The sequence below is a fragment of the Hemiscyllium ocellatum genome, chromosome X, assembly GCF_020745735.1.
Source record: "Hemiscyllium ocellatum isolate sHemOce1 chromosome X, sHemOce1.pat.X.cur, whole genome shotgun sequence".
NCBI classification, from domain to species: Eukaryota; Metazoa; Chordata; class Chondrichthyes; order Orectolobiformes; family Hemiscylliidae; genus Hemiscyllium; species Hemiscyllium ocellatum.
Window position 1 is genome coordinate 19,459,607 of NC_083453.1, and position 144,179 is coordinate 19,603,785.

A 144,179-nucleotide genomic window follows, 5' to 3' on the forward strand; every position below is an offset into this window, starting at 1 on the left:
AAATCTAAGCAGAAAATGCAATAGAAAGAACCACTTCATCTCTGAATGACATTGATTGAGGTGGGGTTTCAGTACCTTGGACAGTTCACAGGTTAGCCTCTCTGCTTATAATCCACAGTCAATTGAACTTGCAAATACTAAACTTTGGTGGATAATGCATCATTCTGGAGTCTCCCTATGAAGAAGGCAGGGTGAAGGTCAGAGACCCATAGTACAGGCTCCCACCAACACTTTGTGACATTGTTTGATGATGAAGTAATAACTGATTTCAGGCTTGGATTTGAAGAACCTGAAGTTTGGCTGAGGAAGCAAAGACGTGGCTCAGGGATTAGAGACCAAAGCAGGTCTAGATCAGCAGTGACCTGATTGAACAGTGGAACAGGTTTGAGGGGCTGTTACTAATTGTTCACAGCAGAGAGAGAAAGAATCCAGCAACTTCTGTTAAAGTCCTACTTCACTTACAGAACAATTTAAATGTCCATGAAATGTAAGCTGATCCTATCGCAGTGTGGTTTTCCTTTTGTCCCATGATGTTAATAGAGGTGATTCCATTTGCTAGATCATGCCTGTGATACTGAGCTCTTTTCGTTTCAATCAAGTCTCATTGGGAGAGCAATGAAAAATTGGACAACCGTAACTTCTTGTACATAATATCTGAAAAATAAATCAACTGCAACCCCTTATCCATATAAAGGCAGAACTGATTGATACAATCATCAACTTAACTACAGGCCTGAAGCCTGATAACTACATTAAAGGCAATTGTCCAATGATTGAGGAATTAATAAAATCTTACAACTTAAGCTTTCGAGCATCATAAGATGGACACATCTTCCTTGGCCAGGATATGACTAAGAGACATATCTCATCTGCCCCTGTGCACCTATAATTCTCAAGAGAATTTCTGAGTATCCTGCCTAGCTCTAGCATATCAACTGGACTGAGACTTCATGCAGTCCCTGGCTTTAGTCAAAAAGACCTTCAGCAATGGAAAATGGAAGTGATTCCTCCTGCCTTATAGTAATTTAATATTGGGAGGATGGAAATGTTAAATCTCAGTAATTAATCTCAGCGATGGTGACCATGAAACCATTGTCGATTGTTGTAAAAGCTCATCTTGCCCTCTAATGGGACCCAAGTTCAATTCCCACCTCGGGCAATGTCTGTGTGGAGTTTACACATTATCCCTGGGTCTGCGTGGGTTTCCTCCGGGTGCTCTGGTTTCCTCCCACAGTCCAAAGATGTGCAGGTCAGGTGAATTGGCCATGCTAAATTGCCCGTAGTGTTAGGTGCATTAGTTAGTTAGGTTTAGATAGGTTACTCTTCGGAGGGTCAGTGTGGACTTGTTGGGCTGAAGGGCCTGTCCCCTACACTGTAGGGGAATCTAATCTAATCTAATGCCCTGAAAGGAAGGAAATCTGCTGTCCTTTCCTGGCCTGACCAACCTGCGACCCTGTGTGTGCAATTAGAGATAAGCAACAAATGCAGGCCTTGCTGGTGATGTCCATATCTCATAAAAGAAGAATGGAACAACATAGAGTTCTTTTGGTTTTGGGGGGGGGGGGGAAGCGGAGGGGGGATGGAGGGAGCGGAGGTGTCTGCTCTCCATTTGGGAACGATATCAAGGCAGGCTTGAAATGAGATGTTCACAGTGACTGACTGAATTGCAGGCCTGCACTCATCTATCAGCTGAGGTTGCAGCACTGGTTTGGATTGTGGGCATGGACAAGAGCCTGGCGAATTGTTGAGCTCGAGAGCAATTTGAGCACTCTTGTGTCAAACATAATTTCAAGGGAGAAAACTGCACAATGCTCAGACTTTAGTGTATGATGACCACTGGTATCTGTAGAACAAAGACTTCAGTATGAATTATCATTCCTTTTGTAGATTTGTGTGTCTGCACAAGACTTTTTGCTGCTGAATTATACTCTTAAACAACTATGCGTTGTACAAGATGGAAGGTCTGATGTTTAGAAGATTTCCATAGTATAATGTAATGTATTTTGAATTTATCTTAAGGAAACTATGTATTCAACGCCATGCCAATTTTGAGGAGAAACAGATTGATGATTAGAATCATCAGTGGACACTACACTCTTATTCAAATTGCAAAGGTGATCATTTATGTTAAGTAATGTAAATTCAATGCTAAATATTATGTTCATCAGTGTTTTAAATGACTGCCAGCCCAGAGCCAGAGGAGAGTTAATCAGCTGCTTATTACTGACAGTTGAGAGTCCCTACATTTGCAGAGACATCTTTCCACAGATGACATGAGACTGTGTGTCGGCTGACACACCAGTGACTGACAACAGACAAAGGGACTGACAACAAATGAACCTTCATGGCTGTAAACCCAACAGTCAGCATGAGATACAGACACAATCTTACCTGCTGCATATACTTAAAGAACAAGTCAAGCAAGCAACCATTCCCAGAACATCTCCTGCTACCTGAAACGCCCTTTCCCTTTTACCACTTGACTGATTCACAAAGGGGAGAGGAAATTGAAAGAAATTTGAATTCTTTAATTCAACCAAGAATCAGTGCTGCCTTGGTACAAATTAGGCGTCGTTGCCCAGATTATGATACATGGCTTCTCTCCCTTTTAGCCTCCAACATTCTTTGTGAAGTTATCTCAGGTGATCTCACTCCTGTTCTAACTGTGTCGTGGACATGACTTTGTGCTGAATGTGAACGTGTGTGTTAAATTGCCATCAGACTGTTAGCCTCACTGCTGGAGAACTGGGCAAGTAGATTTTATGGACTGGAGATGCCAGATTGATTCTCTGCTGAGATTTTTACACCATTGACAGGGTAGAGTAGAACGAGCCTTACTTGCTGATTTGAATTCATAAGAGAGTACAACGCTGATACTGAATGTCAATGAAAACCTTTTACTGCTACTGACATTCTTCGTGAAAAGTACTGAGCGTTCAGTCCTTCCCTCCCCCATGCCCTCAAAAGAGAAGACAATTGCCCATCATTCTTCATGAGAGCAAAGTGGAAATGTTTTTATGTGTGTACGGGCTGCCTGCTGAAGATTATGCCAAGTAATTCTGCTTCAGTGGGCAGAATGATTCTCAATTAAATGGCCACAGTTGACAAGGTAACAATTGGAATAAACACATTAATCGTTGTTAGTTTAAGCGCTTCTGGTGTTTTGAGTCCAGATTAATATCTGCTCCCTAGATCTTAATTACTGGATATCTCTTTAAAAAGTGTTCTCTGTTAACCAGGAAAGATTGGAATGATAACTCTCACAGATTCTGCTGCTAATGCTCCCAGTGCAGGTGACAGTAAATTTACAGTTGTGAGGAGCGGAGAAAAATACCAACTCCAAGTCTTTTGTCCATGACTCCTTTATTATAATCCATGAACCTAAAGGGCGATGGAGTCGCATCCGCGAACAGCACCTTGCATTTGAGTAGCACCTTTAATGTGGTGGAAAGGCCTGAGACCCTTCACCTATAACTGCCTGTGAAATTACACAGCTCTGCAGCATCTGAGTGACAATCCATGGGAAGGGTCTGACAGTCCTTTAAAATGTTTTTTTTTTGAAGATTAAAGACAAAAGGGTGATACATAGGGAGTGAAATGAAGCCAAACCAACAAGTGTCAAACCTGTGCAATTCATATGTATAAGTTCTGCCAAGTAACATCAGATACAGTACATTGACTTGCATCTTATTCATTTAGCTTGGTGTGTTGTTATGTATAGTAATCATTAGATGCTTGTAATATTACAATGCTATTGTATCATTTCTTGTTACTGACTTCAGGCTGCCTTTAATTGTATGAGGAACAAAAGAAAACATTTAGCCTTTAACATGGGATATATATGTACTATGTACACCTTTTATTCAGATAAAGCACAAGGGTATAGAATGATAGTATTTGACTGGTGTTCGCTATTTTATCATTGTAAACATGATGGTTAATTGGAAGCAACAATGAGTGGTTTCTATGGATGAAGCCCAATTGTCTCTTCTTGACTTTTGATGCCATACTGTGATGATTTACCAAGTCTGAAGAGGAAGTATGGTTTCCATTTTGATTTTCTACAAGCACTAATTATCAAAAACAAACAGGATTTTGTGGTGGACTTAGAACGTTAGGTTGAAGACCGAGCCTACAGATTGTCATCATCCCCAGGCTTCAGATCTTCACCTAAACCCAGACGATGACTGTTCAAAGAAGGCAGTAGTGACCCATTGGAACAGAAACATTTCATCAATGGTGGTGTTGGCATTTTCATCAACTGGATCCAGGGTGGACTTGCAGAATTGAAAGTATGGACTTCTGGAGGACATGTTGGGAAGGCTCACTTGTATCCCACACAGTTATGTGTCAATTTCAAATGCAGAGCAGTCAATGATGTTGGAGCTTTCAAATCAGAGATCATAGCTTCTTGTGAGAAAACAAAATTTTAAAGTATGTTATACCTGCCATCAAAGATGCCCTTCTTATATGATAATAAATATATATGCCATTGTAAATGTGATGTCTGTGTGTGTGTCTGTGTGTGTGTGGGGTCATTATTAGACAGTTGCTGGCTGGTTTCACTCTTTCATTTATTGAGCTGGAGATTCGTGTGGCACAGATGGCTGACTCTCTGGATACTTATGCCATGTGCTCAGCCAAGTGAAACAATTGGCAGAATTTGACTCAGCCCCTGGTGATCGACAACATGGTGGCAGGTCCCACTCAATTGCGCCAGTCTGCCAGCAGTAGGCAAATGTCCATGCAATCCCAGTTGGAAGCAGGGAGGAGCCAACACAAGAAGCTCACCTCCTCATTGACACCTGTGATCCCTAGGCCCAGCCGAATGTAGTGGTGCTCAGGAATTTAATGGGAGTCAAATGGCCCTCCTGTATCTCCTGAAAAATACCCAGCAAACCCTCAGTGCCCAAATGAGCATTGGGGATCAAGCAGGTGAAAGCCCACCCTCCTGCACTTGTCCCCACCTCCCCATGCACCACAACCAATGGACTCCTTTGACCTTACTCACCATCGCTTACCTGTAACCAGGGATTGAATGATAATCCCTGGCGAACTCCTTGGAGCAGCTTTAGCCTTGTATTGCTGCAGTTACAATGGGAGACTACAACTTGAGCTGATAACGTTGAAAATCCTGGACATCCAGTGGTGAAAGCATTTGCAATAGCAAGAAGGCAAATCAGAAAGCAATGTTTTCTGTCAGTCAGTTCCAGGGAAAATGCAGACCTGTATCTGACCTGAAGGGAGGTGGAAGGTGTGCTGCTTTATGTGAGAAATCTGTGAAAATTGCACACAAACACTGATTAAATTCCACAGTCTTCTATCTTATTGGAGGTGTTAAGCAGCTCGGTTTACCGCTCCCATTAAAATAGCAGACAGATTTAATGTGAAGACATAAAATGCAAATACTGCCATCATTGTCAGGCCCAGATGCATACGGTTCCTTCGTCTTTATTCCATGAAATGGACTCCGAAGCTCCCTTTTGAGATTTTGAGTGGGGATTTTTCTGGACATGTCACCATCGATATGGGGAAATGCTTGAACACCACCAAGGTGCCATGAAAGGGAAATGTTTGTCTTTATAAGGTGCTGCCTTTTAATTGACTCATTAACACCATGAGCAGGCACTGACTGTCATATTCCCAGTGCACTTTCAAAGAAAGGTCACAAATTACAAAGTTGAGAACAATGAGAGGAAAGTTTAATTCTAGTGGAACAAAGTGACTGCCAATAAACTTGTCCAGCCCGATTCATTTGGAAGGTGTTCATTATGTTTGAGCCCTCTTGATGGTTACTGACTTAAAATCAAAGCAACATTAGCAGGCTCTTAGTTCTAAGAAGAATTTTGTTTCTGTGTATTCTGTTGCGATCACCAATTTTAAAGTTCTAAAACAAACATTTGGTCAAGATTTCAGCAAGTCAGTTTCCTACCTGAAGCATCCGATTCCATTATAGATCATACCCTTGCTCACTTGATGGATCCTTCAAGTTCTCAATCAGGAATTACTAAATCAGAGGAACACACTGTGCATTGTTAAATCCCCTCATTCAACTCTATTGCCACCACACAGTGACATCTGACACCAAATGCATAACAGATACAAACTGGATTTTTTTCAGAAAAGAAGACAGTTTATAATATTTCCCCGCACTTGGGGCTGTGTAGATTCAACAGAATGTGCAATAAATGCGAATTGAAAGCTACCGAATACTTATGTACCACCAAGTTGCTCATTGGAGGTTCCAAAGGGGAACGTAATTAGGAGCACAAATTGGACTGCACCCTCCCCCTCCCCCCCCCCCCCCCCCCCCCCTTCAACTCTTTGATGGCCACATGCAAGATGGTCTCCCAACTCCAACAGCAGAACAGCCTCCCCATCTTGCCACAATCAAGGACACACAGCAGTCACTCTGAAATTTAGCCAAAAAGAGCAACAAACTGGCACTAAAGTAATCTTGTGTTATTTGCTCAACCTCGACGTCAGGATTTTACAATCCTAGGCTGATAAGGGAATAAGAAGGGGCTGGTTGGAAATAGGTTTTTATGTTCTCAGTTCTGTTCCGTCAAACGGCTAGGTACTGCGGGTCCTCCTGTGAACTCGATCAGACTGCATGATGTGCGAGAAGGGAGCTCAATTGCAGGTAAACCTCTTGAGAAAATGAAATCTCATCTTGGCAATCAAACAAAATTGTAAGGGTATTACTCTGACCCCTACAATCAACATACCTCAAATCTGGCAGCAGCAGGGATGTCTTGCTGCAATTATACAGGGTCTTAGTGAGGCCACACTGGAGTGCTAAGTGCAGTTTGGGTCTCCTTATCTGAGGAAGGATGGTCTGGTGATGGAGGGAGTGCAGCAAAGATTTACAAGACTGATTCCTGGGATGGCAGGACTGACATATGAAGAGAGACTGGATCGGTTAGGACTATATTCACGGGAGTTTAGAAGAATGAGGGGGGGTTCCATAGAACCCTATAAAATTCTAACAGGACTGGACTGGGTAAACACAGGAAGGATGTTCCTGATAACTGAGGAGTCCAGAACCAGGGGCTCATGGTTAAGGATATGGGGTAGGCCACTTAGGATTGGGATGAGGAGAAATTTCTTCACCCAGAAAGTGATAAGCGTATTGGACTAAAGGGATTGAAGGGTATCGAGGAGAAAGCAGGAACAGGGGATTGTATATTGAATGACCAAGCATGCTCGAAGGGCTTGTAAGTAATCCAAAGGCCAGCCAGACAACTCTTGGCACTGTGTCTCAGCTCTTGGTTATACTGTTGTTCTTCCGCCACTTTGCGAGATGTTAGAATAAGCATTGCATTTGCTATGTTCCAAAAGACATCTCAAAAATCACCCTGCCTGGGTCGATGGATTCTGCCATCTGGTTACAATTGGAGTCCTCTGAAATGGCAGCAGGAATGGGTCATTTTGGGATGGCTTTAGATCTGGAATGTCATCTCTGACCACTTCGTGTTGCTGGTGTTCTCTGCCGTGCAGTAAGCTGAAGTCCGCTAGGTCCAGGAGTGTACTTACGCTGCATGGCCAGCAGCAGTTCAAGAAGATGACTCACTGCCACCAATATCTCAAAGGCACTTGTGGATGGGTGTCTAGCCAGCGACACCCACATCCCATGGAAGCATCATTAAAGGAAATACAATTAGATTCTAAAACAAGAAGGCACTACTCACCAGTGCTGGCTCTTTGCCTGTAGTCATGAACAAACTACTCTTTCTCACTCCTAACCACTTCCATCTCTTCCAACCCCACTACCCTCTCCTCTATCCCATTACCCACAAAGCAATGGGGACTACAGACATAGGTAAGAAACAGGAAGACAGAGAGGATGCCTCACTACCAAATAAGCTACAGTTGCCAAGTTATTATTGTGGCGTCACAGCTGTGAATTGAAATAAGAACATAAGAAAGAGGAACAGGAGGAGGCCATCTGACCCCTCCAGCCCGCTCCACCATTCACCAAGATCATGGCTGATTTTTTTCATGGACTCAGCTCCACGTACCCGCCCGCTCACCATAACCCTTCATTCCTTTACTGTTCAAATATCTATCGTTGCCTTAAAACCAGTCAGTGAGGTAGCCTCAACAGCTTCCCTGGGCAGGGACTTCCACAGATTCACAACCCTCTGGGTGAAGAGGTTCCTCCCTAACTCAGTCCTAAACCTGCTCCCCCCTATTTTGAGGCTATGTCCCCTCGTTCTAGTTTCACCCGCCAGTGGAAACAACCTCCCTGCTTCAATCTGATCTATTCCCATCATCATTTTATAGGTTTCCAAAAGAGCCCCCCTCATTCTTCTAACGAGTATAACCCCAGTCTACTCAGTCTCTCCTCATAAGGCAACCCTCTCAACTCCGGAATCAACCTAGTGACCCTCCTCTGCACCCCCTCCAGTGCCTGTATATCCTTTCTCAAGTAAGGAGACCAGAACTGTCCATGGTACTGTAGGTGTGGTCTCCCCAGCTCCGTATACAGCTGCAGCAGAACCTCCTTGCTTGAAACTCCATCCCTCTAGTGTGGCAAACCAGAAGAAAAGCTAGTAAAACGATGGTGCTCTGCTGAACGTCCGCGAGCATCAACCATGTTGGCCACAGCTGAATTTGAACTGATTGCGATGGTCCATAAAAGATGTCAGAAGGAAAGTGAGACCCAGATTAGTTCCAACAATGGGCGAGAACAGACAAATAATGCAAGAGCCAAAGACTGTATTTGAAAGCCTGTTTAAATTCTCTTTACCTATTAATGCGAAAGCCATTCCAATTTTAATATTTGCCTGTGTTTATATTGCGTGCTGGTCACTAGATTCCAGACAGAACTGATCAGAAGGTATCCATGTTATCCAGTAAGATAATTGGGCCCTGTACATAATACGGAAGGATTGTGATCAAACTTTATTTTTTATGTTTATTAAATTAGAAGTGTTTCAAAATGTTTTGCAACCAAAATGCATCTGTACAGCCCCTGAAACAGCAGTGATAATGACCAGACTGTTAGTGGTGTGGTTTGACAGATAAATGCTGGCCAAATGTGGGGGTCAGTTAGCTAGATGGCCAGTTTACAATGCAGAGTGATACCAACAGCAGCTGAGGTTACCATGAAGGGCTTGCCCTCTTAACCTCTTCCCTAACTTGCAATGTCTCAGATTAAACCTTCTCTCATTGTCCCTCTCCAATGACGGAGTATTCCTACAGTCTGTTAAGTCTATGACAACTTTACCTTTTTACTGGTCAAGCCACTAGGAAGAACAGCCTCATTCTTTGAATAGTGCCCTCGAGTCATTTATGCCTAACCCTTTCTCTTAGACAGTCATTAGTTTTTGGAATTCTCTCCTCAAGCAAGCAGTGGCAAATGGATTTCTGAATATATTCAAAGCTGAGCTCGACAGATTTTTTTTGTGTACTGACAAGGGAACCAAGGGTTATGGGTGGGAGGCAGAAAAGTGAAGTTAAGATCATAATCAGATCAGCCATGGTCTTCCTGAATGACAGAGAAGGTTCAAGGGGCCAAATGGCCGAATCCTGCTCCTATGTCTTACATTCTAAGGACAGTCAGGGGCCTCAATGAGACCCAAAATCATTGTGAGCACAGATCGGATTGAAAGCAAAGTGAGCTGCTGAATCCCAAATTCCAAGGCTAGTTGCAGTGAAGTGCAATTAACAGGCAATGGGACAATTGGACTAGCAGAGGTATTCAGTCCCCATTTTAATACATTCAATGCTATTTTTATAATTCCATTCTAAATTCCGACGTCCACTGGGAAGAAGCGTAATTGCAGGAAGTTCAGGCAGGTGGTTTCAATGTTGAGAGAGGAACTTAGAATGACAATTGTTCACAAAACAGGTAGCATCGAAGTGAATAGATACACAATATTTATTCACCTTCTGTAATATGCAACAAACTCACACAAAGTCGTTTTCCCCATCACTTCATGCTTGCTGACTTACATCGGAACCTGGTTGAGCAATACATTGATTTTAAAATTCATATTCTTGGGTTCCAAATCCTTCCAAGGTCTCAGCCATCCCTATCTCTGTAACTCCCTCTAAAACCCTCTGTGATCTCTGCCCTCTTCCATTTCTGGCACATATCTGATTTTAATCACTCCATCATCAGTGGCTAGGGAGTTATAGAGTTTGTACAACACTGAAGGAGGCCATTCTGCCCATTGTATCCATGTCTGTTATCAAACATTGATCTAATCTAGTCCTATTCTCCAGCACTTGGACCATAGTCTTGTATGCTATGGTGTTTCAATGCTCAGCTAAATACTTTTCAAATATCTTGAGGGTTCCTGCCTCTACCACCCTTTCAGGCAGTGAGTTCCAGATACTCCTGCATTCTCCCCACAACCCTTGATCCCCTTAATACTCAAGAACCTCCCTATCTCAGTCTTAAATATACCCAATGGCCTGGCCTCCCCAGCCTTCTGTGGTAATGAATTCCTCAGGTTCCCCACTCTCTGGCTGAAGACGTTTCTCCTTATCTCCGTTCTAAAAGGTCTTCCCTTTACTCTGAGGCTGTGCCTTCGGGTCCTCATCTCTCCCGCCAGTGGAAACATCTTCCCAACATCCCACTCTATCCAGGCCATTCAGTATGCTATATGCTTCAGTTAGATCCCCCCTCATCCTTCTGAATTCTATCGAGTATAAACCCAGAAACCTCAAACGTTCCTCATATGTTAAAACTGTCAGGTCTCTCTTCAGAGCTGAAAGGTCCCAGCCCAGAAAATATTCGGGTGAATCTCCTCTGCACCCTCTCTATAATGCAATCACACCCTTCCTATAGTGTGGCGACCAGAGCTGTACTGAGAACTAAGAAGGCCGTAAACTCTGCAATTCCTTTTCTAAACCTCTCCACCTCTCTCTCCTCTTTTGAGGCACTCCTTAAAACTGACCTCTTCTACCAGCATTTCGGTCCTTATGTGGCTCAGTATTAAATTTGGCTTCCTAACATTCCTGCGAAGGACCTTGAGATTCTCTGTGATGTTAAAGCTTGTTTATAAATATAAATATAAATGAAACCTGTTATCACTGTGCCTTAAATGACATGGTGCAAGATCACTTCCTCACAATATGGCCTGATCCTTAGAGTTCCTGAAAGGACAATATACATATTCTCGCCAAAACATGAACACAACTGGTTCACAAAATCCTTCTCTTTCTGAGCAGATTTGAATGCTGCAGGTTTCAAAAATGTAAACACATCCCGAGATAATTTCCTTTCTTCAGAACACACTGGGGAAAGGGTTCAGAAAACATTTACAACGACGTTGCCAGGATTGGAGGGTTTGAGCTATTGGGAGAGGCTGAGTTTTTTTTTCCCCTGGAGTGTCAGAGGCTGAGGAGCGACCTTATAGAGGTTTATAAAATCATGAGGGACATGGATAGGGTGAATAGTCAAAGTCTTTTCCCCAGGGTACATGAGTCCAAAGCTAGAGGGTATAGGTTTAAGGTGAGATGGCAAAAGATTTAAAAGGGACCTAAGGGACAACTTTTTCACACAGAGGGTGGTGTGTGTATGGAATGAGCTGCCAGACGAAGTGGTGGAGGCTGGTACAATTACAACATTTAAAAGGCATCTAAATGGGTATATGAATAGGAAGGGTGATCAGGGCCAAATGCTGGCAAATGGGACTAGATCAGTTTAGGATATCTGGTCAGCATGGATAAGTTGGACCAAAGGGTCTGTTTCTGTGATGTACATCTCTGTGACTCAATGCTCAAAGGCCAACACAGTCAGAGTGAAGGTGAATAAACTCAAAGGTGTAGAAATAAATCATGTCGACTTTGTGTTTCGGATGCCTCTAGGTTGTGGAAGGAAAGGATGATTAAGGAAAGTGAAGACACCCACAGATTTATATTTTCAGATAGAAAGAGATTGCAGAAGCAGGAAGGAGAGATGGTATGTCGGACTGGTTATTAAGAGTTTAAGGGGAACAAGACTAAGACGTACAGAGGACCATCACTGATAGTTTAGTTTGCAGTTGGTCATGGCATGTGGGCGTATCGTCCACCCCTGGTTGCCCTCGAGATGGTCGTGGTGAGCCATCTTTCTCGAACCCCTGCAGTCCGTGTGGTTTACGGACACCCAGTGTTGATAGGGAGGAAGTTCCAGGATGTTGACTGAGAGGCAGTGAAGGAATGGCAATCAGTTATAGATTGTGGCTTGTGAATTGAGCTTTGAAGCTTAGAAAACTCCTTCCAAAGATGGTGAGTAACTTGGGTGCTGAGTCTAAAATGTGAACCCTAATGTTGGCGCGGGACAAGCTATTTCTGTTTGCCAAGCGTCCGGTGGCATCTGTTTGTGTTGGCGTGCCATGCACCTTTGTGGCAACTCTGTCTGTATCACCTGCTTGATTCCATGTGCCAGACGTTAGGGCAAGTATAACCCGAAATGTGTTGCTGAGCTGAAATATTGAGGACAACCTCCAACAGATGGGCACTTGGGTATCAAAAAAGGGCCACCCTATGCATTGCGCCAACTTACTTATTTTTTAATGAATAAAGTATCTCTTGAAATAAAATATCTTTATATATGTACATAGTCACAAATGCACTTGGATTCTGTACAGTAGCATATCAAGGAAACAACCAAACTTTGGAGTTTGACTCTATCCAAACAAACCAAAGGCATCTCTTATTTGTACAAGACTATATTTACATGGCTTTGAGGCATCGGAAGGGTCCGATAACTGAACAGACCCCCACGGAGGGCCTCACAGCACCAGGCTCCCAGGTTCGATTCCAGCCTCGGGTGACTGTCTGTGTGGAGTTTTCACATTCTCCCCGTGTCTGTGCAGGTTTCCTCTGGGTGCTCCAGTTTCCTCCCACAATCCAAAGATGTGCAGTTGAATTGGCCATGCTAAATTACCCATAGTGTTAGGTGCATTAGTCAGAGGGAAATGAGTCTGGGTGGGTTACTCTTCGGAGGGTTGGTGTGGACTTGTTGGGCCGAATGGCCTGTTTCCACACTGTAAGAAATCTGAACCTAACTTGGGGTCTAAAAGGCCCTCAGACGGTGGTCTTTCCCCAATGCAACTTGGCGGCAGCTGCCCCAATCTTTAGTGTGCCCCTCAGTACGTAGTTCTGGACCTTGGACTGTGCCAGTTTGCAACACTCGATCAGGGTCAACCCCTTGTTCTGGAAGACCAGGCCAATCAAAGAGAGTCTTTCACTGAGTTGATGGTCCTCCAGGCACAGTCGCTGTTTGTCTTGGTGTGCTTCCTGGGGAACAGACCGTAGAGCACAGAGGCTTGTGTCACGGAGCTGCTCGGGACTAACCTCGACAAAACCAGTGCATCGCTCTCCTGCGTCAACTTGTACACCGCAATCTATTGTCGTTCCAAATCAGGATGATGCCCAGCCCTGAAGTTGGTGGTGCTCCTTTACATCTGTTGCCCTTCTCAGCAGTCGTGAGATCTGGACGTGTCTTTGGTGAGATAGACAGACAAGAAAGATTGTAACGAGGAGAAAACATTTAGCGCCTAGTGCCTCGTGGTCTCATTAAATACTTTGTTCTTTTCAAACAATGTTCAAGAATTGACGTACAAACGAATGGACCATGGATGTTAATAGTGTTGGCCATTTCCTAAAGAAGTTTTCTTTAAAAGTGATGAGGTGCACTTCAAACTCTGATGAACATGTTTCAATGGGCAGAAATGATTACCAATAATTGCACACTTCAGCCTCAATCAGTATGATCACCAGTCACTCGTCGTTCAAATCCTAATCGCCTCTTCAAATGTGATTCTTTTAAGGAACAATACTAGGTCACAACTCTGTAGAATAAGTGCTGGAGTGGTCCCATTTACATTGATCATCATTTGAATGACTTTTATTTGGAAGGATGCATTTAAAATTGAATGCTCGCACAGCATTGCCCTTTGATGTGAAGGGCACTGCTTGTCACTGGCCACTCGGGTGTTTTCTTATTTTCCTGGTGGTGGAAATTAAATAAAGATTTGTGCACTTTGTGTCTCTCTCACCGCGTCTCACACCTGCACACACACACTATGGGTGCTGGGGAAAAGAATAAGCACTACCGCAGTTAGGTGGTAGTGTGGGGGTTATAATAATAAAAAATAATAAATAAAAAGACAGAAAAAAACAACAAATAGGGGATAAGGGCGCTGCTTGTCACTGGCCACTCGGGTGTTTTCCTATTTTCCTGGTGATGGAAATTAAATAAAGATTTGTGCACTTTGTGTCTCTCTCACTGTGTCTCACACCTGCACACACACACTATGGGTGCTGGGGAAAAAAATAAGCACTACCGCAGTTAGGTGGTAGTGTGGGGGTTATAATAATAAAAAATAATAAATAAAAAGACAGAAAAAAACAACAAATAGGGGATAAGGGCACTGCTTGTCACTGGCCACTCGGGTGTTTTCCTATTTTCCTGGTGATGGAAATTAAATAAAGATTTGTGCACTTTGTGTCTCTCTCACTGTGTCTCACACCTGCACACACACACTATGGGTGCTGGGGAAAAAAATAAGCACTACCGCAGTTAGGCGGTAGTGTGGGGTTATAATAAAAAAATAAAAAGACAGAAAAAAACAACAAATAGGGGATAAGGGCACTGCTTGTCACTAAAAAAAATAAAATTAAATGCCAATGTATTGATTCAGAGGTATCAGAGGAAGAGATCAGCTATTGGTTGTTAGGTACTAACATCATCGCTTCGTGTAGCTTGATTCTGTGATCAATTTTCAATGAAAAGGTCTGGAAAGTATTCAAATCTCACAAAGTAAGATATTCCACTGGTGCAGATGAGAGGAACAGAGTAGAAGAATTGAGTGAATTCTGGGACAAACAAAACTAAAATCAATCCCAAAATCAAATTCAAATGATATTGTTTTGTGTGTAACTCACTCCCACCTTGGGTACAAAAAGCATTTCGCTTCTGCCATTTCAGACAGACCTGCTGCTCCTCTCGGCTCGTCCTCTTCCCCAGCAGCAGGTAGTGAGTTGAAGTCCCACATAATCAGAGTTGACCGACCTAAGTTAGAGGAGCCACCCCTTAAAGCCAAGACCCCGTCTGCCCTCTCAGATGGGCGTAAAAAATCCCACGGCCACAATTTTGGAGTTCTACTAACGAACGTCACCAAAACATGGGTTATCTGTGCATTTATCGAACTGGTGCTTGTGGGGGCTTGCGGTTCGCAAATGTGGTTGCCACATCTTGTACATTACAACCACACCTGCACCTCCAAAGGTCTTTGTTGGCTGTAAAATGCTTTGGGCTATCCTGACGTTGTGAGAAGGGCTATACAAATGCAAGCCTTTTCACTTTTTTTTTCTCTCTCTTTCTATCATTTTCTTAAATCATCCATCCAGAATGACCCTAAAATCTCTGCACCCTTCCAGAAGAACCTTTCTAATACCAGCCAGCATATTGCCTTTAGCTTGGCTGAAGTTGCCACCCCTTGGTCTCCTCTTTGCGCTTGAACTAAAGATGAATTTTCTTATACGCTTCCACTAGGTTACCTGACTTACAAGGTTCAAAAGTCTACACCTTGCCAACGTTTTGTCTGAACTCAGACCTGCAATGTCAGGAAGCAATGCTGCACACCACTGATCTTTCAATGTGTTGCTTCTTTCTCAATCAGCAGAAATGGACACTTTAACAACATGCACCAGTTGTAGTTATACAGGACAATTAACGTAGGATAATTTAGATTAGATTCCCTACAGTGTGGAAACAGGCCCTTCGGCCCAACCAGTCCACACCGACCCTCTGAAGAGTAACCCACCCAGACCCATTTCCCTCTGACTAATGCACCTAACTCTACGGACAATTTAACATGACCAATTCACCTGACCCGCACATCTTTGGACTGTGGGAGGAAACTGGAGCACCCGGAGGAAACCCACGCAGACACGGGGAGAATGTGCAAACTCCACACAGTCAGTCACCCGAGGGTGGAATCGAACCTGGGACCCTGGCGCTGTGAGGCAGCAGTGCTAACCACTGAGCCATCAGTCAAAGGCACTTCACGGGAACATTATGATCCAAAAAGATTAACACTGAACCAACAAAGGTGATGTTCGAACATGTGAGCAAATGCTTTGTCAAAGTGGAAGATTGAAAAGACTGAGTTAAAGGAGAAAGAAGTGGACGGGGATTTCTAAAGCCCTCAGCCAGGATGGCATGACTACAGTTGTTAGGGTGTGTTATATACTGGCTCAGTGGTTAGCACTGTTGCTTCACAGCACTAGGGACCCAGGTTCGATTCCCGCCTCAGGCGACTGTCTGTGTGGAGTTTGCACGTTCTCCCCATATCTGTGTGGGTGTGCTCCGGTTTCCTCCCATAGTCCAAAGGTGTGCAGGTTAGGTGGACTGGCCATTGGAAATTGCCCATAATGTTCAGGGATGTGGAGGCTCGGTGGACTAGCCAAGGGAAATGTGGGGCTCTGGAGATAGGATAGGGGGATGCTCTTTAGAGGGTCAGTGTAGACCAAATGGCCTCTATCTGCACTGTAGGGATTCTATGGTTTTATATTTCGATCTCTGCAGTGATTAGACTCATTCCTACGTGTGTCAGAACTTTATTCAGGGTGTTTAAAATGTCTTTTCCACGTTCTAGCTCAGCTTTCCAGCTCTTTATTTACTTTTCCCTGACTCCATGCCCAGGTTTAGCCTCTGAGGCCCCCAGTGAGCACCAATAGTAAACAAGCTCACATCGTCAAACAGAGAGCAATTCAACACCAAAGGATGAAGGCTGAGTGAGAGGCCAGAGTTGGAGTAACATGAGGTTCTTGAAGGGTTGTAAGGATGAAGGAAGATACAGAGATAGGAAGGGGCGTGACCAGGCAGTTTGAATGGTGCAGGTTGCTTCCCCTTGAGATACTGGGAGCTAACTCTTACTAATCAGACCCTGCATGACTGAGTGGGAAGCAACGGTAACCTACCCCTTGCTCCTCCAAGGCCACTTTTATGCATCCAAATAAAGTGGGTGAAGAGATTTGAGGCGGGATGTAGCTAAGGGGGCAAGTGGGGGTCGAGGGGGGTGGTGGTGGTGGCAGAGGCAGGAACTTGCTATCTGTTTTCCTAGCTTTTTTTTTCATGACCTTCTGTGTGACCTTCTATTGCCCTACCTAACTACATATCCTGAGGGTGGCAAATGTGCAATGTCATTCATTCTCACTGCCTGCCAATGTAATTGAATTGCTGCTTGTCTTTTCAGGGACTGAACAAGTTGCTGTGAGCTTCTGGCCCTTTCTGTTACTATCACTCACACCCTGCATGTTGCTCAGCTCTTGAATATTTCATAACTCACACTTCTCCATGACTCATCTTGTTGTTTTGAGTCTATTCAGATTTTTGTTAGGACTGACATGCACTCTCTCTCACCCCCCAGCACTCCATATTCACAGCGTCAATGTAAATGCTTTACCCAGTTCCCATGATGGCCAATTGTAAATGTTCGGCCATGTCTATTGACACCTCATGCCTGCATATCATACAAATTTAAACAAAGGTTCATCGCCAATATGAAAAATGGTGGCAATCAAATTGGCACAATGACTCACTATGGTGAGGGAGTACGGCCCGAGGTTTGGCGAGAGGGAGGGAGGGAGGGAGAGATGGAGAGGGAGGTCCCTTCTCTTCCAATGACCACCTCCACTCTCCCATCATTTCCCTCCCTCCCTCGCCCTCCATTCTCACTGCCCTGACCTCCACCATTGAACTCCATTTCAGTAGCATGTTTCGATCCTGCACATACACAGTTCCTTTGCATGGGATGTCATTGGAATGCTATGTGATGACATAAAGCCTGACCACAATTGAGATGGGCAAAATCATTGCGCATGAGGGGTTCCAGATTTGTGTGCATGTACAGCACAGAAACAGACCCTTCGGTCCAACTCGTCCATGCCGGCCAGGTATTCCAACCCAATCTAGTCCCACCTGCCAGCACCCGGCCCATATCCCTCCAAACCCTTCCTATTCATATACCCATCCAGATGCTTTTTAAATGCTGCAATTGTACCAGCCTCCACCAGTTCCTCTGGCAGCTCATTCCATACACGTACCACCCTCTGTGTGAAAAAGTTGTCCTTTAGGTCTCTTTTATCTTTCCCCTCTCACCCTAAACCTATGCCCTCTAGTTCTGAACTCCCCCAGCCCAGGGAATAGACTTTGTCTATTTATCCTATCCATGGCCCTCACAATTTTATAGACCTCTATAAAGTCACCCCTCAGCCTCCGACGCTCCAGGGAAAACAGCCCCAGCCTACTCAACCTCTCCCTATAGCTCAAATCCTCCAACCCTGGCAACATCCTTGGAAATCTTTTCTAACCCCTTTCAAGTTTCATAACATCTTTCCGAGAGGAAGGAGATCACATACACAGTTCTGAATTTATGCACATACACACTTCTGGATTTGTGAACGTGTGCAGTTCTGGATTTGTGAGCATGCGAAGTTCCAGGTGTGTGTATAGACACAGTTCTGGATTTGTGCACATGTGGAGTTCTCGGGTTGTGTACATGTGCAGTTCCCAATTTGTGCACGTGTACTTCTGGATGTTTGCACATGCTCAGTTCTGGACTTTTGTATATGTGCACTTCTGGACTTCTGCATATACATGGTTCTAGATTTACGCACATGAGCAGTTCCAGATTTGTGGACATGTGCAGTTCGGTATTTGCGCACATACATGGTTTCATATTTGTGCACATATCGCAATTTCAGATTTGTGCACATGTGCACTTCTGGATTTTTGCAAACGTGCAGTTCTGGTTTGTGCACATGCACGGTTCTGGATGCTTGCACACATGCAGTTCAGGATTTTTGCACATATGCAGTTCGGAATTATTGCATATTGGTGCCTGATGTCTGCAGATACTGGCTATATTCTAATCACATTAGGTTTAGAATAAAAAGATCTGCCAATAATGTAATGAAAGTGTAGAAGTGTGCTGTACCTTTAAGAGAGTTAAAAATTAGCAGTGACAGCACCAAGTGTTCTCAATAAGATACAATGTAAACATGTGCTCCAGCTACTGGGGTAGCTAGGGCAGCTAGTCGCCTAAAGACAAAAACAGATTTGAATTAAGCCAATCAGTTTAAATATACCCCAAAACAAATACCAAACTCCAATCAAGTTTGAATTGAGTATATTGACAATCTTAAAAGTCAATGACACAATCCAATGCTTTGGGGGGTATAAGATCGGGGAAAATTGAACAGTTGAGAGGAGGACTGCCAAGCTACCAGCATGTAAAAAGACTGTCCGAAAAATAGCTCTTTTAAAAGTACCTTTATCGATCAGTAACCTGTGAAGCAGAATCCCCAAGAAGAAGAAAAGACTGAAATACAGAGGAGAACATAAAGCTGCCTGGTTTTGAGATAAGAAGTTGTGTTTTGTAAAGACTAGTATTACAGAAGGGAAGGTAAAAGATAGGTTAGAGGAAGGAATTGTAAACAGTTGTTAGTTAATTATTCTCTGCTATACTTTAAGAAATAAAGTTGTCAATTTTTACTTTAACTAATTCTTGGTCTCTCGAATTTTCACAGATTACTGCATGGGATATCTCTTTTTTGTGTTGCTGGTTTTAAATTAAGCAGGAGGGTTTACCCAGTGTCGTAACAATAAGATTTATTTGACAAACAACAAAAATACTTTTTCTTTATACAACAAGACATATTCATCAATGACGCAAAATGAATGAACACACAGTTTGACACACAGTATTAAAGTGCAAATACTTCCCCATCTCAACAACGTTTCAGTCACACACGTTAAATAAAAGAAAACTTTCTCTGCAGAGATCAACCTTGGAAGAAAAACAATACTTTGGCAACTTCTTGAAAGTTAAAAGGATAAGTTAAGAAATATTCAGGATGACTTTTCATGAGCACCTTGGCACATGTAGACCAGAGTCACTATGTACAGGCAGTAGTCACTGGGATGTTTGCAGACACAATTCATTCAGGAAATACCAAGAGGAAGACTTTCAGAGGCTAATGATGAGAACAGTTGGATTACCAGCTTCAGTTATCACACTGCACTCTGAAAGAGCTTTCTCAGAAAGCAGAGGCTGAGCCCCAGTAGGCTGTTCCCCAGCCGACTGTTTCACAATATTCAAAACAAAGACTAACTCCGAACAGCCATAAACACAAGCATGTGATTTCCAGTAAGTCCAAGCAATTAACTTAAAAGACACGCTTTGAAAACCATGTGGCTTATGTCCTGATGTGTACTTTTCATGACCCCCTTCAAAGAAAAGGCCAGATTTCTTCCCAGCCTGTTCAAATGAACGATTATCCATAATCCTTTCAACAAATTCTCAATAAAATAAATAATGGAATCTCTTCAGGAGATGTGAAACATAAACACTAGCCTGGATCAAATTGGCTGAACGGCCTGTTTCGGTGTAAAGTATAAGCTAGCTTTAGATATCATGAGTAAAACTATTCAAGCTCAAATGCTGGAGCTGCTGTTCCATCAATATTTAAAACATTGCCTCCATGTACTTATGTGGTGCCACTTCTAGCAAGTAGAGATACCACTGGGATGTGAATTTGCATTTGAATTTCTTGTCGGTTCAACACCAGGCTGCGTGCCAAGTACAGAGGAGTGGCACCTTTTGTGTCAGCGCCAAGCCTGCCAGGTTAGATCGGCAATAGTTGCCAAGCTGCCTATTGCAAACTTGCCATCCCTTTCTTCCCCCATCCCTCACTGTTCTGACCCTTCACATCCTCCCTCGCCTCTCCGTTCTGAGGAGGAGACACCAGAGCCGAAACGTTAACTCTGTTTCTCTCTCCACAGATGCTGCCAGACCTGCTGAGTTCCTCCAGCAATTTCTGCTTTTGATCCCCACGTACCTGTCTTCCCTTCCCTCATCTAGCATTGGGAAAACCGGAGACTGCTGCATGTGAATGCATGGAGCGAGGGCGAGGTCACGTGAACATAGAACATAGAAAAATACGGCACAGTACAGGCCCTTCGGCCCTCGATGTTGCGCCAACCCAAGCCCACCTAACCTACACTAGCCCACTATCCTCCAAATGCCTATCTAATGTCCCTTTAAATGCCCATAAAGAGGGAGAGTCCAGCACTGCTACTGGCAGGGCATTCCATGAACTCACGACTCGCTGAGTAAAGAATCTACCCCTAACATCTGTCCTATACCTACCACCCCTTAATTTAAAGCTATGCCCCCTCGGAATAGCTGACTCCATACGTGGAAAAAGGTTCTCATGGTCAACTCTATCTAAACCCCTAATCATCTTGTACACCTCTATCAAGTCACCCCTAAACCTTCTTTTCTCCAATGAAAACAGCCCCAAGTGCCTCAGCCTTTCCTCATACAAAGCTGAGGGCCTCCTTCTTTTGCCTGTGCTCCTTTCTCGCTCACTCCCACACACAGCACACACACACACTCACACACACTCACACACACACACACACAGCACACACACACACACACACACACACACACAGTGGCATGGAATGAGAACTCTGTTGGAAGCTGCCTATTGAAGCCAGCTTCTCCTTCCGAGCTCTGACTCAGGAGCTGCCACTCACAGCCACTGCTGACACCTGTGGCTTTGGTGTTGCTGAGGCCCTGTGGTCCATTGTATCCCACCTCCCACAGACTCACCAAGTGTATGTGCCATGAATGTGGTCAAATATCAAATCCACTTTGGATGATTCCTTTCAAAGTACACAAATGGAGCACACGGTATGCTGCAGCTAGTATACTCGGAGTGACCCGATGCATTGAACTTATTTTTGTTTTAATGCTGATTTGACAACTACCTGTGGCTAGAAGCCTTGGGAAGACGACACTTCTCCCCCATTATCTCCCTGGTTCTCTTCTGAGGCCCGAGGTTGTGATAACGGTCCACATAATGACCTGGTATAGCAACTGCTCTGCCCAGGACCGTAAGATACCACAGAGGGTGGTGTGCACAGCCCAGAACATCACAGAAGCCACCCTTCCATCCATGCGTGGCTCACTCCACGGACAGGCTGCCAAAATCATCAAAGACCCTTCCCACTTCGGTAATGACCTCCCACAACCTCTTCCATCAGGCAGAAGATACAGAAGCCTGAACACACGCACCAGCAGGTTCAGGAACAGTTACTAGACTGGTGAATGGACTCTCCAGTTTCGAGAAGCACAGTCACCCGTCTGCCTCTGACTAAGTCTTTTTGATCTGGACATCCTTGCTTACTATGAGCTGCACTGCTTGTAAACAAAGCTCTTCACTGTACTTCGGTGACAATCAATATTGACAAAAAGTATGGAATGAGAAATGCCAGTGTCACATTTTGAAGGTGCGATCAGGTCCATCTCACATCCTCTGTGGCATTCTGACATTTGGGATCTTTTAATCTAATCCCAAGCGAGTGCAAGTTTGGCGCGAGACATTTCTCTATCTTTTGTGGCAGTCACTTTGTAATATATTGCAGCACTATGTATATCTGCATCCTACCTGCTAAACCCGTGTTCTAGCAGTTTCTATTTAAACTGTAGGTTGTACTGCCCTTAAACAGCACTCTCTCCTCTGGTGATGTCTGTTGCCTGGCACCTGCAATGCTACCAGTCCTTCCGGTTTAAGGCAACCCTCCCCTGTCTCATTCCTTCCAGTACTATTTTGATGGTTAGAAAGCCAGCAGGTAGTTACTGACAGGGTGTGCTAGTTAGTGTCCTGCTTCAATCCCGATCACTCTCAGAACTTCAGTCAGATGTGTTCCTCACAGCCATCCCTCTCTCTAAGCACTATCACCCGATCCTCCTCAGGAATGCTGGCATCCAGATGGAGAGAGAGAAAGACAGAGACAGAGAGATAGAGAGAGAGAGAGAGTGAGTATGAGAGTTAGAGGGAGGGAGGGAGAGAAGGGGAGAGAGAGAGAGAAACAGAGAGATAGGGAAAGGGAGAGGTAGAGGGAGGGAGGGGGGAGAGAGAGAGATAGAAAGAGAGATAGATAGAGGGAGAAGGAGAGAAATAGAGAGAGATACATGGAGAGTGAGAGAGATAGATAGATAGGGAGAGGGAGAGGGATAGATAGACAGGGAGAGGGAGAGAGATAGACAGGGAGAGGGAGAGAGATAGATAGGGAGAGGGAGGCGCAGGTCTTGAGGCTGGGAGGGGTGGACATAGAATCACCATAGAATCCCTACAGTGTGGAAACAGGCCATTTGGCCCAACAAGTCCACACCGACCCTCCAAAGAGTAACCTACCCAGACCCGTTCCCCTCCCCTATTACTCTACATTTACCCCAAACTAATACATCTACACATCCCTGAACACTATGGGCAATTTTGCATGGCCAATTCACCCTAACCTGCACATCTTTGGATTGTGGGACAAAACCGGAGCACCCGGAAGAAACCCACGCAGACATGGGGAGAATGTACAATTGTGGCCTCTCAAATGCTGGTCTAGCAAAGGCCTGGTCTTGAGCTTGCTGGGTTACCAAGGTATAACCTGGACTTTGAAAATAACCAATAAAGCAAACCGATGAACCGATTAACCTAAATTAACATCTGCATTAAAAGGACAGTCTCTTTTTATATGTGCTTTAGGTATTTAATTAAACAATGTTCTTCATGTGCCTATCTTAATGGAATTCACATACAAAGGACAAAGGGAGATAAAAACAGGAGTAGGCCTCAAGCCTGACTGCCATTCAATACAATCGCAGCTGATTGAACACTTTGATTCCATTAACACTGGTTCCATATGCCCACAGCACATTGACATGGCTTGGATTATACTGAAGGCTGCTTCCAGTTCCACAAGTGTAATTTCTATCACCCCCTCCCTATCTCTGCAATCCCCTTCAGCCCCGCAATTTTCTGCCATCTCTACACTGCTACTGACCTGGCCTCTTGCAGATCGCTGATTTGAATCACTCTGCCAATTGGTGGGCGGGGGATGTCTTCAGCTGCCTGGATCCCAAACTCTGGAATTCCCTCCCAAAACCTGCTCACCTCTGCTCCAGAATTCCGACCTGTTTGTCCAACCTCTTGATCATCTGTCCTAATATGTAGCTCAGAGTCAAACACTGTTCAGTCATCGTCCCTGGAAAATGTCTCGGGATGTTTTACCATTTAAATAGTGGCTATTTAAATGCAATTGTTTGTTGAGATGGAAGATAAATTCCTAAATTTAGAAATGGAGCACGAAAAGCTTGAAACAAACTTGCTCATTTAGCATCAGTGAACAGTCAGAAAAGGAATCCTTACGCTTGGATGAAGTAGAGTCATTGCAAAGTAACTCTGGGATCCCTTGGAGGTTATTGAAACCACGGCCTACACTGAATGCCATCCAGCAAACCTCTCACCCCTGCAGCGAGGACACAATCTAAAGGCCATCTTCCCACCACTGAAAGCTTTATCAGCTAAATGATGCGAGGATGAACACTCTTGCTCAGATACTGTGCCCTGCAGGCTTTTCTGCTTCCCCTCTGTTCAGTCAGAAATACAGAGGAATGATACAAAATGTCGCCCGTCACTCCCAATGGGTGTCGGCACCAACACGCCTTTCACAATCAAGAGCAAACACTCTAGCCAGAGGCAGAGGAGCACATGTTAAACAAGCGAAAATGACCATTCTGCCCTCAGACATTTGGGCTTCCAAAACTATCGCCAATTCTCAGGTCGAGGCACATTTTGAAACCCTCGGATTCACAGGGTGGGGAAAACAATCAAGATGAGGGGACAGCAATTTACTGAATGCAAGATTTATGGCATAGAAAGAGTCCCAAGAAGTGGCATCAGCTTTGAAACATTAATTCTGTTTTTTCTCTCTCTATCTCGGCCAGACCTGCTGAGTTTCTCCAGTATTGCCTGTTTCCGATTTCCAGCATCCGCTTGGTTTTGCTCCTGCCTTTCTGTAGCACCTTTCGTGACTTCAGGGCATCCTCAAACGTGTCCAATGAAGTACTTTCTCGAGCCGAGCTCTTGTCGTAACTCAGGAGATGCGGCAGCCAACTTGCACACAGCAAGCGACAAGGAAGCCACATCATCTGTTTTCTGTGGTGTTGACTGAAGGGGTGAGCACTGCCCAGCACACACACGCACACGAGAATTCCTCCTGAGCAGTGCTGTGGTATCTTTCTACACTCACCTAAGTAGGCGGGCGGACCCTTGCCTGAAAGACATTACCTCTGACAGTGCAGCATTCCCACAGACTGCCAACCAACATTCTGACTTTAAGGCCCGAGGGTGGGCCTTAATCACATGATCGTCTGATGTAGAGGTGAGTGCGATGTACTGAGGCACCTAGCAGGTGTGTATGTGGGCCAAATGGCCCCTTCTGCTCTGTAGTAAGTCTGTATATGTGCTCAAGGCACACATAGAAATAATGACCCTTGAGTGCTAAGCACAACTAGAATCATATCTGAATGAGCAATGGTGGTGTAGTGCTATCACCAGTGGATTAGGAGACCCAGAGCCTGGCCTGAATGCTCTGGGGCAGGCAATGGGTAGTATTTAAATCAATTAAGAAATCTGGAACTGATTTGATTCAATTGAATGGTTTATTGTCACTTGTATTTAAAGGAAAATACAATGCAAAGCTTCAACTGTTGCCACACTCCTGCGCCATTTTGGATAACAATAATAATTTTAACAACCTGAAAGGCCGCTAATGGAATATTGCGTGCAATTCTGGTCTCCTTCCTATCGCAAAGATGTTGTGAAACTTGAAAGGGTTCAGAAAAGATTTACAAGGATGTTGCCAGGGTTGGAGGATTTGAGCTACAGGGAGAGGCTGAACAGGCTGGGGCTGTTTTTCCTGGAGCGTCGGAGGCTGAGGGGTGACCTTATAGAGGTTTACAAAGTCATGAGGGGTGTGGATGGGGTAAATAGACAAAGTCTTTTCCCTGGGGTGGGGGAGTCCAGAACTAGAGAGGGCATAGGTTTAGGGTGAGATGGGAAAGATATAAAAGAGACCCATGGGGCAACTTTTTCACACAGAGAGTGGTACGTGTATGGAATGAGCTGCCAGAGGAAGTGGTGGAGGTTGGTACAATTACAACATTTAAGAGGCATTTGGATGGGTATATGAATAGGAAGGGTTTGGAGGGATATGGGCCGGGTGCTGGCAGGTGGGACTAGATTGGGTTGGGATATCTGGTCGGCATGGACGGGTTGGACTGAATGGTCTGTTTCCATCCTGTACATCTCTATGACTCTATGAACGAGACTCCATCTTTGTTTTTTCATCTGCTGGCCCAATCCAAGGCTTTACCCTCCTCGCCACCCTGACAGACCCACTGACGTTAGAGTCTCTGCTCTCAAGCGCCATCTGTCACCACTAATCGCCAACGCTACCGTCGATGCCTCGCCACGACTAGTGCCAGAACCAATAAAGCCCGAGTCTCCACTCTTCAGGCGCCATGTCTCTCTCTCTAGTCTCAGCGATTGTTGTAAAACCCCATCTAGTTCACGAATATCCATCAGGGAAGGAGACTTCCATCCTTACCAGGATCTGGCCTACACGTGACTCCAGACCTTCAGCAACGTGCTGGACCCTTAGCATAAAACGGAGAACTGCGGACGCTGAGGACCTAAACGTTCCGAGGAAGGGTCACCGGACTCGAAATACTGACTGCCAGACCTGCGGAAGTTCTCCAGCAATTCTTGACTCTTCGCTGCTCTCTGAAGTGGCCCTACCAAGCCAGGGCAAGGGAAATTAGGGATGCCACCAACACCCACGTCCCATGGAAAATAAGTGGTAGTGTCCCTCCCTCTGAGACTGAAGACCTGGATTCAAATGCCATCTAGACCAGATGTGTGCAATAACACCTCTGAATAGGTTGATGCAGAAAATATCTCAAAGCTACAATTATGACTGTGATTACTGGGGCATCAACACTTGATACTTGGGAGCACTTTCTCCAATTGTCAGCCCTTTTCAATAGAAAGGGTGCCCTCAACTGGAAGCAGTCTGTAAAAACATGCAAATAGATAAGAATACAGTACAGACTTTCATTTCTGTAGCACCTTTCATGACTTCAAGATGCCTTTGAGCGCTTTATATCCAACATTTGAAGAATCATTGCTGCTTTAATGTGGGAGTGAACTTGTGCACAGCAAACTCTCCCAGAATGATTACCTCTTTCTGAGTGACAAACATTGCCCCAGAAACCAGGGATAATGGGCCCTGTTTTTCTCAAAGAATGCCCTAAAAACGGCAGCACCCACCCTCAGCACTGCACAGGAGTGTCAGCCAAGTGGTCATGCCCACAGCTGCAAAGTGGGCCTCGAACCTACAACCTTCTAGGGTACGAAGGTGAAAACAGTACCCAGTGAGTCATAGGTTAGATTCCCTACAGTATGGAAACAGGCCCAACCAGTCCTCCAAAGAGTAACCCACCCAGACCCGTTTCCCCCTGAATGAGGCACCTAACACTATGGGCAACTTAGCATGGCCAATTCACCTGACCTGCACTTTGGGAGAAAACCCACACAGACCTGGGGAGAATGTGCAAACTCCACACAGACAGTCACCCGAGGTTGCACTCGGTGCTATGAGGCAGCAGTGCTAACCACTAAGCCAACGTGACACCATAAATTGCCACGTCTCTGGCTCAGTGAACTAAAATGATTCACGTGGTCTTGCTCATCAAAAATTATTTTGTCGAGCTGATAAGGATTTAGGAGAATGTACAAGAAGCCAAAAGATATGGCAAAGAAACTATAATGATCAACAAATACTGATTAGAATCAGATTGTATTGTGACGTGTACTCAAGTGCAGGAGTGCAGTGAAAAGTGTACAATGATGCCATTCTAGGCACCATCGTGGCTACAAAGGTACGTAGGTACAAAATCATAGAAAAATAAGGAAATATAGTTAAAAGTCCAACATTAAAGTTCTTCCTTAACAGCTTAACCATGCTGGGTTTGCACTCCCCACAAGGGTTCGGTCTTCTCCGTGCTGGGTTCGATATTCCCTGCATTGGGATCAATCTCCCCGTGCTTGATGCTGCTTCAGATGCCAAGAGACATCGGGTTGCCTGCTCTCATCACCACCGCAGATGCTGTGGGACTTCTATCACTACCGCACTGGGCGGTGTCATAGAATCCTTACAGTGTGGAAACAGACCCTTTGGCCCAACAACACCAACCCTCCGAAGAGTAACCCACCCAGACCCTTTCCCCTATTCTATTACTCTACATTTAACCCTGTCTAATGCACCTAACCTACACATCCCTGAACACTATGGGCAACTTAAGCACAGCCAATCCACCCTAATCTGCACATCTTTGGACTGTGGGAAACCCACGCAAGCACGGGGAGAATGTGCAAACTCAACACAGACTATCACCCGAGGCTGGAATCGAACCTGGGACCCTGGTGCTGTGAGGCAGCAGTGAGCCGCCGTGCTGCCCTAACCTCCCCAGCACTGGGCTTGCACTCCCTCCAGAAGATAAACAGATTTAAATAAGAAAAAAATGCTGTGAAGGAAGAAAAAAACGGTAGAAGTGGACAATCTGCTCCAGGCAGGAGTCCACACACTGTGCTGCAACTCTGCCACCATCTTAGCGATCAAAAAATAAATAAATTATTAGAGACTGTAATGAATTATATAGCAGGAGCTGGCGAAGATACAAACACTGATAATCTGAAACACATATTGAAAGTCCTCAAAATACACAACAAGCCACTCACAATGGTAATGAAGGAGTCATTATATCTCAAAAGGAGGCCACTCAGCCCATCAAGTCTATCCCAGTTCTCTGTGGAGTGAACCAGGCAGTCCTTTTGGATCTTTAAACTAAAAGAACCGTGCACCTCTCGAGCGTTTTTCCCATCCTCAAAGCCCTTTACAGCAAAGTTTTGAAGTGGAGCCTCTTTTGCACCATTGAAAGTGCACATTGGCAGAATTGTTCTGGCACAGAAAGATGCCATTCAACCCATTGTGTCTTGCTGAATGAGTGTAGTGTCACTCTCTCACCTGTTCCCTGCACATATTTCCACTTCTGATGACAATTTCATTCCTTTTGGAAAGCCTTCATTGAACCTGCCTCCACCACAACCTCAAACGGAGCGTTCCAGACCCTAACCACTTGCTGTGTGAAAAGCATTTTCACTCATAACACTCTTGACAATTATTTCCTTCCACAGTCCAAAGATGCGCAGTTTTGGGTGAACTGTCCAGAGATCTGTGGGTTAGCTGGGGAATGCATGTTTACAAGGGATGGGCTGGATCTGCGCGGAATGTTTTCAGGGTGTTGGTGTGGACTCGATAGGGCCTGCTTCCACACTACAGGCATTCTACCATTATTAAAAGTAGATGCAGTGTACTCATTTGATACCTCAGTCATGCATAGATCCCATATTCCGTCCCTAATTGATATACCCCTTCTCTTCAAGCAATTTTGTTATTTATATAAACTTTTGCATTCCCTTCTAAGTTGACTGCCAGACTCTTAGTATACTTTCGATTTGCCTCCCTTTCTCCAGCCTGAGGGTGACGTTGCTTCTGGAGTTCAGTCTCCAGCCTGAGGGTGACGTTGCTTCTGGAGTTCAGTCTCCAGCCGTAGGATGGCGCTGCTTCTGGAGTTGAAGCTCCAGCCTGAGGGTGACGTTGCTTCTGATCTTCAGTCTCCAGCCGTAGGATGGCGCTGCTTCTGGAGTTGAAGCTCCAGCCTGAGGGTGACGTTGCTTCTGATCTGCAGTCTCCAGCCGCAGGGTGGCGCTGCTTGTGGAGTTGAAGCTCCAGCCTGAGGGTGACGTTGCTTCTGATCTTCAGTCTCCAGCCGTAGGGTGGCGCTGCTTCTGGAGTTGAAGCTCCAGCCTGAGGGTGACGTTGCTTCTGATCTGCAGTCTCCAGCCGCAGGGTGGCGCTGCTTGTGGAGTTCAGTCTCCAGCCGAAGCGTGGCGCTACTTCTCGAGTTCAGTCTCCAGCATGATGGTGACGCCGCCACTGGAGCTCAGTCTCCAGCCGGAGGGTGGCGCTGTTTCGGGCGATCAATTAACGCATGCGGGCTGGGCCGCGTACCGGAAGTAGTGTTGTCGCTTTCCGGTGCGAAAGAGTTCCTTCTCGAAAATGGCGGCGCGAGGATTCCAGACAATGAGCCCGGGCGCGGCGGCTGCTATGGCAGCGGGTCCGGGGCCTGGCCAGGGGCAAGGGCCGGGGCAGGCCCCGGGCAGGATAGCAGGAGCTCAGCAACAGAACATGTTTCGCTCGGCCATGCCAGGCCAGGGATACCCGGTAAGTAAGGGGCCGGGATATGGAACTGTGTGCAGTGCAGGGGATGAAGGGGGGGAGGCGAGGCCCTTGTTCTGGCCAAATGAGGCCTCATTCCTTAAATCCAACTGGCCACGGCCAGCAAACTTCCTCTCTCGCCTCCTGAATTACATGGTTGGTCTTTCGACACCAGAGGAGAAAGTGAGGTCTGCAGATGCTGGAGATCAGAGCTGAAAATGTGTTGCTGGAAAAGCGCAGCAGGTCAGGCAGCATCCAAGGAGCAGGAGAGTCGACGTTTCGGGCATAAGCCCTTCATCAGGAATGTGCCCTGATGAAGGGCTTATGCCTGAAACGTCGGTTCTCCTGTTCCACGGATGCTGCCTGACCTGCTGCGCTTTTCCAGCAACACACTTTTCGATTTTCGACATCTGACCTGACCCTAGCTTCTTTTGTTTCCTTCAGTTGAATAATCGACTGCATCCCCTAAGGCTGCTTCACATTCTTACCTTGCTCTTTAGGCCAGAAAATAACGCCTGGTTTATAATGTCTTGTGATTATTTTCCTACAGTTATGTAAGTTGGAAAGATTGTATTTGAAAATGTGTTGCTGGTTAAAGCACAGCAGGTTAGGCAGCATCCAAGGAATAGGAAATTCGACGTTTCGGGCATAAGCCCTTCCCGAAACATCAAATTTCCTATTCCTTGGATGCTGCCTGACCTGCTGTGCTTTAACCAGCAACACATTTTCAACTGTGATCTCCAGCATCTGCAGACCTCATTTTTTACAGAAAGATTGTATTGTTGAGTCATGTTCAGATTTGACTTATAGTCTTGAATTTGGAAACTAGTTGTGGTTAAATCTCAACAGGATGCTGATGTAAGAAGCCTGAATTTAAAAAGAGAAAAATACTTGATGCTCTCAGGGGGCCCATGATTTTGACAGAATCAGAGAGATTTTGTTTAAAAGTGGCTGATGCAGCTGGCCTACTGAGCAGTTTAAAACATTTTCTGTCCTGTGTTGAAATACAGATGGTTGATGAATGGAATTGGCTGAGAGGATTCGGTGTAAATTGGGCAGACTTGATTCTGTTTCTCATGGGCTGATACTGAGAATGCTAAATCACCACGAATTGGCCAGCAAACATTAAAAGAAACGGAAAACAAAAGTTGTAATTATTTCACCAAATATCTGAAAGTGCTTTTGATGTGTACTCTCTATAATAGCAAATAGGAAATGTGGTAATCAATTTGTACACAGGAATCTTGCACAAACAGCGTTGTGATAAACAGTTTTAGTGATGTTGATTAGCGGATAAAGATTGCTTCAGACTCTGGGGAGATTGCTACTGTTCTTATAATCACAGAAGGGCCATTCAACTGTGCTGGCCCTTTGAAGGAGCAGTTCGCTTCATGCCACTTCACTGCCTTCTCTACCTCATCCTGCAAATACCTCTCTTTCAGATAAAGGTCTAATTCCTTTTTGAAAGCTTCAGTTGATCCTGCCTTCACCACTCTTCCAGGCATTGCAGTCCAGATTCTAACCACCAGCTGTGTCAAAAAATAACTTTCCTCGTGTCCCCATTGCTTTCGTCAGTTGACTTAAATCGATGTCCTCAACTAACTTGATCCTTCAACTAATGAGCATGGTTTCTTTCTCTGTACCCTGTCCAGACCCTTCATTGCTTTGAACACTTTGATCAAATCTCCTCTCAAGCATTCCCAAGGTGAATAGTCCCAGTTCTAATCTGGCACTAGATCAACTTGATGCACCACCTTCCCAAAATCTAGGCCCAGCCAAATCTTTCTCATTGGACTCAACGAACTAAAGTAGAAAAATTCCCCTGAACGCTCTCTTTGAGCTCGTGTGTTTCTGCTTGTTACATTCCTATTATTTTAGTCTTTATTCAGATTATTAAAGTCCTCCCATTATAACTCCTCTGTAATTCTTGCGCTCTGTTATTTCCTTGCAACTTTGTTCCTGTACATTTTTCCCACTGGTTTGTGGCCGATAGACTACACCGAACAATATAATTAGACCATTTTTTGTCCCTTCGATCTAAAACAAGACTCTGTCATTGACACCTCTGGGAAATACACTCTCTTCAGCATTGCAATATCCTCCTTAATCTGTATTGCTACCCTTCCTTGTTTCCTTTTTCTATCTTTTCTGAACACCTTTTATTAAAGCACTCCTAGCATCGAGTCCTTCTACAAGTTTAGTCTTTATTGCCACAACATCATATTTCTATATGTCAATTTGCACTTGATGCTTACTGGTCTGTACATTCCCAAATGTCTACAATAACCCTAATTTAGGCTTAATTCCTTCCCACTTACTCTGACCCCACCTAATTCATTACTATTTGCTATTCTAGTGCTATCTGTTTCTACCTCGTGCTCTCTGCACCTCTGCCAGGTTAGTTTAAATTCTCATTAATGGCATGAGCAACTCCCCCTGCAAGAAAGTTGGTCGCAGCCCTTTAGGAGCAACCTATCTGAACTGTCCAGATTGCATGTGTTTTATTTGCCGAGGGGATTTGCTGGCTGGGCTGGCATTTATTGTCTGTCCCGAGTTGCCCTTGAGACCGGTGGTGAGCTGCTGCCTTGAACCACTGCAGTCCATGTGTGTAGGGAGACCCATGATGCTGTTCGAGAGGGAATTCCAGGATTTTGACCTGGCGACCCTTAAGGAATGAGAATGTTTCCCAATCAAAATGGTGAGTGGCTTGGAGAGAACTTGCAGTGGGTGGTGTTTCCATTTATCTGCTGCCGTTATCTTTCCAGACGGTAGTGGTCTTGGGTTTGGAAGGTGCTATCGAAACAGCCTTGGTGAATGTCAGCAGTGTATTCTTCCCCTCACGCTCCTGGTTCTAGACTCCACAGCCAAGGAAACGTCTTGCATGCATTTTTCCTCTCTATCCCTTAAGTATTTTGCAGGTTTCTCACTCTTTGAAATTCAGAGAAATGTCCCAGGAACAAGTCTGGTGAACCTTCACTGCACTCCCTCTGTTACAATCATACATTTCCTGGGATAAGGGAGATCAAAACTGCTCACAGTTCTCCAGGTGTGGTCTAACAAAACTCCTGTATGATTGAAGCAAGACTTCACTACTCTTTCAATAAAGGCCATCATTCCATGAGTTTGCTTCACTTGTATGCTTGCTTTCAATGCCTTGTTGACCAGGACGTCAAATCCATTGCACATCTACACTTAAGAAATGCTGTCCACATCTGTTTTTCTTTCCAAAGTGGATTATCTCTCACTTTTCCACATTGTGTTCCATCTGCCATGTTCCTGTTCAATCTCTCGTCTGTCCAAACCTTGCTAAAAATAGTTTGCATCCCCTTTACAACACACACTCCTGCTCTGCTTTATATTATCTGCAAGCTTGGAAATATTACATTTGGTTGCTTAGTCCATACTTTTTAAATTTGATGCTATTTTTCTAATCAACCCCTTCGGCGATGTTATTACACACTTCTGGAGCAGGTGGGACTTGAACCTGGGCTCTCCCAGCCCAAGTATAGGGACAGTACCAATGCTCCACGAGAAGACCCTGTAATCCCCTCTTCCAAATCATTGCTATATATTGTGAACAACTGGGACTAAGTACAAGTCCGTGCAGTACTCCATTAGTCGCAGTCTGCCAGTGTGAGAATGACCTCTGTGTTCCTACTCTGTTTTCGGTCTGTTGGCTAATCATTAATCCATGCCAGTTCATTACCTCCTATATCATATGCTCTAATTATGATAAACTCCCCCACAGGAAGTTGGTTATCAAAAGGCTTCTGAAAATCCAAGTGTACTATATCTATTGATTTCCACTTTTTCAGTTTTGTTCTTAATGTTGTCAAAAAAAACCCTCCACATTTGTCAATCACAATTTTCCATTTGCAAATCCCTGCTGACTATTCCCTTTTGTTATTATTTTCCAATTTAAATGATCACTTATATGTTTAGAATATGAAACCTGGAGTTTAGGGCCTAGATACCAGAAGGGCATGGCCACTGCTGCTGTAATGGCCGATTTTAAAAAAAGGATGTGCAAAAGGCCAGACTTGGAGAAGTGGGACATCTACTTGAGTTGCAATTACTCAACTAAGGAAGGGAAAGGCCATGGAGGGATTTGAAAACCAGGGTGAGCGTTTTAAAATGGCTGATATGGGAGGTTAGTGGAGGACAGTGAGCACAGGGCTGCTATGTGAATGGAGCTTTGCACGAGCTTCGGGTGATCTCAACATTGTGGAGGGTGGGAAATGGACAGCTGCTTGGGTGTCGAGGGTCGAGAGGTAACAAAGGCATGACTGAGGCATGTGGTAGCAGCCAGACTGGGGCAGGTGCTTGGCTAGGTGATGTACTGAGGTTGAAGTAGGCAAGGTTGTGAATGAATTTGCTTCAGCTTTGGTCAGTGATGAGTTAAAATGTCCCACTGTTGGAGGAAAGCATGTTTGCTGACCGTACGTTTGTCAGCTTTGTGGGAAGCCCTGCTGTGTTCCTCAGTTGATTTTCTTCTGCGTGCCCGCGTGCTGGGCTACATTGGTTTAGCTGGATGAATGTTTGAGCAGCAACTGAATTGAGTTCTGAGAGAAACGTGTTCAATTGAATGATTGACTTCACTGAGGGGAATGCAAAGGTTCCAGTCTGTCTGAGGTCAGTGGAAGGCAATGATCAAGGTTGACCAATGTCCCAGTGATTTCCTGAACTATAGTCAAAATTTGGGCATCAAAGAGTTTTGCAAGTATTATCTCCATGTGTCTGTCTTCGGGAGAATTCAGATGAGTTCACACGTTCTTTGCAAAAGACATAAGTATGAAATTTATCACTCGTCTGAACTCTGTGTGAGTTACTGATAACTTTTGTACATCTTAGCTGTTTCATTTTTTTCAAAGAGCTGCTTTCTATGAAGTCTGTCTCACTTTCCGCCTTGCTAACTGGGTTGAGCAGTTGCAAAAATTGACTGTTTAAGGAATCAAAGGAGAAAAGGCCTGCATTACTGTACTGTCCTTCACAATGTCCCAAAAGTGCCGGGCAGCCAGTGGAGTGCTCTGTGAAGCCTGGTCACGGCTATGATGTAGGAAACCTGACAGTCACCTTGCACTCAGAGAAACCCTAACGGCAGCAATGTGCTACTAAGCAGATCGTCTGTTTCAATGTCATTGATTCACATCAGGACTGGTTTGCTTTATCAACCGGACCACTTGAGGGGCCGGATAGCTTGCTACTCCTATTTCTTATTTTTTGTTGTTGTATGAGGAATCGGTATTGTTCAGTGCATTGAGGAGATGCCCCTCCATGTCCAAAATAGTACTATGGGATCTTTTCTGTGCAAGAGTAGACCAAGCATTGGTTTAACATCTCATTGGAAAGGCAGCAGGTCAAACACCCCCTTGGTACTGTAGTGGAGTGTCAGCCTGGATTTCTGGACTGGGATTTGAATGGCTGTGAATGGCAGGTCCACTGACCCAGTTGAAGTGAAAATAGGGCTGACTGTTGTCCAGTGACCCCCTTCTGGAAAGCTGATGTGGAGTAATATCTACTGAAAACAGGATTATCTCTGGCTGTGATTCTCCCTTGGAGATATTGCCTGCTGGCAGTCACTGGCCTCAGATGCAGGCAGTAGCAGATGTCTGGTGCACATCGGGAAGAATAGTGCCTTCCAGAAGATTAGGACTAGGAAGCGGAGAGTGCATTTGTTGGTGCCCAAAGCCAGTTAGTCTTTCATTACTTTGTTCAGTTGGGAATTCTGATGGGACAACACAACATGAAAGATTGGGATTATAGTACAATTGTGTGACCTTCCATTATGCAGCCCGTATCTAGAGCAGCTTTTCATTGTCAGTTTTTCCACAATGGTTAACGCCATGTTGAATTCTGTTTTAATGTTGAAGTTTTATTTGTGGACTGTGTGGATTTTAATTTCTTAATTGTGCTGGTCTGCTGCTGTCAGAAGCATATCAAAATTGTGACAGGAGACTTCAGCCACTTTGTTTGTGATTAATATGTCAAGCGTTCCATTATATGTTGCTGTCTGAGTGCACAGTCAGCCATTGTCGTTTACTTGGGATTAATTTTTAAAATTGTGAAGCTTGCTCATTCATACCACTGACATGAAAGTGACACTGCAGACAGGAAAGCATTTGTTCATATTGATTTTTTTTAAAATGCATTTGCTCATGTGCTTGATTATAGTTTGCTGAAATAGCAGTTTTAGGAATCATTTCAGATGTTGGCTGAACCAGGTTCATCTCAAATATATTCTCCTTTTGTTAAAGGTTATGCTAGGATTCCGCTTCCTGATGATACCAGTGACTGGTATCTATCTGGGAGCAGAAAATCTACTCCCACCAACTTTTTTTCTGCTTCATTTTCGTCAGCCAAACGTCTTTCTTTGAAACAGTTTTGAATTCTGGCCGTCCGTATAAAGGTGATGGCTTCAGTGCAGATCTGAGAGAGTGTTGAATCATCAATTACTCTTGTCTTTTTCAAGAGATTTCAAGCTAAAACCCCTGTCTTACTGATCAAGTGGGTTTTGGAGCAGTTCTCTGGCACTATTCAAGTACGTTCACCGAGTCAAAAGATTCTGGGTTCAAGCCTTACTCTGGCACTCGCACAAAAATCAAGGCTGATGCTTCAGTGCAGTATTGAGTGGGTGTTAACTGCCACCCCTGCCTCCCCCCTCAGGTGGATGCCGAAGAATTCTTGCATTATTTTGAAGAGCAGTTACATTCTCCCTAATGCCTTGGCCAATATTTATCCCTTGTTATCATTGCAAAACACAGATTATCTGTTTGTTCTCACATTAGTGTTTGTCGGAGCTTAATGTGCAAAAATCAACTGTTGCAACAGTGACTTGGCTTCAAAACTATGCCACTGGCTAGAAAACACTTTGGAATATCCGTTGACCATGGAGGTTGCTATTCCAATGCAATCCTGTGTTCTATCTGAGCTCTGGCCAAAATTCTTCACTACACCATTGTCACCAGTATCCTTGTCTGTCATTTCTGGTTGTGTGATCGGAGAATAATGCCTGCACTTGAAAGATAATTTGGAGATGTCCAGATCACCTTGCACTGTAAGACGTCGTCTGGAGCATGCAGTACTCATCTGGGCTGCTTGCTTACTGTCCCTTTGCAAACTCTGCAATGCTGGACCACACCAAATGTCTTCCCACTGTTTAGCTTTTGTTTCCCCACCCCCCTCCTGACAAAAGGTGCTGTTGTCTTTGCCTCAGCAGAAGTGAGGCTCACTCTTTGTGAGAATTTTAAATTGATGGCTCCTCATCGCTGGCCCCTCAACCAGGGGAAATGACCTTTGTTACCCAGTCAGGCCTTTGGTGAGTTCAAAGCCTCTAAACTTTGTCGTGGCCTTCTCTGCTGTGGTGTGGCCCCTCGCGTCTCTGACATCTCTGCCTAACAATAGTCTTTATCAAGGATTCAAGGTTGTGCTAATAATCACAGTTGATTAATTGCATTTTCAAATGTTAAGACGTCAGCTTCTTCACCATTTTTACGTTCGGTGATCTGATGGTTTCCATCTGGAGACCAGATCCTTTGGAAGCTGAGATCTCTACCTTTTCTGGCTGCCTGCCTCTAGAATATGGGTGAGCATCTGGATTAACAATTGCCTCAATCGTGGTCATCGTACTCAGAATGACACAGACCTCTCACTGTACCATTCATTAAAAAGAAATCAGCATCTCAGACCAGAGGTTCAGTGTGCTAAAACTAATCAAATCAAGCCCAGTTAGAAAAGAAATAACGTAAAAGTAATAAGCTTGTTGAGATAAGAGATGCGCAGGCACTAAAGTTGCAACGGCCTTGCCCATCAGTCTGAAAGGCAATTAGATTTAAAACAAGCCTTTGGAAAAGAATCGAAAGTGGCAAAAGGAGACACTGTGAATGTTAGCAGACCCAGCCTTCTCGTGCTGGTTAGTAACAATGTTAGCTTGAGTCATGTCGTTCAGGTGGGGAGGCCTGTTTGGCTTATGTGAGCCAGAAATTTGCAGAAAGCTCTTCAGAAGTCAGGACAGTGATTTCAGGGGACTTCGTGTTGTTAACATCAGGAGTGTTGAGCATAATTATATCAAAGGACAGAATGATAAATGTTAGTTTCATGTTATTTAGAAGGAAACCTGAGAAATCATTGTAAAGGATAACAGTGACAGTTTTAGTGAAAGTTTAAAATCACACAACACCAGGTTATAGTCCAGCAGGTTTATTTGGAAGCATTAGCTTTTGGAGCACTGTTCCTTCATCAAATGGGCACAACCACTTGATGAAGGTGCAGTGCTCTGAAAGCTGGTACTTGCAAATAAACCTGCTGGACTATAACCTAGTGTTGTGTGATTTTTAACTTTGTCCACCCCAGTCCAACACCGGCTCCTCCACATTACAGTTTTGGAGAAGTGTAGGCTAACCTGAGACAGTCAAAATTAATCTGTAAAACACTGATTTTATTTTGAGTTGAACAGGATAAATCATAAAGTACAGATGCAGAGGTCTGTAGGGTGGCTAATGTGGTCAAGAATAGTCTCGTAAGTATAGACCAGTGAGCCTGACGACTGTGGTGGGTAGGTTGTTGGAGAAGATTCTGAGAGACAGGATTTAGATGCATTTGGAAAGGCAAAGACTGATCACGGGTGGTCAATGTGGCTTTGTGCGTGGGAAGTCATGTCTCATTAACTTGATTTGAGTTTTTTGAAGAGGTGACCAAGAAGATTGTTGAAGGCAGAGTGTAGACACTGTCTATATGTACTTCAACAAAACATCTGACAGAGGGCTGCATGGTCGGCCGGTTAGTGAGGTTAGATCACATGGTCAGTGCACTGAGTATAGGAGTTGGTAGGTCACTTTGCAGCTGCACTGGACTTTTAGAATACTACATTCAATTCTAGTCTCCCTGCTATAGGAAGGATGTTGTTAAACTTAGGGTTCAGAAATGATTCACAAGGATGTTGCCAGGTTTGGAGAGTTTGAGCTATAGGTTGAATAGGCTGGGGCTTCTTTTTTCCTGGAGCATCGGAGACGGAAGGGTGACCTTACAGAGGTTTATAAAATCATGAGGGGCATGGATAGAGTAAATATCCAAGGTCCTTTTGCCAGGGTAGGGGAGTCCAAAACCAGAGGGCATAGATTTAAGGTGACAGGGGAAGGATTTAAAAGGGACCTGAGGGGCAACTTTTTCACAAAGGGTGCAGAGGGTGGTGTGTGTATGTACCGAGCTGCCAGAGGAAGTGATGGAGTCTGGTGCAATTACAGGATTGGAAAGGCATCTGGATGGGGACATGAATAGGAAGGGTTTAATAGGGACATGGGCCAGTGCTGGCAAATGGGACTGGATCAGTTTAGAATATTTGGTCAGCATGGGCGAGTTGGACCAAAGGGTCTGTTTCTTTGCTATCTAACTCTAAGTAGGTCATTCAGCCCATTGAGTCTGCTCCACCATTCAATGAGATCGTGGCTGATCTGACATTCTCAACCCCACTTTGTTGCCTTTACCCCATAACCCTTGATTCCTTTATTGATTAAAAATCTGTCTGTCTCAGTCTTGAATATGCTTAATGACCGAGACTCTGCAGTAAATAATTCATTGATTCACTCTGCTCTGAGGGAAGAAATTCCTTCTCATCTCTGTCTTAATTGTGCAGCACCATTTTCTGAGATTATGCCCTGTGTTCCTCGACTGTCCCACACCAGGGAAAGCAGCCATTCCACATCTACGTTGTCAACTCCCTTAAGAATCTTGTATGTTTTACTAAGTTTGCCTCTCTCTCATCTATATTCCAATGAGTACAGGCCCAACCGACTAAACCTCTCCTCGTAAGACAGTCCCTCCATATGTGGTATCAGTTCAGTCAACCTTCGCTGGACTGCCTCCAGTGCTCGTATATCTTCTCTTCAACAAAGGACCCAAAACTCTTTGTAATGCTCTGAGGTGTGGTCCACCTAGTGTCTTGTATAGTTTTAGCATAACTTCCCTATTTTTATACTCCATTCCCATCGAAATTAAAACTAGGAAATGCAGATTGCGGTAGATTTGGGCGTGTAAAATGTGTTTGGCCCTGTGCTTAAGACATGAGGTTAAAGGCAAGGAGAGATAGGCAGGACAAGTATATTAATGTTTTTCAGATTGCCTACCTGTGTTAATCATGTGCCCCAGGAATCTCTAGCGTGTCATTCTATGAGGAAGAATGCTGGAGGGCTGAGTTAAACAGAGTGGATAGCGAAGTGGCAAGTGCATTTTGCAGTTGGTGATTAGGTCATTGTACAGTGTCAGGCAAAGAATTCAGAGCAAAAATATGCCCGAGCTGGTGAAATTCTCAGGGCACTGAAGGATTAAAGAGGTCAGGAGATGGGGTTACAAAGAAACAGGCTTGCAGATATCACTGGACTAGCAATCCAGAGACCCAGGCTAATGCTCTGGGGTCAGGGGTTCGAATCCCTCTACAGCAAATGGTGATGTGTGCCTCAATGACATTAAGAATTGAAAGCTAGCTTAATGGGGACCATGTAACCATTGTTGACTTTGCTTAAAACCCCATTTGGTTCTCTAAGGTCCTTCAGAGAAGGAAATCTCCCATCCTTATCTGGTCTGACCTACATGTGACTCCAGATGATAACAATATGATTGATTTCTTAACTGCCGTCTGCAATAGTCTAGGAAACCCCTCAGGCCAAGTGGCAATTACTGATGGGCAATGAATGCTGGCCCAGCCAGCAATACCCATTTCCCACGCAACAATGATATTTTTAAATGTTGCAGGGTTATACATTAAAAATGTGGGCTGGGGGTGGAAAGTAGTTAAATAAGATTTGAGTTGATTGCTCTGACATAGATGTGGCATCTTGGTCTGATGCTGCATGATGAAAAAGGCCTTGATTCTGGAGGCAAAAATGATGACTGCAGCTGCTGGGAGTCTGAAACCAAGCTGAGAAGTCGAAATCAGTAGATCGCACAGCATGAGATGGGGATTGACAGGGGCCAGTGAATGTTTTCGAAACTTTCCTCAGCTGGCATGGCGCTACATGTGTCAGTGATAGTGCTTTGGACTGCCCCAATGGGGGTAAAAGGCACTGTGTATGCAAGTTCTTTTTATTTTGACTTAATTCAGAATTAGTGACCTGAGCTAACTTGTAGACAGTCATCCTGAACGCACCTTTTGAAGAAAGAAACCGATTTCAGTTAACTGGTGCCTCTGATTTCAACATGCTACACATTAAAATCAGTTGTGTCCACTTCCTTTTCCTGTAACTTAAAAGTTCTGATGTTTTAACGCAGTATTTTCCATGTATATCAGTGCATTGCAGATAGCCTTTCACACGGCTTCTGGTTTCACTCCTTTGCCTGAGTGACCATGTCTGTGCTGAAGTAGCTCGAGACATTGCCTCTGCCCATTGGATTATATTCGGTGCCTGGGAGTAGTCTGTAATTTGCGAAGCATGTTTTGGCGGCCTTTACATCTACAGCAACAAAATCTGCTGCCATCTCAGGGGCAAAAAAAGTGCCTGGCTATCCTTTTGTTGATGGTGTTTACTGGTAGAATCTCAGCGGGGGCTATAGCAGATGGGTTGAGGTGATACTGTAAGGTGAAATGTTTGCGGCTCTGGGCTTGGGCCCAGGGTGTCATTTGAGTGCACTTTTAGTTTCCAGCTTAGAATGAGAAGGGAAGATGGAAAGGTTGAGCTGAATGGCGAGAATGTTCCTTCTGGAGAGAGAATTTAGAATTTCGTGTTCCGAACTAAGGGATGCCCCGTTTAAAACATATATTAAAAATCTTTTTCTAAGAGTCATGAATCTTTGGAACACACTTCCTCAAAAAATTTTAGGAACAGAGTCCTTGAATGTTATGTAAGATCGAGATAGATTCATTCTTGGATAAGGGGGTGAGAGGTTTTTGGAGTGAATGTATAGTAATCAGATTAGCCGAGGTCTTAATGACAGAGCAGACTCAAGAAATGAGCCAGTGTTCTTAGTCTTCATTGGTAGTTGTCTTCATTCTACTTCAGTGCAAGGTGCAATTTGTTTAAATTTGAGGCCTGGGGGTCCTATTGTTGAGTTTAGTGCTCATATTGACACGATCAAATCCAGGCACTAGAATGCTCTTGCCTGTGCAATGCTGAGAAACAATCAGTCTTTGTTCTTCACGTTTGGGTTGTAACAGTAGATCATACTGTGTTAATTAGAGGTAAATGTGTTGTAGGTTGTACTGTTAAATTCTGAATGAAGCAACTAATTGAATACGCTTGGATCAAACACTTGAATAATGTTAAATAGAGAATGGTGTCCCTTTAGCTGTGACTGACTTGACTCGGTGCCAATGTAAATGCAGCAAAAGGAGCTAATTTGGCACCCTTTATTTCCGATGATACTGCTGTGTTGCTGCACACTCTGTTTTGTGGGATGATTGTTGATGTCTTCGCCTCCTTCTAGCCCTCCATAAAACACTTCTATCAAGCAACCTTTTGACTCATCCCTGCTCACCATTCCTTTAGAAATAAAGAACTTGCATTAATACAGCGGCTTTCGTGAGCTCAAGATGTATCTAGTGCTGGTTTACTGATTACAGCCAAGGGAGGAGCAGTAGCCGGGACATGGGGGCGAATTTCCAGCGCTCTGAATAGTGCCGTTTGGTCTGTTTTTCTGACCTAAGAAGGGAGATGGGGCTTTAGTTCAGCATTCCTTCCCAAGGAAGGCACTTTCAACGGTATAGTCTCTCCCTGGGATTGCACAGAAGCATCAGTCTAGATTCGGTGCTCCAGTCTCTGGAATGGAGCTTGAATCCATAATCTTCTGTCCTCGAAGCAAGAGTACTGAGCCATGGCTGGCACCCAGCAAACTTCATTATCTATGCAAATGACCCAAAAGAGCAAAGCGTGACACGCTTGGCATGGTTTGAGAAGCATCTCAAATGTTTTTCTTAGCTCAAGGCACTATGTGAATGTAACCTGCTGTTCTGAGTGTTGTTTATCAGCTATTTCTGGAACACATACCTTTTTTTTGCTGATCTGCTGATGAGACAGTTTTGAAATGTATTACTCTTTATTTGAAATTCTCTCTCCGGTTAAATGGTATTTAATTGCACCGACTGGGTGGCTATTGCGGCAATGTTCAAGGCTTTTCTCGGACACCCGTTTGCTGCCGACAGCTGTTTTGCTGTGTGCAGGCAGGGTCTTTTATTTCCTCTTTTGAGTCTTGATGTTAATTAGCTGAGACCTGCAAGAGCCGTAGTATGGAGCTGAAAGGCATGCACAAGTGACGTGACAACTGCTGGTACAAGGTCTTTCATTGATTCATTTCTTTGTGGTGTTTAGAATGCACATTGTCGGGCCTTGGACTGAACAATATGACGGCGTCTCCTGAAATGTCACTTGCTCCGATAGTTTGCTTTTTGATTTGCTGGATTTCTTATAAAGTTGAGGCGACTGCTTCTTCCCCACAATAAAATGTCGGATGCCCGAGAGCAACAGCACCAGCTTGCTAACCGAGGGCGCAGTAAAGTGGAGCGTGGCTCACGGACAAAGGGTGTTTGAAAGGGAAGCGTGGCATGCAGTCAGCAACCAGGAGTAAACTCTTTGAATTTCTTGCTCACGGTTTGGTAAGGGTTTGTTTTTTTTAAAAAAAAATTAACGAGGCTTTTTAATTCCAACTGCGGTGGCAGGTTATTATCAATTGTAATGCAGAATTTTGGGTGGGAGAAGATTATCCCATCAACTGACTCCGGCCCTAAAGGAGGAAAGGGCTGTGTTGTTTCCCAGGTTGATGCATTGACTGCAGAATCAGTTGCAGTCTTCTGTGCAGCAGACTGAACAATTGGATTAATAAGAGACATGCCTGTACTGGCACAGTGGCTTAAATTGTCCAGCAATTTTTTTTTCTCTCTTTTTTCCCCCCCCCTCTGTGCGACTCATTTCCAGTGGCCGTTTTTGTTAAGCTCCCCACCCCCAACCTTCCAATTTGCCCTCTTTCACCGCTCCCCCGCTGTCCCACAAACGGGATTTTCCTATTGTAGCTGTCTGCTGTGGGGAGAATGAAGCAGAATTGCTGACCTGTCTCTTTTGTGTCCTTGTACCGGAATACAATTCAGATGAAACTTGTAGGTAAATTTGCAGATTTTTAAATGTTAACTGTCTGAAAGCACCCTTCCCCGCCCCCCACCCCCGTTGTACTGCACCTTGGCATGGAAAATTGACAATATTGTGGTCTCTGGCCAACATATTCACCCCCACACCCCTCTGCCATCTTTTCTAAAAATAGGTCTTTAACCTGTCAACTGAAGTACAAGTTTGATCGGGCATCCTATTCTCTGTAATTTGTCACTCCCCTTTTTAGCAATCACCGGGTCTATTGAATCTTTCCCATTGATCATTTCTTGCAGGACCTCCCAAGCCCAGCATGGACTTGAGCTCTGAGGCAGCAATAGCAGTTCCACAGCTTTGACTGATTTTTGGCCGCTGCGATCTCCCCTTAAACCTTTTGTTTTTGTCTATTGGTGGGGGTAGCCTAAAGGGGTGCTCTCTGTGATCCGATTGCTGCCAAAAATTGGGGCTTTTTTTTTGTAGAAACTCTGCCTTCTCCGCGCCTCCCCAAAACCCAACTCCTGCCTTCCCTCTTCCTTCCCAAGCCACTCCTCCACAGTGGAGAATTGAAGCCCCATCTCACTGAAGAACTGAAGGTCTCTCCCGACCCCCGAGGACCTCTAAAGCTTTGGTTCAGCACCACTCGACCTGTCTATCTCTCCCCCCCCCCCCCCCCCCCCCCCCACAAGGTTTTTCTCTGGGGCCGCACGCAGCCTGATGTCTAAAAATGGGGTCACACGAGGAAAGCGTTCGGGTGCTTCTAGCTTAGCGCACAAGGCTACATTGCTAACAATTTTAGGTTTGATACTAAAATGACAGATCTTGTATCCTGGAAACTGACCTTGCTGCTGCCTTTTCCTTGTGCCATGGATTTTTGTTTGTTGAGGGATGTGCTAGGCTGCACTGGATGAATGCTGAAGTTGCATTGCCTGTCTCATCTAAGGTGTTTGCAGCGTGAGGTGTTGGTTTGCTGAATCCAGCCTCTCGTGACAAGGTCACAATCTTTCCGATGTCTTATTTTGTTTTCTTCTTTTTGACTAGCGCCCAGGGATGCCTCCAGGCAGCCGCATGCCACCTCAGGGTGCTTCTATGGGTCCGCCTGGTCCTTCGTATGGAGGGAGCCCAGCTGTGCGGCCAGGAATGCCTCAGTCGATGATGGACCAGTCTCGCAAACGGCCAGCCCCTCAGCAAATTCAACAAGTGCAGCAGCAAGCAGCCCAAAACCGCAATCACAAGTAGGTCGAAGAGCTTTTAAATGCATTTTCCCAGATTCGGTACAACAGATGTTGCCGTGAGTGATGTGCTTCGAAAATGGTCACCTTCACCGTGGGTTTCCTCCGGGTGCTCCGGTTTCCTCCCACAGTCCAAAGATGTGCGGGTCAGGTGAATTGGTCATGCTAAATTGCCCGTAGTGTTAGGTAAGGGGTATATGTAGGGGTGGGTTGCGCTTCGGCGGGTCGGTGTGGACTTGTTGGGCCGAAGGGCCTGTTTCCACACTGTAAGTAATCTAATCTAATCTAATCTTCTGTCAGACGCACCAGTATTGGTCTTGTGGTCCCTGGAATAAAAAAATTGGTTCATTTTCACCCCTGTGGAGTGCTCACTCATTCAGGCTGCAGTTCCATGTGCATCAGCAGCCTCCAAAAATCTCACCCGAGTGCGCTTTTAAAATTTCTTTTGTGATGTGCGCGTCGCAGCCAGCATCAGGATTTGATGCTGAGACCAAATTGCCCCTGAACTGTGTGGGTGGCTACACCATTGAGGAGGGTATTTATAAGTCACACATAGGCCAGAACGAGTAAGGAGGCCACATTTTCCTTCTGTTAGCCAACCAGATGAGCTTTTCCAACAATTGATCGAGAATAACTTTAGATGTATTAATTGATTTTAAATTCCACCAACTGCGATGGTGTGATTTTAGCCCATGTCACTAGAGCATTAACCTGGGCCTCTGGAATTACTAGTTCAGCAACATTGCCACTCTGCCATAAGAAGTAGGAACAGGAGTAAGCCGTTCGGCCCGTCAAGCCTGCTCCACCATTCAATAAGATCATGGCTGATCAGACATTCCTGACATTAATTTTCCTGCCCTTTCCCCATTACCCTTGATTCTCTGAATATTCAAAAATCTTTCTCAGCCTTAAATGTTCTCAATGACTCTGCCCCACAGCGCAAGGAGTTCCAAAGACACTCAACTCTCTGAGAGAAGAAATTCCTCCTGATCTCAATCTTAAATTGGCGCCCCTTTATTCTGAGAGTGTGCTCCTCTGGTCGGAGACTCTCCCCTGAAGGGAGATATCCTCTCAGCACTGGCCCTGTCAAGGCCCTTCAGAGACCTACATGTTTCAATGAGATTATCTCTCATTCTTCTAAATTCCAATAGATAGAGTTCCTGCCTGCTTAACCTTTGTTTATAAGACAATCCTACACCGGGAACCATCCTAGTGAACCTTCCCGGGCATGCCTCCAGTGAAATGATATCTCCCCTGAAATAAAGGGACCAAAACGGTGTACAGTACTCCAGACGTGGACTGACCACCGTGTACAGTTACTGTAAGACTTCCCTACTTTAATCCTTCTGTCCCCATGAAATAAGGGCCAACATTCCATTGGCCCTTCCTGATTACCTGCTGTCCCACTGTGTGCTGGTTTTCTGTGTTTCGTGCTCAAGTCCCTCTGTGTCGCAGCCTTCTGCAGTTTGTCGCTATTTAAATCATATTCTGTTCTTTCTTCCAAAATGAACAATTTCACGTTTCTCCGCATTATACTCCATTTGCCAACTTTTTGCCCACTTACCTAACCTATCAATATCTCTCTGTGAACTGTTTGTACCCCTCTCACAACCCGCCTTCTAGGTATCTTTGCGTCATCTGCAAATTTAGCGACAGGACATTCACTTGCTTTCTCCAGTTCATTAATACTTGTTGTAGACAGTTGTGGTTCCAGCACTGGTTCCTCTGGAACCCCACTAGTTACAGATTGTCATCCTGAAAAAGAATTCCTTATTCCCACTCAGTTTCCTGCCCACGAGCCAATTCTCTCAATCCATGCCAATATGCCACCTCCAACACTGTGGACTGTTAACTTATGATTTAACCTTTTATGAGGTACTGTCGTCCCATCTCTTCTCCTCCTTTCCCCCCCTCCCCAGTCAGAGCAAAACGCTCAGAGACGCAATGTAGTTTTACCTCCTTCATTTTTATTCTGGGCCCTGGAGGGCAAGAGAACCATCGCCCATGTTCCCTGGGACATGAGTTCACGGTCTTCTCTCGAAGCACAGTTTCTCATATCATGTCGTCATTTCGTCATAGTCATATGCAACTTCCCTTTCATGACATCATGCTGACTCTGATTAAGTTATGATTTTCCAAATGTTTTATAACTTCCTTAATAATTGATTCTAACACTTTCCCAGCAATAGATGTTAGGCTAATTGGCCGATAGTTACCCACTTTTTGCCTGCCTCCTCTTTCGTGCAGAGGTGTTACATTAGCAGTTTTCCAATCCTCTGGTACTTCTCCAAAATCCAACAAATTTTGGAAAATTAAAGCCAATGCATCCACTGCCTCTAGCTACCAGTTTTAGGATTCTAGGGTGCAGGGCTAGAGGGCATATCTGCCTTTAGTCTCATTAGTTTGTCTAATTCTACTATTATGGTGATGGTACTTAATTCTTCCCCTGTATTCTTTAGTATTGATAGAATGTCTGAAATATCTTCTACTGTAAAGACTGATAGGCAATATCTGTTTAATTCTGCAATTTCCTTTCCCCAAAACAGTCTCCCCAGCTTCATTTCCTAAGGGGCTGATGTTCACTTTAAATACTCTTCTCGTTTTTATGAATTTAAAGAAGCTCTGATTGACAGTTTTTCTATTCCTCATTTATTTTCTGTCTTTATTATCTTTTCAGTCATGAATTAGATTAGATTGGATTTGGCTTCTGAATTTATCCCAGTCTTCAGGGCTATCGCTGACTTTGGCCTCCTTGTGTGGTTTTTCTTTCAACATAATACTCTCCTTGACTTCCTTGGTTTACCCCTCTCTTGGAATCTTTCCTCCTTACTGGGATGTATTTTTGCTGAGAGTTATGACTGCCTTCCTTAAATGTCTACCACTGCTTGCTTGCTTTCATTCCTGCTAATCAATCGGCCCAGTTCACTTTAGCTGACTCTGTCCTCATTTCGTTGTCATTCCCTTTATTTAAGTTAAACATACTTGTTTCTGACCCAAATTTCTCACTCTGGAACTGAATATTAAGTGCCATCATGTTATGATCATGGCTTCCCAGGGGATCCTTAACTTGGGGGTAATTTATTAAATCTACCTCCTTACCCAATACCAGAAGTTGCGTCCGCTACTTTATTCAGGGTTTTCGAGGGAGTCTCAGCCAGACTGGATAGAGGGAACCAGGAAATGTGTTCTAATTGGACTTACTGAAGACATTCTAAAAGGTACTGAGAATGTGTATAGGGTATAAGCAGGCAGGGAAAGAGTTAAGTTCTGAGTTTTGTGAAGCAAGCGGTTCAGCTGAGCATGATGCAGATCAGATAAGAATTTACAGTTAACAATGGGGTGCTGGAGGCAAGAGTAATGAGTTAACAAGGTGGAAAAGTATTCATTATGTAGAGCCAGTTAACCATATTGGAAGCATTTAGTATGCAAGGTCAGCTAACAAGGAGAAAAGTATCCATTGTATGAGCCCAGTTAACAAGGTTAAGAACATTCATTGTATAACAGGAAAGAGCTTCTGGGTCTCTGCAATTGATACTCGTTGATTGTAATGGTCACCCAATTAATATGTATGTTGCCTTATCTGGATGCTCCTCCCTGTAAAATGACTATAATTTATTGAGAAACTGTTGTTCAAGAGAAGACCATGAACTCGTGTCCCAGTGCACATGAAGGACACATGTTCATTTCTTATTAAGTGTTGTCCTGCCACCAGCTCCACTAAGTTCAGGGAGCATTGGCGTGCTATTCTGATTTGAAAGAACCAAACTAAGCATACGGCAGTTCAGCCTGTAATCGCCATCCATATCTGTGCACCGGGTCAGAGCTCAGCAGAAGAGGCTAGCTGATTTCTTTTTTTACATCACCTTTCTCTCAAGTGCAACGTAGTATGGCACCCATAATTACTGAAAATTTTGATCCTACTAGGCTGTCTTAGTAACGGACATAATACTTTTGCAGAGGCACAATGACCTGTTTCAAAGAATAAAATCATCATCTTTCACACTTTTGCAGTGCTGCACACCTGATATCACGTATTCAGCTGCTTCAGTTATTTGATCATACTTGTCTTTACCATCCATTAGCATGGAAAAACTGGCATTAGAAACAACCCAAATGGCTTAGTGAATAAATGCATCATTTGTTGTGCAAATAGCATACAATATTTGGCTTTTTTAACATCAGGTGTCTTAGTTTTGATGTAGTTTAATCATTTCGGTGATTGGCCGCACTGAGCACAGACATGCAAGTGGTGGGGGGGCTGTAGATCAGAAGATTGAACACTGCCATGCGCTGAATCAGTTGATTTTAGCTGGGGCAGTAGCTCGGGAGCTAGCGGCCCCATTATACTCCTGGGATCATTTCTCTGGTCATGATCCAATGACTTACTGAAACACACAGATATGTTAGGATTCAACTTTGTCATACGATCTACTCCCCATGAGCTCCAGTAACCTGCTGGCAGTCATTGCTTTGATTCCCACATGAAATATAGCCACTTGAGTGAGGAGGTGGGTGGCTGCCTACAACTTTGAGCTTTTCTCCAGTAGTGATTGGTCGAGAGTCTTGTTGCTTTTGGGGGCTGGGGCACCTTAGGTTAAGGGGCTGAAGGCATGACTGCCAGTCAATAAGGGAAGGAAGGATGCAGCAGATGGGGAACCAGTTGGAAAGGAAAACGCTTTTATAAACATTAAAAGTCTGTTGCGATTCAAGTCCTTCAATAATGGGGATGATTGTGTGGTCTCATTTTGACCTGATACTTGATCAGTTTGGTGATGAATTTGCGTGGCTTTCTGGGACCACAGCTCGTGTTTCTGTACTTTAGCTTTTGAATATTTAAGTGTCTGTTTGTGACAGTTCCTTTTACTACAAATGGCTAGTTTACCCTGCCTTCTTTTCAGAGTGTCTGATTTTGGGAAGTAAGTTGCCAGGGTAACAAGTTTATTCTTTCTTCTTGAATAGTGCAAAGAAGAAGAAGATGGCTGATAAAATTCTACCTCAGAGGGTAAGTGCATCCTTAATTTTTTTTGTAGTTAAAGGTTTTCCTACACCCTGCTTTTTAGCCGAGGCAGGTAATCCAAATATTTTGAACTTTGTTTTTCAGAAAAGTGATTTTTTTGTGGGGGGGGGGGAGGAATATCATAACTGAAGGCAAGCTAGGTGAACCGTTTGCAAACCTTTGTCTAATTACCATGTGACCCCTCAGGCCTAGGGCAACACAACCTTTTGGTTCAGGATTGGTGTGCCCAGGCACCTGCACCCACTGGGTTCAAATCCGAATCAGAGCATTCCGGTTCGGCTTGCAACGGATGCTGAGGAGAACCGAATGGAATCGGCCACTCTGGTATAGAGCTTTCCGCAGCTGATGAAGGCAATCCTTTGATCATTCCAACTATTTAACCGGAGGAAATTGTGATTCATGAAAGACTGGATGTTGGGCAAGCAGTTTGTACGCAGGGCAACAATGGGCAGTGGGTGGATAGAGCTGTGTTTCCGCAGGGTCCTTTTCCTCACTGCAGGAGACTCTGTGACTACACCCGAGCAGATAAGAGTGATACTAGGCAAGAGGTGCATGTGGTCGACCATGTCGAAAGCTGCAGGCATGTGAAAGGCATTGTCAACAAGGATGTCTGTGCCTTTAAAAGCAGCAGTTTTGGTGATCATCAGTGATGAGTATTGTAGTACGGTATGCATTTCATTATAGATTCGGGAACTTGTGCCAGAATCTCAAGCCTACATGGATTTGCTGGCGTTTGAGAGGAAGTTGGACCAGACTATAATGAGGAAGCGCCTGGACATCCAGGAAGCACTGAAAAGACCAATAAAGGTAAAACATGTTGGACTACTTCTGTTTTTTGTTACCTCTCTGTACTTTGCCCCACTAAAACCAGACCTTTCAGAAATCAGGCTAACACCTCCAAACCAATGTCGAGAGCTGGTGCGAAACCGCTTGCGAATGAAATGAGAGTTCTTGAAACCCTTCAGAGTGAGGGTGGTAGGGACAGGTCACTCATGTTGTCAAGACGACATGTCGGATACTGAGGCAAGAGAATGAGCACGGGGTTGTGGTCGATCGCCAGCTGCGTTACATGAAGGATGAATCCACACTAGAGAGGGGACAGAGGAGGTTGAGGAGGATGTACCCAGAATGGGTGACATTTAGCAATGAGAAAATTTATTTCCTTGAAATAAAGTGAGGTTTTGTAGAAATTTAACTGAGGCGTATCAAACTGAGGGGCCGAAATAGTATGCGCACCAAGTGTGTTTTTTGCCTTTTGGCGGGGGGGGGGGGGGGGGCGGTTGGGGGGGGAGGGTGAGCAACATCGCGATATTAGATGTAAGGTAATTTGTATATGTTTTAGAAGGGGGTTGAGTAATATTTTAACCAGAGCTTGATAAGGGTCTTGGACTAGTGCTTAAAAGTGTGTGAGCGCCCATCCCGAAAACAACACATTTGAAGTGCTAAAGCTTCCACAGCTCCAGGCCAAGGAAGGTGGAATGAAACATGGATATGCTACCTTTCTATAAAACATAGTGGTGCAGTGGCAGTCCCACTGGGCTTGGAACCCAGTGGTCCAGGCCAAAACCATGGGGAGCTGGGTTCAAATCCCACCGTGGTAGCCGAGAGATTTGCATTAAAGTTTTTAAGATCTGGACTGAAAAGTTTGTATGATTTTTGGTGCCCATGAAACTATTGGGAATTTTTGTTTAAAAACAAGCTCTTTATTAATGTCCTTTAGGAAAGAAAATCTGGCATCCTTGCCTGGTCTAATCTCCATGTGACTCCAGACCCACAGCAACGTGCTAGACTCTTCTCTGCCCTCTGAAATTGCTAACCAAGCCGCTCAGTTCAAGGGCACTTGGGGGTCAGTAGCAAATGCTGGCTTTGCCAGCTATGCCAGCATCTCTGTCCTTCAAAGATCCGTTCTGCCACAATTCCTTGACTTTGATGTTGCTTGACATTGGGGCAAATTTGCATGCCCGTCACAAATTGATCAACCTGCATTAGCGTACCACTAGATTCATGCCCTAGATGTAAATTCTGCAGTACTTTGTCCATCTTCAGATAGGACAGCTTGAAGTGGGCGATTGATAAATTTCATCTCCTCCTAAAAACCAAAGTAGAAAATTAGATTAGATTACTTAGTGTGGAAACAGGCCCTTCAGCCCAACAAGTCCACACTGACCCTTCTAAGAGCGACCCACCCAGACCCATTCCCCTACATTTACCCCTTCACCTAACGGGCAATTTAGCATGGCCTAACCTGCACATTTTTGGACTGTGGGAGGAAACCGGAGCACCCGGAAGAAACCCACGCAGACACTGGAAGAACGTGCAAACTCCACCCAGACTGTTGCCCGAGGCAGGAATTGAACCTGGGTCTCTGGTGCTGTGAGGCAGCAGTGCTAACCACTGTGCCACCGTGCCGCCCAAATTAACAGCAGAGGTTTTCACACTGTGCTCTATTGCTTTGTAAGTGACCCCAATATTGTTGACACAGTTGGAATTCAAAGTTTGGATTAAGATTTGTAGCTCGGGTACCAGTTGTCATAGTTGTGGGTGTGTTTGCCGAGCTGGGAAGTTGATTTGCAGATGTTTCGACTCCTGTCTGGGTGACATCCTCGGTGCTTTGGAGCCTCCTGTGAAGTGCTGCTGTATTGTCTCTTCTGGAATTTATTTGGTTCCTTTCCCGCTGCTTCCGGTTGTTTGTTGTTGTGGCTGGTCTATTGGGTCTAGGCCTACGTGCTTGTTGATGGAGTCACTGTAGCACTATATAGGACAAACAGGCAGACAACTAGCAAACCGCATCCGTGAACAAGCACCACAACCAGCTGTCCCTAATAGCCATGCACACAGATGACAATGACCACAAATTCGACACAACGATCCTAGGACAAGCTAAACAGAGGACAGCCAGAGAATTTCCAAAGGCATGGCACGCACCCACGCACAACAAACACAAACCTTGACCCAATATACCCAATATATCAAGACAGTGAACAACTGGAAGCAGCAGAAATGGAACCAAATAAACGCCAGAAAAGACGATACAGCAGCACTTCACAGGAGCACTGAAGACTGGGAACAAAATGTCTGCAAGTCAACTTCCCAGTTTGGTGGACATACCCTCAACTCTGACATACGTGGAATATTAACTGTTCCTCTGACTTGTGAATGAATGTGTTGGAGAGTCTGATGCTGGATCATTGCAGCCCAACAAGGCTCTAGATCGTAAGTGTGGAACATTATGACTGCAAAAAGCTCTTAAGGCTGGCATAATAATTTTTAAAAAGAGTTTTTTTTTCAGCAGGGGCACCGAGGTAGGGACAGAATGACCTATGTCTATGTTCCTGGCTATGTTAACTGATCTCCAGAGTTCAAATTGATTTCTGTGCGATTCAAAAGAGGCGAAAGGAAATGAAACGGCTGACATGATGCACGCTGGAATGTTAACTGTGGCAAGGCTTGGGACGTTTCGGCAGTTTAGCATGACACCAACACTTGCCACCCAGACTTGCTTATTGAGAATAAATGCTTGCGTGAGGTGTCGTACAATTGCCGACATCAATGGAATTGTTCCCCCTCGAGGGCAGGAATTCAAAACTTCACCAGACAAAAGAGTAATTCAAACGCACTATGTTTGAAAGCAATGCACATCCTGCAAGAAGATGCATTCTTCATAAGGCAAAATTAAACTGCCTGGTTGGATTCCTCAGTCACCTGATTTAGAGCCCCTTCTATACAGTGATATTTCTGCCTAACGGAGGAGAAAAAAAAAACTTGATTCCTGAAACTCCTCTTATTTCTTTCCAGCAAAAGCGAAAGCTTCGTATATTTATTTCAAATACATTCAACCCTGCCAAACCAGATGCAGAAGATGGCGAAGGAACTGTGGCATCCTGGGAGCTTCGGGTGGAAGGCAGGCTTCTCGAGGATGTAAGGTTTTAGATTTACCTTTCGCCCCCTTTTTACCAGAGATGCTTTTATGTCAAGCCTTTCCATAATTTTTCCCTGAGATCCTAGCCAAGGTCACTATTGCTTTTAATGCTGTTGCCAAGAGTTTGCTTTGAACTGCTTGAAGTTTTGGGCCTTGGTTCTGTTGAACTTTGATTGCAGCCTGGCCTGTTGTGCAAAGGCCCCTGCACAGAATCCAGGCACAGTGGGGGGAGTGTGGAGGAGGAAGATAGAGGGTTAAGTGTCAATTGAATTGCGATTACCTCTCTTTACATGCGACTACAAGGGGCATGTGGCAGACAGTAAGAGAGCTGTTGTGGAGGAGAGCTTGAAGGATCGTGTTCAAAAAATGGCGCAGCTCTGCAAGGGTTTTGTTATTTTCAATTTCCCTTAATCATCTGTTCTGTATTGAATTGTTGAAGGATTTTTTTTGCCTTTGTAGTCAGCTGTATCAAAATATGATGCTACTAAACAGAAGCGGAAGTTTTCCTCATTTTTCAAATCCCTTGTGATTGAACTAGATAAAGATCTCTATGGACCTGACAACCACTTGGTTGAGGTAAGCAGAATGGCGCACCGTGCACCCGAACCATTAAATGTAGCTGCATGACATCTTACTTCCTCCTTCGTGCTGAAATTTGAAGTGTTTTCTGTCTGCAGTAAAATAGCAACTTCCTAGAGGTCACATCAGTTTGAATCTCTTCTTTCCTCATGTGTCCCTATAACAGATGTCATGGCAAGGGCTTGTGTGGGTCCTGTAACTTGTTCCTTTCCCCGCGCGAGATGCTGCATGAGGCCTGTTGGATGCCAGTACAGGCTTTCTGGTTGGCTGGTGTACCAAGAATTGTCTTCCTCTCTGGGTTAGCAGTGGGACTAAATATTGCTCAGGGAGTGAAAGGTCCCTGAGTCATGAGAGGGGGAACTAATTGCACAAACACTGCAAGCAGACTGGTAGTGGAGCATATTCTTAGTTAGACAGGATATTATGTCGCGAGTTTTGAGAAGGTTTGGAGCTGAGGTTGAGGTTTTGGATGTGGGTTTGCTCGCTGAGCTGGAAGGTTCATTTCCAGACGTTTCATCACCATACACAGTAACATCTTCAGTGGGCCTCAGGCGAAGCACTGCTGATAATTCCTGCTTTCTGTTTATATGTTTGGGTTTCTTTGGGTTGGTCATTTCCTGTGGTGAAGTCACTTCCTGTTCTTTTTCTCAGGGGGTGGTAGATGGGGTCTAACTCGATGTGTTTGTTGATAGAGTTCCTGTTGGAATGCCGTGCTTCTAGGAATTCTCGTGCGTGTCTTTGTGTAGGATATTATGTAGTGACAGTGCCCTGAATAGCAGCACGATGCATGCCTGGTAGAGCTCTGAAGAATACTGTTGATACAGTGGCTGAAGGAATGTGTCTGTTAGTTATACAAAGTGGTAACTGTTTTTCCCTAACTCCATTCAGTGGCACAGAACAGCCACAACCCAAGAGACTGATGGCTTCCAGGTGAAAAGACCAGGAGATGTGAATGTGCGCTGCACTGTGTTACTGATGCTAGATTACCAGGTAAGCAAATTCATTTTGAGATTGAGATGAATTAAAAAGCATTTGTTAGTTCTAGACCGTAATAAGTTTACAAGTAAACTATAAAACTTGTAAATCTTTTCTGAACCCTTTCAAGGATGTTGCCAGGGTTGGAGGGTTTGTGCTATAGAGAGAGGTTGAATAGGCTGGGACTGTTTTCCCTGGAGCGTCCGAGGCTGACGGGTGACCTTACAGAGGTTTATAAATCATGAGAGGCATGGATAGGGTAACCAGACAAGGTCTTTGCCCTGGGGTGGGGGAGTCCAGAACTAGAGGACATAGGTTTAGGGTGGAGAGGGGAAGGATATAAAAGACACCCAAGGGGCACCTTTTTCACACAGAGGGTGGTACGTGTATGGAAGGAGCTACCCGGGGAAGTAGTGGAGGCTGGTACAATTACAGCATTTAAAAGGCATCTGAATGGGTGTATGAATAGGAAGGGTTTAGAGGGATATGGGCCAAGTGCTGGGAAATGGGACTTGATTAGGTTAGGATATCTAGTCAGCATGGATGAGTTCAACTGAAAGGTCTGTTTCAGTGCTGTACATTCTATAATGGAATTACATAGCTCGAGCTAGTAAAGCATACAAAATATTTTAACAAAATTATCATTTGAGCTACCCAATGGCTCTGTTGGTTAAAAACATTGAGAAGCTGATGCATGTGGAGTATAAAATAGCTTGGTTTGAGCCCTGGTCTGTACTGGGTTTTGTGGATTTTGGCTGAGGTGGCAGGAGGGTTGCCCGTCTCCCATGCAAGAGAAACAGTAGCCAGAGCTGCAGCCCTCTGCGTAGCTCTTCTGTGACGCTTCCTGAGATTGCTGTAGATATCAAGGGAAAGCAGGATTCTTCCTCTCCCTAATGGAGTTTGCAGTCAAATAATTGTGAACAAATGGCCAATCAGTTTTAGCAAAAACAAGCACCTTCATACAAAAAGCTCCAATTAGTTGATTGTGGTGGGAGTTGTCAGGGAGCAGCAGACTAACTTGTAATCTTGCCCCTTCTAAACATTCAACCACCCTAAATCCCTGGATACTTTGAGGTGTCTATCATTGGACTGAGTCAAGAGTGGGGTGCTGGAAAAGCACAGCAGGTCAGGCAGCATCCGAGGAGCAGGAGAGTCGACCATTTCAGGCAAGAGCATGATTTCCGATTAAGGGCTCTTGCCCGAAACACCGCTTCTCCTGCTCCTTGGATGCTGCCTGACCTGTGCTTTTCCAGCACCGCGCTCGCAACTCTGATCTCCAGCATCTGCAGTCCTCACTTTCTCCTATCATTGGACTGAGTTGACAACCAACACTTTTTTTTTCAAATGTGGGCACAATTCACAATTCTGTTCTCTTGTTCATTATCACTGCTCCTTTCTCTCAGCCAATCATTTAAAGTTGAGAAAGCTAAATAAAGCTGAAAATGTGTTGCTGGAAAAGCGCAGCAGATCAGGCAGCATCCAAGGAGCAGGCGAATCGACGTTTCTCCTAAAGCTAAATAAAGGACAGGAATCCATCAAGCCCTCTTGCAGAGAGAAACACGCAGGTTAATCAGCAAATGGCACATAAATTCTGCTTGCAGACTTTCTGCATCCTTCCCTTTGCTGATCGGAGCAGCTTGCAGTAAGCAGTCAAGAGGAATGGAATTAATCCTACATTAATTCTGCCCCTTGTTAAAGTGAGTGACTGGGCTTAAATTCTGGCATCAAAAACAAAATACTGCAGATGCTGGGTATCTGTTAAAACAAAAACAGCAAATGCTGGATCATAAGACCTGGGGGCAGATTTGAGCTGTTCAACCCTTCGCGTCTGCTTCACCATTCAATCATGGCTGATACATTTCTCAACCCCTTTCTCCTGCCTTCTCCCCATAACCCTTAATCCCCTTAGCAGTCAAGAGCCTATCTATCTCTGTCTTAAATACACTCAATGGCTTGGCCTCCACATCCCACTGTGGCAACACGTGCCACACATTCACTCTCCTCTGCCTGGAGAAATTCCTCCTCATCCCAGTTCTAAAGGGTCGTCCCTTCACTGTGCGAGGCTGTGCCCTCGGGTCCGAGTCTCGTGGAAGCATCATCTCCATATCCACTCTAACCAGACCTCTCTGTATTCTAAAAGTTTCTGTGAGATCCCACCCCTCACTCCATTGAGTACAGACCCAGAATCCTCAACTGCTCCTCACGTGACAAGCTCTTCATCCTCAAGATCATTCTCGTACACCAATCCTGGAGCTCCTCCAAGGCCAGTGCATCCATCCTTACATATAGGGCCCAAAACTGCTCACAGTATTCCAAATGCAATCTGACTGGAGCCTTGTACAGCCTCAGCAGTGCATCTCTGCTCTTGTATTCTAGCCCTCCTGAAATGAACGCTGACATTGCATTTGCCTTCCTAACTGCCAACTGAACCTGCATGCTAACTTTAAGGGAATCCTGAGCTCGGACTTCCTAGTCCTTTTGTGCTTCAGGTTTCCATAGCCTTTAAAAAAATAGTTTGTCTCTTTCTTTTCTTACTAAAGTGCATATTCTCTCTCTTTCCCACATTGTATTCCACCTGCTACTTCTCTGTCCATTTGCCTACCATGCCCAAGTCCTTCTGCAACCTACATACTTCCTCAACACTACCTGTTCCTGAACCTATCTCTGAGTCATCGGCAAACCTAGCAACAATGCCCTCAGTTCCATCGTCCAGGCCGACGTAAGACGTGAATAGTTGTACCACCACAGACCCTTGTGGAATTCCGCTAGTCACCAGCTGCCATCCTGAAAAAGGCCCCTATATCCCTACCCTCTGCCAGTCAGCCAATCTTCTGTTCATGCCAGCATCTTTAACACCATGGGCTCTTAGCTTAGTTAGCGGCTTCCTATGCAGCAGCTTATCAAAAGTCTTCTGGAAATCCAAAAAGATCACATCCACTGGCTCTCCTTGCCTTGCTTGCTCACTCACTTCTCAAAGAATTCTAACAGATTTGTCAATTTTACCATGCGTTTCCAAGTACTCTTCATCCTTAATAATGGACTCTAAAATCTTGCCAACTCAGTCTAACTGGCCTGTAGTTTGAAACTTTTCACTATTTTATGTTAAATACACGTAACAATAAATGATTCAAATTCAGTTTCCTGTCTTCTGTCATCTTGTCTTCTTAACCTGGGATGTTATATGAGCCATTTTCCAGACCTCAGGTACTCTTCCTGACTCCAGTGATTCCTGAAGAATCGTCACCAATACCTCTACGATCTCTTTAGCTATCTCCTTCAGAACTCTGGAGTATAGGTGATCTGGTCCTGGTGATTTATCTGCCTTTTGACCTTTCAGCTTCACCTTAGTGATGGCCACTGCACTCACCTTTGCACCTATCTTGAAGTTGTGGTATGTTGCTGATGACTTCCACTGTGAAAACAGATGCAAAGTCCCTATTCAGTTCCTCTGCAGTTTCTTTGTTCCCCATTGCTGCTACTTCACCTCATTTTCCAGCAATGTCCAGTCTTGCTTCTCTCACATTTTAGATATGTAGAAGAATTCTTGCAATCTTTTCTATTACTAGCGAGCTCACTCTTGTATTTCATCTTCTGCCCCATTCCCCCCTTATTGCTGTTCTAGTTATCCTCTAGTTTTTAAATGCTTCTCAATCCTCTGGCTTCTCACTATTCTTCACCACATTGTGTGCTTGTTCTTCTGTTTTTGTGCTCTCCCTGATTTCTCTTGTCAGCCATGGTTGCTGCCTCCTCTCCTTAGTATGCTTCTACTTCCTTGGGATCGATTTGTGCTGGGTCTCCCACATTACCTTCAGAAACTCCTGCCATTTCTGCTCCACCAACCTCCCCGCTAGGCTCTCCTTCCAATCAACTCTGGCCAGCTCCTCCCTCACGTCTTGATGGTTACCTTTACTCAGTTGTCATGATTTGGAGATGCCGGTGTTGGACTGGGGTGTACAAAGTTAAAAATCACACAACACCAGGTTATAGTCCAACAGGTTTAATTGGAAGCACACTAGCTTTCGGAGCGATGCCTGGTGTTGTGGGATTTGTAACTTTACTCAGTTGTGATACTGTTACATCCATGTTTGTTTGCTTTTGAATTTTCAACTTGGGTGATGTAAAAGCTAGTTCTGCAGAGCTCTGTGCAGCCTCAGGATGGCGACAAACATCCTCCTGCACGCAGACACAAACGTTTGCGATTTTTGTGAAGGTTTGTAGCTCAGGTTGTAAGTTTGCTCACTAAGCTGGAAGTTTTGTTCGCCATGTTAGGTAGCATAGTCAGTGAACCTCAGTTGAAGCACTGGTGTACTGTCCCGCTTTCTATTTGTGTGTCTTGGCCTGTTGTGGTGGGTAATATCACTTGCGGTTCATTTTTCTGAGGGGTTGGTAAATGGGGTCCAAATCGATGTGATGTTTGATGGAGTTCCAGTTTGAAAGCTATCAACAAGCACATCAGTTTGGACCCCAGTTGCCAACTGCTCAGAAAACGAACCAGAAGTGATCTTACCCACCACAACAGGCCAAGACACTCCAATAGAAAGTGGGACGGTACACCAGTGCTTCAGTGGAGGCTCATTGATGATGTTACCTAGCATGGTGTTGAAACATCTGAGAGCAAACGTTTAACAGCCTGAGACACAAAAGTGCCATCGGCTAGATCAAGTACCTGGTGAATGTTTAGTTAGTGGCCTTGCTGGGTCTGTGTACTAATACGTTTGTATTTTCCTTGCAGCCACCCCAGTTTAAATTGGATCCGCGACTGGCACGCCTGCTGGGCATCCACACTCAGACCCGGCCTGTCATCATCCAGGCTCTCTGGCAGTACATTAAAACACACAAACTGCAGGATTCCCATGAGCGGGAGTTCATCAACTGTGACAAATACCTCCAGCAGGTAAATATCATTGTGCTTTGTATCTATACGTTAATGCAATTGGAAAAACCAGGTAGGATATGTGCTTTTTAACCCACACAATCTCCACTTTAGCTTTATTTGCTATTGCAGACATGTCTAGAGTTTTTATCTCTTTGTGGGCTGCTTGGTGTGTGCCATTATCATAGAATCCCTACAGTATGGAAACAGGCCCATCGGCCCAACAAGTCCACACCAACCCTTCGAAGATTAAGCCACCCAGACCCATTCCCCTACCTTATTATTCTATATTTACCCCTGACTAATGAACCTAACCCACACATCCCTGAACACTATGGGGCAATCCCTGGACCCTAACCCGCACATCTTTGGATTGTGGGAAGAAACCCACACAGACACTGGGAGAATGTTCAACTTCCACACAGACAGTCAGTCAAGGCTGGAATCGAACCTGGCTCCCTCATGCTGTGAGGCAGCAATGCTAACCATTGAGCCACCGTGCTGCCCCTATATATTCCTATGTATCTTCGTACTTTGAGCAGTAGGCGTTGGGTTCATCCCCCAATTGTGCAAAGCTCCAGTTTCACAAGTATGAAGCAAGATAAACTAGCAAATCTAAAATATAGACACAAATGAAGCTTTACTGTAGGCTTTTCGCAGGTTGGATTGTTCAACGTTGGGGGTTCTCTTAATCCACTGGCTACAACTTGGACATGCCTGCAGTTATGCATTGTTTTTTGAAAAAATGGGGTAAAAATATAACTTTTAGTTATCCCATTGCAAAGGCCAAACGTGACTCTGTTTAACTCCCATGTCTCGCGTGACTTTACATCGATCAAAATTGAGTTTTATCTCCATGCTCAGGTTCGTGCAGACATCAAGCTTAAGGTGGGAAGGAAGGGGGTCATTTAAAAGTGGCTTGTTTTCACCAGCTGGATTTGAATTATTTCCTTCAGAATTGCTGTTGAGCATTCATTGGGATGTAAGATTCTATTCTTCTCATGCACAACTGTACTGAAATTCAGGTGATTTTTGAAGGAGAAGATGCACAGATTGGATGTTACAGTAGATTAACACACTATGCTTCGACCAGGTTATCTGCTGAATGAAATGCTGCCATTTAAAATTGATTTTCTACGCTGCAACATCCGGATGATTGTAACCTCTAATCATTACAGCTTGCTGATATTTATCTCTGCCACTTGAAAGTGGATGGGGTAATATTTTTGCCCTTGTTTATTACTCTGTTATCTTTAAACAATGTACCTCAAAAGCTAATGAGTGACTTTTTAATGAAACGCGGTACACAGGTAAAGATTGACCCAAACAATTAGTTTTTGGCAAGGATCCTGGGATTTGTTTTTTAAGAAAGTATCCGTTAAAGTTAAGAGATGGGACAAATTGACATTTTTTTAAGAATGAAGTGAGTAATTTGATTCAGAATATTGACAATTTCTTTTTTGAGTGTTATGGATGGTAACAGTTGCTGTGGTGAAATTTTTCACATCTGCCAAAGTGTGGATCTGGGTTTTCAGAGCAGCTTGTTGCACGTGCATTGTCCTACAGCCACCTCTTCAGTGGTTTATTTACTGAAGTTGTCTAGATCTAAAATGGCGACAGTTTCAGTACCTATAATGCTACTTTAAGGAAGAGATCTATTCTCCAATGAGTATACCAATCTCTCATTGTAATGTGAGGTTGAGTCTCTTCAAATCAAAGACAAATCCCCTTGAAGGTACTCAACCGCAGGTAATTCCAAATATGACCATTACTTTCAGATGTATCGAGAGAAGTTGCTTATTTGGAATAAAATACCTGGGCGCTCCAATTTATAAACCATTTTCTTGCTTATATAACTGATATGTATATTTGTTGTCATTTGTTTGCGTTAATATCAGAAAGCCACAAGAATCAATGTGCAGAATAACCAGGGTCGGTGATAACGGCAGCAGTTTGAATTTCCGCAGTGCCTTACCTGAGTGAAACCTCCCTCGGTGCTTCGCGGCAATGTTGTAGAGCAAAAACTGATGTTCAGACTGATGACCGAAAGCTTGGTGGCTTTCAAAAACCTCTTCAAAGAGGAAACTGAGCTGGCAAAGTTGAGATATGAATTCTGAAGCTCCGGGCGGAAACAGCTGAAGGCACAGCCACAAATCGTGGAGCGTTTAAAATGGGAGAAGCTCCTGAGGCTGAAACGAGAGGAGCTTGGATATTTCAGATGAATGTAGGGCTGCAGATTAGAAGTTGCATTCTCATTTGGAGAGCTGGTGTGGGCACAAATGTGCTCTACTATCCTGTAGCAATTCTGAGATTCCACAATGCCCATATTACAGTCTGACATATGAACTGAAAAACAAATTCTCCACAGATTTTTCAAAAACCTGGACTATTACATTTCAAGTGGTTCTGTATTTTAATACGGTACTTTCTAAGGTCTTTCCATGTTGAACATATCAGTGCCCAAATCAGTTTAAGACACGTCCATTAGATTGACTGTGTAGCCATGTTGTCAGTAGTACTTTAGTGACGTGTCATAATGGCTATAGACGTCGAGACTATGTCCACCTAGATTTTGTAAAGGGCTAAGTGGCTGACTTACTAATTTTTGAGATTCGACCAGCGCAAGATTTTTGTTAATGGAACAGTGGGACCAACAGGAATCATGAATTAAGAGTCTGTCAAAACATTGTTGCATATAGTTGAAACATTTTCCCCTAATGTCTTAGTATGAATATGGGAAAACAATCAGGCAGTAATACTTAATTCTAAAGGCAAGCAACTTTGTGTGCTCTCGACACCTAAACTCTGGCTAAGATAGTAATCTACCCGGATTATAAGCACCAAGTTTCTGACAGTGTGCCAACATATCACTCCAATCAGTCTGCTGGGAGGATGGCCAGTCCTTCCAGCAATGATGTGAAATTTCCATGGCTATGATGTTTGCAATGCGAAGGTGTTAGATTCTTTTCACTGAGGTTTCACACACAAGATGCAATTCACACACACTTTCTGCAAACAGGCAAAGTTGATTAAAGCCTGTCCAAGCTAGGTGACCCCCTTTGACCCTCTTCGCAGGCTTGCAAAGTCGAGTCAAAGAGGTCCCCCCAAACAAAGGAAACCCATCCCCTTTATACAGGGTAGTTGGTAATGCTTACAGGTACTCTAGCCACTCCCCACTTCTTAGCAGAAGCAGTTATGCAGAGGATGCAACCAACAGCCCCTCCCACGCTTTGGGTCCGCTATGTGGGTGACACCTTTGTCATCACGAAACGCAACAAATTAGAAGAAACTCATAAACAGCATTCTTAATGGTATAAAAGTTCACCAAAGAGGGAGAGAACGACAACAGACTCCCCTTCTGAGATACCATAGTAGAATGAAAAGCCGACAGAGAGCTGCAGACCCGCATCTGCAAGAAAGTGATACACACTGACCAGATACTCAACTACAGGAGCAATCATTCCAACACCCAGAAACTCAGCTGCATCAGGACATTATTTAAATGAGCCTCAACACACTGCAACACCCAGGAACTATGAAATGACAACGAAAAACACCTATGCAACTTATTCAAGAACAACGAGTACCCGATAAGCACAGTCCACTGATTCTTACACAACAAACCTAAAGAAGACGACACAACGCGCCCAGAGACTCTAGCCACCCTGCCGTACGTTAAAGACATGTCAGAGATGGTGACCGGACTACTCCAGCCCCTAGGCATCATGGTAGCCCACAAACCTACCAACACACCGAAACAGCTCCAGAGGAATCTAAAGGACCCTGTACGAACCAACAGCAGAATGAATGTCATGTACAAAATACCCTGCAAGGACTGCAACAAACATTACATCGGACGGAGTCTGGCAGGAAACTAGTCACCAGGATACATGACCACAAACTAGCCTCCAAAAGATATGACTCACTATCACTAGTATCTCTACATACAGACAAAGAGGGACACCAGTTTGACTGGGATAATACCTCTACCCTGGATAGGCTAAACAAAGACATGCACGGGAATTCCTAAAGACCTGGCATTCAAACTGGAACTCCATCAATAAATACATCAATTTGGACTCCATTTGCCAACCCCTCAGAAAAAAGAACTGGAAGTGATGTCACCCACCACAACAGACCAAGACACACACACACAGAAAGCAGGACAGTGCTTCACGGAGGCTCACTGATGTTACCTAACATGGTGACGAAACACCTGAGAACAAGCTTAACCTCAACCTCAACCTGAGCTACAAATCTTCTCAAAAATCGCCTATCTTTTCCTTTTATGAACCATAAGATTAAAATGAATACTTAGTTTTTTTTTAAATTAATGAAAGTATCTCCAATTTGTATATAATAAATTTGTTTTTGGAATGCTGAGGCTGTTGTGTGGGCTAGTGTAAAGACTTGAAGTAAGTGTGTTTTTGATGCTTCATAGCCTTTGAGGTAGGGCTCCAACTGTGTCTGTTTTAGATGTGGACATGTAAAAGGTGCCCAGATTTCTGACTGCATCTGGGTTCCTACATCAGTGTTAGGCTCTGTCAACTAATGTTCTGTTAGGAATTATAGTTTTTTTTTAAAAGAAGGACCTTGCTTTTTAAAGCGTACTCACTTGTATAAAATGCGAGAGTTGATTCACACTCAACAAGCACCCATACACAGCAACGTAATAAAGACTAGATAATCATCTTGTAGATTTAGGAACAAATATTGGCTAGAACGCTGGGGATCATTCTCTTCCTCTTTGAAATAGTTCCCCGGGGTCTTCTAGCAGACAAAGGACTGCCTCGGTTTGACATGCCTGAAAGATGACACTTCGGACCATGCAGCATCCCCTCAGAACTGCACTGGAGTGCCAGCCTTGCTTTTTGTTTTATGCTTAAGCCCTGAAGTGGAACTTAAACTGGGAACCTTGTGATTCAGAGATGAATGCGTTACCAACTGAGCCTGGCAGCCGATGGTATATGTGGGTCTTATTTTTAAATGACAGCTGGACCCTGATTTTATTGAATATGCTTTCTCTCTCTTTTTGTAGATCTTTGAATGCCAGCGAATGAAGTTCTCAGAAATCCCTCAGAGACTACATGCTCTGCTGATGCCACCTGAGCCCATCATCATCAACCATATTATCAGGTAAAGCGTTTGAATTTGGTCCATTCATTACAAAGTTTCTGAATAATAAGTTCTGACAATTCTTGACACATTCCTCAAAGCACACTCTATGCTGAATAAATGTGAGGTGATGCACTTGGGCAGGATAAATAAGGTAGGGGAATATATGATGAACAGTCAGACCCGAGGAAGCACTGAGGATCAGGGGGACCTTGGTGTGCATCAAGACCGGTTCCTTAAAGTATTAGGACAGGTGGATAAAATTGTTAAGAAGGCTGATGGTATACTTGCCCTTATTAGTCAAAGCATAGAGTTTAAGAGCAGGGAGGCTATGCTGGAACTGTATAAAACATTGATTAGGCCACGGCTAAGTTCTGAAGTGTGCAGTTCTGGAACCCACATTATAGGATGGATGTGATGGTGTTGGAGAGGGTGCAGATGAGATTTATCAAGATGTTGCCTAGGCTGCAGCATTTCAGTTATGAAGAGAGTTTGGACAGACTGGGGTTGTTTTCCTGAAAGCAGTGGAGGTTAAGAGGACATAGATTGAGCTGTATAAAATGATGAGGGGCATAGATAGGGTAGGCAGGAAAAAACGGTTTCCCGTGATGGAGGGATCAATGACCAAGGGCATCGATTTAAAGCAACAGGCGAAAGGGGTAGAGGGAGTTTTGAGGAAAACCCTTTTTATCTAGAGGGTGATGGGAATGTGGAACTCACTGCCTTTAACGGTTGTAGAGGCAGAACTCCTCAAGGCATTTAAGTATTTACAGATACACTTGCAATGCCAAAGCATACAAGACTATGGACCAAGTGCTGGCAAATATGATGATAATGATTGGGTGGTTGTTTTGGCTTGGCATGGGCACAATGGGCCAAAAGGCCTTTTTCTATACTGTAGATCTCTATGACTCTACTAATTTATTTGAGCGTTATTCCTTTGGGTTTTCATTTCACTGAACAGGTTGACTTGCAGTGTATTTTAACTGGTTCAAGGCTTTACAAGTTGTTAACCTTGGACTGTTTTAGCTTTCTCTGAAGCAGTCAGACAGTGAGGTATTGACATTGTTGGAAGCACAAGTTCAAAAGCAGGCACCTTTTTGCAGATATGTAGTCTATAACTGCATAACACATTGTCAGCATTGTGACCTGCTTGTAGATATCTGTATTCGAGCCAAGCTAATGCATTGGCGAGCTAATATCACTGCAGCTTTAATGCATGCCATTGTATTCTACAATATCATACCAATTCCTGTTAATATTTCAGTGTGGACCCAAATGATCAGAAGAAGACTGCATGTTATGACATTGATGTTGAAGTGGACGACACACTAAAGACTCAGATGAATTCATTTCTCCTTTCTACTGCTAGCCAGCAGGAAATTGCTGCTCTCGATAATAAGGTTAGCTTGGAACATTCTAACTTCTGTAGTTCAGGTCTTTGACTTGACACTAGTTTAAATTTGGTGTTGATGCCTGACCAGAAGCAAGAGTGAAGACTCTTTACTGCGTCTCCCTCTGGTCAGATAACCTTTTATTGCAGTCTTAAATGATCAAAGGACCACAGATTGTAACTAGTCAGACAATGCAAAGATTCAAAGGAATTTTTATTCTCAGGTTGGTGTGCAGAATAGATTTTACTGTCAATGCACTTTTTTAAAAAGCTGTTCAGTGATTTCTTTTTTCTCCGGTTTAGGGTGCCTTAGTCCATTGCTCAAATAGTTGACAAATTTAGCAGCATTATAAAGTCAGTGGAAATTGAGGGCAAACTTTCCCCTGATTGGAGTCATTCCCAGCACACAGGAAGATGGTTGTGATTGTCAGAGGCCAATCATCATGGGCGGCACAGTAGCACAGTGGTTAGCACTGCTGCCTCATAGCGCCAGGGACCCGGGTTCAATTCCCCCCTCGGGCAACTGTCTGTGTGGAATTTGCACACTCTCCCCGTGTCTGCATGGGTTTCCTCCGGGTGCTCCGGTTTCCTCCCACAGTCCAAAGATGTGCAAGTTAGGTGAGTTGGTCATGCTAAATTGCCCATAGCGTTAGGTGCAGAGGGAAATGGGTCTGGGTGGGTTGCGCTTCGGAGGTCGGTGTGGACTTGTTGGGCCGAAGGGCCTGTTTCCACACTGTAGGTGATCTAATCTAATCTAATCTCAGCCCCAGGACTTTGCTGCAGAACTTCCTTCAGGTCGATATTTTCTCATCAGTCTGTTCAGAAATGTGAATATGTGCCTCTGGGGCAGGTGAGACTTGAACCTGAGGCTCCTTGCTCAAGCATGGGGAGAATCTCTTCAGGTAATGGCCTAGACACTCATCTTCAACTGCTTCATCAATGGCTTTGCCTCCATCATAAGGTCAGAAGCAAGGATGTCTGCTGGTGGTAGTATGATCAGACAAAGTCAACATGGTTTTATGGAAGTGAGAATATGTCAGTTTTTTGAGAATGAAACTAGTAGGGTAGACACGGGGAAACCAGCAAATGTAGTTTACTTGTATTCCCAAAAGGCATTCAACAAGGTGCCACACAAAAGGTAAGGCATGAACTCATGGAGTTGGATTGATATATCAGCATGGAGAAGGATTGGTTAGCAGGCAGAAAGCAATGAGGAGGGACAAACAGGTCACTTACATGTTGGCAGACTGTTAATTGCCGAGTGCTGCAAGGATTGGTGCTGGGACCTCAGATATTACTAATCTGTGTTAATAGCTTAGAAACATTTACTGTTTTCTCATGGAAGTTTGCTAGCAACGTCAACTGTGAGGAAAATGTAGTCTGCAAAGAGCTAGACAGGTCGAGCGAATGAGCAGGATGATGACAGATGGAGTATAATGTAGGAAAGTGAGAGTTTTCTCGCTTTGGTTGTGAGAGTAATGAGATATTATTTTCTAAAAGGTGTGAAGCTCATAAATCTTGATGTTCAGAGGGACTAAGGTGTAAGAAATGCACAAAGTTAGCATTCAGGAAAAGCAAGCAATGAGGAAGGTAAATGGCAATGGGGATTGTAGTACAAGAATAAAGAAGTCTTGCTAAAATTTTACATGGCTTTGGTGAGACCTAATTCGATTATATGCACAGTTTTGGTCTCAATTATTAATGTTTCAACTGAGGTGCAATAGAGATGGAGGTCATTGGATGGTTATTTGAGTGCATGTAAAGTCTCAAACAGATTTTTAGAGGTTGTGGATATTTTCATTGTTGAAACTATTCAAGGCCATGATGAACAGATTTTTGGTATCCAGATTGAGGGGTATGGGATAGAACATTGCAGCGCAGTCCAGGCCCTTTGGCCCTCGATGTTGCGCCAACCTGTGAAAATAATTTGAAGCTCATCTATTCTACACTAATCTGTTATCATCCAAGGCAGGAAAGTGGAAATGTTTGCATTGAATACTGAGGCAACCACAAGGGCCATCTCGTCTGTTCCTCTTTCTTTGCACTCTTTTATGCTTGAACAGCGTTCACTACTGTTTACTACAGCTCAGTTCCTGAAATGGTGTATGCCTATACGCAGCATGATATGGACAGAATTCAGGCTGAGAAATGGCAAGTCATCTTCATGTCACACAAGTGCTAGACAATAACCATCACCAACAAAAGAGAATCTAGCTGTCTCCTTTTGATGTTCATTGGCATTACTTTTACTGAATCCACAGCCATCAATAACTTGGTGTTTGCTAGTGACCAGAAGCTAAACTGGATTGGCCATATAAATGACGAGAAGAGCATGTCAGAGGTTGAGAATTCTGCAGTGAGTAACTCACCACCTGACTCCCCAAAGCCTGTCTACAACCTACAAGGCAGGAGTGTGATGGAATACTCCCCACTTGCCTGGTGGTGCAGCTCCGACAACACTCTAGAAGCTTGACACCATTTCAGACAAAGCAGCCCCCCGCTTGATTGGCACCACATCCACCACTTTCAACATTCACTCTCTTCATCGTTGATGTACAGTAGCAGCAGTGTCCCACTGACCCTGCAGCAGCTTGCCAAAGCTCCTGTGACATCATCTTCCAAGCCTGCAGCCTCTACCACCAAGAATGACCATTAGCCAGCTACAATCTCCTTTCTGAGTTTGAGGTGTGTAACCCTGCTGCTTTGCTTTCACAGATCCATGAAACAATAGAGACCATTAACCAGCTCAAGACACAGAGGGAGTTCATGTTGAGTTTTGCCAGAGATCCACAGGGCTTCATCAATGACTGGTTGCAGTCCCAGTGCCGTGACCTGAAGGTATGTATTTCACCATCTGAAATCATGTGTAGCTTCTATTTGACTTTCCATTCTTTTGACAATGCAACACTATGCACTGTACTTGTGAGCAAAACTAGTTAGTGAAACTGTTACGTCAGACATGGGAATTTATTGGAATAATGTTTATTTCACAAGTCTCTCACTTCCGAGTTATAAGAAACATTATTCAATAGTCCTTAATTTGTTATCACAAGAATGTATTGAGTAGAAGGTAATTTTATATCTGATTATTTAACCAAAATACTGTACTTCCAGTCTGAACTGCCTGTGGTGAATTGTTGAATAACAGGGTTGAGGTTTTTATTTTCCATTATTATAAACAGACGTTGTTGTTTATTGACAAAGTATGCAGGAAACGTAGATTAGTGTGCACAGTATTGAAGTGCAGCGAGAGAGAGAGAGAGTAAGCCTAATGTAGAACCACTTCCATAGCCGCATGTGAGGTATTGATGATTAAGTTTGCTCCTGTGACAGTCATACTGGTTACTTTTTTCTCTTTGGCGTATCACTTTATAGATCACTATAATAGCTGGGTTAGTGTGTATTCCTTTTTTGCATAATGTCTGGGGTGAATTATATTTCATTGAAGAATCTGGTGTTCGAGTGCCTTTCTGGATAAAAGGACCGAGATTGCTGTTTGTAGGTTCAACCCTGTATGAGTTTCTGATCTCCCTGTCCAGTCTGCCATCGTAAACTGGTTTATGCCTTTTTCTTGGTCATTTTTGTAGCAAACAACCTGCCTTTCTGCTGAGTCATGCTGGTATTATCTGCATTGTTGTATTTGGGGCTGAGTAATCTTTCAGAAAACAAGACTTCAACCACATTGTTGAGTAGCTCACAAGCTGAGTTGATAATTGACCTACCAGAATGACATTGCTGTCTTATTTTGAATTGCTGTACTTTGCATTAATTCTCCTGATTGAGCTTTTTATTAAAATAAGCACTGGCTTTATTTTAAACCCAAAAAGCCACATTCTTGCTAAGTGTTGTATCTCGTGTTTATGACTGCCAAAATAAGAGCCTAGGACAGAAAAATGTCATTCAGTCTGCCAAGCCTCTCCTTTCTCTGAGCCATTCCCAAACTACGCTGTCTTGTACACCCTATTCCATTTTACCATAGTGAACTTAACAATTGTCAATATCAGCAGGCAGCAGTTAGTGCATTCAAAGTACATTGTTGGTGCTGATAGTTAAACAGAAATGTTAATCTGACCTGTGTCTGTAAGCACTTCCTGTAAAACTTGCCATTTTAATTCTATGTCCACATTTGTGCTCGAGACCCCCAAATGGACATATTTTGTTCTCATTTCACCTCTTTATTCCAAGACCTGCAATGCTCCCACTGGCACGTGGATGTAATTATACTGCAGTATGTTTATGTGGGTGATTTCCATTACAGATGTGAATGTAGGAGACTCAGTTCAGACACGTTGTGTGATTTGAAAGTAGGGATGCAATTCCAGCTGCACAGATCCTATAGACAAGAAAGGCTTTGCGAATAGATTGTCCATCAGTAGCACTGGGAAGATGAGCAAGAGCATTCTTGTGTTCTGGCTGATATTAATCCCTCAGTCAACAGGGCTTTAAGAAAAATCATTTGGTCATTACCTCGTGGCTGTTTTTGCTACTTGCAATGCGCAAATTGGCTGCTGCATTTGGCTTCTCATTGTAACCAGGACTGCACCTCAAAAGTAGCTAATTGGGCTGCAAGCACTTGGGGACATGGTGAGGTCAGGAAAGGCGCTAAATAATGCACACTTTCATTCATTTTTTACAGCGAGTTTGACAGCTAATAAATACGAAAGCACGGATTTTCATAGATATCGCAGCAAGAGGTTTGACTGTAAATTTGGTGAATGTGATGTATAGTTAGGGTACGCAAATGACAGCCCTAGATCCCAATCCAGTCATTGCCTGTGGAATGCAGGTTCCAGTAGACTGTGAGCAGCAAGGTTAGCTTTTCCATCATTGTCTACATTAGAGTGCAGTGCCTCGGATGGCAACAACCACTTGTTTCGATGGTTCCGAGTTTTGCATTAGATTTATGACCGTGAGATGATCAAAAGTCTGAAAAGGCTTAATTGTATAGAAATTTTACCTCATGAGGAGATCATTTTATTCCACTGTCTGCACAAGCTCTATATTGGAACTATTCACTGTCATTGCCCTGCTCTGCCTGCAGCATTTACTACTATTCCTCTGTCTATATCCCATTTTCAGTAATGTGATCAACATGGCTTTAACAGCTCCCAGTTGTAATAGCATATTCCACATTCTGATATTCCTGCACGTGAAAAGGGATCATTTTAACCCTCTTTATACCTGTACTTGTTCTGAACTTATGCCATAATTTAATCAGTGAGTACCTCTTCAAATATTTCTAACATTTTGAGCACATCTATTTGCTCCTCCCATGGCTGCCTCTTTTCAGTGAACATCGTGGAGATTTTCAAGTCTCTCAATAATTATTTCTGTGCATCCTCATAAATCTGAGTTGCACCATTTGCAAGGTTCTCATGTCCTTTCCATGAATTTGCCCACAGAACTCGAACTTTAGCCTAAGCAGCAGATTCATTCCCACCTTGCCTTTAAGTTGCCATGTAAATGAACTCTTAAGATTCCATTAGTGCTTTTGATTTTAAACTTGAACCAATCTGCACCCATAGTCAAATTCCACTGAACTAGTTCGGGTGTATTTCCATTCTCCCCTCTTCCATACACAGCCCTGCCACCATTCTCTTTGTCTCCCCACGCCCCACCACCACACTTTTTTTATAAAAAGTTCTCCTACTGATATTAACCTGCATTTTGTACACAACTACCCTGTTCCCTGTGCCTTTTTTTAAACATCCTTTCCATTAATTATCAAACCCTGTTCTGCTTACTCTGCCCGTGCCCAAATGTTTCATTCTTGTCTGAAGAGAAGTCCTAACATGAATCCCTGCTGTTAATACAAGTTTTTCTTTTGGGGTTTAAAAATTTACAAATGGATTCTGCTCCGATAGAAATGGAAACTTTTCCCTCTGTTTGAACTCAACTGCGCAAAGCAAAAGTAAAACCTGGCCCTTGGCCCAGTTGTCGTGGCCAGGATTGGTCTTGTTTTGTTGGGTATGAGAGGTGCACATCATTCATTAGCTTCTGTTGCCTATTATCAAGCTGGGGCGTTTTGAATACTAGCTGGGTATCAGTCAGCCAGTTGACTTTCTGTTTCAGACCATGAAGAATTGCTCCTGATTGCCCACATTCATAGAGGTCTTCTTTCTTTATCTTTTCTCTTGCTCTTTCTCTTTTTTTTCCCCTCTCTCATGGTAGAACAATGCCTTGGATGCTCCAAACGTGAGCCGTTTATGCTTCAAGCCAAGTTCATGGCAAGAACAGCAACTGCGTAATAATGTTTTCCAGTTCTGCCAGACCAGAATGTCCATACAGGCCAGCGACATCAGAAGTGTGTTCATGACCTGTGTGAAAGACTGAGGTCCCAGCCTCCCTGGAATTGAAATGCAGTGACATGGGGCATTTTGTCATGCTCAAGGTGCGGTCGTGACCTCCAGAGGTCTGTTCATATTTGCTGCTGCCAGTTTCACCCAGGATGAAACCACTTCTTTAGGCATTCTGTTGCAGAACGTCAGGAGATCCTTCCTAATAGTACAAAGTAATTGTGACAGTAGTTTGCACTGCCAGTGTATAACCAGCAGTAAAATGGGCGCTGGCATTTGCCAAGCTGTGAGCAGGCTGAGGGTCTTGAATTCTGGAAGCTGTGCAATTTAAATGACAATCTAGACATTTCTAGGCTGATACATGGAAGCAAACTGCTGTATTGTTTTGGTCTGCCATGATTTGGTCTCCCCCTACATTCGTAATGCTTTAGTAAGTCACTCTGATATAAAAACACTGACTATTAATAGGCCAAGCTCCTGTCCATGAATACATTAATTTTGAAGAGCATTGATCTAATTGCCAGTACAGCATTCAGGAAAAGAACAGCAAAAGCAAGCACTTTGCTTTTATGGATTTTTTTATAAATAAATAAAACTTGTGGAATATGAAGTCTCAAATCTTCCAATGTTGCAATAATGATCTTCCTTTATGGCACAAAACTATTGTGATCAAATTGAATAGTGCGGCAAGCTGGAAGGACTGATTGGCTGCTCCAGTTTCTTTGTTCCTATGTACGCAGATATAAGACACTTAATCATTACCTTAGCAAAAAGCTCACTTGTATTTATCCTCGCAATGCCCCATGCTTTCTGCATTACTGCCCAAAACAAATTTGAGCATTTGTTCCACTTCTTACAGCCACTTTACGTTGCAATGTTTGCACTTTGTCCGACAGCATGAAGTGGCAGAAAGGTGGTGTTCAGCTGCATTGCTCATCCTGTGTTTCTGTGATGCGCTAATGAAATGCAAAGTGCAATTGCCAAAAGCCCATCTGTCCCCTGATGTTTCGCTAGCGAGTGAACTTGGCCTACCCCCCCCCCCGGTAACTTGCATAGAATCTTGGGAACCTTCGACACCATTTATTTTTAAATTGCATCTGTCCATTCCAGTCACGTGTTTGATATTTTGTATTTGTAGTCTATGACTGATGTGGTAGGAAACCCAGAGGAGGAGCGCAGAGCAGAGTTCTACTTCCAGCCCTGGGCTCAAGAAGCTGTGTGCAGATACTTCTATTCTAAGGTAAGAATGTGTTCAGAATTGACCATCATTGGGTGAAAGTTTTGTTTTAATTACTTTGTAATTGGGACTTTGGCACTGTTCAGTTGGCATAATCTGTATTATTCCTTAAACCTGGTGTCAGTGGGATGTATCTCTCTCATACCTGAAATCCCCATGCGTGATTGAGGAAGAGGAAGATTGACACTACCTCAGGCTGAGAGCACAAACTTGTCCACAAAATGGCAACTGTGCTCAGAGACCTGAAACAAGATTGCTTTGGGAAACGAGTACACTTGTGATATGACATTGTTGTTTTTTTTATACAAGTTAAACCACATTGTTGTGAAAGGGGCAAATCTGTTGGAGGCAGCTTACTCATAAGGATGCATTTGTCAGGCCTTCGACAAACAAGTGTTGAATGGTTTCCCTTTCTCTGTCATTGTGTTGGCTTCTTAAATGACCTCCAGTACATTGTTATAAAATAGTTCAATTCTTCAGTAAACATCTACTTTGCCATACCAAAGTGAAGGGCAAAGGGTGGACAATTTGAATTTCAAAATATGGGCTGGATTTTTAACCCACTGTGCAGCAGGGACATTTGCTGCTCACCTTGAACTTGGTCTCGCTGAGAGCTCAAATGATCTTCAATGTGAAGTTCACTTCTGTCACCGTGTGGGGATGCTGGAGATTCCCAGCATAAAACTTCAGTGATCTTGGTCAGGCTGACCAAGCAGCCACTGACATCAAAGGAGGTCGCAGACGCACAAACAGGAATCAATTATGTCATCAATCTCTAATTTATACAATTGACCCAATAACTTATTTCCATTTGTGGAAAAGAGTTCCAAACCTCTGCTCCATTTTGTGTGCAGGAGTATTTTTTTAATCTCACTCCTGAAAGGTCTGACTCTAACGTTTAGGTTGTGATGCCCATCTTCCCCAAACTGGTCAACTTTCTGCCTGTTGGCCGAAGGACAGTATGTTGATTGGGGGTCAGTGATAATGCCCAATTATCTTTGTGGAGGACTCTGACTCCCTGCCTGACCGCAGCAGAGAGGAACCTGCCCTTTGGAGCTACTCAATCATGCTAGTGTCTCGCATGTTTTCACTTTCCAGTTCAGTCCAGCTATGCTCGTTGGGGTCTTCTATATGTGATTTGAAGTGCTCTTTTTAATCACCAGGTAGGTCCAGGAAAGCATAGTGACAGCGACAGCATGCCATTGCGTGCTGTTTCCGCTGGATCAGGTATTCTGAAAATGGACCCTTTGCTTTTGTGTTGTACGTTTTGCAGTAAAGATGGATGAGCAACTTTCTTTCTCCTTTCTTGTTTGTTTTAGGTGCAGCAGAGAAGACAGGAGCTTGAACAAGCTCTTGGCATCCGTAATACATAAGCGACCTGTGTGGCTTCATCCCATGAGTGGCAGCAGGTTGACATGAGATGTCTGGGTTCAAGGTTGAACACCGTTTTATGAGTGCACAAAGATTTCCGTTACAGTATACAAACTGTAAAACTACATGCATCACTTGCACAAAATAAATCACCGCATAGCCCTTGTACTCCTGAAGTGTTCTTTGCTACCTTTTAGTCCAACTGACACGTTCCCTTTATAAAACAGCATAGGATTAGAAAATAAAGTTAGCTTCTATTGGCATTTGGGGAAGTATAAGTCACACGTGGTGACCTCAGTAACTATGTAAAATGGTATATAAATGACTTAGTAGAACTACTAATAGAGACACGTTAGCAAGCTAGATCCAACAGATTTGATGTTACACTTGCTTACTTTGTTACATTATTTTTAAAGTGGCTTTGTGTTGAAAGTGGCAAGTATTTTGACCACAAACTGTGATTCCAGCTACCTTCTTCAACATATGCTTCCTTCTGGCAATCCTTAATATCAGTGAGCCAGTGGTGTATTTGCAGCAGTATTGGTATCTGCATGAAAGTGGATCAGCGCTTCTTCACCCTTTCATGTCAGGGCTAAATAATGCCACTTGCCAACTGTTGGGGGCCATGCTAGGTTGCAGCATTTAAAAAGAAAACCCAAAAATCACTAGCCTGCAAGTTACATCGAGTTATTAATCCTTCTATTTCCAATGCATTCTTCCTCTGTCTTGTTTGTTTTGAAGGGTGATTCTAATTTAGACTGAAAGGTTTCTTATCCTCTGGTTTGAAACTCATCTTGCTAGTTTTGAACAAATGAAAAGTTACGCGTTGAAAGTGAGTTTTACACCCAAATTAATGAATGACATTTTTTTAAAAAAATCACTCCAGTGCTGCTTTATATACTGGTCGAATGTATTTTGTGTTATTCTTTATTCCTCCTGACTCCTATCAGAAGTTGCAAGGCCAGAAATGAAGGGATAATTTTCTCTGGCTTTAGATGAGAAAAATATGTAGAGTTCCAATTTAAAGGTGGTCAGCTGGCTATTGTTGCTTTATCTGATGCATTGATAAAGTTATAGTATGTTTCCTTGTTGATGTATCATTCAGTTATTTAGTTTCAAGATGGTGTGTGCTGGACCCTAAACATCACCCTTGTATTTTGCATTAGTCTTAACAGATCTCCGTACAATGCGACTGATTGGTCATAGTGATACCTGGCAAGCTGGTGAAATTGGGGGCTTTTCAAAACACAATTCAGTCTTGATCAGGGCACGAAATGGTCAGTTAACTTCTTACCTTACTTTGTAACCTCTTACCTCTGTAAACATGTATGTAAATCCATGTAGCAGTGATTGAAACCCAGTCCATAGTTGTATAAACTGCAACAGTTGGACTAAGTCTTGGAAGAGCGCAGCTTCTTAGGAGTCAATATTTTGTAGTGATTTTAAAAAGTTAATTAGTTTCAAAAAGTGAAGGGGTGACAAACTGACACACAACCATTCTTGGTCTTTGCAGCAGCATTGTAGCAGCTTATGCTGATTCATGTGTGATCCCTCTTTCATGTGAACCACATGTATTAGTCAAATTTAACCTTGTGACAGTGAGATAAGGCTGTTCACCTGAGCCCATCATAACTTGATTCTACCATTCAGCTTGGAAAGAGTTGATACCATTCTCTGAAATTAGATAAACCAGGTTTCGCCAACTCCCTATTGTGAAGAAATGAATTGCAAGGATTTTAATACGCATCCTGATCTAGTTTAAATGAATGGGTGTGTGCGCTTTAGCCTTTAGTTTTCAGCAATTACTCATGCACTATCCACCTTTGAGGGCACTCTAATGCTCTTTGCAATCATGTAGCCTATTGACACTCATGATCAAGCTCTCTGTGAGTGAGTTTCCGCAGGGTGAATGCTGCCAGGAGGTAGCTGGAAAAAAAGGTAGTTCTAAATGTAAAATTAGAGATTTGTTCAAATAATCTGGTAGGATTACGGTAGAGTCGTTCCACCTGACCATGACATTCGACAAGAACTACTGTCACACCAGTGTTTTATTTATGCTCCACCATAAAGTGAAAATCATTCCCCTCTAAAGAGTCTTTTTGTTTAAAAATCTTCCAAATTTGGTGTACCCAATGGTATGATACTTAAACCATGCCTGAACAATTAAGTCCCAAGTTCACGTGGTACTCAACTTGTCAAAATAATTAGCCTGAGTTCCCACTCCAAATCACTACCTGGTCATTTCTGCTGGAAAGTGCTGATGTGGATATCCAGCACAGCCTGAATCCATTTTATTGCAGTTCTCCATCATAGAATGCTGGAGTAGTATTCAATGCCTTGACTTTCTTGTGAACAGTTGCTATCCGTACGGTTGGGGGGAAAACTGCCATTTCCCACTGAACCATAGCTTCCGGAGATGAACCAGTTGAAGGGGGCAGATCTTCTAAAATTTCTTTGGGTCAAATATGAAAGTAATGGCAAATGGCTTTCTCTGTCAGTCACTGACCAGCTGGGTATTACATCAGTTACATTTCCAATGAAGATTGACACTGCTGTTAAATACATAAGCTGAAGCCACGTGAACAGGCCAGTATATAGAAGTCTGTTTGGAGTAAGCCTTTATCTATGTTGCCAGGTGATCTAGAGGTCTATATTCCAGCAAGCCACCTCTCTCAAATGTAGGAAAAATCTATATGAAGGTAATTGGGTTTCAAACTGTTCCTTGCCTGCTCTTTCCAAGTGTGGTACGAATGTGGTTAGGATGGGCGTAGTCACTAACAAGCTGTATTTAGACAGTTAAACCTCTGCAGTTATTGCTGCAATAATCTGTATTTTTACTGAGTAGTATTTTGAGGGACCAGACTTTTGTACTGTATGCTTGTATGTGTCACTCAGTTTTAATAAAACCTTCAATACGGAATGTTGCTGTCTTATTTACTGCAGTGTACACCTGCATTTAAGGTTGAAGGAAGGAGGAGTGCCTGGGTGCACGAAGCATCGGGAGGCAAGTCCTGCAGCATCTTGATGCATATTTGCAAATTTGTTAAGTGAATCATGGTTAAATTTGAGATTTCTTTTACTCATATAAATCAAAACAGGCTGACCTACAATTTCTGTGGCATACAGTAAGTGATCAATTTGAGTAAGGAGTGAACGGGTTTTATGACATTGGAACTAACTAATGTCACTAAATTATTCCAGAAAAGTTTGGAGTCCAGCTTTACTGTGCTGCATTTCTGAATGTGTTCACCAGTTTGTGTACACATGATATTCCTTGCTTAATGAGAACTGAACTGATTTTATTTTGGTTTTGGATGGGGATGCACAGAGGCTACACACTTGTTAATCAAGTCGGCATTTAGATTTTAGTTACTCGCTGTAAAAACAATGTGGTGTGTTTGGACTCGGCAATTAATGGTAGAATCACACCATAGAATGAGCCATTTGGGTGATGCTAGTAAAGATTGGACATTAAAACCTGTGTGAGAATATTGCATTTGTGTTGAACCCCATGTCAGTGCACAAGTTTCCAGCTAGGGAGCCCATTTTCTCTGCGTCCTGTTAAGGCCAATGTTTGTCCCTAAGTATCTATCCTGCATTGATCAGCCAACTCAGCAGAGACTGGAGCACTTGTTGAGATCAATCACTCATTTCTCCTAACCTCATGCATTGCTGGCTGTGGATAGAGTTTATCATTGAGCAGGATGCAACCGATCGCAAAGCTCCAATTTGCTGGCGCAAAACACATTCTACAGCTTCAATTAGCCGTGGCCAAGTGGTAGCAACCTCACGTGAGTCTGAATGTTGTGGGCTCAATTCGCACTTTTGAGATTTGAACATGCATTCTAGGCTGATGCTTCCAGTGCAGTACTGAGGGATTACTACATCATCAAAGGCGGCATCTTTCAGATGAGAAATCAAACTGTAGCCCTGTCTGTCTTCACATGGGGTACATGATCCCAAGGTAATATTTGAAGGAAGACTAGGTGTCTCTCTGCTGTCCTGTCCTGTACTGAAAACTGACGATCTGGTCTTAATCAAGATTTGTGGGACCTTGCTGTGCACAAATTGCGTCCACGTTTCCTACATCACTGAACACTACTTCACTGGGCTGTCACAAAATTATGAAAGGCAGTTTTTTTTTCCATTGGCCGGAGACCAATGCCTCACTTGAGAATATCTTTAAAAGGTGAACCTTTTTCTTTCCTCTCTCTCTCTCTCTCTCTCACACACACATGCTGATTTTGCGGCCGAGCTGTTACAAACACTACAGCCCTACTCAGTCTCATCACCCTGACTGCAGCAATTTCTTCAGCAGGTAGATATGCCTAGGTGAAAATGGCACCAAATCAAAAGCCATGTAGTAGAACCACAGATCGCTCCCAACTGCCGCATTGAGTGGTTTTCTGAAACCTTTAATTGAGCACAAGTCATGGCTGTGGGGCACACCAGATTGTTTCAATTCAGAAAAGCAAATTGTGACTGTCAAATTTAATAAAGCGTGGAATTTTTTTTTTGGAAAGGAACCAGTAAATGTGGCTGAGGGAAACAAGCAAAAATGTGAAATTTCAAACTGTCAGGAGTTCTGATCACTCGTCCGCTCCTAATATTTTCGAAATTTCACACTTATACTTGAAAAATGCTTCTTAGATTACAACTGTGCTGAGACACTTTGGCAGTTGGAAAGATTGCTGTATCTACACAAGTTATTACCTTTTTTCCCCCAGAGCCAGTGTTTCAGACCAGTTTTACAGTAATTAAATAGTAAAAGAAGCAACACAGTGTAAGAAACAAAACTTATGGAGCTAGTAATTTGAGTCTGGAATGTACTGTCTGAAAATGTGGTGAAGACAGGCTTAATTGAGGCATCCAAAAGGGCATTGTTTCTTCTTAAATAGTCAGCCACTGTACAGGGTTATGGGGAAGAGTGGGAGAAAGGCACTCGGTCACGAAACAATTTATCCAGTACAGACCCAATGGACTGAATGGTCTCCTCTTGCACCAGAACAATTTTGTGATTCTGTGAATGAATAGTAGGAGATGATTAAAAGGTTGCAATCCAAATAAGAGATCTGATGAACAGTAAAGATGATATCTGAACCTTATTAATTTATAACCCACTTCGAGTTGCTTCTGTTTCATCTCGCAAGGCAAGGAAGCTTTATTCAGTTTTTAGTTGATTGCTGTAGGCTTGAGTTGATTGGAAAATTCAGCCAAATTCAAATCATCAAATGCATCAGCTTTCCTCACTTTTCAATCTAGCTTGGGGGTTCAAATTGTCCATCAAAGACTTGAACACAGAATTTAGGTTAAAGTGGGTACTGCAAATGCTGGAGATTAGAGTAGTGCTGGAAAAGCACAACAGGTCAGGGAGCATCTGAGGAGCAGGGAAATTAATGTTTTGGGCAAAAGCCATTCGGGAGATTCCTGATAAGGGGCTTTTGCCCGAAACATCTATTTTCCTGCTCGTCGGATGCTGCCTGACCTGCTGTGCTTTTCCAGCACTACTTTAATCTTGATAGAATTTTGGTTACCATTCACCTCCAGTACTCAGGGAGCACTCAACAGCTGGAATGCTGTCTGTCCTGAAGGACATAAAGTGTCCCATTACAGTATTTCAAAGTAGAACAGTGTCTTGTAAACTGTTTATCTCTCAACCTACACCATAAAAAGCATTATCTGATCATTGGCACAGAACAAGTCTTGCTGTGTGTATTTCACTGTCACATTGTCTACAATGGAGAATTATAGCAAGAAATGATCTTTGATTGGAAGATTTGGGTAGGTATGTGAATGAGGGGTTTGGAAGGATATGTACCAGGAACAGGCAGGTGGAACTACATTAGTTTGGGATTATGTTTGGCATGGATTGGTTGGATTGTGGAATTCATATGGGTGGGGGTTTAGAAAAGGATATAGTCTATAGGCCCTTTATATACTGACATTAACTATGTGATAGGTTAGAGAATAAGTCAGGAGATAAAGATGAGATTGAAAAGCAGTATGTTAATCATGGGAGACTAGCAATGCTAAGGTATATGAGGCTATGGGTCAAGTTTTGGCTAACAGGATTAGAAAGTTAGGTGCTTGTTTTTGACTGGTGCAGACTGGATGGGCTGAAGGCCTATTTTGTATGCGGGAGACATTTATGTCTCCATATTGCCATTCCTTCTCTGTGGCTGGGTCAAAATCCTGGAGCTCCCTCCCTCGCAGCACTGTGGGTGTATTTACACCGCATGGACTGCAGTGGTTCAAGAATGCAGCTCCGTGCCACCTTCTCAAGGGGCAGTTAGGGACAGGTAATTCGTGTTAGCCCAGCCAGTGATGCCCACATCCTATTAATGAATTAACAAAAAGGACTGCAAAGCGGGTACCTTAAGGTTGTGGAAGACGCTGTTGTAAATATGACTCTAAGGCTTGGTGTCACTTAATTTAGAGTGGGCAGCTCTATTGATGCTTCCCACTTCCTGAACACAAAACCGCCAAAGGTTTCAACTTGCTCTGCCTTTTTTTTCTATGGGATAATGAAATGCAGCCAGGCCTATTGGTTAGCGAGGAGAACCTTATCAGATCCTTACTCCCGCCCGTTTTGGGAGGGCCTGCCATTTTGAATATTCCGTGCTGTTATTTACTGAAACGTTGTAACGGTTCTCTGCAGCAATCGTCACTGAGCGAGGTCAGGAAGGCGGGAGGGGACACGAGAGGCGTGTTTTGCCTGGGTGAGGGCACGTGGTTTACAAAGTGCCGAGTTCGCAAAGTGTCCCGCAATCTGCTGCAGAGCCTGAGCACAGCCGCTGAGAGCAGCAGCAAATAGGCCATGGCTCCTCCTCTTAAAGTCTGCATCGTTGGATCTGGCAACTGGTAGGTTTGAGTCAGTCCCTGCTTGTTTCCGTAATGTACACTTCACTTAGTGTCATTTCAGGCCTGTGTGTTTCGTATTTCATTTGGTATAGGTAGTAGAAAAAAATGTTCTTTTTTGTTTGGTTTGTGCATTACTTGAGTTAAAAAGGGCATATGTCCGCCCCCATATTGATTCGGACTCACTGCAGTGTTCAAAACCAGATACTTTCAGGAAAAAAAACATAATGTTTCATTTATCTGCACCAGTTTGCTGAGTTGCATTTAATTCGATTGTACTTTCCCAAATACCATATGAGCAAGTGGTTTGCCTGCGTTTAGTCAGAGTCCGAAAAGTGTGTTGCTGGAAAAGCACAGCAGGTCAGGCAGCATCCCAGGAGCAGGAGAGTCGATGTTTTGGGCAAAAGCCCTTCATCAGGAATGAGGGGTGGCCCACTGGGCCTAGGGTGTGTGTGTTTGGGGGGGGGGAGAAATGGGAGGAGGTAGCTGGAAAAGTGGACAGAGGTGGGGATAAAGGTGATAGGTCGGAGAGGAGGGTGTAGCGGATAGGTGGGAAGGAAGATTGACAGGTGGGACAGGTCATGAAGGTGGTGCTGAGCTGGAAGTTTGGAACTGGGATAAGGTAGGGAGAGGGGAAATGAGGAAACTGGGGAAATCCACATTGATCCCACGGGGTTGGAGGGTCCCGAGGCATTCTTCCTCCAGGTGTTGGGTGGTTAGGGTGTGGCAATGGAGGAGGCCCAGGACTTGCATGGCCTTGGGAAGGGGACGTTAAAGTGTTCGGCCACGGGGCAATGGAATTGTATGATGTGTGTATCCCAGAGATGTTCTCTGAAACGTTCCGCAAGTGCATCCCGCCTGAATGTGGTCTGATCGCTTCCAGCAGTCTGATGTAAATAAGCCAGTGAGACCACCATGTACATAGCCACAGGGCGAAACCATTCAGCCCCTTGAAACTATTCCACCCTTCAGTGAGATTGTGGCTGATGCTTGACTGAACTCTATATACCTGCCTTTGCCCTATTTCTCTGTCAATCCCATATTTGAAATGAACAATTGATCAAACATCCGGAAAGTGTCCCAAAAGCCTACCACCCTTTGTGTGCTCCCTAATTTCACTCCTAAAAGATCTGGCTCTAATTTGCTGCTAATGCTAGCTTCTTCAAGCAGTGAAATAATTTGTCTGTATTCATTCTAACTGTTCCCCTTAATATCTTGATTGATCAAATCACCCCTTAGTCTTTGAGCTTCTCATCAATTATGCAGTGTCACTTTCTTGTTCATGTTGTGAATTTGGGTGTTGGTAGAGATTAAAGTTATTGGGAATCAGGAATGGTACTACAGAATGACCATTGTAGTTTTAGGGTCCAGCGGAATATCAGTGCCAATGTTTACAGTTATTTCAGAATACAAGCGACAGGAGCCGCTTGCTCCATTATAATTAAAAGCATAGCTTCCCACACTAACCTCATGTCAAAGAATCATACAGTGTGGAAACAGACCCTTCAGTCCAACATAATCCCAAATTAAAGTAGTCCCACCTGCCTGCTCCTTCAGATCCCTCCAAACCTTTCCTATTCATTGATGTAGGTTTGCACGCTGAGCTGGAAGGTTCATTTTCAGACGTTTCGTCACCATGGTAGGTAACATCTTCAGTGAGCCTCCAAATGAAGCACCAGTGGTGTCGCCCGCTTTCTATTTATATGTTTGAATTTCCTAGGGTTGATGTCATTTTCTGTGGTGACATCATTTCCTATAGTAATGCCATTTCCTGTTCTTTTTCTCAGGGGGTGGTAAATGGGATCCAAGTCAATGTGTTTGTTGATAGAGTTCCGGCTGGAATGCGATGCTTCTAGGAATTCTCGTGCGTGTGTCTGTTTGGCTTGTCCTAGGATGGATTTGTTGTCCCAGTCAAAGTGATGTCCTTCCTCATCTGTCTGTAAGGAGGCAAGTGAGAGTGGGTCATGTCTTTTTGTGGCTAGTTTTCTGCCTGCTTGTCCAATGTAGTGTTTGTTACAGTCCTTGCACAGTATTTTGTAAATGACGTTAGTTTTGCTCATTGTCTGTATAGGGTCTTTCAAGTTCATTAGCTGCTGTTTTAGTTGTTGGTGGGTTTGTGGGCTACCATGATGCCAAGGGGTCTGAGTACATTGGCAGTCATTTCCGAGATGTCTTTGATGTAGGGGAGAGTGGCTAGGGTTTCTGGACGTGTTTTGTCTGCTTGTTTGGGTTTGTTGCTGAGAAACCTACTCAAAAAAAAACTCAGAAATCTGGAGAAATAAATAAGGCGGATGTCCAAAAAATGAAACCAGATGGATCCAACACACCACGCTTCGACAGATTACCCAAAATTCACAAACCAGGAGCCCCTCCCTCAGATCCATAGTCTCGCTACCTGGAAACTTTTCATGTAAGTTTCCAGGTAGCGAGACTATGGGTCTGAGGGAGGGGCTCCTGGTTTGTGAATTTTGGGTAATCTGTCGAAGCGTGGTGTGTTGGATCCATCTGGTTTCATTTTTTGGACATCCGCCTTATTTATTTCTCCAGATTTCTGAGTTTTTTTTGAGTAGGTTTCTCAGCAACAAACCCAACCAAGCAGACAAAACACGTCCAGAAACCCTAGCCACTGTCCCCTACATCAAAGACATCTCGGAAATGACTGCCAATGTACTCAGACCCCTTGGCATCATGGTAGCCCACAAACCCACCAACAACTAAAACAGCAGCTAATGAACTTGAAAGACCCTATATAGACAACGATCAAAACTAATGTCATTTACAAAATACCGTGCAAGGACTGTAACAAACACTACATTGGACAAACAGGTAGAAAACTAGCCACCAGAATACATGAACATCAAATAGCCACAAAATGACATGACCCACTCTCACTAGGATCCTTACAGACAGATGAGGAAGGACACCACTTTGACGGGGACAACACATCCATCCTCGGGCAATCCAAACAGACACGCATGAGAATTCCTAGAAGCATGGCATTCCAACCTGAACTCCATCAACAAACACATTGACTTGGATCCCATTTACCACCCCCGGAGAAAAAGAACAGGAAGTGACATTACCATAGGAAATGATTTCACCACAGGAAATGGCATCAGCAACCCAAGGAAACCCAAACACACAAACAGAAAATGGGCTCCACCACCAGTGCTTCATTTGGAGGCTCACTGAAGATGTTGCCTAGTATGGTGACGAAACGCCTGAAAACGAACCTTCCAGCTCAGGGAGCAAGCTTACATCCAGAACCTTAATTTGGGCAGCAAATCTTCTCAAAAGTCGCTTTCCTATTCATGTACTTATCTAAACTTATCTAAATGACTTTTAAATGTTGTAACTGTACCTGCATCCACCACTTCCTCTGGAAGTTCATTCCACGCATGGACTACTCTCTGTATTTAAAAAATTGCCCCTCATGTCTTTTTGAAATCATTCAGCTTAATAATATGCTCCCTAGTCTTGAAATTCCCCCACCCTAGGGAAACGACACTTTACCTATGCCCCTCATGATTTTATAAACCTCTATCAGGCTACTCCTCAACCTCCTACACTCCAGTGAAAAAAGTCCCAACCTTTCTTTATAACTCAAACCTTTCATACCCAGCAACATCCTGGTAAATCTCTTCTAAACTCTCTCTCTCTAGCTTAATAATATCCTTCCTATAACTGGGTGACCAGAACTGGACGCAGTATTCCAGAAGAGGCCTCACCCACATCCTTTGAGTCTTTTATGCCCCCTGTGCTTAACTAGTTGGCCCAGTTCATTGGCTTCTTCAAAGTCTTGCCCTTGCTATGCCAGCAGTATAGAGGCAGGGAAGCAAGTGGCAGTTAATCACGGTGCTGTAAATTTTAGATTAGATTAGATTTCCTACCATATGGAAACAGGTCCCCTTGGTCCAACGAGTCCACACCGACACCCATTCCCCTACCCTATATTTACCCCTGACTAACACTGGTGTAAGTTTGCAGGCCAGATTAAATGGCCATGCTCATCTTTGGATTGTGGAAGGAAACAAGAGCACCTGGAGGAAACCCACACAGACACAGGGAGGAGAATGTCTGTGTGGAGTCTGCACAGTCACCCAAGGCTGGAATCGAACCTGGGACCCTGGTGCTGTGAGGCTAACCACTGAGCCACCATGCCGCCCTGTCAGTAAATGTCAGTGCTCAGGGTGGCATGTGAAGCATGCTGGAGAGCACTGCAGATAAGATTCCTCTGACTGAAATCAGGCAAATGGCGCTTCCATCCCTGTTTGAGCAGTATCAATTGGATCAGATATAATGTATTTATTTCACATTGTTGAAGAATTAATATTTTGCAATTCTTGTCTCACTGCAGTTTGGTCATTTTACAAACAACTACAGGCAGCAAATAACTGAAACTGAAATGAAAAGGGAAAGGAGGCAGAAATGGAACAAAGTTAGACTGTACGAGTGACACTGCAATTGGTTCCAATGTCCCAGAGTTTGAGAGGGGAAATCCTATCAGGAAACGATCCTGATTCCAATTGCTACCCAGTGAGCCCTGCTTGAGCACATGTGTGAGTGTAGACATTAGTGGCAACTGGATAGCAGCCTCCCATGGTTGAATGTCACGTTAACATTCGTGCGAGGTGAAAACGAGGAATCCTTGGTGTGCTACCAACAAGTACTGTAGAACTGTATGTCATTGTGCATCAGTGCATACAGTTTGGTGGATGCGGTGTTTTTTTTTAAAGAAACGGGGCAAATATAATCACATTGCTATCATTTTTTTTGTACATTCATCAAAACCAGATAGTGCCCAACATGGAGACCTATCTGTGTTTGAGCATGGATTGTGGAGTTCCATCGATGGTGGCTGGGCCATCTGACCATTGCTTTGTGTTTGTCTTCAAAAGCAATATTGATTGCTCGGGAGATGGCGACCTGTCAAAAGTCTTTGTGCTAACTTGCAAAGCATTGTAAATTGTACTTAGTGCGCTGAAAAATCATAAATCTCCATGTACTGTTGGGGAAAAAAACATTTTGCTGCAACTTTCTATCTACTCATCAGGCAACTCACAAGAATACCAGTTTAGTGGGAAATCTTGAATTGAATGAGCGAAGAGTGCTGATTGATTGGTAAAGGTGTTGGGATGGAGAATGCACTAGTTTGTGATGAGTGGCAATTAACTGCCAGGCTTTGTTTCAATTTTGACGCAGGTAGGTTGACTCTGATTAGTCGAGGCGTTGCCCAGAGAAATGAACCAGTGAACAGCTGTCACCTGCTTTGTTGGTTTGAAATGGGTGCAATGCCTGTACACATTCTCTTTCTGTTTGCAAAGATCAGGGCCCTGTGCATTACTATATGTAGCTTTCCAGCACATGCATATGAGCAACATTGTGAGCCCAACTGACAATTGGTCTGTTTCTCAGGGCAATGCCTAGACCAATCAGAGTAGTCTGTTTTAAACAGACCGAAACCTGGCAGGTAACTGCCGTTCCTGATAAAGGGCTTTTGCCGGAAACATCGTTTTTCCTTCTCCTCGGATGCTGCCTGACCTTCTGTGCTTTTCCAGCACCACTCTAATCTCCAGCATCTGCAGTACCCACTTCTGCCTAGTTAACTGTCAGTCCTAGTTAACTGGTGCATTCTTCATGGCAAACTTCTCCGAATCAGAATTTACTTACCAACCAATCAGTGTTCTCCTCTCATGCAGTATAAATGTTGGTTTGCCGCTTAAATTGATATTCTTGCAAAAATGTCCCAATGTTGAAGGTTTTTGTATGGCACACAAAATGGGTCTTCTTTTCAACAATACTCAAAATCTCAAGTACAGAAGTGTTATAGCGCAGAAGGAGGTCGTTTGATCCATCATGCCTGCACCGGCTCTTCAAACAAGCGTCATTCCCTCCCTTGTGCCAATCTCCTGCCTTTTCCCCATATCCCTGTACCCCATTTCTATCCCAATAACCATCCAATGTCCCTCTTGAATGCCTCAATGGAACCTGCCTCCCCCACATTCCCAGGCAGTACATTCCAGACCCTAACTACTCGCTGGGGGAGAAAGGTTGTCCCCACCTCCCCCTCACTTCATCCCTTTCAATCTCTGTCCCTCTCGTTCCTGATCCTTTTCCATGTGGGAACAGTTTCTCCCGATCTACTCTGTCCAGCCCCTCCCCCCATGATGTTGGAACCCTCTGTCAGATCTCCCTCTCAGCCTTCTTCCCTCCAAGGGAGAACAGTCCCAACGTCTTCAATCTCTCCTCCTCACTGAAGTTTCTCATCCCAGGAACCATTCTGGTAAATCCCTTCTGCCCTCTCTCTCTCTCTCTCTCCAATGTGTTCACATCGTTCCTATAGTGTGGGGCCCACAACTGGACACAACCCTCCAGCTGAGGGTCTAACAAGGGTCTTGTACAAGTTCAACATCACCTCCCTGCTCTTGTCCTCTATGTCCCTATTAATAAAGCTGAGGACACTGTGTCACCTCTCCACTCTCTCCACCAACTTGTCAATGTCCTGTTGTGGAGCTCCACACTGTCCCCCTCACAGTTTACAAACATGCCAAGTTTAATGTCATCTGCAAACTTTGAAATTCACACCTGCCCACCGAGGTGCAGATCATTAATGTACATCCAGAAGCCACAGAGATACAGATCATTAATGTATATCCAGAAAAGCAGGGCCTCAATGTTGGCTGGTGGAGGGAGGGGAGGTGGTGTTCATTTTGTTTGCCTTTATACTTCTGATTTCTGCTGTTCGATTTTCACCTGATTGTACGAGGTTTAAACTTAGAACAGTAATGAATCTTCTAAGGCTTAGCCCAGCTGTTGGAAAGTTATATCGAGGACTCGACTGTATAATCTACTGTAAATTTGATTGCTAGCCAGTGACTTTGGCAGTTTGCTTTGTGCACATGCTATGGTAATGCTAATGACGAGTGGTTCCATTAAAAACTAAAATATTTTGTTTGTGTTATCATTCAGAAGATTAAGTGTTGCATTGTATGTGCATGGAGAGTAAACTGGAGCATGAGAGAGAAAGATTTGTATTTCTTTGGTGCATTTCACAATCTCCGGATTTCACAACAAAACATTACGGCCAGCGAAATACTTCTGATGTAGTCACTGTTGTAGGAAATACAACAGTGAATTTTCACACAGAGGGCTCCCTCAAGCAGCCATGTGATAATGACCAGATAATCAGGTTTAGTCTTGTTGGCTGAGGGATAATACTAGTAAATATTAGTATTTTAGTCTTAGATACTAGTAAATACTAGTAAAGACTAGTATTTAGAAAGGGGAGAGCTCCTCTTCAGAATGCCATGGGGTTTCATACATCCGCCTGGGGGAGTGAGCAAGGCATCCATTTAATGTCTCATTGAAAAGACTGTTGGTCTTCCTTTAGCAGTTGGAGTTGTGACTACCTTACAGAAAAGGCTTTTTTGTCTTAATTTATCCAACAATTCAAACGAACAAACTTTTAAATGTCTGATTTGGAAATTTAGTTTATGGGCGGCACGGTGGCACAGTGGTTAGAACTGCTATCTCACAATGCCAGGGACCCAGGTTCGAACCCAGCCTCGGGCGACTGTGTGTGGAGTTTGCACATTCTCCCCGTGTCTGCGTGGGTTTCCTCCAGGTGCTCCAGTTTCCTCACACAGTCCAAAGATGTGCAGGTCAGGTGAATTGGCTGTGCTAAATCGCCTGTAGTATCCAGGGATATGTTGGTCAGGTGCATTAGTCAGGGGTAACTATAGGGTGGGGTACTGGGTCTGGATAGGTTACTGTTCGGAGAGTCGGTGTGGACCTGTTGGGCTGAAGGACCTGTCTCCTCACTGTAGGGATTCAATGAAGTGGAACTAGCCCTTTTTTTTTAAACATTAACTCATTCCAGGCAAAAGCCTGTTGAAGTCAAAACCAGTTTTGTGTTAACCTTCCATATGAACTTGGTCACCTCGAGTAAACGTGCAGCAAAGACCCTTCGCCTTTGCCAGGAGCAACGTTTGGGAAGAAGGCATTGCTTCAGGCTATCCCTCTGTATGTTCAGGCTGCTGGTGGCAACTCAAATGGGGAAGGTCTGTGATGTTTGAGTGTTTACAACATGGAATCAGGCCATTTGGCCCATCTGCCCTCTGCTGGTGTTTCTGCTTTGCATGATATTCCTTCTGCCCAGCTTCAACTCACCTCCATCAAGGACCCAGGACTTTTCCTAATCTCTCTGATTCCGAATCCACCAAGCCAAGGCAAGGCACAAGTTTCTAATAACAAAAAATGCAAACTAAGAATTTGGGCAGGCCATTCAGTCCCTCGACCCACTGCTAGACCAGAAGTCAGCTGTATCTTAATTCCATCCATCCACCCACCCACCTTGGTTCCATAGCCTTTAGCACCCTTACCCAATCAAACAAATCAATCCGTATCGAGAGTGTGGTGCTGGAAAAGCGCAGCAGGTCAGGCAGCATCTGAGGGACAGGAGAATTGATGTTTCAGGCATAAGCCCTTCATCAGGATTCCGAAATGTCGATTCTCCTGCTCCTCAGATGCTGCCTGACCTGCTGCGCTTTTCCAGCACCACACTCTCGACTCTGATCTCCAGCATCTGCACCCCTCACTTTCTCCAAATCAATCAGTGCAACTAGGTACAATGATGCGAATGCGAGTTTGCTCAGGTAAAGACAGAAACTATAAGTCTGGCAGCATCTATGAAGAAAGAAACAGTTCCCCTATAAAACCAACCTTCTTCCTTTGTCAAACTGCCTTTTCACTTCTGAAGGTACCACTTGATGATGTGGCACGGTTGTAGATAGTTGGCAGATGAGGATAGATACCTCAAGGGAACAATCTGAACAGCAGCCTAGATTCTAGCATCAGCATCACTCGTGGGGGAACATGTTTACTTTTCAATCAGAGGGCTAGGGGTTCAAAACCCACTCCCAAGAATGAAGCACATAACTCAAGGTGACACTCTCCAAGAACTGTCCACCATTGATAAGGCACAAGTCACAAGTGTGTTGGAAAACTTCTATCACATTTCAGCAGAGCTTTCTCAGAAGACATTTAAAGGAATTTTTCAAGCGAAAGCCTATAACTCTTCAACTACTTGTCGTTAGCCAATCCTCCCATCCTCAGCAAGGAATTCTAGACAACTAACTCCAACTTTGGATTTTCGGACTTCATCTTAAGAGCAAGGACATGAATAAACTGTTGTTTTATTGAGTTATCTCTACATCTTGTGTGTTTCTAAGTGTGCTTATGTTGTGGATTTTTCCCCAGATCTAAGAGTGTGTGAAACAAAACAACTCTGTGCAAAGTCAGAGCCCACAAGCAGACGGAGTGCGGGAAATATGGCCCACTGTGTTTTTCTAACATGTTGAGAACTAAATAATAATCTGCTTATGGACAGGTGATGAGAATAGGGGGAGAGGTTTGTTTTATAACCCTCAGTCTGTCTGTAATTACACCAGTTGGCCATGACCTTCTCGAGGGTAAACTGGCAGTAGATGCCAGCTTAGCCAACATGCCCACATCTAACAAGGAAATCAAAACTCCTCTTGTGCAGTATTACAGGAGCTCCCATCCTCTGGCTGAGAAATTATAGGAAGGATGTTGTTAAACTGGGAAAGATTTACCAGAATGTTGCCAGGATCAAAGGGTTTGAGTTATAATTAAATTGAATTGATTTTATTGTCACATGTACTGAGACACAGTGAAAAGCTTTGTCTTGTGAGCAATACAGGCAGGTCACAGAGTTAAGTGGCATCGATAAGTAAATAATAGGGAAACAGTGGCAAAAACAAAAACACAGGGACAGGCGAATGTTAAGAGTTTGTGAGTCCATTCAGTATTCTAACAACACTAGGGTAGAAACTGTTTCTAAACCGACTGGTGCATGTGTTCAGGCCTCTGTACCTTCTCCCCGATGGTAGAGGGTGTAGAAAAACATTGCCAGGGTGGGAAGGATCTTTGAGAATGCTGGCGGCCTTTCCTTGACAGTGGGCCTGGTAGATGGATTCTGTAGATGGGAGGTTGGCCTTTGTGATTGTCTGGGCCGAGTTCACCACTCTCTGTAACCGTCTCCGATCTTGAATGGTACAGTTGCCGTACCAGGGAGTGATACATCCAGACATAATGGTCACGATGGCGCACCTATAAAAGTTGGCAAGGGTATTCACCATCATGCCAAATTTCCTCAGCTGCCTGAGGAAGGAGGGATGTCGTTGGACCTTTGTAACCAGTGCGTCCACATGAAGAGTCCAAGAAAGCTTGTTGTGGATGACCACTCCTAGGAGCTTGACACTCTCCATTGGTTCCACTCTGTGCTGTTAATGTGTAGGGAGGGGCATGAGTAACATCCTGCTGAACGTCAATAATGAGTTCCTGGGTTTTGCCGGCGTTGAGAGCTGGGTTGTTCCCAGTGCACCATTTTTCCAGGTCTTCCACCTCCCGTCTGTAGTCTGTTTCGTCGCCATCTGAGATTTGTCTGACTATGGTGGTGTCATCAGCAAACTTGTAAATGGCATTAGTCTGGTATTTGGCGATGCAGTCATGGGTAGACAGCAAGTACAGTAGGGGGCTGAGTACGCACCCCTGGGGGACTCCAGTGTTGAGCATTAATGAGGATGAAATATTGTCCCCAATCTTCACTGATTGTGGCCTGTGGGTCAGGAAACTGAGGATCCAGTTACAGAGAGTGGGGCTTAGTCTGAGATCACTAAGTTTAGTAATCAGTCTCGAGGGGATAATAGTGTTGAAGGCTGAACTGTAGTCAATGAGTAGGATTCTTATGTAGCTGTTCTTGGTGTCAAGATGTTCTAGGGAGAAGTGAAGGGCAAGTGACATGGCATCTGACATGGATCTGTTGGTCCGATAGGCAGATTGGAGTGGGTCAAGAGTAGTGGGGAGGCTGGAGTTGATTAATGCCATGGCCAGCCTTTCAAAGCACTTTATGACCACCGAAGTTAGGGCCACTGGGCGGTAGTCATTGAGATATGCTGCATGAGCCTTCTTAGGCACAGGGATGATGTTGGCCCTCTTGGAACAGGCAGGGACAGTGGCCTGCTGCAGGGAGAGGTTGCAGATGTCCAGGAAGACCTCTGCCAGTTGATCTGCACATGCTCTGAGTGCACGGCCTGGTACTCCGTCTGGTCCCATCGCTTTCCTTGGATTCCTTGAAGGAAAACTGATCTGACCTTTGATGGAGTGACTTTGGGATAGGTTCATCAGGACTTGTCGGAGTGGATGTTACCTCTCCACCGAAATTCTGCTCAAAGCGAGCATAGAAGGCGTCGAGACGATCTGGGAGGGATGTGTCATTATCTGCTATCTTGCACTGCTTCTTAGAACCTGTGATGTCATTCAGTCCTTGCCATAGTCGCTGGGTGTCTGTCTGGGTCTCTAGTTTGGATCGGTATTGGTCCTTGGTTGTCTAAATGGCTCTGCGAAGGTCACACTTGGATTCCTTATATTTGAGTGGGTCTCCTGATCTGAAGGCCTCATGCCTGGTTATTAGCAGGTTCTGTATGTCCTGATTCATCCAAGGTTTCCTGTTGGGGAACACCCGGGTTGACTTAGTTGGTATGCAGTCCTCCACACACCTTGCTGATAAAGTCTGTGACCGTCGTGGCGTACTCATCCAAGGTACCTGCTGACTGTTTGAACATCAGCCAATTCCAGACATAACCGGAGTTGATCCTCTCCCTCTGCCGACCAGCACTGGACCTGTATCCACGAGGGGAATTTTGCTTAATCGTTTGCCTGTAAGCCGGGAGAAGAAATACGGCATTGTGGTTGGAGTTTCCGAAATGAGGGTGGGGGGTGGAGCGGTAGGTGTAGCAATAGTCTAAAATGTTCGAGCCCCTGGTGGGACAGGTAATGTTCTAGTGGTACCTGGGTAACCCCTTCCTTAGATTGGCTTGATTGAAGTCGCCAGTTACAATAAGCAGGGCATCGGGGTGTTAGTGGTGGAGTACAGCACATCCAGAGCTTCCTCAACCTTTGCTTGTGACGATATGTACACAGCAGTTACTATAGCAGCGGGAAATTCCTGTGGAGGATAGAAGGGGCGACATTTGATGGTGGGGAGTTCAACGTTTGGGGAGCAATGGCTGCCCAGGGTTGCAATGTCCATGCGCCACAAGTTGTTGATTACGAGGAGAGACTGGATAGGCTGGACTTTTTTCCCTGGAACATTAGAGGCTGAGGGGTGACTTTATAGAAGCACATAAAATCATGAGGGGCATGGATAGGGTGAATAGCCAAAATCTTTTTCCAGTGGTAAGGGAGTCCAAAACTAGAGGGCATAGGTTTATGGTGAGAGGGGAAAGATATAAAAGAGACCTAAGGGGCAACCTTTTCACACAGAGGGTGGTGCGGGTATGGAATGAGCTGCCAGAGGAAGCTGGTACAATGACAACATTTAAAAGGGATCTGAATGGGTATATGAATAGGAAGGGTTTGGAGGGATATGGGCCAAATGCTGGCAAATGGGACTGGATTTATTTAGGATATCTGGTCAGCATGGACAGGTTGGTCTGTTTCCATGCTGTACATCTCGATGACTCTAAGCTGAGGCAGGTGGGCATGAAAGACCTGTGGCACGAGTTAAGTAACAGGAGCATCTTCCCGGTGACCTGACTCATGCTGAACCTCAATCAACACCAGTAAAAATTGATGATCTGGTTATTTATTTCATTGCCACTGGTATCTTGCTGCACCCAAGATTACAGCAGTGAGTCCCCTTTAAACATCCTCCCTTTTGTCGTAAAGAGCTTTGTGCCCTCTCAGAAGTTGTGAAAGGCGCCGTGTCGATGCACGTCGCTTCATCAAGTGCAAGTTATTTTCCAACCGATGTCATCTTTCTGCCCCCCTCCCTCAACTCCACAGGGGATCAGTCATCGGACAAATCATTGGAGAAAATGCGGCCGAAAATAAGATGTTTGACAGCACTGTTTACATGTGGGTGTTTGAGGAGATGGTGGACGGCAGGAAGTTAACAGAAATCATAAACACTGAGCATGAAAATGTGAAGTACCTCCCGGGATGCAAGTTACCAGCCAACGTGGTGAGTGCTGTTCAATTTTGGTTCGAGACAATGCAACCGCTTAGTAAAGGGGAGCGGTTATCATGCTGTAGATCTGTCTGTTATATGTCAGAGCTAGGAACTATGAGTGGAAGTGATTCAATAGGAACACTCTCACAGCTGCACCTGGTAATCTTGTACTGTGAGAGAACCAGTGGGGACGGCGTGACGAAGCCTTCACCTGGATAGTCTGCCTTCAACAAGATGAGAGTTCTCCTTACTTAAAGCACGATTATTCAAACATCACAAAACGTATATACAGCAAACGTTTTAGTGACTGGCACCTATGGGACCGGGAATGTGTGGTTAATCAGATATTCCGGATAATCAAGAGGTCCATATAATCAATGTAAAAATACGCAATGAGGAATAGAAATGTAATGCAGGAGGTTTTTACATCACTATTATACTTGATTTACAGCGTAAATCACTAAAATAATTTGCCTTCTCACTCACGCCCTCAACTGACCACTCCGACATCGCAGGATTATAGTAAACGTCCAGTATTTCAAGGATATCATTTTTGCCAGGTTATTGAAAGTACCAGTTCATAAGATGCTGGTTAAAACAAAGCTTGCTGCATCGACACTTCCTGGTGACAGTACATGTCGGTACCCAACCAAAAGCGCTTTAAATTGAATTTACTGCTGATCTCTCGGGAAAATGGCCCACGTGAGTGCCAGAAGGTAGACTGAGTAAATGTGACGAAGGCTAAAAAAGCAATGTCTTCCAGCACAGCACGGAATGCACAGCAATCCAAGCCATTTATGTAAAAATGCAAGCTGGCTTTCACCAGCTACCTCAAAGACATCTCGTAAAAAGTGAGTATCGGCTAGATCTGTCTATGGGCAGGGGATATAGGATTGCATTTATTTAACAACCTGGAACTGTCAGAAGAGGCTACAAAAAAGCCAGGTGGATATTATGACAGATTCAGCACCCATCTCCAACCACAATTGAATGTTGGCATGAATTTCAAGACTCTAGACAGGATATAGGTGAAACCATAGACAACTTTGCAACATGATTGAAAAATGCAGCCAGTAAATGCAGTTTTAAGGACCGAGTCAAAAGGCTATTTGATCAACTACTGTGAGGTATTGCACACTCTGATATACAGAAAGCAGTCATTAGAAAGGACAAGCTCACAATTTCTCAGGCTGTAGACCCAGAGGACACAAAGCAATGAACAGACCAGCGAAGAGACGAAGCTACCAGACTGCTGGCCTTCAGATAAGCCAAGAGAAAGCCAGCAGCAGAACAGCAACGAGCATTGCCAACTGGTGGGAAAGCTCGGGAAGGGTGTGCCAACAATGAAAACACAATCGATAAACCCTAAAAGCCGTAAAACAGCATGAAATGTGTGGATGCAACAGCACCCAGAGGAAAGAAAGTCATAAAAATCCAGCAATCAGGGAAAGGGTCAGGAATAAGCCCACTTCACAAATCTGAAGGTGAAATGCAGAGGAGCAGCATCGCACTCAGACCACAACAGAAGGTCTCCCCCCATGAGTAGGAGCTAATGAAGGTTATCATGCTAACAGCATACAGGGGAACAGCAATTTGATATCTGTGAACAGCCCAAATCAGAGGGGTACTGAAACAAGGGCTCTCCTGCTATCCCAGGTGAGAGCTGTTGTGGAGAGCCGTAGATTATCTTAGCAAGACACAGGGAGCAGGAGGTGGCACTGAGCGCTGAAGTGCTGCCTTCAGTCTGAGGGCATAAAGGTCTGGTACAAATGGACCCCAGAGTGTTTTTTTAAAAAATATAGTTTTATTGAAAAAATAGTTTTTTTTGATATTACAACAAGTACAAAACAATACAATTCAAAACAGTACAAAAAAAACCCAAATAAAAAATAAATTGTAAAATAATCCCCAACCCACCGTCATGTACAAATGTAGAAACATATGTAGAAAAATATAGAATTTTAAAAACCCCAAACTGGCTATTTAACTAGATAAATAAACAACCAACAACAAACTAATAAATAGTAATAACTCAGCCCAGCCAAACAAAACACTCATACGTTCATAGTTCCTCCTCCCTGGATATTGGACTCGTGAAACACAATTGTTACGGCTATATAAAAGCCCTTGTTAATGTGGCAGATAAATCTGTGTCCAGATATTTCAAAAAGGGTTGCCATGTCTTGTAAAAATTATCAGTTTTGTGGTGTACCATATTTGTGAGAAAATCCAGGGGAATATGCTCTATAACAATCTTCCGCCAACCCGACAGGCCTGGGGGGTTTTCAGATATCCAACCTAGCAAGTTATTCTTTCTTGCGCAGAACATGAGAATATTGAAAAGTTTTTTCTTATGCACGTCTATAGGAAATACAGTGGGTAGGCCCAAAAGGAGAGAGATAGGGTCCTTCTCCACCCCTACACCCAAACTCCTCTCCATTGTGCCCACCTCAGCACTCCAATGTTTTTGAAGCCTATCGCAAGACAATGGGTAAGAGTGTCCATACAGACCTTGCACTTGGGACATGCTGAAGATACCCCTGGTTTAAATTTTGACAAATGGTCTGGGGCAAAGTGGACCCTGTGGAGAATCTTCAACTGTAAAGCATGGGTCCTATTACAAATTGATATCTTCCTTGCATTCTCCCAAATATTCTCCCATGCCTCTGAGGAAACTTCAACACCCAGCTCTCTTTCCCAAATCCTGCAGAGTCAATCAAACTCATGTGAGGGGACACCCCAACTGATGACATAAAATACTGACAGAGAGTGTACTCTTAGCCCTTAGCACCCCCCTCTCTATGTCGAATTTGCAAGGATCAGTCAAAAGTGGTCTTTTTTTGAATAAAATCCCTAACTTGAAAAAAACGAAAGAAGTCCCTATTGTATAACTCGTATTTCTGTACTGACTGATCGAAGGACATCATTATGTCTCCCTCGAATAAATTGCCCATGCAAGACACACCCCTCACTGCCCAACGTTTAAATCCTGAATCTGTCATCCCTAGTGGAAAACCTGGCATACCCACTAAAGATGTAAACAAAGATGTTTTGCTAATATTACCCTCCCTCTGCCGAATTGCCCTCCATGCTTTAACAGTATTGATGACTCTTGGGTTATGGCAATATTCTCTAACTGTCCTCACCTTGTCCAAAAACAGCAAACTGGTAAGGGGCACTTTGCCTGGGAGGCTTCGATATCTAGCCATATTGAAAAAGGATCCCCACAAACCCAATCACTCACGTAGGTCAAAAGCGAGCTTAGTTGGTAATTTTTAATGTTTGGAAGGTCCACTCCCCCCAGTCTGTGAGACAGTTGCAGTTTAGCTCATTTAATGAGAGGCCACTTACGATGCCAGATAAAGGAGCTGAACCAACCATTCAGCCTCCTGAGTGTTTGTTTATTGAAAATCAGAGGGAAGCATCCGTATAGGGTATAGCAAACAGGGGAGAATATTCATCTTAATAAGCGCTATCCAACCAAACCACGAGACTGGAAGTGCCTCCCACCTTTGGAGATCTTGTTTAATTTTTCCAAATAATCGGATAAAATTGGCTTTGAACAGCCGATCCAGAACTGGAGTGATGAATATGCCCAAATATACAGAACGTTCCTGTGACCACCTAAATGGGAATCTATAGTCACCGCCCCCCCCCCCCCCCCCCCCCCCAAAGAGCTAGCTCCTTTGTAAGACCACCCATAGGCATAGCTGCGGATTTCGCAAAATTAATCTTGTACCCCGAAAAAGTGCCAAACGCCAAAATGCTCTGTATCAGGCAAGGCACTGAGACTGCTGGATTTGTCAAAAAAATTACAACATTGTCTGCATACAACAGAATCTGATGTAATTTTGACCCCACTTCTGGAGCTGATATATTGGGAACCCTATGAATAGCCTCTGCCAATGGTTCAATCACCAACGTAAAAAGCAATGGTGAAAGGGGACAGTCCTATCAGCTGCCCCTAAAAATATTAAAATTGCTTGATCATACCCCATTGGTGATGACCGCTGCAAGAGGGCCACGGGAGAGAACATTTCCCCATCTTATGAAGATTTTGCTCAAACTAAACCCAACTCCAGAGTATAGAAAATATTTGGCCACTCAACTCGGTCAAATGCCTTCTCTGCATCAAGAGGAATCATCAATCCCTGTATTGACTGTTGTTGGCATGCTTGAATTACATTAAGCAGCCTCCTAACATTATTGGAGGGTCTTCGACCCTTTATGAAACTCATCAGATCCTCTTTAATAAAAGGAGGTAACACAGGCTCCAGCCTTAACGTGAGAGTCTTAGAAAGGATTTTAAAGGCCACATTTAAGAGCGAGATGGGCCTGTACGAAGCACAGTCTTCCAGGTCCTTCCCTTTTTTAAATATAAGTGAAATATTGGCCTCTCTAAGAGATGGTGGGAGACCATCATAACTGTATGAATCATTAAACATATTCAGCACTGGGCCTGACAGTATACTTATAAATTCCTGATAGAATTCACTGGGAAGTCCGTCAGGACCGGGCGCCTTTCCACTCTGAAGCTGCCTCACAGCTTCCCTGCACTTCTTGCTCTGATAACAGGGCATTGAGAAAGGACTGTTGTTCAGGAATCACACCTGGAGCTTCAGATCCCTAAAAAAGGATTCCATTTTGGCCTTCCCCTCCTCACAACCCTCAGATTGGTATAACTTGGAGTAAAATCTCTGGAACGGCACGTTAATCTTTTTAGAATCGCATGTTAGGTTCCCAGACCCTTCCCTAATCGCTGTAATGGCTTGAGGGACGCTCCTTTTCCTGGTGAGATATGCTAAGTATTTGCCTGGCTTGTCACCGTGTTCATATAATCTTTGCATTGCAAAAGCCAGCTCCTCCTTTGCCGTCTGTATGAGCACAGAATTCAATGCAGACCGCAGCACCATAATCCTCTGTAGTTTGACCAACGAGAGTCTATCAAAGTAGGCCTTCTCGGCTGCCTTCAACCGTGCTTCAAGGAGACGTTGCTGCTCACCCTTCTGCCGCTTCCTACTGGCGGAATATAAAGTAACTAATCCCCTAGCATAGGCTTTGGCAGTTTCCCAGAGAATGGATGAGCTATCAACTGAGCCAATGTTGATGTCGAGGAACACCTGAAATTCCCAAGACTTATTATCCTTGAGGATAAAGGGATCTATTCACCAGTATCTCAAACCCACGGTAATGTCCTTAATCTTAACCATAAGGTACACTGGAGCATGATCAGAGATGGTAATATTACCGATCGTACAAGATGCCACCAAATCCAGGGTTACCACAGGGGTCAGAAAAAAAAAAATCAATCCTAGTGTGACATCTGTGTGGATTGGAGTAAAATCCCTACCTGTAGGGTGGAGACAACTCCACACGTCCACCAACCCTCACTCTCCCCACACAGACCCACTAACTGTTTAGTTTGTGCAGAGAGTATCAAGGGACCTTTAGGCAACCTGTCTACTGTGGGATCCATGAGACAGTTAAAATCTCCCCCTATAATGATATGCTGGGACTCAAGACTTATCAGTTTAGAAAAAGCATCTACCAAAAATTTAAAGGGATGAGCTGGAGGGCAATAAACATTTAAAACACCATATTCTTCCCCATTTATCAAGGCTTTAAGAATTACAAACCTCCTGTATGTGTCTTTAGCACACTCCAACAACTTAAATGGGAGATTCTTTCTAACCAATATAGCCACTCCCCTACTTCTGATATTAAATGATGAAAAATAAACTTGGTCAAAGCCATTCTGCTGTAATTTCAGATGCTCCTTGTCATCCAAATGTGTCTCCTGTAACAAAGCAATATCGACCTTCTCCTTTCTAAGACTCAAGAGTACCCTCTTCCTCTTAATTGGTGAGTGACTTCCCTTGATATTCCAGGTACACCATTTAATCAAATCATTAGCCATAATCTTCTGGAATAACAGTTAAATTCCCTGAACCACAAACTGCTGAACCTTAGTGTCACATGATACACCAAATATAAAAACTACATAAACTAAAACCACTACATTTAACAAATCTACAAAACTATTGAAAACTAAAAACAACAAAAACCAAAAAAACAAACCAACATATAAAGTGCCAGCAGCGCTGAGTAGGGGAGCTCACCCCCTGCCCAGAAAGGGCAACTACCCATCCCAAACTGCCCATTAAGTAGGCGTCTAACCATCCCCACCACCTTCATTTCTCCCAGCTAGAGCCACACCGCAAACACAAGCAGAAAAGAATAAACACCCCATAGAATATCGATATGAATAAAAAACATCTTTTTTTTAAGAAAAGGGGGAATAAATACCCCACCCATCTTTTGGTATATCCTAACTTAGAAATGGAAAATGTACATTTCAACCGCCGCCAAACATAGTTGAAACCAAATTATTATCAATAGAGGGAAAAAAGAAAGATAAAGCTCCAACTGGACTTCCTCCTTTTTTATTTACAGAATAATAAACACATACCCAAACTACACTATTTATATATACTGCATTTGTTCAAATTAGGTTAATTTGTTCACAGTCTTTTACATCTCTTTGACACGTCAGAGAAGGCATGGATCCATCTAAGGTGTTCCGAAGCACCACTGGATACCTCAGAGAGGTCTGAATCCCAAGCTCCCTCAGTCTTCTCGTGACACCGTCATAGGATTTTCTTTTCTGGATCACTGCCACTGAGAAGTCCTGAAAGAACCTGCTCTTAGAGCCCTCGTAAATTAGGGCCTTCGGAGCCTTCCCCTGAACTCTGGAAGCCTCCATGACTCTCTCCTTATCCCAGTAACGATGGAACCGCACCAGGAGAGGACGAGGACATTGACACAGACCCGATCTCTGTGCTGCAGCCAGGTGAGCCCTCTCTATCTTCAAGCCTCTCATGCCAGCCCCAAGTCAAGGAATTTCGGAAGCCAATCTTCGACAAAATTCCACAGGCCACTTACCTACCTTACCCTCAGGCAGACCGATGATCTGAATGTTTTTTCTCCTGCCCCTGTTCTCAAGATCATCCACTTGGTCGCACAAATTACAGACCTGTGTCTCCAGGGCTCGGATCTCCTCCTTGGATGAACTGGCATCAGCTTCCACCACTGTGACCCTGTGCTCCACCTCATCCGTCCTCTTCTCCAGGTCTCCCAGCTGCTGCTCATGCCTCTACAGCATGAGAGAGATTGGAGCCAGCTTCTCTTCAATCTCTTTCCCCTGCATCTTGTGAGATTTCACCAGGGCCTGGAGAGTAATTGGCTCTGAGGCTGCTGCAGGCCCAGCCTCGGATGCTCCTCCTCCCTTCCTCAGCATCTCTGGATGGCTGGAAACGCAGGTAAGTTAATCTTTAGAAGTTTCTTGGGACTCCACAATCTTTCCGGAGTCCCAAGATATCTCGATGGCCTGGGTTGGGCGGGTTAAAGGACCGTTCTGTCTGTGCTGTGATGCGAAGCTCTGTAGTGCGATCTTCTCAGATCACCGCCATCTTGGATCCTACCACCCAGAGTGTTTTGATGAGTTAGTTGGAGGCTTTGAGGATTTTGAATATGCCATCACTGAGCCAGTGAGTCCCCTTCCACATAATACACCAATCAAACCAGAAGAAATGCCTGAAAGAGAGCTCGAGATGAAAGATAAGAAGATGATCACCAGAGCTTAGAGATTGGCTCAGTTCCATTGTGGTGAGAGAGAAGATAAATAGATGGCCAAGGATTTGCCTGGATCCAAAGATCTTAATCAATCTTAAGTAAGGAATCCCTTCCCCCATTCCAAACCTGGAAGAGATCATACTATCACTGGCAGGAGCAGGCATTTTCATTCAGCTCGAGACCAGAAATGGCGACGGGAATTTGAAACTAAATGGAGGAAAACAAGTCCAGATGTGTCTCTTAAAGCCAGCTTGGCAAAGAAACCTTTAGACACTCGAAAAATAACACAGTGTTGGACTCCGAAGCAAAGTAAGTTTAAGGGCTTCAAGACCCTGGAGCAATCTTGCAATGATATCACAGAGCTGCACACCACCGAGTATAAATGGGTGGCATTTGAACAGACTGGAAGACCCATGGACATGAAGTAGATGGACTAATCCTTACCTACCGTAGCTGTAAGTCAGAGCCTGGTATATCTTTGATTACCGTGTATAGTAGTATTTAATATTATTATGTAATAAATAGTGCTACTTTGAAGTCTAGGCCTGAGGATAGCTCATCAGTTTGCCTTCTCTGTCTGTCTTGATCTGAAGCTCATAGTGTAGCATCAAACCATACCATAAACAGTGGTGGCAACCAAGGGGACTCACTGCCGAGAAAAATCACGGCAGCAGTGAAGACAGGAAACAGACCTGGCATCACCTGGAAAAGAGAAGGACTTTAAAAAGTAACCTTTTAAAAAAAAATGATTGGTACAGCTTTAACAGCAGCTAACAACCATAAGGTCATAGAGCTAAACTCCTACTGTGAAGTAAACATCTCTTGAACAGAAACCTTGTCCAGAAAAACCGTCACTATGAGTCACAACAAAACAACCTTTCATAGCCAGTACAGTACTTGGGGAAAAAATCTTTTAAAAAAGCAGTAAGAGCAGTAAAAACTCGTCAGCTAAGGGGGGGAATCTGAATCGAATGCCCATGAGAAGCAGCTGATTATCAGACATCCAAAGCACATTTAATCCCTGAAGGGAAAGGACACAAAGCGTTTGTTTACACCCAGTAAGCTGGACTGAGGGGCACAGTTAAGACTTCTTACGTCAACTTAACAATATTCTGAACTACGTACTTGACAGCAAAGTCACAGGTACAGGGTTAAAGAATGTCAAAAAGAGAAACGCGGGCAGAAAAAAAGTCCAAACCTACAACTGAGGCTGAAATTGTGTGGAAGTTTAAAATATCGATCAGCAAGAAGGGGGAGTTACTGCAACAAGCAAAAAGCCGTGGTGGGAAGGGAACAGTGGACATTGCTGTAGAGTGGGAGATTCCATCATCAAGTTTCTGTTTGCTTGACCAAGTTGTGTTGTCTCCTCATGGTGTTTGTTTAGATTGCGGTGCCTGGGCTGCTGGACGCAGCGAGAGATGCCGATATTTTGGTGTTTGTCATGCCACACCAGTTCATCAGAGAGACCTGTGATGAGTTGAAAGGTCAGATCAAGCTTTCCAGCATTGGAGTCTCTCTTATCAAGGTACAGCTTGAACTTCAATTATGGACAGGGTCTTCTTCACTTTCCCTCTCCCTTCTCCCCCCCTCTGCCAATCTTGCTCTCTTTCTGCCTCCTCTCCCCTTTGTCTTTCCGCTGTGCCTCAGGCCCATCTATTTCTGTTCTCCCTGCTTTCCTTACCCCTGGGGTAACTCTTCCAAGCTGCACACTGAACCATCGAGAAAGGCAGCAGACATGTGGGAACAACACCCCCTGCAAGTTCCTCTCCAAGTCACTCACCATCCTGACTAGGAGTATATACTTTGTGTGGAATGCGGGTTTTTGACACCAATTTTTAAGGCAGAAAGTAGGGCCCAACTTCTCAAAGCGAGTAATTTTTTTTGAGGGTTGAAAATCCGGACCAGGTCTTGGGAACTGCCAAGAATGACCCTGCTGGTTGCTGTCCCTGGTGCTGAATGTCGGCTGTCTCAAGGCATTTTCTGCTTTCTAACATTTAAATGAGAAAAGAGCCAACTGCGGTGGGGGAGGCTCACTACTCCACTGCCACCAACCCCACACCCAACACCAGTGCAAGGAATGTCAACAATGGAGAATTTTAGGCTCAAAGCTGGGATTTACATTTAGACAAGACTCGACTATTACTTGAGTTTATACGACATGTAACCATTCTTCACTGTGGCTGGGTCAAAATCTCCTCCTGGCCTACGCCAAATGGACTGCAGTAGTGCGTGAAGGCAGCTCAGCCTCGCTGTTTCAAGGGGCAATTAGGGGTGAGCAATAAATGCTGGTCAGCACCCACATCCCATGAACAGATATCTATTATAAAACTGTACAACCCTGGACAGTCTGCTTCAGTTTAATCTTCCAAATTAGATTTGGCAATTTTCAATTGCATAAAAAATGTTAATAACTAATGATTTTATTTCTAAAGAATTAATATAAAAACAAGCTCTTCACTGTTCTTTGCTGCAGGGTATTGAAGTTGGATCGTACGGTCTGAAGCTGATCTCTGACGTAATTCGGGAGACACTTGGAATTGAAGTGAGCGTGCTCATGGGAGCAAATCTTGCCAATGAAGTAGCAGCTGGGAAGTTCTGCGAGTCCACCATTGGTAATATCCCACAGTCATCCATGACGAGGTACTGGGTATGATGCCCAAAGGTATAGAGTATTTGCATAGCTGTACACAGGTATAGGACATCGATGCTGAGACCTGTAGTGATATAAACTGGGGAGGGCCACTATTTGGCATCTTATGATGTCGGCGCCCAGACACTATCTGGTGCCAGCAATGACTATAGGGTTGGGAGGAGAACCTGGGGGCCAGGGTCACGGTCGGGTCTAGATATCACCTTCACTGGTGAAGAGGCATAAAAGAAGCAGATGAAGAAGATTAAGCCTACCTTATTTCATGCAGCTGGCCTAGTGGTGTCTAGCCTACATCCTGCCGGCCATGTACACCCGTCCAGAACATTACATAGAGCTACATGCCTGCTTTCCTGGCAGATGAATTTACAGCTCATTCAGAGGGTTCCCATTATGAATCGTTATATTATCTTACACCAAAAGGAGCACAGACCCAGGAAAGGTGTGATGTCCAGTGATCCTTTGTTGGCTTGTGAAATGTTTAATTCTTTCACGTGTGTTTTATTTTCGAAGTCGCAGTTTCAAATTCTGGTAAGTGGAAGATTTTGCAAGGAGCCGCTGCTGCAGTGAGAAGCCATTTCCTCTCACGTGTGCTGCTGCAGGTTTCCTGGTGAAGCCATCAGCAGCAAATGTGGGGGGGACCTAGTCTGTGGTTGGAAGAGCCATGAGCACCTGGAACCACTGTCAGGCCTCCAACCTCTCCCTTTTTGTATTGGTGATCAGAGCTGGTCACAGCTCAATGCATGATGATCTCTGGCTTCTGTTCATACAATGTAAATATACCCCCGGTATGTGCTGCGTACCACTGCCAGTGTTAATTCTCTTGATAGAGCTTTGCCTGACCTCTTCTACTGTTTAGGAGCTGCAAACATTGAACATGGAAAGATTTTAAAAGAACTGCTGCAGACTCAAAACTTCAGGCTCAGGGTGGTGGCGGAGGCAGATGCTGTGGAGATCTGCGGGGCCTTAAAGGTCAGTGAAGCTCCCACACCCAGTTCCCCTGCTTCCTTTGAGGATTGTTGTTTTAACTTTGAATTTTGTTATTGTGTGTGTCCCTCCTGCAAGTTCAGTGGTGGAGTGTGCACATACAACAGTGATGAGCTGTTCAAAGCACAATATGAGCAAGGTGGTTAGCAGTCCCACCTTGGAGTCAGCAATTTGTGACGGTTGGAGTCCCAGTCCAGAGTTTGAGCACAAGGACCCCAGTACTGAGCAGGTGCTGCCCTGGATGAGGTACTGTGGGCCAGGAGCCCACCTCCCCTGTCAGTTGAGTTGAACACATCCTGTGCGACTATTGAAAGAGGGCAAGGAGAACTCTTCCCGGTCACCTGTCCCTTAAACAACGTTGCAAAAATCATTCTCACGTTGGTGTTGGTGGAAGCTTGCTGTGTGTGGATTGGCTGCCACATTCCCAATGCTGCGACATTGACTGCAATTCAGTATCATTTCGTTGGCTGTAAAGCACTCTGAGGGAGCCTGAGGTTTGGGCCTGGTGCCTCATAAATACAAGTTTGTTCCTTCTTTGAAGACAGTGTGATGTAACAATGATGGAGACAAGGTTTGAACAGTGCCCGTCAGTGGTTGCTCCTCCCTGCTGTGCTGTAAGTGCATAAATGCACCACCCACAGTGTGGCACTGAACCGGGCGCACCGCAAGGCTCCCAGGTTTGCTCGCCAACCTGAGCTGTTGAGGTAAGGGTGGTGACAGGACTTAAAATCTACTTTCCCAGTCAGAGAGCAAGGAGGGAGTTTAGGAGTTGACCAACCAGATCCTCTTTCTAGAGAGTGCCAACCTGCCCACAGTTGTTTGATTTCCGATTTCCATACCACTTCACCTTAACTGTGGTCTCTCAGCTGGAAATGACTTGGAGGCAAAACAGCTGAATTTGGTACTCTGGAAGCAACCAATGAGACAAAAATGGTCATTTTTCTGCAGGATGGAGAAAGACTCCCTCCCAGACACTCTTACTGAGACTACCTTTCCCATGAGGAGATGTATTTCTGTGTCCATGCACTGGAATGTGAAGAAAGTGCTACATTGTCTTTTAAATGAATCATTAAACTCAGGCACCTGTTTGCTCACTCATGGGAATGTATAAGATCCTGTCAACTTTACTGGAAGCTTTGTTTTTGGTACGTTTGCCACCATTAACCCCTTAATGGACAGCATGCGCACTAACATGAACAAATATAAAGAGTCCAACATCTAAAGAGACAGATGATGTTAACGATTTTTGAGAAGATTTGTAGCTCAGGTTCATGATAAGTCTATAAGTTAGCTTGCTGAGCTGGAAGGTTTGTTTTCAGATGTTTCGTCACCACACTAGGTACCGTCATCAGTGAGAGTCCCAGTAAAGCACTGATGGTATGTCCTGCCTATTTATAAGTCTTAGTTTCTTAAGGTGGGTGATGTTATTTTACATTCTTTTCAAGGATCTAAGTTGATGTGTTTATTGATGGAGTACTGGTTAGAATGCTATGCCTCTAAGAATTGTTGTGTGTGTCTTTGTTTCGCCAGTCCTAGGATGTGTGTGTTGTCCTAGTCAAAGTGTTGTCCGTCTTGGTTATATGCATAGAAACTAGTGAGAGTGAGTTATGTCTTTTGGTGGCCAGCTGGTGTTTATGTATCCTGGTGACAAGTTTCCTGCTAGTTTGTCCGATGTAGTGTTTTTTACAGTTCTTGCATGGTATCTTATAAATGATGCTAGTTTGCTGGTAGTATCTAATGGATCCTTTAGGCTAATTGGTCGCTGTTTAAGTGTGTTGGGAGGTTTGTGGGCTACCATTTCACCAAGGGATCTGAGTAATCTGGAAGTCATTCCTGATGTGTCTTTGATGTTAGGTAATGTGGCTATAGTTTTTGGTTGCGTTGTGTCTGCTTGTTTGGGCTTGTTTCTGAGGAATCAGCGGATTGTGTTTATTAGGTAACCGTTTTTCTTGAAAATGTTGTGTAAATATTTTTCTTCTTTTTTTTGTAGTTCTTGGGTGCTGCAGTATGATGTATTGAAATAATGTCTTAGTGTAGCTCCATGAGTGGTGGTTGGGATGATTGCTTCTGAAGTTCAGTATTTGTTTTTCTGTATCCACTGGTTTGAAGCTCTCTATTAACTGTACGTTCAACTGTCACGTCTAGGAATGGGAATTTGTTGTTGTTCTCCTTCTCTTTTGTGAATGTTATGCCTGTCGGGATATTGTTAATGGTGTTATATGTTCCATTTTGTGATGACGAAGGTGTCATCTACTTAGCAGGCCCAAAGTTTGGGTTGGATAGATGGGAGGGCAGCTTGTTCAAGTCTCTGCATTACTGCTTCTGCTATGAGCCCTGATATTGGGGATCCCACGGGTGATCCTTTGACCTGTTTGTAGGTTAAGACCTATAAATAGAGAGGCGGGACATACCACCAGCACTTCACCAGAGACTGTCACTGATGATGTTACCTAGTATGGTGATGAAACATCTGAAAACAAACCTTCCAGCTCAGTGAGCAAACTTTACATGATGTGGTTATTTCTCTTGCTGTTCGTGGGAAATGCAGGGTTAATGACATAGGGTGGGGGGAGGGGGTCTGGGTGGAATTCTCTTCAGAGGAATGAATGGGCTGAATGGCTTCCACACTGTAGGGATTCTATGATTCTATCTTTGGAACCTTGCAAATTGATGCTGCATTTGCTTTCAAAGTGGTCTTGGCTACCATGCCTCGGCATGTGTTGTAGGATCTGATACAAATGCAGTTTCTTTTTTTCAATGACTTGGTCAGTTCATTAGTCCCGTGAGTTATTGAGGCCTCCGGCCTACCCTGTTTCTCTGAATGTTTGCTAATGCACAGCCTGTTATCGTCCTGTTTTCCTTTCTCTTTCAGAACGTGGTTGCCATGGGAGCCGGATTCTGTGACGGATTGGGCTACGGTGACAACACAAAGGCTGCAGTGATCCGCCTGGGGCTGATGGAAATGATCGCCTTTGTGAGGCTGCACTGTGAGGGCCTGGTGTCAGACTCCATCTTCCTCGAGAGCTGTGGCGTGGCTGACCTAATTGCCACCTGCTACGGAGGCCGCAACAGGAAAATCGCGGAGATCTTTGCAAAGACAGGCAAGGTAGGGGGAAGGGGACGATGACCAGCTTGACCCCACTCCCACCCCTGAGCTTCAACCCTGCCATCAGCAACCTGATGGATGACCTGAATGCCCTTCTGTCCTGTAGACACCAAATTTTACGAGTACCCTTGTTTGGACTCCCAGCCAATTGGTCCTTCTTCAAACACGAGGCGCGTTAACAACCTTCACCTAACACTGCCGGCATTGGCTTGACAGTCCGAATGGCCTGCTTTTGCACTGTAATCGATGCTAGGCCCTGTGGTTTGGTTTTCTCTGCGGACGTCAGTGTCAAGGCCAGCATTTATTACCTATCCGTAATTGCCCCTTGAAAAGGTGGTGGTGATATCTGAGTGGCGTGTTTTACCAGTGTAGAGGGCAGTTAAGAATCAGCCACATTGCTGTGGGTCTGGAGTCATATGTAAACCAGAGCAGGTAAGGATGGCAGTTTCCTTCCCTGAGTGAACCAGATGGGCTTTTGGAAACAATTTGGTTGTTTCCTAGTAACGGTAGCTCAACATAAGAAATGCGAGCAGGCCATTCAGCCCCTCTAGCCTGTTTGCCATTCATGTAGATCCTGGCCGATCGACCTCAACTCCACCTTCCTGCACGCTACCCACATCATATCCAAAATCTAACCCCATCCCTCTTGAAGATAGGGAGGCGGGTGAGCAGGGGTCTGGAGAAAAAGTTGCTAAATAGAATTAATGGACAGATGAGGCATGATCTGACGGAATGAGTGAGCAGGCCCAGTGTGGTTGAGTACCTGTTTTCTTGTCCCTGCATTACCCATTTCCAGCAAAGGTCACAGGGGAACACCGCTGGGGTCAGGAGCTGGTGATCAGCGGCCCCTCCCCCACCTAGTTAAGGGGCACTGGAGCCCATTGTGTCATAGAGTCATACAGCATGGAAACAGACCCTTTCAACCCAACTCAGCCATTCGGCCCAGGTTTCCCAAACTGAACTAGTCCCATTCCCGTGCTGATTCCGATACACCATTGGTGTTCATTCCACTCAAGGTAAGACCACCATCTGAGCTGAAGTAACTTGTTAGTCTGGCAGCTAAACTCATGACAGACTGTTCTATCCTTCCGCAGTCTATTAAACAGCTGGAAGAAGAGATGCTGAATGGGCAGAAGCTACAGGGACCAAAGACAGCGATCGAAATCAATCACACTCTAAAGCTCCAAAACCTAGTCAATAAGTAAGTACTCCATACAACCTAGCTCCCCGCTCTCCCACCATACACCTACCTGGGGTTAACGGCCTCTTTTATTCAGCCATGGGAAACTCGTGCTTTGATAATGTGAACAAGATGGTGCAGCTGTCTGCTGCAGCAGAGCACAGCAAGAGGCCATTTAACACATTCCCCACCCCCATGCTGACTCATTATCAGAGCTCTGCAACTCCCTTTCTCTTTCCCCAAAACACTGGCAAGTTTTCTTTTCCTCTTTGAGTGTTTACCCAAATCCCTGTTTAAACTTACTTTGGAATCTCTGCTGTTGCCATTTCCCATCAACTCAGTGCGTCGAAACATTCTCCTCGGTTTCCCCAACTCAGTGCTCTTTAATCTCTGTCTCATGGTTTCCAACCATTGAGCCAGTGCGATAAATATTGGCCAGGACACCTCCACTCGCTCTGCTTTGAAACCATGCTGTGGTACCTTTTTGCATCTACATGGGGGTGTTGGTGTAACGTCTCATCCCCAACATGGCGCCTTCGGCAATGCAGCACTCCCACAGCAATGCATTGGGGTGGTACAGACTAGATTGTGTCTCTGGAGTAAGATTTGAACTCACGACATCCTAATTTTACAACCAGGTGGGGCCTAGTGGAAAGGCGCTTGTCTTTTCACGTTCCTTGTTTGTTTGTAGCAAGGTTTTGAATTTAAATCCGATGTATCTTCCAGTTCAGTGTGTTTATGTACTGTTTGTAAAACATTAGCTATGTTCCCTTAACATTAGCAAGTAAAGAGTTTGTTTTATTAAGCTAAATCTGACCCAGGTAAAAGGACTCAGACGATGGAGTGCCATCATAGATGGGGGGGTAAAGAGAGAGAGAGAGAGACACACACACATGGAGATTAGCAGTTTCCTTTACACAGCTGGTGTTGTCTGCAAAAAATGTCCTTTGCAAAACACCAGCAAGTCTGGCCGCATCTGTGGGCAGAAAGCAGAGTTAATGTTTCGGGTCCAGTGACCCTTCGTCGAAGTAGTTGGTCACATGATATTTCTCAATCTGCCATCAAAAGTTGAATAATCCATTCTATACTAAAAAAGTAGCTTTGATTCTCTCAGGTCTGCACAGTGATCTTCAGAAGGTCAAAACCTTTTGTCCAAACAATTACTTTCTGAATTGTTCATTATTTCATGGTTGAATATCTCTCAATCATAGACTCCCCACAGTATGGAAACAGGCCATTTGGCCCAACAAGTCCACACCGATCCTTTGAAGACTTTCCCACCCAGATCCATTCTCCTACGTTTACCCCTGACTAATGCACCTAACCTACACATCCCTGAACACTATGGGGCAATTTAGCAAGGCCAATTCACCAAACCTGCATGTCTTTGTGGATTGTTGCAGACACAGAGAGAACGTGCAAACTCCAGACAGACAGTCGCCCAAGGTGGGGATCGAACCCGGGTCCCTAGTGCTGTGAGGCAGCAGTGCTAACTGTTGAGCCACTGTGCCACCTAAAAGTCTGACTTTTTTTTTTAAAGTCTATTGTTTGCCTCTAGCCGATGATTAAAAAATGAATGTTTGACAGGAATAACAGAAGCAAGAGTGTGACCCACTGAGCTGCAATAAACAGAGCAACAAATTGACCCAGGACTCACTGGCAGTGACCGTGAAGGCCATGTTTTACTTTTGCCCTAACTGGGAACTGCCTTTGGAGTGCCAGTGATGATGTTGTTCATGGAATATGGACACATTCGGATGGCCATCCTTAATTGCCCTTCAGGTTAGCTGCAACACTGACAACACCCAACAATGTGGCAATTTGCCCCAGGTATGTCCTGTACAGAAAAAGTAGAAGAAATCCAACCTGACTAGTTATTGCCCCATCAGTCTCCTCTCGATCATCAGTAAAGTGACGGAAGGTGCCATCCACTGCTCAGCAATAACCTGCTCAGTGACACCCAGTTTGGGTTCCACCGGGGTCACTCAGCTCCTGACCTTATTACAGCCTTGGTTCAAACATGGACAAAAGAGCTGAATTCCAGAGGGGAGGGGAGAGGGACAGCCTCCTTGACATCAAGGAGCCAAAGCCTGTCCGCCATCTAGAAGGCTCAAGTCAGGAGTGCGATGGAATACTCCCCACTTGCCTGGATGGGGGCAGCTCCAACAAGACTCAAGAAGCTCAACACCATCCAGGGCAAATCAGTTCCCGCTTGATTGGCATCACATACACTCTGCTGCGTCGGTGATGAATCATCTACAAGATGCACTGCAGCAACTCTACCAGGCTCATTCGACAGCATCTTCCAAACTATAGTTCATTCAGAAGGATACACACAGCAGATACATTGGAGCCCCACCAACTCCAAGCCACTCACCATCCTGACTTGGAAATATATCACCGTCCTTCACTGTCACTGGGTCAATATCCTGGAATTCCCTCCCCAGTGCCAGTGTGGGTCAACCTACAGTGTTTCAAGAAGACAGCTCACCCCCCACCCTCTCAAGGGGCAACTAGGGATGGGCAATAAGTGCTGGGCCCAGCCAGTGACACCCATGTCCCCTGACTGAATAAGAAATAAAGGACAAGGGTGGTAGGGAGCTGCCATATTGAATAAAATCACAACATCATGAGGGGGTCTAGACAGCGTTGCATAGACAGATTAGAAACTGTTCCTGTTTGTAGAGGGGTTGAGAAGCAGAGGACCCTAATTTCATGCAATTAGCAAATAAACTAAGTAGGACGTGGGAAAGTTTTTATGCACACCAGGTGGTTGGGATCTGGCATGCACTGCCTGATGCAGGTGATGGGGGCAGATTCCATTATGGACTTCCAAAGGAAATTGGATCAGGCTGAACAGGAAATGGGATGAGCTGAGATGCTCTTGCTGAAAAGGTGAAGGGCCAAATAGCCTCAATTTGTGCTGGAATCATTTTACAAGTGGCTTGCTGGGCTGGCTCTGAGAGTAATTGATAGTGACAGTAGGTCAGACGATAGACAATAGACAATAGGTGCAGGAGTAGGCCATTCTGCCCTTCGAGCCTGCACCACCATTCAATATGATCATGGCTGATCGTTCTTAATCAGTATCCTGTTCCTGCCTTATCTCCATAACCCTTGATTCCACGATCCTTAAGAGCTCTATACAACTCTTTCTGAAATGAATCCAGAGACTGGGCCTCCATTGCCCTCTGGGGCAGAGCATTCCACACAGCCACCACTCTCTGGGTGAAGAAGTTTCTCCTCACCTCTGTCCTAAATGGTCTACCCCGTATTTTTAAGCTGTGTCCTCTGGTTCGGCACTCACCCATCAGTAGAAATATGTTTCCTGCCTCCAGAGTATCCAGTCCTTTGATAATCTTATATGTCTCAATCAGATCCCCTCTCAGTCTTCTAAACTCAAGGATATACAAGCCCAGTCGCTCCAGTCTTTCAGTGTAAGGTAGTCCCGCCATTCGAGGAATTGACCTCGTGAACCTACGCTGCACTTCCTCAATAGCCAGAATGTCTTTCCTCAAATTTGGAGACCAGAACTGCACACAGTACTCCAGGTGTGGTCTCACCAGGGCCCTGTACAGCTGCAGAAGAACCTCTTTGCTTCTATACTCAATCCCTCTTGTTATGAAGGTCAGCATGCTATTAGCCTTCTTCACTACCTGCTGTACCTGCATGCTTACCTTCATTGACTGGTGTACAAGAACACCCAGATCTCTCTGTACTGCCCCTTTACCTAAATTGATTCCATTTAGGTAGTAATCTGCCTTCCTGTTCTTGCCACCAAAGTGGATAACCATACAGTTATCCACATTAAACTGCATCTGCCATGCATCTGACCACTCGCCTAACTTGTCCAGGTCACCCTGTAATCTCCTAACATCCTTATCACATTTCACCCTGCCACCCAGCTTAGTATTGTCAGCAAATTTGCTAATGTTATTGCTAATACCATCTTCTATATCATTAACACATATTGTAAAAAGCTGCGGTCCCAGCACTGATCCCTGCGGTACCCGACTGGTCACTGCCTGCCATTCCGAAATGGAGCCGTTTATCACTACTCTTAGTTTCCTATCAACCAACCAATTTTCAATCCAAGTTAGTACTTTGCCCCCAATACCATGTGCCCTAATTTTGCTCACTAACCACCTATGTGGGACTTTATCAAAAGCTTTCTGAAAGTCCAGGTACACTACATCTACTGGACCTCCCTCATCCATCTTCAGAGTTACATCCTCAAAAAATTCCAGAAGATTAGTCAAGCATGATTTCCCCTTCATAAATCCATGCTGACTCTGTCCTATCCTGTTACTATTATCCAGATGTGCCGTAATTTCATCCTTTATAATAGACTCCAGCATCTTTCCCACCACTGAGGTCAGACTAACTGGTCTATAATTTCCTGCTTTCTCTCTCCCACCTTTCTTAAAAAGTGTACAAAATTAGCCACCCTCCAATCCTCAGGTACCGATCCCGAATCTATCGAACTCTGGAAAATAATCACCAACGCATCCACGATTTCTCTAGCCACCTCCTTCAGTACCCTGGGATGTAGACCATCAGGCCCCGGGGTCTTAACCTTCAGACCTAACAGTCTCTCCAACACCAATTCCTGGCAAATACAAATTCCCTTAAGTTCAAGTCCTTCAGCCACTGTTACCTCAGGGAGATTGCTTGTGTCTTCCCCAGTGAACACGGATCTGAAGTACCAATTCAATTCTTCTGCCATTTCTTTGTTCCCTGTAATATATTCCCCAGACTGGCTAAGGGTGGCAGATTTCCTTCCCTAAAGGTGATCAGATAGTTTTTCCATGGTTACCTGCTTGTCTACTTACCATTATAGAAGGCAGCTTTTAAATTCCTGCTTTATCTGTTGACTTTCTTCCAACCATCACAGTGGGATTTGAAGTCAGTGTCCAGATTAGTTGAAATTACTATTCCAGTCGCATAACCACTTTATTACCATCTACACATTGACTGTGTGAAATCTTTCTGTTTCTTCCTAGATTCCCTTTGTTCACTGCCGTGTATCAAATCTGTTATGAATGCAAACCAGTATCTGAATTTGTCAAGTGCCTCCAAGATCATCCAGAACATAAGTGAACCATGATCTTAAGGAACCTGTTCTAGACCTGCCTTGGGCAACGTATCAAGGTGGTACTTGTTGCACATACCGAGTGCTAGCAGATCTTTCATGCAGTTGTACAGAGACAGGTTGTCTCTGTGATTTAAAACGTGTGCTTGGGACACAGTTACTGCTTTGGATAGAATCAGGAAATTGCAGCCAAAATGTGTTTAAATTTGTCCTGTTTAGGTTAGGCTTAAAGTTTCGACAGAAATGTATTTGCATCATCATTCAGGAACCAGCCTGATAATGTAGCTATTCATATATTTAATCTTCTTTCTAGTCTTCCTTGATCTGGTTCAGAGTGGTAACCTGGTGTAGGTTCACTTACGCAGCGAGCAATGTGTTAAATCACCAAATGTTAGACACTTTTCCAAGGATGTCCAGGATGAGTAACTTCATTTTAAAATCACTGAAAATGGCCTTGAATATATTCAAGAACCCAGCTTTCACTATCAGAAAGTTGCCACTTCATTATTTTTCCATGCTGGGTCAGGGTCAGAGTATCAAATAGTGCACATCAGCAAAAAGATGTTTCAATGATACATTCCGTGAGAAAATGAGACATGAAACTCCAGAACAAAACCTAGCAAGAACACAGCAAAGTTGGATGACACACTCAATGGGAATTCATCAATGATTGAAATTTCACGTCCTCGCCTGTAAAGGGACAGCATTATTTTCAGGAATGTACTTGATTAACCACCAAACTCTGAAAATTATTTCTAGCTTTTGGTTCATACTTTTTATTAATTTTCACGTGCTTTGGTTTCTCACGTCCCTTTTTGTTTGGTTAGCCATTTCCCCAGTCTCATGATCTTTGCGTTGGATATTTAATCATTTCAATCCTCTCCCACTTCTTACTCGTTTCTGTAAAAGATATCCCTGCTACGTGACAAATGGTATTCAGCACCAGCATTAAGTAAAATAGAAGTAACAAACAGAGGAGTGTTTCATTTTATATTTTATAAATATATATACACACACACAAAAAAAAATGTTTGTGCTGCGTTGCTGGGGTCTGGCATTTTGATAAAATAGAATGAGGGCCCCAGAAACAAAACATTTCACAACTCCACCACTGGATTACTGCTTCAACCCAATTGTCACCTTGCTCATGCAGGGGTATGAATTCTAGCAGGCTTTCTAGATGATGTCAAGCTGAAGACCTCAATATCATTTGTCCTAATAAATTGTGTGGAATTAGAAAAGACATTTCATCTCATAAATATTCAGGGTTGTCATCTGATAACCGGAGATGGTCCCGAAGGAGATGGACTGAGATGGGAACTACATTAATTTTAATGTTGAAATTGTCAAGTTGGAATTAAAACACTTCTGAGAGTTCCAAGAACCATATTTATTTTCTGAAAAATTGCCTTTAGCTGACAGCAGCTGAAGAGTTCTGAGCAGAGACATCTCTCAGTGAATGTTCGACCCCTGCTTAACAGATAGAAATCTGGAGTTTGGTGGCCACTCCAGATGCCTGAAAGTTGAGCCCAAAGCAGTGGAGAGAAGGTCTGTGGAACTCAGATGTAGACTGTCCCACAAATTGGAGAAAGTGAGGACTGCAGATGCTGGAGGTCAGACGACAGGGTATGGTGCTGGAAAAGCACAGCAGGTCAGGCAGCATCCGAGGAGCAGGAAAATCGACGTTTCAGGCATAAGTCATCCCTGATGAAGGGCTTATGCCCGAAACATTGATTCTCCTGCTCCTCAGATGCTGCCTGACCTGCTGTGCTTTTCCAGCGCCACACCCACGACACTAGACATAGTACTTCCAGTGTTAAATGCACCCATTTAAAACTGGAAAAACAGACACAACACACACTGATTTCTACCCTGGTTCTGCCCGACCGGTTGCTATATCTGGCCTGAGCTGGTGGCCAAAATACGGAAAAAATATGTGGTACAAAGGTGAGTTATATCATTTTAATTTGGACAAAAGTAAACAGCCCTTGCCCTAATATCCATGTTTTTGTAACCAGCAATCTCTAAGAGCTCTATCCATCTCTTTCTTGAAAGTATCCAGCGACTTGGCCTCCACTGCCTTCTGGGGCAGAGCATTCCATATGTCCACCACTCTCTGGGTGAAGAAGTTTCTCCTCAACTCTGTTCTAAATGGCCTACCCCTTATTTTTAAGCTGTGTCCTCTGGTTCTGGACTCACCCATCGGCGGGAACATGTTTCCTGCCTCCAGTGTCCAATCCTTTAATAATCTTATATATCTCAATCAGATCCCCTCTCAGCTTTCTAAACTCAAGTGTATACAAGCCCAGTCGCTCCAATCTTTCAACATATGATAGTCCCACCATTCTGGGAATTGACCTTGTGAACCTACGCTGTACTCCCTCAATAGCTAGAATGTCCTTCCTCAAATTTGGAGACCAAAACTGCACAATTCATCCCATCAAGTCTGCTCCACCATTCAATAAGATCACAGCTGATCTGACTATCCTCAACTCCAATTGCCTTCCTTTTCCTTAGACCCCTTGATTTCCTTCCTGATTAAAGATCTGTCTATCGTAGATTTAAATATACTTAATGATCTCCTGGAACACCAGGCCTATTATTAGGTGGTGAATAAATCAAATAGTGGATGTGAAATAATCTGTGGAAGCCTACCTGAACACTAACAATGCCACAGGTTGGGGCCTTCAGTCTCCAGTTATTGCCTTTTTATGTGAAGGTCTAGAAATGTACTGTACCTTTGAGTGTGAAGGACTTAGGCACACAGAGTGCTGGAGAAGGTGCATTGTAACATTTGGTCCAGCAGCTAGGGTAGCTGGTTGCCTGGATACAAAAACAAATTTGAATTCGGCCAATCAGTTTAAATTATACCCCAAAATAACAAACTCCAAACCTGTTTGAATTTAGTATACTGACAATATTAAAAGTCAATGATACAATCAATGCTTTGAGGGATATAAGACCAGGGAAAATTGAACAGTTGAGGGAGAACTGCCAAGCCACCAACATCTGCGGACTGCCTGGAAAATTAGCTCTCCTAAAGGTACATTTTTATACCAATGACTAGTGAAAGAGAAATCCTAAGAAGAAGAAAATCTACAGTGGAAGATACAAAACAAAGATTTGACAGCTGCCGGGTTTTGAAATTTGTATTTTTGGTAAACTTTACTTGGGGGTTTTATCGCACGAGTATTATAGAAGGGAAAGTCAATGATAGTTTAGAGGAAGGAGTTGTAAATCGTTGTTAGTTAATTATTCTCGGACTTTAAGAAATAAAGTTGTTAATTTTTACTTTAAATAGTTCTTGGCCTTTCGAATTTTCACAGATTACAGGATAAATCTTTTCTGTGTTGCTGGTTTAAATTAAGCAGGAGGGTTTGCCCCATGTCATAACAGTTTGGGGATTCATCGCTGGGATTTGAATAGTTTGGGGGGGCTTTTGTCTGCGATTTGAACAGTTTGGGTTTTGGATTTGTGATTTCAACAGGTTTAGACAGATTTGAATAGATTTGGGGTACGAAAAAGCCCAGTAGATTTAAACACTTGTTGCAGGTTAATGTCCTAGATCTTTAAATAAAACATAGAACATAGAAGGATACAGCGCAGTACAGGCCCTTCGGCCCTCGATGTTGTGCCGACCGAATCCTACCTAACCTATACTAGCCCAATAACTTCCAAATGCCTATCCAATGCCCGCTTAAATGACCATAAAGAAGGAGAGTTCACCACTGATACGGGCAGGGCATTCCATGAACTCTCAACCCGCTGTGTGAAGAATCTACCCCTAACATCTGTCCTATACCTACCACCCCTTAATTTAAAGCTATGTCCCCTAGTAACACCTGACTCCATTAGCGGTAAAAGGTTCTTAGTATCTACCCTATCTCAACCCCTAATCATACACTTCTATCAGATCTCCCCTAAACCTTCTCTTCTCCAATGAGAACAGCCCCAAGTGCCTCAGCCTTTCCTCATAAGATTTTCCTACCATTCCAGGCAACATCCTGGTAAACCTCCTCTGCACTCGTTCTAAAGCTTCCACATCCTTCCTATAGTATGGCGACCAAAACTGCACACAATACTCCAGATGAGGCCTCACCAGAGTCTTATACAACTGCAACATGACCTCAGGACTCCGGAACTCAATTCCTCTGCCAATAAAGCCCAGTACACCATATGCCTTCCTCACAGCACTATTTACCTGGGTGGCAACTTTCAGAGATCTGTGTACATAGACACCAAGATCCCTCTGCTCATCCACACTACCAAGTAGCCTACCATTAGCCCAGTAATCCATCATCTTGTTATTCCTACCAAAGTGAACGACTTCGCACTTAGCTACATTGAATTCCATTTGCCACATTTCCGCCCAGCTCTGCAACTTATCTATATCCCGCTGTAACCTACCACTTCCTTCCTCACTATCCGCAACTCCACCGACTTTCGTGTCATCCGCAAACTTGCTTACCCAGCTTTCAAGTCCTTCCTCTAGATCATTTATAAAGATAACAAAAAGCAATGGTCCCAAAACAGATCCTTGTGGTACACCGCTAGTAACTGCGCTCCAAGATGAACATAATCCATCAACTACTACCCTCTGTCTCCTTCCAGCCAGCCAATTCCTAATCCAAACCTCTAATGTATCCTCAATGCCATACCTCCGAAGTTTTAGCATTAGCCTACCATGGGGAACCTTATCGAACGCCTTACTAAAATCCATATACACAACATCTACTGCTTTACCCTCATCCACTTCCTTAGTCACCTTCTCAAAGAACTCAATAAGGTTTGTGAGGCACGACCTGCCCTTCACAAAACCATGCTGGCTATCCCTGATCACGTTATTCCTACCCAGATGTTCATAAATCTTATCCCTTACCATTCTCTCTAAGACTTTGCCCACCACTGAAGTCAGACTCACTGGCCTATAGTTACTAGGGCTATCCCTACTCCCTTTCTTGAACAATGGGACCACATTCGCTATCCTCCAGTCCTCTGGTACTATTCCCGTTGACAATGACGACATAAAAATCCAGGCCAATGGCTCTGCTATCTCCTCCCTAGCTTCCCATAGGATCCTGGGGTAAATGCCATCAGGCCCAGGAGACTTATCTATATTCATCCTTTCCAATATTCCCAAAACCTCTTCCCTGCATATTTCCAGGGCATCCATTCTAATTATTTGTGATTCCATATTCACATCAGCAACAGTGTCCTGTTCCTGAGTGAATACTGATGAAAAGTACTGATTTAATGTCTCTCCAATCTCCTCCGCCTCCACACACAACTTCCCACTACTATCCTTGACTGGACCGATACCTACCCTAGTCATCCTTTTATTCTTGACATACCTATAGAAAGCCTTTGGGTTTTCCCTAATCCTACCAGCTAAAGACTTTTCATGTCCCCTTCTCGCTTCTCTTAGCTCCCTCTTTAGCTCCTTCCTGGCTACCTTATAACTCTCAATCGCCCCAACTGAACCTTCACGCCTCATCTTTACATATGCCGCCTTCTTCCCTTTCACAAGGGACTCCAATTCCTTACTAAACCACGGCTGCCTCACAAGGCCCTTTACACCATGCCTGACTGGTACATACCTATCGAGGACACGCAGTAGCTGCTCCTTGAACAATCCCCACATCTCATTAGTGTTCTTCTCTTGAAGCCTGTTTTTCCAATCCACACATCCTAAGTCATGCCTCACTGCATCATAATTTCCCTGCCCCCAGCTATAGCTCTTGCCCTGCTGCGCACGATTATCCCTCTCCATCACTAAAGTAAAAGTCACCGAGTTGTGGTCACTGTCCCCGAAGTGCTCACCTACCTCCAAGTCTAACACCTGGCCTGGTTCATTACCTAGAACCAAATCCAGTATAGCCTCCCCTCTTGTTGGCCTGTCGACATATTGTGTCAGGAAACCCTCCTGCACACATTGTACAAACACCGACCCATCTAATGAACTCGAGCTATAGCTCTCCCAGTCAATATCTGGGAAGTTAAAGTCCCCCATAACAACCACCCTGCTACCTTCACTCTTTTCCTGAATCATCCTCGCAATATTATCCTCTACTTCTCTAGGACTATTAGGAGGCCTGTAGAAAACACCTAACAGGGTGACCTCACCTTTCCTATTTCTAACCTCAGCCCAAACTACCTCAGATGGCAAGTCCTCTTCCATCGTCCATTCCACTGCTGTGATACTGTCTTTGACAAGTAATGCCACGCCTCCCCCTTTTTTACCCCCATGTCTGATCCTACTAAAACATTTGAACCCTGGAACGTGCAACAGCCATAGGTGAGACAATTTGTTTACTTTCAGTGACTTGTGGTTGATTAAATTAGAAGTGAGAAAAATGGTTCTTAAAATTCCTAAAAGAGGTTTTGGGATTTGAAGATGATTCTCAAATTTGCCAAAAAAATTTAGAAGGAAGGAAAAAGGCCATACTTTTAAAATTAGCAAAGAAATTAGGTTTGGGTTTAACCAAGGACAAAAGTAAAGCTGAAATTGTAAAGGAAATACTCAAACACTTATGTGTATCAGAGAAACAGACAAGTGCAGTAAAGGTAGAAAAACTTAAATTACAATTGAGGAAAATTGAGTCAGAAGATAAAGAGAAACAGAGAGAGATTTAAAAAAAAGAGAGAGGTTCTTAGCTGAGCAAAGAGATAGAGGAGAAAGGGAGAGGCAAAAAGAGAATTTGAAATTGAGAAGTTTCGTCTTAGTCGACAAAGTCAAGTTAGCAGGATGGAAATGAAAAGACAGGGTAGTGATATATACAAATATGTCAAAACCTGCCACATTTTATTGAGAAAGATGTTGAAGCCTTCTTTATTTCATTTGAAAAATTGGCTGGGCAGATGGAGTGGTCCAAGAATTTATGGGTAATGCTAGTTCAGACTAAACTGGTAGGCAGACCTAGTGAGGTATTTGCCGTCCTGTCAGATGAGGTGTCAAGAAATTATGAAGAGGTTAAACACACTATTTTTAAATGCTTATGCATTGGTACCAGAAGCATAGAGACAGCGGTTCAGAAACACTGAAGGAACCAGGTCAGACTTATGTTGAGTTCAAAATAATTAAACATAGTCATTTTGATAAATAGGTGAATGCTTTGAAAATAGATAAGATCTATGAGGCTCTAAGAGAAATTATTCTGCTGGAGGAGTTTAAACACTCACTGCCGGAAATGGTAAGAATTCACAGAACATTCAGGAAGTGAGAAAGGCAGCAGAATTCGAAGATGAATACATGTTGGTGCATAAGACAAGCTTCCAGCCAGAATTTCATCATGTGAGGGATAGAAGTTGGGAGAAGGGGAGATAAGACCATAAGACATAGAAGTGGAAGTAAGGCCATTCGGCCCATCGAGTGCACTCCACCATTCAATCATGGCTGATGGACATTTCAACTCCACTTACCAGCATTATCCCCGTAGCCCTTAATTCCTTGTGACATCAAGAATTTATCAATCTCTGCCTTGAAGACATTTAGCATCCCGGCCTCCACTGCACTCTGCGGCAATAAATTCCACAGGCCCACCATTTTCTGGCTGAAGAAATGTCTCCGCATTTCTATTCTGAATTGACCCCCTCTAATTCTAAGGCTGTGTCCACGGGTCCTAGTCTCCTCACCTAACGGAAACAATTTCCTAGCGTCCACCCTTTCCAAGCCAAGATCTTACACTATGAAACCAAGAGTAGAGAGCACTGGTAAGAAATTACCTCAGGATAAAAAAAGAAGCCCAAGAGGGTGTAAAGGGGGTGAAAGACCTCACATGCTTCCACTGTGGTAAAGTAGGACATGTAAAGACACAGTGCTGGTCGTTAAAGAAAGGCACTGTGGGAAAAGATGTGGTAAAGGAAGCTAAGGCAGTGGCATGAGTGAAGATAGTAAAGGACACCCCAAGCAGAGCCGAGGAGCTGCAGGAGAGTGCACAGACTAGGCAAGGGCTGGGTACAGAGTTAGTACCTGATTTTTACAAAGAATTCACCTCTCTGGGTAACGTTTACTCAGAAAGAACAAGGGGATAAGGACAAGAAGCTATAATTTTGAGAGATACAGGATCTAACCAGTCGTTGATAGTAAAGGGTGAGTGAATATGCACTCTTTCTATTCTGTTACCCAAGAGTGGGGTAATTTGTGGGATAGGTGGACAGAAATTTAGTGTTCCCCTAGGCAAGATCAGGTTGGGGTGCCAACTCAAGACTGGGGAAGTTACAGTGGGAGTGATTGATAGAGTGTCAGTTCCAGGAATTCAGTTTGTTCTTGGGAATGATTTGGGAGGATCCAAGGTGGGAGTGACACCCCTTGTTGTTAGGAAACCCAAGGAAGACCAAGAAACTGAGGAGTTAAAACAGAAATATCCTGGTATTCTCCCAGACTGTGTGGTAACCGGATTCCCCTCTCATAAGTCACAGCACAAAGTGAAAAGTAAAGAGAAAGATGAAGGAGGTGAGGTTCACTTAGCGGATACTCTGGCATAATGGTGCAGGAAAAACCTGAATAGGCAGAGGGTCAGACAGAAGTGTTTAGTCCTGAAAGGCTAAGGAACTTGCAACAGGCAGACAAGACAATAAAAGAGATATATGTGGATCCATATTCTGAAAAGGAGGCAGAGAAGGGTTATTATCTGAAAGACAGAATCCTAAGGCAGAAATGGAGACTATGGCAGGTTAGTGCAGCGGTGAAATGGGCCGTAGTGCACCAAATTGTGTTGCCGGTAGAACATGAACTACCTGAAGGAGGTCACCTCAGGGTATGAAAGACTCAGGCTAAGGTATGAAAACATTTGTATTGGCCTGGAATGCACAAGGATGTGGTTAACTTTTGTTGTATGTGTCATAAATGCCAAATGGTAGGTAAGCCACAGGCAGTAATAAAACCAGCCCCTTTGTTGCTAATTCCCGCATTTGAAGAACCTTCCATGCGGGTTATAATTGATTGCATAGGTTCCCCTCCCAAAAACTTAAAGTGGGAACCAGTATTTGTTAACCATAATGGATGTGGCTACCAGATTTCTGGAGGCAATTCCATTGTGGAGTATCAAGGCAAAAAGGGTAATAGAGGAGTTAGTAGCTTTCTTCACAGTGTATGGGCTATCCAGAAAGATTCAGTCAGACCAAGGGTCAATTTTTGCTGCTAAGCTGCTTAAGGAGGTTATGGATAGCTTAGGGAGACAGCACTTTAAATCCAGTGTGTATCATCTCGAATCCCAGAGAGCTTTAGAAAGGTGACATCAAACCTTGAAGACCACTTTGAGAGCATACTGTCAGGGTTACCCAAATGATTGGGGTAAAAGTATCCCATTCGTATTGTTTGCCAATAGAGATGCCCCAAATGAATCTACTCAGTTCACTCACTTTGAGTTAATATTAGGGAATGAAGTGAGAGGTCCTTTGAAATTAATTAAAGAAAAATTGACAGGACCAAAGTCCGAGATCTCACACTTAGATTCTGTATTGGAGGTGAGGGAAAGATTAAATAGAGTAGGTGAGTTAGCCAAATAGCACCTAAAGAGGGCACAGTATAGAATAAAACAGGTGGCAGATACAAGTTCTGTGACTCAGACATTTTCCTGAGGGGATGAGGTGTTAATACTGTTACCAGTGATAGGAGATCCCTTCAAAGCCAAGTATAGTGGTCCCTACCAAATTGAGAAAAAGTTAAGTCAGGTGAACTATCTAGTAAAGATGTCAGATAGAAAAAAATGGTATCAGGTATTTCATGTGGACATGTTGAATGTATTATACAAGAGAGAAAGAACAGGAGAAACAGGTGTGAGATACTGCCCCACAGAGCGAGGAATCAAATCCAGATGATGTGGATTTTGATGTGCCTCGGAATAGATTTAAAAATGAAGGCCTTGAAGAGTGGGATAGGTTAGTAAACTATCTGTCTCATGATCACAGTTGAAAGATTTGTTATTGCAGTAGCAGGACATATGTAAAAATTAGATAGGGAGGACTAATACTGTTGTACATGAAGGAGACATAGGGAATACCGCTCCTATAAAACAACATCCCTATCAGCTTAATCCTTTCAAAGCCAGACAGGTCCAGATGGAGATGGAGGCCATGCTCAACAAGGACATTAATGAACCAAGCCAGAGCGAGTGGAGTTCGCCGATCGTCTTAGTTCCCAAACCAGACAGTACTCAACAATTATGCGTGGATTATCAGAAGGTTAATACCATTACAAAATCGGACTCATATCCAATTCCAAGATTGGAGGACTGTATTGAGAAAGTCAGACAAGCCAGTTACATCACCAAATTGGACTTAATGCATGGTTACTGGCATGTATCTTTACGAGAGATGGCGAAAGAAATTTCTGCGTTTGTGACCCAAAATGAGCTATATCAGTTTAAAGTGATGCCCTTTGGAATGAACGACATACCCTCCACATTCTAAAGATTAATGAACAGAGTTGTGGCTGGGTTAACAAACTGTGCAGTCTGTTTGGATGATGAAGTGATCTTTAGTCATTCCTGGAAAGATCACATGGTACAGTTGGCAGGGCTCTTTGAATGGCTACGAGAAGCACAACTGGTGATAAACTTAAATAAAACTGAATTCGCGAAAGCAGAGGTGACGTTCTTGGGACATAACATTGGCCATGGAAGGTTGACCCCATGGAACACAAAGACGGAGGCCATTGAGGAATTTTCACAACCAACCTTAAAGAAAGAGGTGCTTTGATTCTTGAGACTCAGCGGATTCTATCAGAAGTTTGTTCCAACCTTCAGCAGTGTAGTGGCACTGTTAACTGATTTGCTGAAGAAGAACACAAAGTTCCGGTGGACAGAATAATGTCAGGAGGCATTTGACCATTTGAAAGCCACATTAACCACCAAACCAGTTTTAACTACACCAAACTTTTCAAAATCTTTTAATGTCACCATCAATGCTAGTGACATAGGGGTTGGAGCTGCACTCATACAGGAGGATGAGGATGGGATTGAACTGCCAGGTGGTAACTTTTTGAAGAAGATCAACATCCACCAAAGGAAATACTCCACGATTGAAAAAGAACGACTGAGGTTGGTCCTGGCCTTACAACACTTTAATGTGGATGTCACTAACAATGTGTCGGAGAAGGTTGTGTGCACAGATCACAATCCGCTTACATTCTTTAAAGCATCCTCTTTAAAGACAAGTAAATGAGATTATTTCATTGGAGTCTTATGTTACAGACTTTTAAATTAAAAATCATACATGTGGATTGTAAGAATGTAATCACAGATGCGTTATCATGGATTTAATTGATAAAGTTTAGATGAGATTTATATGTATTTAATTGGTTATATATAGGTATATAGGAAGACATTAAGGTGAACTTAGATTAAAGTTATCGGTATGTTAGGGTGATGTGTTTAAAGAATAGAAAGAAAAATGAAGCCATCTTTTCATTATGATGGTTTAGTTTTTCTTATGGGAGGAGGTGTTATGAAGGTGTAGATGTGTACTGTACCTTTAAGAGATTGAAGGACTTAGGCACACAGAGTGCTGGAGAAGTTACATTGTAACATTTAGTCCAACAGCTAGAGTAGCTGGTTGCCTGGATACAAAAAGAAATTTGAATTCAGCCAATCAGTTTAAATTATACCCCAAAAAATACCAAACTCCAATTAGAATATTGACAACATTAAAAGCCAATGACACAATCCAATGCTTTGGGGGCATAAGACTGGGGAAGATTGAACACTTGAGGGAGAACTGCCAAGCCACGAACATCTGCAGACTGCCTGGAAAATTAGCTCTCTTAAAGGTACATTTATCTTTCAATGACTAGTGAATGAGAAATCCTGGGAAGAAAATGTACAGAGGAAGATACAAAGTGAAGATTCGACAGCTGCCTGGTTTTGGAATTTGAATTTTTGGTAAATCTTACTTTGGGGTTTTATCAGACCAGAATTATAGAAGGGAAAGTAAACAATAGGTTAGAGGAAGGAGTTGTAAATAGTTGCTAGTTAATTATTCTTTTTGTCGAATGGGAAAAGCATGGGCTGGTATCTGATGGATAGAAGAGTTCATCACATAAACCTATCAGGGAGGAACACTTGAATCAAGGGGGATTTCCAGTTGCTTATCATCAGTGGACTGCTGAGATCTCATACTGGATGATGTCGAAATAAAGTGAAATCTTCACTTCAAAGCATACAAAATTGGGGAGGGGTGACTGCAAATGTTGGAAATCAGTTACTTTGTCAGATTTAAAGTAGGAGTTAAATATAAGTTTTAGAATGAAAGGGATCAAAGGTTAATGGGAGGAAAGCAGGAACAGGGGATTGAGTTGAATGATCAGCCGTGATCAGATTGAGTGGTGGGATAGGCTTGGAGGGCTGAATAGCCTATTCCTATTTTCTGTATTTCTAGAATATTTTGAGAGACGGATGTATCCTTTCAGCTCGGTACATCCAATGTGTTCCATGTTTATTTCCAATCCTGTTCAGATTGTTTTTGACCGTAACTCATTTCAAGGACGCGAGTCTCCCCATTATTTGATGTGTGAATGGTTGGACTTCAGGAAGCTGAGGTGAGGGCTGCCGGGATATTCAACAGAAGAATGGAAAGGAAGATGCAAGAATCTATGATTTGAATCCCAATGTGCCCCCTCCCACTGCCCCTGCAGCAAGAGGATTTCCTTTTCTGTTGCGGTTGGAACCATCTGATGATCTGGAATTGCTGCAGGAAGATTCCTTCACTCCTGCCCATAATGGAATGCGAGACACAGGAACACCAGGTAAGCACATGAAAGAAGATTTTTTTTTAATAAGCAAAAAACGTTGGATTTTCAGTGTACCAGTTAGATGTTGAGTAATAAATGAAAGCACTGTCCATAAGGATGTCTGATACGGGAGCATTGATGAAAATCAGAATCAATTTGAAGTACTGTATTGGTGTACTTGATCCCTTTTGACATGTAAATAGAAGTCCGCCCATACTCCTAAGAGAAAATAAAGCCACTGCACAATAATCCCGATGTTATAGCATGGTTACTTCCTTCCAGAGCATTGTGGTTAGCGTCTATCTGCATTGGTATGACTGTCAAGTTGCAGGCAGCACATTAGCATTATTAGATTGGGCTGGGGTGACAGGAGGCTCAAGTGGAGAATAAATACCAGCATGGATCAGTTGAGCTGAATGGCCTGCTTATGAGCCACCGATTGTAGCACCTTAGATTGCACATAAATGCAAATTCAGCTTTCCCCCTTCCAGTAAAGGCCAGTTAAAGGGGCCAGCAGGCAGGTGACTGTGAAAATCAGGAGGATCCACTTCTTTACTGTCAGGATTTATTGGAAGTAGTGCAACACATCAGCTGAAGACGTGGGAGTTCTGCTTCCCTTATACATAACTCCCCTTCCCCTGTCCTCTCATGATCCTCATCACTCCTGCCCTCGAGGTGCTGCTATTCCAGGGATACAGCTTCTCATTCACTGACAGCTCTCAGGTACTTAGTTCAATTGGCCATTATTCTGGAGGGAGGAAAGATGACAGTACCAACAAGCTATGTGACTACATGAGGCATCGTAACCAATTCTGTGGACAGTATGAGAGGATTCACTGGACAGGAATTAGAAACAAAGATTCAAAGTTTAACTCTTATTTCCCCACCCCACCTTTTCTCAAAAGGCACCAAGACTAACAGTGTGGTGCTATGTGAGGCCCTGGCTGAGATCAGCTCATTTAGCAGCAGGAAAGATGATAACATCACTGAACTTAGCTCCAAGTTAATGCTCTGGGGTCATGATTTCAAATCCCACCATGGTAGCTGATGGAATTTAAATTCAATTAATACAGTCTGGAATTGAATGCTAGTCTGGGGAATGATGACCATGACAACTAACATCAATTGTTTCACAAAACCATCTGATTCACTAATACCCTTTAGGAAAGGGAAATCAGCCATCCTTACCTGGTCTGGCCTACATGTGACTCCAGACCCACAGCAATGTAGTCGAGTCTGAACTACTGAGGGCAATTATTCTTTAGTTGTTCATGGGATGTGAACATTGCTGGTTAGGCTCTTGAGTAGGTGGTGGTGAGCTGCATTCTTGGAGTGTGGGCACAAAACCCTTAGGGAGCAAATTCCAGGATTTTGACCCAGCGACAGTGAAGAAACAGCAATATATTTTCAAGTCGGGATGGTGAGTGGCTTGGAGGGGAACTTGCAGGGGGTGGTGTTCCCATTAAACTTTTGCCCTTGTCCTTCTGATGGAAGTGGCCATTGGTTTGGAAGGTGCTGTCTAAGGAGTCTTAGTGAGTTGCTGCAGTGCATTAGGGATGGGCAATAAGTTTTGCCAGCGACAATCCATATCTCATGAAATAATTTCTTAAAAATCTTAAAACAATGAAGAGTTGTAATGCCACTAACTTATAAAAAAAACTTTTTTGCAACCATTGAAGTTAGCATTGTAAGTTGACAAAAAAATAATCCATTTAATAGAATTTCTGTTCAGTCCATACAGTTTTTTTCTCAAAACAAAGGCAGTACATCACATTATCCGAATGTGCCGATCATTCTGAGAATCCTTTACATTTCTAACAAGTTCCTCACGGAATAACATTTGCTTCCCCTCTCTTCCCTGTCCCCCACGCACCCCACCACAACCCAGTGTAGCAGTATAACTTTGTGACATTGTTTTACCACAAGCAGAATGTAAGAATAGGCCTTCCATTTGGAGGCGATGTGACCCTCACACAAAGATACCAGTAGCTTCCAAGGTAATGTTACACCGGAGTTTGTGTCTCATTGGAAAATGAGCTATTTCTATCAATTTGTGAATTCACTATGCACAACCTCCAATGTCTTCCACATGAATGTTTTCAAAAGGAAATGCTGAATGTGTGTGTGTGTGTGTGTGTGTGTGTAAACTCTCAATCTTTTCAAACTACTCCTGCTATGATCATGTTTGGCAAGAGTAGATTTGTTTTAAAGTTCCAACAGTTTCTGTGCCCTTAGAATGCGTGCTTTATATGTGAAAATACAGACTCAATGGTGAAAGACAAGACTCAATATAGTCTCTGGCCTTTCATTTCCAGCCATTTTCTATGTTTATTTCAAATTCCCAGCCCTCGGGGATTTTGTCTGATTTATCTGCAAACCAGATTTTGATGACAAGATTCCAATAAGCATGATTTAATTGGCTAATTTTACACTATGCTCCCTGCTCTCTGTCTTCACACACCCACATCCTCCAATCACTCTCCTCACCTTTACTCATTCATTCCTCACATTTACTCAGTCTCATTCCTCACTTTTACTCACACTCATTCCTCACCTTTACTCACACTCATTCCTCACACTTACTCACTCTCCCACACTCCTCTCCCTCCCACCCTCATCGGCACTCCTCTTGGCATTAATCTTGGCACTGTTGGCATTAATCACTCCCTCTGCCCCACCCTCCCCACTATTTTGTGATGAATCGTAATTGAAACAAGTGTGCACCATTGACAAATTGGCTTAAGTAGTAACTGTGGAGAAAGCCAATGGAAACTAGATGTGTGTCACTGAACATTCACTTTCAGAAAGGAGCGAGTCTGGCCGGGTTTTGCCGCTAAGTAGCGATGGGGCGTGATCCCAATACACAGCAGGGTCCTAGCCAGATGAAAAGGAGACTAACAGATGAAGGGTAGACTTCAGAGCAAAACTTGAGACACTTACTCTTAGGTGTGTCTTATGTACTTGTTAGCTTCTGGCTCTTGAGAATGAGGGCTTATAAGCACATTCCCTGCCCACTTCTTGGGAAGGGCACAAGTGAGGAGGGCCAGGAAAATCAACATTAAGGTCCCAGGTTTAAAGGAAATTGAGGATGTGCCATCCTGGCGTTAAGTTGTCACCTTGGCTTCTTGAGGACCTGAATACCTCGACAAGAAGTTAACCTTCTTTGGGACACCTTCTGAGGTCAACATTCACTCCTTGTGAAAGGGGTACAGGGTATTCACTCTGATCAAACTGTGCCAGTGTCATCATTTGTGTGAGACATATCTCCTAAACCAATCTGGTTTCTGGATAGGGAAGGCCTTGCCAGGCCCAGTTTTCTCAGTTGAATCCTCCAGTCCCGATTTCAATGTCCCCTCACTACTTACTAACAATTTGGCAGCACATAGGTACAAGAAGATCATTAGAACCTGATAATGGTAATAAACTTCCACCAAATTGTCACTTTGCTGATTTTTACTGCAGTTTGTATCTGTCACCTTGTTAAAGCATGCATTTGGGTGTGGTGGAGAGGGGAACTTAACACCATGGAAGCAAGAAGCAGTTACATTTGCACTGTGGTCATCGGGTGGAGACAGTTGCGAGGAGTCAAATTCAGACTCTACACTACGGTCTCTCGTATGGTTTAACAGCAGCAGATAATCTTTTGAAACTATGAAATTCCTAGTAGAATTAGAGAAATGTGAAATCAAGAAACAATTTCATGAATGCACCCAGATTTGGGAGCCTGTAATGGCCTGTTATAGGCCCAAAACTGCCAAGGACATGCGACAGTATCTGATTTATAAAAGGTGGAGGTTTGAGTTCAGTGAAAAGTTGAGATAATTGAATGAAATAATCGGAACCAAGTCAATTTTGAAGAATTAGGTTAGTAATATAAAGATCTATAATTTGTCCTTGTCTTTATCTCGATCAGTCCTGTCCCGTGTGACGTGTGCAGCATGCTGTAATTTGGAAATAGAACAGAGATCGTGAACAGCCACGAACTTGGAGAGGGGTGTTGAGGAAACTGATCCTCTGTTTGCAGTCAATAACAGCACTTAGATTTTCTTATTTAAGTCAAAGACAATCATACAAGACACCACTGAGGCTGAGGGAACAGAGGAAATATGGCCTAAATCAGGAGATGGTATATGGTTAAAGCAGTTTTGAAAGGCCGTGGATTTGATGAAAGAAGGAAGAAATGCCATGAGTCTTGGGTTGGACAGGGTGAGGGAGAATGGGCTGTAGATGGGTCGGTCAGCTGTAGCTGTTCCTAACAATGACTGTTCCCTAAATTTAAAAAGAAAACAACATTGCTTTGGTCATGTGGCCAAGAATGGGGAAAACCAAAGTGAATCTTCAACTATCTTCCACTGAAGCAAAAATGATCAGCTAACAAAAAGCATTTTCGTAAGACAACGACTGCCTTCCTAAGGTGGATGCAGTTCTAGAAACTCAATAAAATGGCACACTGCTGATCAGTGAGTGCAATTTTAACATGGCAGCCATTTTTGTGCACAGCAAGCTCCCACAAATAGCAGCTGAGTGAGACAACTGGCAAAGCCACCTTTGCTTTCTTTTCATGACATTGGCTGGGGGAAAGGGCAGTAAATTGCTGAGGGAGTTCCTGACTCTTTCCAAAATAGGGACGCGGGATTTTTGCTTGTTGCTGACCAATAACAGGCACCCCCTCCTCCCCGACAAGGACTGCACCGAAGTGTCAGTCTCGATTTATGTGCTCAGAGATCAATAACTGGTCATACACAGAACTCACCACAGATATATTGCTTCTAAAGTAGAGTAGGATCTGCAATTTATAGGACTGAGTGTAAGGACTTGATAGCGAGTATGACAGAGACTGTTCCCTCCCTGGTTTTCAATAGCAAGGAGCCAGGGCCAGGTTACAATTGCCCCACACTTCAAGAAAAGCTTCAGAAACACACATATCAGTCAGTAATTTCATAGTTTCAAAATACATTTTGGTGTGTGTGAGTGAGTGAGTGAGTGTGCGAGTGAGAGAGATGTGGTTGCATGGACAGTGAAAAGATTCTTTCATGGTTGCAATAATGAACCATAAGAAACCAGCAGCAAGGCATACTGTACAAAAAGGTGCACCTGGAACTAGAGGAACCACAAGGTGAAGCTGGTCCAGTAAGGTCCAAAAACAAACACGATAAAGTGGAGATAAAGCTTCTTCAATGACTGGTGGATGGATTGAGACTCTTTGGTAAATAAAACTCTCTGACAGTACCCAGTCAGTTGTCTTGTCTCTAACTAGGAACTAGGCAGCACAGGCACCAATTTCAGACAAATTTGTTTGCAACAACTCAAAGGCAGAATTTGGAGGGTCAAGAACTATGTGCTGGGAAAAAAAGGGACAAGGGCTGGGAGGAATTTCCATCTGCACTTCCACCCATGGTGCTTTCTCTTGGCTCTCTTATGCCTCAGAAGTGAGCACTGTGAATGGGTCCCATGCTGCCATTTTAGCTGGATGACAGTGGACAGCTCTTCCCCCATTCTGAGATGAAGGTCAGATTGCACAGGGCATTTCCCCTTGTTCATGCCTGTGCATTTTGGAAGGAGGAGAGGAACATGTTGGCCTGCTCCGTGGATGTTGACGGAAACCTCCATTGGGTCAGACAGCACTGAGAGAAGTGTCCTGTACTGGGGGGAAGCTTTCATTTCCTCAGCCTTCTTGAAAGCTGATAAATTCCACCTTGAGACTGTAACTTTACCCAAAATGAAGAGCTCGGCCTGACTGAAATTTGAGGCGGTCGGGGAGAATAGATCTGAGCAGACTTGCTTTAAATCATTCAATTTTCCTCTTTGATCCAGTTGAGTTGGACGGTCCCAATTGAACTGTATTACTGGATAAGGTTGGTTAAAACTGACTCTTCATTCCTTACCAGGAACCCCTTGTTGTACACACTCAGCCTTTGGCCTAGGACATTTCCCAGGCCTTGTTCCTGCCCAGTTGCCTAAATCTCAAAACCATCCTCCCCCCAGCCCGAATCCACCCTCCTTCAGTTGGGATAACCCATTCTGGGCCAGCACAGAATACCACACAGCAACCAGGAGTTGTAGGGAGGGGGAATGGATTGGAGTTTTATAGCTTACCGCACTTAAGACGTGGCAAACATCATTTTCTTCCAAAATTGATGCCTTAACCGACACTAATGAACAGCATTCACTTTACAAATTAAAGGAAACAAAAAAAAAGTCTCTTTACAAATGTGTCCACTCTCAGTAACAAAAAAATTCAAATAAAGACTATCTTTAGCACAAAATAGAACTCAACATAACTGTAACATTGACAAAGCATACCCTTATCAACAAATTTTTTAAAAAAACAAGCTGTGGCATCTAGATTTACTAAAAAGAAATTGCATCTGCCTCTCCTCTCTCTCTCTCTCTCCAAACATCTGTTTTTTTAAAAAAAAATCTATAAAAGTGTTCAGTTGAAACATTTCATTTTGAAGCAAACATTTTTTTTCTCATTTCTACTAAGAGTTGAATTCATTTCTTGTTTTCAAAGGTCAGCGATAAAACAGTGAAGAAATCACCATCTCTAATGGCCCACCCTCCCCACTCTAATTTTCCGCAAAGCTTTAAAAGACAGTTCAATGCATTGCAGCAGCTTTTTTTAAAAAAACACACACACGTAAATATATTCGCATCTCAAAGCCAGCTAATAAATCTAGGTCAAAAAAATCATTTAACGCAGCAAGTAGCAGAGAGAGAGAAAAAAACCCAAGAAAATAATCCAGAACACAACTTCAAGTTACCCGTTTCTCCATCAGTGTTCTTTTGTGTGGTTTTACACAAAATTTCCATGATTGCTAAAAAATATCTATATTTTTGTGCACATCTTCCAGAAATAGTTATCAAATCCCCAAGATACTGACTTTGGAAGTGTGGGTGTGTGAGGGAGTACAAAGTTAGGAGCTGTATTCATTTCAGCAAGCCAAGAACACATTTGTCCCAGATTTCACTGTCGGGCCCTCATTTCTATGTCAGAGGCCACAGATCTGTCTGAGTGTCCAGGCAAGCAATCAGTTTATACACCTTCTGAGCGAAGCAATTCAGCTAGTTCCTGTCCCCACTTCACTTTTTATTTTCATTTGAAAATGACTTCATTGTTTCCCTCAGCCCCTCACTCGTATGCAACCCAGCGACATCTCACTATAAACTGACTGATAACTGTGGCCTACTGAGGAGATTAGATTAGATTTACAGTGTGGAAACAGGCCCTTCGGCCCAACAAGTCCACACCGACCCGCCGAAGCGCAACCCACCCATACCCCTACATTTACCCCTTACCTAACACTACGGGCAATTTAGCTTGGCCAATTCACCTGACCCGCACATCTTTGGACTGTGGGAGGAAACCCACGCAGACACGGGGAGAACGTGCAAACTCCACACAGTCAGTTGCCTGAGGCGGGAATTGAACCCGGGTCTCAAGCGCTGTGAGGCAGCAGTGCTAACCACTGTGCCACCGTGCCGCCCAAAATGTAGGCCACAAGTGAACTCCGAGGCCTGTGTTATGAATGGCTCCCTTCTGCTCAGAGAAAATTACTGAGGGCTCAAATGCTCATAATTTCTTGAGCAATTACTGGTAAATAAACTCAAGAAACAGCTGGATGTCTTAACATGATTACTGAGCTTGACTGTCATGCAGGTACAGATCGCTTCAGAAGGGAAACATAGGTCGGATGGCTATGTTGATCGTCGAGGGTGAAGGGAGATGGGGGAGAAATGAATGTCTCAATCTTCATTCAGCTCCATATTCTTAGCCGTAGGGAAGGATTATGGAGGGTAAAATCAGACAAGACAGTTATGCCATTGCTTTTTGTTGCCTGGTTGGTAGGTTGAGAGTGTTCAGAGCAAGTGATATGGGATTAACTAACTGATAATCAGTGAGGACATTACAAGAGGTTATTGTAAGGTAAAGGCCGTGTTTAGATCAACTAGTTCACCACTATTTTAGTGTTCTACATGATAGGATAGAGAGAGATTAAATTTAGGACATCTTCAAGCGATGATTCAAGGCTAAAACAAATTTTTAATCAGGAAGGGAATCAAGGGTTATAGAGAAAAGGCAGGAAAGTGGAGTTGAAGATTATCAGAGCAGCAGTGACATCATTGATTGGTAGAGTTGACTTGATGGGCTGAATGGCCTACTTCTACTCCTACAACATATAGTCTAAAATTCCTTGCACTTCAAATAGTGCTATGGTATTTTTTTGTGTCCACTTTAAGAAGCAGACAGGATTTTGGGTTAACATCTGAAAGACAACAAAGATCCAGCACATGCACACAGAGTAAGGCCAAATGGCCTCCTGCTGCAATAAATTTTTATCATTCAGTTCCAAGTCTACTGTGAAGCTTCAGCCCTTATCTTGTGCTCTAATGGGAATGAGACCTGAACCCACAACCTTTCAACAGTTGCCACCTGCCAAGCTGACACCTGGGCAGTGTTACAAATGGGCTACATCCAGCACAAAGACACTTCCAAGATGCATGTTTTTCAATAGATGTCATATTAAAACAAAACTCCCTCTAGAGAACCAGCCATCTTTGAATGAAAACAAATCTGAACTAGTTTAAAATGCAGCTGTTTTTGATCAGCTTCACTGTTCTGGAAGCTGTGGGATGCATCAAGTTGGAACAGGGCCACACAGTGAAAGGGCTCCCTCTTGTGACCATTCTTATCACACACACTCCCATTTACCTGAGAGTCCTGACAATAGGGGTTTGTGTATGGCATCCTTGACTTATTTACCCATGAGGGTAAGTGTCAGTGGGTGTTGACTGGGCAGGACTGGAGGTGGGCTCACTATGGGCATGAGTGAGCTGTTTTACACACATATGGAGGATAACCATAATAATGCCTGAGATTTGCAAATCTCACAATGAAACAAAGCCAGCACGTGAATGAATTGAAGTTGTTGCATAATCAGTCAGCCATCTCTCAGTTAGACTCCCTTTGTTCATCATTTAGAAAGTGACCAGGGGCATTCAAAATCAAATGAGGAATCCTTTCAACTAACTGGACTTTGTTAGATTCTCCTAAAGCGCCATGTCATCCTCATTGTCTTAACTGACACAAATGAATGACATAAAATTCACATAATATTAGAGATTTCTCCTCACACAACCAGAGTTTTCACACAGATAGCAAAATAATTTAGGCTTAGTTGGCACCTTTCAATTCAGGGTATGGTGATAAAATCAGGTGAAAGAGAGGACTGGGACCAGTGAGATATCATTGCGAAGCTGTCAGTTTTCCTGTGAGATGATAGAGGGAGGATCTGATAAATATTCAGCCATGTACCCTGGGTAGAGGATCTCATGTACTTCGATGGCCTTTCCAATACCCAGTCAGCTCAAATGTCTTGATCTTGGGGCTACTTGCACATTTAAAAAGCTTCTTTCCACACACAACACAAAAAGACCTAGCCCCGTTCATTTGAGAGAATCAATATATTGTAAATGTTTTTAGTGCTGGAATTATATCTATTCACTCCAAGTAAATGTGGTTCTTTCTATATGGCAAATGTCATTTTTTTATTCATTCACAAGATGTGGTGTTGCTGGTTAGGCCAGCATTTATTGCCCCTTGAGAAGGTGGGGGTGAGTTGCCTTATTGAACTGCTGCAGTCCATGTGCTGCAGGGAGACCCACAACGGGAGGGAGTTCCAGGATTTTGACCCAGCAACACTACAGGAATGGTGATTTATTTCCAAGTCAGGAAAATGAGTGACTTGGAGGGGAATTCCTATGTGTTCCCATGTATCTACTGCCTTTGTCCTTCTAGATGGAAGTGGTCGTGGGTTTGGAAGGTGCTGTCTAATCAACTTGGGTGAATTTCCGCAATTCATCCTATAGATAGTACACACTGCTGCTATTGAGGGAGGGGATGTTGGAAATGGTGGATCAAGTGCTAATCAAGCAGGCTGTTTTATCTTTGCTTTCTTTTTTTATACAAGTTTTTAAAAATCTTTTAATGGGAGCATAGCAAAGGTATGCTTTTGGGAGAACTATGTGACTCAAAGCCACTCAAGCTCCCTTTAAAATCAATGACGACAAATAATAGTCACATTTATAAAATGACCCCAGCAGCTGAACTCTCCCCTTACAGCATCCAGCTGAATCATGAACACTTTTGGCTGGTAAATCACTCTAAGAGGTTCTTTCTCTGATTAGCTCCGAAATTATTGTGCTGGTTTATAAACCTCATCCTAAAAGCATTAATGAAAGTGCAAGCTGTAGGCCTATTTTACCACGTTTGGCATTGCTCTCTCAAAGTCATAGACACTAATTTACAGTATTGAAGTGAAGGAGGGAGACGAGGAGAATTTTATTACATATGTCCACATACTGCCTGAAAGAGTGGTAGAAGCAGATTCAATCAGAACTTTCGAAAGAGGAATGAAGGAAATATTTGCAGGGAAATACGGAGAATTTGAATCACTTTTTCAAAAAGCCAGCACAGAGATGATGGGTCAAAGGTCTCCATGCACACTGTATGACTTTTTGATTTTGATTGTTTGGAACAATCCTTGAAGCTATACGTGAAATGGGCCATCGACTGGAACTAATTCAACTCAACCAAAGCCACAATCTTTTCCAAGTAAAGTGGGAACGGGAGGGAAGGTGCTTGGGGAGGTGTAGGTCAGAACACAGATGAAGAGAAACCATAATTTGAAGTTGTCTGTTTGTTTTTTTGTTAGTGTTCCCACAGAGGATGTTAAAAAGGAGAAAATTGAAACCGCACTAATCTCTACATCATCGTCATGGCAGCAACAGACAATCAATTCATTGTTAAGGTTGTAACTGTACAAGGTCATGGACTCCACCTAGTGAAGGTTTGAACTCAAATCAACCTGGATATTTTACAAAACAAAAAAAAACTAATCACGGTTAAAAAGACATTTGATGTGTAATCTTCTCCTCTCTCACTCTGAGCAGTTTCAGAATGCTTAAATAATGATTTGCTATAGTTGCACTTTCAAAAAAATAAGCTCTCTTTCCGTATCAAAATAAACCTCTTTTCCACAGATTCTGCCACCGATTTTGGTATGTCTGGTTAACTGAAGTAGAAAGTTTATCAAAATAGCTGTGTTTTTTTTTCTTCCTTTGTTGAATGTCTTACAAATGAAAGGAAAAACGTTTGTGATTTTTTCCCCAAATCTTGTGCAAAAATTTCTCGTTGTTTTTGCCCCCCCTCCCCCCTCCCCCCATCCCACCCCCTCCAGAGCAGTCTGGTTTCAGGTTCACACCGATTCAGGAGAGCTGATTCATTCATCTTCTCACTCTCACATCTGGAAGAAAAGAAAACAAGACTTAAAACAGATCTGTGCAAACTCACAGCATCCCTTGTTGCTCTCTCTCTCGAGATGGGGTTGACACTGGCAAGGCTTCACCCCAATGTTGCCTCCAGTTTTTTTTTCTCTGCTGTGCATGGCCTGTTTCTTGTACCGTATGAACCCTCAGGGTAGTTGCATAATGCATTTTAAAAGGGCACTGGTTGGTCAGGGCCTGTTTGTGGTCTACGCGCTACGTTCTGAGCCCTCGTTTCCCTGAGGAGATGCAGATGATGGGCCACTGCATGTAGCCATCCTCCATTTCCCTCACAATTGAAGACTCTGTGAAGCTACTTCAGCCTTGGCCACATAAAGTAAACCTGGACCAGGTACAGTTGGCAGCTTCCATTTCCTGTCAGATTGATAATGAAGCAACTTTTTTTTACAGCAGCTTCCACAGTCATATACATTTTCTAGAGACAGCCCACAAATCGTCAGACAAATCAATATCGATTCTATGACTTACCTGAAGGGAGATTTGAGCCCAGGACTGATATAAATTGCTAGGGAATACTGCAAGCCTGACACTAATGAACCTCTTATATATTGGTTTGTAGTTCCACGGGTGCCATTGAATTCCACTGGTAATTCACCCATGTGCTATTCATGTGTAACTCTCAGCAGTGAGTGTCTATAATTATGCACTGGCCCTTGTTACGCCCTTCTAAGATTTGCTTTTAGTTAAAAACATAGTAGATAGGAGCAGGAGTAGGCCATTCAGCCCTTAGAGGGGTTAACATGATCATGGCTGATCATCCAACTCAGTCCCCCTGTACCTGCTTTCTCCTCATACCTTTTGATCCCTTTAGTCCGGAAGAAATATATCCAGCTCTTTCTCAGAAACATTCAATATTTTGGTCTCAGTCACTTCCTGTGACAGAAAATTCCACAGGCCGACCACCTTTTAGATGAAAAAAATTCTCCTCATCTCAGTTCTAAATGGCCAATCCCATATCATTAGACTCTGACCTCTAGTTCTGGACTCCCCAGTTATTGGAGAGTTAGTCTAATAGTTAATCTAAAGAAAGATTTCAGTACAATGCAAGGGACTCTTAGTATCAATCATTTTAAGAATGACGTTTTCTATTCAGGTATTGGACTATGACAAACACCAGTCTCGGACTTGTGTCAGTGATGGTCTCTTGATTCTGAACTGCAAGATGGCAGGTTCAAATCCTACTTCAAGACTTGTGTGTAAAAATACAGCCTATCACTCCAGGACTGTACTGAGGCACTGTTGGAAGGCTTTACTGAGGGACTGTTGGAGGTACTGTCTTTTGGTTGTGATGTTACACCAATGCCATATTTGCTTACTCAGATGGATTGTAAAAGATTCTTTGGCACTATTTCAAAGATGGGGAAAGGGGGCTGGTGACATTATCTCTGGTTTCCTGCTCAACAATTCTCTCTTCATTAACATCCCAGAAAAGAAGTAACTGGTCATTGTCATTTTCCAGATTGCAGGAGCTTGGTGTATTTCCTGCAGTGACTACAAAAATTCTTAATTGGCTGTAAAAAGTGCTTTGGTGCATTAATCAGTCGTAGAAAACACTATATACACACACAAGTATATATCCAGGTATGTTTCTCCCTGTTAAAGGGTGCCTTGCTTGCCTGTCAGCGTGGTTTCGGGGTTTGATGTTACTTGTGGTGGTTTGCCTTATGTTAGGGGTGGATTTTGATGTAATCCAGAGAAGAGCATTTTCAAAATGCTCAGATTGGAAAGATTCACATTCTAACGCTATGTTGCAGCCTATTCACACTGCAAACTGCCCAGCTCTGATCCCATTTTCCCTGCTCTCCAGTCCGTTTTTATTCCTTCCTTAATCTAATTTCCCAGTCTTCCTGGGTCCCAGCCTTGATCTGTTCTTGTTGCCCATCCGTTCAATCAAAACTAAAAGTGGCCAGATGCTTGAGTCCTAGGTTGGCGCTCAAAGAGAGGTTTGTACCCATCATTCCTTACCTCTTGGCGAGCAATACCTGAGTAAGAGTGGGGACATGAAGAATGTCACATGCACAGGAAGTTGCTAGCCAACAGACCATTGTCTCCTGGCAGTGGAATAAAAGAAACATGGAAGACAGGACTCCATGTGTAGTTCACAGAAGATGTCATCAAGAGTGGCATCAGCAAGAGACGGGTGTCTAGAGAGAATGTGGGACAGGTGGACGTTTCACATGAGGAACAGAACTTTCAGGGATGAAGGAGCAACTTGAAGAGGTGCAACAGAAATGTCGTACTGAGAGGATTAGCTTCCTACCTCAGATTTACTTGCTGTGCTGGTAGGAATAGGTTGCATGTTCAGAGGATGTTTCCATAGCAACCTGCTGCTGCTGGCCACTGGGTTCCTGCAATGGGAAAACATGAAGCTGTCACACAAGCAAGCTTTCCCATGTTGTTTACAGTCAAGGCTTGGCAAAGGAACGGTGAGGATGATGGAGAAATCTAATGATTGGTCAGAGTTCAAAAGCCTGGTGTCCCACCCTCGTGCACTCGTATCACTAAACACCCTGAGTTAACATCCCGAGAACCCAAAGTGTAGCCGAGTGCTTTTTATACGTGATTCGCAGCAGCAGGGTACTTAACAAACAGCCCCAAGTTGAAGCAGCTCTGCCCGACAGCTCCGTTTACATCTCCTGGTCCAGGACCTGCTCATGCCAGTCGGTTCTGTGTTGCCAATGGCTATGTGATACCCATTGCCAGGCACTGCGATATAATAAGCAACATAACAGAACTAGGAGATGGTTTAAACGGCCAGTGGCCACTTATCCTGGCTGTTGGTAAGCTTGTTGCTCAATCAATCAGGAGGATCTCAAAATGGCTGCACTGGTACTCTGTGGAGCCTCAGCTTCACAAACTGCCTCGAGTGATTTGAAGAAGATCTCTCAGCCATATTGGTGAAATCAGTTCATCCGCTGTTAACAAGTTTCCTAGTTAGTGTAACCATCTGGAATTCACCACTAACCTGCCATAATTTGCACAGAAATGCTAAGTGGATGGATGCCAAAGAAAGACAATTGCTTCAAGGTTCAAACTGGGCCAGTGTAGGAGGGAGGTACTTCTTGTATTTGAACTATGCTAAGATTAAGCTGAGGAGATATTGTGACGCAGTGGGCTGGTGTCCCTACTTCTTGAACTAGAAGCTCCCAGTTGAAGCCCCACTCTAGGGCTTGATACACAAGAGAAGTGTGTTAAGTTGAAAATCTTTTCAACATAGGCCAATAGTGGACAGTAAGAGCAAGAGAGATTCCTGGTCAGAAGTTGTATCACTGTCCATCGCTCCAGATGAGAACATGCATGTAAAAGTG

General features: G+C 43.8%; 3 protein-coding genes across 9 annotated transcripts in view; 2 read left to right on the plus strand and 1 right to left on the minus strand.

The window, feature by feature from the left end:
* Positions 1-30,022: 30,022 nt before the first annotated feature.
* smarcd1 (SWI/SNF related, matrix associated, actin dependent regulator of chromatin, subfamily d, member 1) lies at positions 30,023-79,175 on the plus strand. The gene is made up of 13 exons (XM_060820949.1): positions 30,023-30,205; positions 45,298-45,491; positions 50,448-50,490; positions 51,190-51,312; positions 54,301-54,423; positions 54,884-55,000; positions 55,892-55,993; positions 60,711-60,872; positions 65,890-65,987; positions 67,234-67,369; positions 70,075-70,197; positions 74,794-74,895; positions 76,212-79,175. Exons 1-13 carry the CDS (start codon positions 30,041-30,043, stop codon positions 76,263-76,265), a joined length of 1,542 nt encoding a protein of 513 aa, XP_060676932.1. The 5' UTR covers positions 30,023-30,040; the 3' UTR covers positions 76,266-79,175.
* A 3,719-nt stretch (positions 79,176-82,894) lies between these two features.
* LOC132805692 (glycerol-3-phosphate dehydrogenase [NAD(+)], cytoplasmic-like) lies at positions 82,895-117,744 on the plus strand. The gene is made up of 8 exons (XM_060820877.1): positions 82,895-83,124; positions 95,989-96,166; positions 105,171-105,311; positions 106,260-106,398; positions 107,293-107,405; positions 110,293-110,526; positions 111,621-111,727; positions 116,710-117,744. Exons 1-8 carry the CDS (start codon positions 83,081-83,083, stop codon positions 116,804-116,806), a joined length of 1,053 nt encoding a protein of 350 aa, XP_060676860.1. The 5' UTR covers positions 82,895-83,080; the 3' UTR covers positions 116,807-117,744.
* Positions 117,745-131,217: 13,473 nt separating this feature from the next.
* Positions 131,218-144,179, minus strand: part of LOC132805834 (RNA-binding motif, single-stranded-interacting protein 2-like) — a 339,644-nt gene continuing 326,682 nt past the window's right edge. For 6 of the 7 annotated variants that reach the window (XM_060821132.1, XM_060821130.1, XM_060821137.1 and 3 more), the window contains exons 13-14: positions 143,132-143,219; positions 131,218-140,831 (exon numbers count right to left, since the gene is read on the minus strand). In XM_060821132.1, the coding sequence (XP_060677115.1) occupies positions 143,139-143,219 (81 nt within the window). In that variant the 3' untranslated portion in view covers positions 131,218-140,831; positions 143,132-143,138. The remainder of the gene's footprint in view (positions 140,832-143,131; positions 143,220-144,179) is intronic. The other variant, XM_060821135.1, reaches the window with a different exon arrangement.

Coding starts and splice junctions, on each gene's coding strand:
- smarcd1 (XM_060820949.1), top strand. CDS start 30,041: ATGGCGGCGCGAGGATTCCAGACAATGAGCCCGGGCGCGGCGGCTGCT. Junction 50,491..51,189: donor ATAAAATTCTACCTCAGAGG/GTAAGTGCATCC, acceptor ATTTCATTATAG/ATTCGGGAACTTGTGCCAGA. Junction 70,198..74,793: donor CCCAGTGCCGTGACCTGAAG/GTATGTATTTCA, acceptor TTGTATTTGTAG/TCTATGACTGATGTGGTAGG.
- LOC132805692 (XM_060820877.1), top strand. CDS start 83,081: ATGGCTCCTCCTCTTAAAGTCTGCATCGTTGGATCTGGCAACTG. Junction 105,312..106,259: donor TTGGAGTCTCTCTTATCAAG/GTACAGCTTGAA, acceptor TCTTTGCTGCAG/GGTATTGAAGTTGGATCGTA. Junction 106,399..107,292: donor GTTCTGCGAGTCCACCATTG/GTAATATCCCAC, acceptor TCTACTGTTTAG/GAGCTGCAAACATTGAACAT.